Source organism: Triticum aestivum, chromosome 5B, assembly GCF_018294505.1.
Source record: "Triticum aestivum cultivar Chinese Spring chromosome 5B, IWGSC CS RefSeq v2.1, whole genome shotgun sequence".
Taxonomy (NCBI): Eukaryota; Viridiplantae; Streptophyta; class Magnoliopsida; order Poales; family Poaceae; genus Triticum; species Triticum aestivum.
In genome coordinates, this window is record NC_057807.1 from 130,589,804 (window position 1) to 130,733,982 (window position 144,179).

General features: G+C 45.7%; 2 protein-coding genes across 4 annotated transcripts; one reads left to right on the forward strand and one right to left on the reverse strand.

The window, feature by feature from the left end:
• Window positions 1-46,368: 46,368 nt before the first annotated feature.
• On the forward strand, window positions 46,369-51,787 carry LOC123110791 (F-box/LRR-repeat protein 3). Of its 2 annotated transcripts, none has more exons than XM_044531397.1 (7): window positions 46,369-47,362; window positions 49,370-49,495; window positions 49,787-49,891; window positions 50,049-50,448; window positions 50,534-50,663; window positions 50,759-51,047; window positions 51,130-51,787. In XM_044531397.1, the coding sequence occupies exons 1-7, from the start codon at window positions 46,709-46,711 to the stop codon at window positions 51,403-51,405; spliced, it is 1,980 nt and encodes a 659-aa protein (XP_044387332.1). In that variant the 5' UTR covers window positions 46,369-46,708; the 3' UTR covers window positions 51,406-51,787. The 2 variants fall into 2 exon arrangements, with proteins under 2 accessions (XP_044387332.1, XP_044387329.1); XM_044531394.1 differs by having other exon boundaries at window positions 46,372-47,362; window positions 50,753-51,047.
• Window positions 51,788-56,720: 4,933 nt separating this feature from the next.
• LOC123110792 (2-alkenal reductase (NADP(+)-dependent)) lies at window positions 56,721-90,536 on the reverse strand. 2 transcript variants are annotated; one of them, XM_044531398.1, is made up of 5 exons: window positions 90,142-90,536; window positions 64,815-64,992; window positions 58,158-58,324; window positions 57,386-57,468; window positions 56,721-57,265 (listed from the first exon to the last, which is right to left on the reverse strand). In XM_044531398.1, exons 1-5 carry the CDS (start codon window positions 90,376-90,378, stop codon window positions 56,887-56,889), a joined length of 1,044 nt encoding a protein of 347 aa, XP_044387333.1. In that variant the 5' UTR covers window positions 90,379-90,536; the 3' UTR covers window positions 56,721-56,886. The 2 variants fall into 2 exon arrangements, with proteins under 2 accessions (XP_044387333.1, XP_044387334.1); XM_044531399.1 differs by lacking the exon at window positions 90,142-90,536 and adding an exon at window positions 85,544-85,585.
• Window positions 90,537-144,179: the final 53,643 nt, after the last annotated feature.

A 144,179-nucleotide genomic window follows, 5' to 3' on the forward strand; every position in this document is an offset into this window, starting at 1 on the left:
GCTTGCGTTGGTTTTCCTTGAAGAGGAAAGGGTGATGCAACAATAGTAACATAAGTATTTCCCTCAGTTTTTGAGAACCAAGATATCAATCCAGTAGGAGGCTCCTCAAAAGTCCCACGCACCTACACAAACAAACAAAGAACTCGCAACCAACACAATAAAGGGGTTGTCAATCCCTTCACGGCCACTTGCGAAAGTGAGATATGATAGAGATAATATGATAAGATAAATATATTTTTGGTATTTATAATATAGATTGAAAAAGTAAAGATGCAAATAAAAGTAGATTGAAAGCTTATATGATAAAAGATAGACCCGGGGACCATAGGATTCACTAGTGGCTTCTCTCAAGATAGCATAAGTATTACGGTGGGTGAACAAATTACTATCGAGCAATTGATAGAAAAGCGAATAATTATGAGATTATCTAGGCATGATCATGTATATAGGCATCACGTCCGCGACAAGTAAACCGACTCCTGCCTGCATCTACTACTATTACTTCACACATCGACCGCTATCCAGCATGCATCTAGAGTATTAAGTTCATAAGAATAGAGTAACGCATTAAGAAAGATGACATGATGTAGAGGGATAAACTCAAGCAATATGATATAAACCCCATCTTTTTATCCTCGATGGCAACAATACAATACGTGCCTTGCTGCCCCTGCTATCACTGGGAAAGGACACCGCAAGATTGAACCCAAAGGTAAGCACTTCTCCCATTGCAAGAAAGATCAATCTAGTAGGCCAAATCAAACTGATAATTCGAAGAGACTTGCAAATATAACTCAATCATACATAAAAGAGTTCAGAGGAGATTCAAATATTTCTCATAGATAAACTTGATCATAAACCCACAATTCATCGGATCTCGACAAACACACCGCAAAAAGAGTTACATTGAATAGATCTCCGCAAGAGAGGGGGAGAACATGGTATTGAGATGCAAAAAGAGAGAAGAAGCCATCTAGCTAATAACTATGGACCCGAAGGTCTGTGGTAAACTACTCACAACTCATCGGAGGGGCTATGGTGTTGATGTAGAAGCCCTCCGTGGTTGATTCCCCCTCCGGCGGAGCGCCGGCAAAGGCTCCAAGATGGGATCTCGCGGATACAGAAGGTTACGGCGGTGGAACTAGGTTTTCGTGGCTCGTTCTGATGTTCTCGGGGTATGTGGGTATATATAGGAGGAAGAAGTAGGTCGGTGGCTGCCCGAGGGGCCCACGATATAGGGGGCATGCCCTGTAGGGGTGGGCACGCCCTCCACCCTCGTGGCTGCCTCGGCTGCTTCTTGACTTGCACTCCAAGTCCTCTGGATCACGTTCGTTCCAAAAATCACGCTCCCGGAGGTTTCATTGCATTTGGACTCCATTTGATATTCCTTTTCTCCGAAATACTGAAATAGGAAAAAAACAATATGGACTGGGCCTCCGGTTAGTAGGTTAGTCCCAAAAATGATATAAATGTGTAAAGTAAAGCCCGTAAACATCCAAAACAGGTAATATAATAGCATGGAACAATCAAAAATTATAGATACGTTGGAGACGTATCAAGCATCCCCAAGCTTAATTCCTGCTCGTCCTCGAGTAGGTAAATGATAAAAAAACAGAATTTTTGATGTGAAATGCTACCTAGCATAATTCTCAATGTAATTTTCTTTATTGTGGCATGAATGTTCAGATCCAAATGATTTAAAATAAAATTTTATATTGACATAAGAAATATTAATACTTCAAGCATACTAATCAAAGCAATCATGTCTTCTTAAAATAACATGGCTAAAGAAAGTTATCCCTACAAAATCATATAGTCTGGCTGTTGCTCTATCTTCATCACACAGAGTATTTAATCATGCACAACCCCAATGACAAGCCAAGTAATTGTTTCATACTTTAGTAATCTCAAACTTTTTCAACTTTCACGCAATACATGAGCGTGAGCCATGGACATAGCACTATATGTGGAATAGAATGGTGGTTGTGGAGAAGACAAACAAGGAGAAGATAGTCTCACATCAACTAGGCATATCAACGGGCTATGGAGATGCCCATTAATAGATATCAATGTGAGTGAGTAGGGATTGCCATGCAATGGATGCACTAGAGCTATAAATGTATGAAAGCTCAATAAAATAAACTAAGTGGGTGTGCATCCAACTTGCTTGCTCACGAAGACCTAGGGCATTTTGAGGAAACCCATCATAGGAATATACAAGCCAAGTTCTATAATGAAAAATTCCACTAGTATATGAAAGTGACAACATAGAAGACTCTCTATCATGAAGATCATGGTGCTACTTTGAAGCACAAGTGTGGTAAAAAGGATAGTAGCATTGTCCCTTCTCTCTTTTTCTCTCATTTTTTTTCTTTCTTTTTTTTCTTCTTCTTTTTTTTCTTTCTCTTTTTTTGGGGTCTTTCTTTTTTTTGCCTTTCTCTTTTTTTTTCTCTTTTTTTTAGTTTGAAGTCTCATCCCGGCTTGTGGGGGAATCGTAGTCTCCATCATCCTTTTCTCACTGGGACAATGCTCTAAAAGATTATCACACTTTTATTTACTTACAACTCAAGATTGCAACTCAATACTTAGAACAAGATATGACTCTATATGAATGCCTTCGGCGGTGTACCGGGATATGCAATGAATCAAGAGCGACATGTATTAAAAATGATGAAGGTGGCCTTGCCAGAAATACGATGTCAACTACATGAGAGCAATATGACAATGATGATGCGTGTCATATAAACGGAACGATGGAAAGTTGCATGGCAATATATCTTGGAATGGCTATGGAAATGCCATAATAGGTAGGTATGGTGGCTGTTTTGAGGAAGGTATATGGTGGGTGTATGGTACCGGCGAAAGTTGCACGGTACAAGAGAGGATAGCAATGGTGGAAGGGTTAGAGTGCGTATAATCCATGGACTCAACATTAGTCATAAGAACTCATATACTTATTGCAAAGATCTAAAAGTCATCAAAAACAAAGTATTACACGCATGCTCCTAGGGGGATAGATTGGTAGGAAAAGACCATCGCTCGTCTCCGACCGCCACTCATAAGGAAGACAATCAATAAATAAAATTGTGCTCCAACTTCATCACAAAGCGGTTCACCATACGTGCATGCTACGGGAATCACAAACTTCAACACAAGCATTCTTTAAATTCATAATCACCCAACTAGCATGACTTTAATATCACTACCTCCATATCTCAAAACAATTATCAAGTATCAAATTGATCATAGCATCCAATTCACTTTCTATGATAATTTTTATTATACCCAACTTGGATGCCTACCATTCTAGGACCAATTTTATAACCATAGCAAATACCATGCTGTTCTAAGAGACTCTCAAAATAATATAAATGAAGCATGAGAGATCAACAATTTCTTCAAAATTAATCCACCGCCGTGCTCTAACAGATATAAGTGAAGCACTAGAGCAAAAACTATCAAGCTCAAAAGGTATAAGTGAAGCACATAGAGTATTCTAATAAATTCTAATCAAGTGGGCTTATTCCCAAAAGGTGTGTACAGCAAGGATGACTGTGGAGAACTAAAAAGCAAAAACTAATATCATACACGACGCTCCAACCAAAACACATATCATGTGGCGAATAAAAATATAGCTCCAAGTAAAGTTACCGATGAACGAAGACGAAAGAGGGGATGCCTTCCGAGGGCATCCCCAAGCTTAGGCTTTTGGCTATTCTTGAATATCTTAGGGTGCCATGGGCATCCCCAAGCTTAGGCTCTTGCCACTCCTTACTCCATAGTCCATCAAATCTTTACCCAAAACTTCAAAACTTCACAACACAAAACTCAACAGGAAATCTCATAAGCTCTGTTAGTGAAAGAAAGCAAAACCACTACATAAGGTACTGTAATGAACTCATTCTTTGTTTATGTTGGTATTAAACCTACTGTATTCCAAGTTCTCTATGGTTCATACCACTTAATACTAGCCATAGATACATCAAAATAAGCAAACAACACACGAAAAAAAGAATCTGTTAAAAATAGAACAGTCTTTACCAATCTGTAACCCACGTATACTTCTCGTACTCTTAAAATCCTACCAAAATAGGAAGTCCTGGAAAATTTGTCTATTGATCTACAGAAAAAAGAATCAACGTAAAAGCACGTTTCTGTGATTTAACAAAACTAGTTTCGTGCGCGCAAAGTTTCTGATTTTCAGCAGAATCAAATTAACTATCACCATAGGTTATCCCATAGGTTCTACTTGACACAAACACTAATTAAAACATAAAAACACATCTAAACAGAAGGTAGATGCAAAACTTATTACTAAACAAAAACAAAAACAAAAAACACAAATAAAATTGGGTTGCCTCCCAACTAGCGCTATCGTTTAACGCCCCTAGCTAGGAATAAAAGTGAAGATAGATCTCAGTAGTGCCATCTTTAATTTTCAATTTCTTAGTGGAATCACGCTCGAAACCGGGAGGTTCTTTATGTTTCCCTTCATATTCGGAAATTTTAAGATCTAAAGCATCCAACCGCTTATTGCAAAGAGTAATCAACATATTCATGCGGTGGAGATGTCCACTAATACTCTTGAGGGGTTCAAGAGACTTTTGTAAAAAAATTGCTACTTCGCAAATCTTTCCGAAAACTTGTGTCTCTACTTGGGTAGGTTGTGCTCCCCCTTTTTGAGATAGTGTACCCACTATTCCCTTTATTATTCCATGAGCAAAATTGGGGTCAACTTCGATAAAATTACCCTTGGCACTACAATCCAAGAGTTGTCTGTTGGACATATCTAGTCCAACATAAAAATTGCAAAGTAAAATCCTGAAATTTACCTCTAAGGTGCAATTACGATAAGACTCTATCATCCTATACCAAGCATCTTTTAAATTTTCTCCTTGCCTTTGCTTGAAGTGAAGAACTTCAAACTCGGGGGACAAAGGAGCGGACAAAGGACTAGCCATAATGACAAGGTGAACAAGCTAACACACGAGCAAACAGAAAAAGGCAAGCGAAAGAGAGAGGAGAAGATTGGGAAAGAGAGGACGAATAAAACGGCAAGGTTGAAGTGGGGGAGACGAAAATGAGAGGCAAATGGCAAATAATGTAAATGCGAGGGAGATGAGTTTGTGATGGGTACTTGGTATGTCTTGACTTGAGCGAAGACCTCCCCGGCAACGGCGCCAGAAATCCTTCTTGCTATGTCTTGAGCTTGTGTTGGTTTTCCTTGAAGAGGAAAGGGTGATGCAGCAATAGTAACGTAAGTATTTCCCTCGGTTTTTGAGAACCAAGGTATCAATCCAGTATGAGGCTCCTCAAAAGTCCCACGCACCTACACAAACAAACAAAGAACTCGCAACCAACACAATAAAGGGGTTGTCAATCCCTTCACGGCCACTTGCGAAAGTGAGATATGATAGAGATAATATGATAAGATAAATATATTTTTGGTATTTTATAATATAGATTGGAAAATTAAAGATGCAAACAAAAGTAGATTGAAAGCTTATATGATAAAAGATAGACCCGGGGGGCCATAGGATTCACTAGTGGCTTCTCTCAAGATAGCATAAGTATTACGGTGGGTGAACAAATTACTATCGAGCAATTGATAGAAAAGCGAATAATTGTGAGATTATCTAGGCATGATCATGTATATAGGCATCACGTCCGCGGCAAGTAGACCGACTCCTGCCCGCATGTACTACTATTACTTCACACATCGACCGCTATCCAGCATGCATCTAGAGTATTAAGGTCATAAGAACAGAGTAACGCATTAAGAAAGATGACATGATGTAAAGGGATAAACTCAAGCAATATGATATAAACCCCATCTTTTTATCCTCGATGGCAACAATACAATATGTGCCTTGCTGCCCCTGCTGTCACTGGGAAAGGACACCGCAAGATTGAACCCAAAGCTAAGCACTTCTCCCATTGCAAGAAAGATCAATCTAGTAGGCCAAACGAAACTGATAATTCAAAGAGACTTGCAAAGATAACTCAATCATACATAAAAGAATTCAGATGAGATTCAAATATTTCTCATAGATAAACTTGATCATAAACCCACAATTCATCGGATCTCGACAAACACACCGCAAAAAGAGTTACATCGAATAGATCTCCACAAGAGAGGGGGAGAACATGGTATTGAGATCCAAAAAGAGAGAAGAAGCCATCTAGCTAATAACTATGGACCCGAAGGTCTGTGGTAAACTACTCACAACTCATCGGAGGGGCTATGGTGTTGATGTAGAAGCCCTCCATGGTCGATTCCCCCTCCGGCGGAGCACCGGCGAAGGCTCCAAGATGGGATCTCGCGGATACAGAAGGTTACGGCGGTGGAAATAGGTTTTCGTGGCTTGTTCTGATGTTCTCGGGGTATGTGGGTATATATAGGAGGAAGAAGTAGGTCGGTGGCTGCCCGAGGGGCCCACGAGATAGGGGCGCGCCCTGTAGGGGTGGGCGCGCCCTCCACCCTCGTGGCTACCTCGGCTGCTTCTTGACTTGCACTCCAAGTCCTCTGGATCACGTTCGTTCCAAAAATCACGCTCCCGAAGGTTTCATTGCATTTGGACTCAGTTTGATATTCCTTTTCTTCGAAATACTGAAATAGGCAAAAAATAGCAATACGGGCTGGGCCTCCGGTTAGTAGGTTAGTCCCAAAAATGATATAAATGTGTAAAGTAAAGCCCATAAACATCCAAAATAAGTAATATAATAGCATGGAACAATCAAAAATTATAGATACGTTGGAGACGTATCAGTAAGGCGCACCGATGAACGCCTAGTGACCCGCGGGGAGAGCCTGCGGGTAGTGCGGGGCCCCCCGGCGCCCTGGGCCGGCTGCTGCTGGGGAGGCGCGGGTGGCGGCAATGGGTAACACCAGCCCGGAGAAGCCATCGACGGGGCGGGCGGAGCATGGCCGCCGGCCATTGGCGGGGCCGGCTGCATGTGGGTGACGCCGGACATGCCGTAGGCGGCGGTCGCGCTGTAGGGCGCCGGTGGCGGGACAGCAGAGGCGGCGGCGGACGGGCCAGTGGACGCCATCGCGGGTCCGACGGAGGCAGCGGGGCGGCGGTCGGCGCAGCGGGCGAGCGAGCTGTCAGGCGGCTGGAGGTTAGGTGCGGGCGTGCGGCTGTAGAAGTGGTGGCCGGTGGGAAGAGAGAGGAGGAGCGGACGGTGTCGGCGGCATGGAGGAGTCACGCGGCGGCGGTGGCTGCGGGGTGGCAGCGGCTGCGGCGGGGTGAGTATCGCGCGGCGGCGTTGGTGGTGGTGGGGTGGCGGCGGCGGCGCGGGAGGAGCACGCGATGGCGGCGGCGGCAACGGAAGACGAGGATTAAAACCTAAAACCTGATACCGTGTAGAGAGATGTTTTGCAATACAATAATCGTTGTATTGATGGGGTGCTGGTGCACATATATATAAGTACAGGGTAGGCCTCAACCTCAACTATACACAACTAGGAGGTGAGCTACAACACGTAATACATGCAACACAAAGTACAACTCAACAAAAACCAATTAGGATAGGGCAAAAATAACTACCACTTTTATTTTCGGCACTTATACCTGCTACGTTTTCGTAATTTTGTTGAAAAAAAACTGGTCATCTTTAGCTTAAATTGATCCCTTTTTATGACATATCTGGTCCGCCAGTCAGGCCACATGTGGGGGGAGGGGTGGTGTTAACGGCCATCAGCCGCTTGGTCCGATCGGAACCATTATCTCTTCCGGTCGCTCCCAGTCATTTACTCTCTCCTCTCTCGCGCCTCTGTTTGACCTAGGGCCGGTGATGGTGACAGCGACTCAGTACACGGAGGAGGAACCGGCGATGAGTACTCCGAGGTGGACAACTGGCTCGGCAGCGGGAGCTTTAGCACGTAGCCTCCCTAATTGTTATCGTTGTATCGCACCCTAGGGCTATGGTCAAAGCCATTGTGGCGGAGCCGAACGGGGGGAGCAATTAGGTTGTATGTAGACATTGTTTCGGTGCAACTGGAACATGTACCGGAATTGGGGATTTGTTCAATGGCTGTGTGTGTGTGTGTGTGTGATTTAGTATTAAAAGGATTTTTCTATTTGTATGTTTATATTTTTGACATTGTAGCTTGTTACTTCTAGGATTAAGTAAGGTCATATAGTTACTTGTGTAGTTGTTACACATGATATTAAGATGGTGTGTTAGTACTTTAGTGTTACTAATTAGGGGATTGGGGTAGCAGCTGATACAAACTTTTGGTCCATTTTGTTGTCATGTTGGATGATGAAATGTGGGAAATAAGGTTCCATTTACAAGGTAGATACAAACTAGAAAGAACTATTTCCCTATACGACGTAATTTACTTACTTTGTTAGCACTGATTGAGAGTGAGGGCTATGGAATAGATGATAAGATGTACTATGTGAAGGAGGATGGAAGGGGTTGGAAAGGATGGAGATTTTAGATAGTGAGGACAAAGTAGAAGAAATGTTTAACTTGTTGCAAAATTAGAAAGTTCTGAACATCACAGTCATCAAGGGTAGTGAACCCACACCAGGAGATCTAAATAGGGAGAACATCCCAACAAAAGAGCAGGTTCCAGTTAGTCGAACAGGGATCCTCTTGTTTGTAGTATATCCCAAGCTGGTATGCTTCACCTTGCTGCAATTATATCATAGTCTTCAAGTAGTGCACAACTTGGAGTTATTCTGGATGACCCTAATCTGAACACACAACAAAGTTGCACCTTGAACAAGGCAAAAGAGAATGTTGAAGAACATGAAGACTCTACAAATGGCATGGATAAATCCTATTCAGATTTTGAATATGATTGGGGTCAATACAGTGGGGAGAGGAATACAATTGTAAAAAAAGCTTAGCGAAGGAGGTTGAGATAGAGAATTGGATGGAGAATATGAGGAAGGAGAGACAGGATGACTTGATGCAATTTGAAGGGGATACAAATGTATCAAGAGTTCTGTGAGGAGCAAGGGGATCCAGAATCTAGACATGAAGAGCAACCTCTAGTTGTATAGAAACAAGTCTCACAAAACCTAAAGCTAGCTAGGAAACCTGTCCCAACAACTAGAGCACACAATGAGGCTAAGCAGATAAAGTTTAATCATTTTGCACTTGCACCAGATGAATTGTGCTTTCCAGGTGATTTTGGCATTGGTGATGAAGGTGAAGAACCAGCACTACTACCTATTGGAATGAAGAGAACGACTAGGAAGAACAAGGATAGGAAGTGGTATTATGACTCAATGCCTCGTACAGAGGGGCAATTATCCTTCATTGGTGTTTACTAGTTTGGAAAGAGCACCAAGGGATTTTCATGTCAAGACACTGAGGGATTTTGAATACCACATGAATGAAGCAAGTAGCTAGGGTTATTCCTTGGAGCAAGCGGAGAGAGCACAAAGGTCACTACTTATTGAGTGGCTAAAGCATGCGAGGAAACATTGAGACCAAATCCAAGAACTGGTGTCGATACAATAATGAAACATACAAAGAGCATGTATGAGGCACATGTGGCAAAGAGTTTGGTCTTCAGGGCAAGGAGGAAAGTAGTTGATGTGGTGCAAGGTGACCACAAGGGCCAATACAAGAGACTGAGGGACTATCTACAAGTAGTTCTTGATACAAGCCTAGAATTAGGTGTGTGGTGACAACAAATGAGATGCACTCAATCCAACACCTACCCATCGACTACACTACACGTTCTACTATCTGCATGCATGAAAGGAGGAATTTCTTAATGGTTGTAAGCCATTTATAGATAAGTTCCATACATTAGTAGTAGAGTTGATAGTAAGATCCAAACTTTTGTTGCTTGCTAATGTCTTAATCAATGTAGGGCTTGATGGTTGGTTCATCAAACATACCTTTGGACACCAAATGCTGACGACCAAAGGAAGACATGGCAACAGCAACATCTATCCTATAGCTTTTGGGGTAGTTGACAAAGAAGATGCAGATATCGCTCAATGTCTTATCTTTCTAAAATTTAGGGGAAAATGACTTTCAACGAATTTTATCAACTTCCCAGAAACCAAGGGTGAAAACATCCAGCAAGATGTATTTGTAGGCTTTCATTGGAGCTTAGTTTAATATTTTACCAATGATCTCAGATTTGCCATGGAAACGATAACGCATAAAAAATACTTTCTTGTTTGTGCTGCTTGTAGAGGGATGCATCATGCATGTGGTCTCTAATCTCCTGAACATTTCTCTTAACGTCAACCCGCCGAACAATGTATTTGACCGACGAATTGAAAGACTTGAGGCCTAACATATGGTTGGATGGTTACTAGATTGGTTACTTCCCAAGCCCGACTCGAGTTAAACCCTAGAATTTGACGACTTAGTCAGTTTTAAAAGTCAGCAATTCAGGTATTTAATAACATTGTGTGCATATATAATTTACTTTGATGTTCTAAGAAAATAACTACAATATTCGTCTCCGGCTGTTTCTTCCATATAAAACATTTTTTGTGTACACACATAGGCCTGAAGGTGATTATGATGCCAGTTGCAAAGAGAAAACCAACAAAGGAAAATAGTATGTAATTTCCAGGCATCTGATCCACGAGCCTTTCTTCCATAAAAGAAACTAATGATCAACATTATTCGTATCCCCTTATCAACCCAATCTCGTGCCTAATTTCCAGAGCCAACTCAGGCCACAGAATCCACCCACCAAAATTGGTTTGGAATAACATTGTCGTTCCTCCCAAGGTTGTGTGTGTGTGGCTGCCGGCTTCACATGTGCACTCGCTGTTGCTAGATGCGAGATGCTCTCTTCGTGTCGTCCTTCTCGGCTAAATAATTAGCCAGCCAGTCGCAGTTCACGTGAGGCGAGGCCAGCAGAGTGATACTCCCTCTCTTTCATAATGTAGTGCATATAGATTTTTGCAAAAGTTAAATATTACAAATTTTGATAGTATTTATGGAGAAAAATAGGTACATCTAAAATATCAAATGCATATCATTAGATACATCATGAGCTATATTTTCAGAATGTACATGTTTGATATTGTAGATGTAGACAATTTTCTCTATACACTTGGTCAAAGTTGACACAGTTTGACTTTCATAAAAATCTATAGGCACTACATTATGCAATGAAGGGAGTACGTCCTACCGTGCATCACGTGTGTGTCATAGGGCAGCTCCAGCGGGGATCAATAAATGGATCACAGACATATTTGAATTGAATGTGTCCGCGGACAACCGATGATGCGTGGATTATCCAATCATAGACATCAATTGTTCGGTCTATTTCAAACACATTAAACAAAATAAATAAATCTAAATAGATTCTTTTTTACGAGAAAAAACTAAATAGATTCGGTGGCATTTGTTCCTGGGCTACCCTTTAAACATTCAATTTTGCAAGGGTTTACTAGGTGACAAATCGACTAAGTGAATCTATTTAGTTTTTAGGTTGATGTCACCTAATCTAACTTGGATGTCAGATTCATTTTAGTGAAGATTAACCACCCATGGCGTCTTCATTGTGACGCCAATGTATGCGGATTTTATGGACTGTGGACAAGTACAAAAGTGTAAACTAGGCCCTCGCATGACACATTGCCGGCCAAAAAGAAAAAGCCTACTACTCATGGTGCATCCCCAAAGGGGCTTCCTAAGCATTTTGCTCCTGCAAGTCGCCAAAGTTCAATGGAGTTTTTGATGGCCTTTGTGATGTCCCGTGACGGTGGTAGCTTGCCTTTGAAAGTGCATCTATTTCACTCTTGCCAAATCTCCCAGCATATCAGCAGCATCAGTGTCTTGCTTCCTTTCTTCTGAATCGGTGTGGTTTCCTCCATGATATTCCGGACGATTCCAGCGGCTTGTGGTTGTTCCAAATCACCCCACCCCCCACTACTAGGAAAAGGGTTATAAATGATATGGTCACTAATGGCGCACCAGACATCTGGTGCGCCACTACTATATAGCAGTGGCGCACCATGTGTTGGTGTGCCATTAGTGTGAAAGACACTAATGGCCCACCAGACACATGTGATGACCCACAAGTATAGGGGATCTATCGTAGTCCTTTCGATAAGTAAGAGTGTCGAACCCAACGAGGAGCAGAAGGAAATGATAAGCGGTTTTCAGCAAGGTATTCTCTGCAAGTACTGAAATAAGTGATACTCTCTCCTTCCCAAAATCTAGGGCGTATTAGTTGTTAGCACGAAAATTAGCACAGAGTCAGTTACGTGAGCAAATCACAGGAGGGAGCCATCCACGATTGGAGATAAAAAAGGAAGGCATGCATGATTTGGGTGCTAACCCCACAAGAGGATTGGCCGCATCTTTTTATTTCCAAAAAAGTAGCGACCCTTGGCTAGGCTTTAAATGTGTGTCCTACATTATGGGATTGCATGTAAATCCTAATATGCCTAAGATTTTGGGAATGAGGGAGTAACAGATAGTTTTGTGATAAGATAAATTGTAACGAGCAATAAGTAACAAAAGTAAATAAAGTGTAGCAAGGTGGCACAATCCTTTTTGTAGCAAAGGACAAGTCTGGACAAACTCTTATAATAGGAAAAGCGCTCCCAAGGACACATGGGAATATCGTCAAGCTAGTTTTCATCACGCTCATATGATTCGCGTTCGGTACTTTGATAATTTGATATGTGGGTGGACCGGAGCTTGGGTGTTGTTCTTACTTGAACAAGCATCCCACTTATGTTTAACCTCTATTGCAAGCATCCGCAACTACAACAAAAGTATTAAGGTAAACCTAACCATAGCATGAAACATATGGATCCAAATCAGCCCCTTACGAAGCAACGCATAGACTAGGATTTAAGTTTCTGTCACTCTAGCAACCCATCATCTACTTATTACTTCCCAATGCCTTCCACTATGCCCAAATAATGGTGAAGTGTTATGTAGTCGACGTTCACATAACACCACTAGAGGCTAGACAACATACATCTTATCAAAATATCGAACGAATACCAAATTCACATGACTACTAATAGCAAGACTTCTCCCTTGTCCTCAGGAACAAACGTAATTACTCACAAAGCATATTCATGTTCATAATCAGAGGGGTAATAATATGTATAAAGGATCTAAACATATGATCTTCCACCAAATAAACCAACTAGCATCAAGTACAAGGAATAATCAACACTACTAGCAACCTACTAGCACCAATCCCGGACTTGGAGACAAGAATTGGATACAAGAGATGAACTAGGGTTTGAAGATGAGATGGTGTTGATGAAGATGTTGATGAAGATTGCCCTCTCCTGATGAGAGGAGCATTGGTGATGACGATGGTGATGATTTCCCCCTCCCGAAGGGAAGTGTCCCCGGCAGAACAGCTCTGCCGGAGCCCTAGATTGGTTCCGCCAAGGTTCCGCCTCGTGGCGGCGGAGTCTCGTCCCGAAAGGTTGTCTTCTATTTTTTTCTCATCGAAAGACTTCATATAGGAGAAGATGGGCGTCGGAGAGCCACCAGGGTGCCCACGAGGTAGGGGGACGCGCCCCGGGGGGGCGCCCCCCACCCTCATGAGCAGGGTGTGGGCCCCCTGGCCTTCATCTTTGACGCCGATTTTTCTTTATTTATTTTAAGATATTCCGTGGAGTTTCAGGACTTTTGGAGTTGCGTAGAATAGGTCTCCAATATTTGCTCCTTTTCCAGCCCAGAATTCCAGCTGCCGGCATTCTCCCTCTTCATGTAAACCTTGTAAAATAAGAGAGAATAGCCATAAGTATTGTGACATAACGTGAAATAACAGCCCATAATGCAATAAATATTGATATAAAAGCATGATGCAAAATGGACGTATCAACTCCCCCAAGCTTAGACCTCGCTTGTCCTCAAGCGAAAAGCCGATAACAATAAATATGTCCTCATGTTTAGAGGTAGAGGCATCGATAAAAAATAAAATACGGGCATGAAGGCATCATGATTATTTCCATAACAGCAACATATATAGATTTTGTCATATGATTACTTATGTTCAAGTGATGATCTTTTCACAATGCAAAAGTATGAATCAGAAACCTTATTGAGCACCAACAAATTATAACCTCAGTCATTGAAGCAATTGCAATTTATCATAACATCGGAAAGAGTCTATGTCAGAGCTTAAAAGCAAGTCCACATACTCAACTATCACTTAGTCCTTCATAATTGCTAACACTCACGCAATACTTGTGGTTACAGAGTTTTAATCGGACACAGAGAAAGATAGGGGCTTATAGTTTTGCCCCACAACCTTTTACCTCAAGGGTAATGTCAACAATAATAATTCATGCTCCCCTACATCCAATTAGATATATATATCATGTTCTTTCCAACATGCTGAGCTTGCCAAAGGATAAAATGAAAAAGGAAAGGTGAAGATCACCGTGACTCTTGCATAAGGTAGAGGATAATAATAAAAGATAGGCCCTTCGCAGAGGGAAGCAGAGGTTGTCATGCGCGTTTAGGGTTGATGCACAAAATCTTAATGCAAAAGAACGTCACTTTATATTGCCCCTTGTATGTGGACCTTTATTATGCAGTCCGTCACTTTTATTACTTCCACAACAAGTTCGTACAAATCTTATTTCTCTGCACTAATAAGTCATGCATATTTAGAGAGCAATTTTTATTGCTTGCACCGATGACAACTTACTTGAAGGATCTTACTCAATCCATAGGTAGATATGGTGGACTCTCATGGCAAAACTGGTTTAAGGGTATTTGGAAGCACAAGTAGTATTTCTACTTGGTGCTGAGAATTTGGCTAGCATGAGGGGGAAAGGCAAGCTCAACACGTTAGAGGATCCATGACAACATACTTTATCTCAGATGTAAGAAAACATAATTCATTATGTTGTCTTCCTTGTCCAACCTCAACTCTTTAGCACATCATATTTTAATGAGTGCTCCCAATCATAAAAGATGTCAATGATAATATATCTATATGTGAAACCTCTCTTTCCTTATTACTTCCTATTAATTGCAACGATGACAAAAGCTATATTTGCCAACTCCCAACAACTTTTAATCATCATACTCTTTCTATGTGAAGTCATTACTTTCAATAAGATCAATATGAACTCTTTGATTCTTTTTATTCTTGTTCTTCTTTTCTTTTCTTCACCCAAGATCATGGCAAAATAAGCAAGCCCTTGACTCAACACTAATCTTTATTATATAGCTCGCGGACTCGATTACAAAGAAGGATCATAAGGCAAAACTCAAAACTAGATCATGCCATGACTTTATTCTACTAAATCAAGATACTACTAAAAGGATCGAACTAAGAAAAACGGTAAAGATAGGAGTTGTGATGGTGATACGATACCAGGGCACCTCCCCCAAGCTTGGCAGCTGCCAAGGGGAGTGCCCATACCCATGTGATTATGTCTTCGGGGGTGGTGAAGTAGGAGTTGTTGATGATGGAGTTGCTGCATTTTTCTTCTCTAGCTTGCGTCTGAGGCTAAAATTTTCCTCCCTCAGATCCTCATTCTCGAGCTCAAGTTTCATTATCTTTTTGCATAGTGTTGCCTTGCTGTCCTGCAAAAAACGAGGTGAAATAGATTGGACCTTAGGGAGGCTTGACTTCTTGAACTCCACATGCATATCACCAGGTTGAGGTAGAGGATCGTCCTCTTCACCGGAGCTTGTTTCCTCCTTCCTATTTGGATCATAGTCTTCTTCTTCCTCCGTGGTCCAGCCGTAATGTTCCACATCCCCATATACTTTTGGGTTTGTAATATAATCAGCCATGTAGCTCTCTCCCTCCGAATCTTGGGACGACATCTTGTTCCAAATCTGCAACAGGAACAGCTCGAAACGAAAACAAAGGATATTTGCGTGATACGAGAATCAAAACCTTCAGGAGAATATATATAAAAATTTTACCGACAAAAATACGTATCGTGCAAGAAAATGGAGTTCGTAGGGCACACGAGGTGCTCACGAGGTAGGGGGCGCGCCCAGGGGGGTAGGGCGCGCCCACCACGCTCGTGGGGCCCTCGTGTCCTTCCCGGACTGCCACTTATTTTTCTATTTTTCTAAATATTCCAAAACAGAGAAATATTGCCTTAAAAATTGTTTTGGAGTCGGTTTACTTACCGTACCACATACCTATTCCTTTTCGGAGTCTGGAACGGTCTGGAAAGTGTCCCTTATGTATTCCTCCGGGGTTACGGTTTCAATAATATTGGTTTCAACATTTATAGGATTACCTCAGATATAGTGTTTGATCCTTTGACCGTTTACCACCTTCGGATTTGTGCCTTCAAAGTTATTGATTTTTATGGCACCGGAACGATAGACCTCCTCGATAACGTAGAGACCTTCCCATTTAGAGAGAAGTTTTCCTGCAAAAAATCTTAAACGAGAGTTGTATAGCAATACATAATCACCTACATTAAACTCACGCTTTTGTATTCTTTTGTCATGCCATCTTTTAACTTTTTCTTTAAACAACTTGGCATTTTCATAAGCTTGGGTTCTCCGTTCATCAAGTGAGCTAATATCAAATAACCTCTTCTCACCGGCAAGTTTGAAATCATAGTTGAGTTCTTTAATAGCCCAATATGCCTTATGTTCTAGTTCGAGAGGTAAGTGACATGCTTTTCCATAAACCATTTTATACGGAGACATACCCATAGGATTCTTATATGTAGTTCTATAGGCCCATAATGCGTCATCCAGTTTCTTGGACCAATTCTTTCTAGATCTATTAATAGTCTTTTACAAAATTAATTTGAGCTCTCTATTGCTCAATTCTACTTGACCACTAGACTGCGGGTGATAAGGAGATGCAATTCTATGATTAACATCATATTTAGCAAGCATCTTACGGAAAGCACCATGAATAAAGTGTGAACCACCATCAGTCATTAAATATCTAGGGACTCCAAACCTCAGAAAAATAACTTCCTTAAGCATTTTAATAGAGGTGTTATGATCAACACTACTAGTTGGGATAGCTTCTACCCACTTAGTAACGTAATCAACAGCAACTAAAATATGTGTATATCCATTAGAGGCAGGAAAAGGTCCCATATAATCAAAGCCCCAAACATCAAATGGTTCAATAACAAGTGAATAATTCATAGGCATTTCTTGACGTCTACTAATATTACCAATTCTTTGACATTCATCGCAAGACAAAACAAACTTACGGGCATCCTTGAAGAGAGTAGGCCAATAAAAACCAGATTGCAATACCTTATGTGCAGTTCTGTCTCCAGCGTGGTGTCCTCCATAAGCTTCGGAGTGACACTTGCGTAGGATCTGTTCTTGTTCATGCTCAGGTACACAACGTCTAATAACACCATCTACTCCTTCTTTATAAAGATGTGGGTCATCCCAAAAGTAATGTCGCAAATCATAGAAAAACTTTTTCTTTTGTTGGTATGTGAAGCTAGGTGGTATAAATTTAGCAACAATATAATTAGCATAATTAGCATACCATGGAGTGCTACGAGAAGTGCTTATGGCATTTAATTGTTCATCAGGAAAGCTATTATCAATAGGTAGTGGGTCATCAAGAACATTCTCTAGCCTAGATAAGTTGTCTGCAACGGGGTTCTCAGCTCCTTTTCTATCAACAATATGCAAATCAAATTCTTGCAGCAAGAGAACCCATCTAATAAGTCTAGGTTTTGCATCTTTCTTTTCCATAAGATATTTAATAGCAGCATGATCAGTGTGAATAGTTACTTTAGAATCAACAATATAGGGTCTGAATTTATCACAAGCAAATACAACTGCTAAAAGTTCTTTTTCGGTAGTGGCATAATTTCTTTGAGCATTGTCTAGAGTCTTACTAGCATAATGGATAACATTTAATTTCTTATCAACTCTTTGCCCTAGAACAGCACCTACAGCATAATCACTAGCATCACACATAATTTCAAAGGGTAAATTCCAATCAGGTGGCTGAACAACAGGTGCAGAGACTAATGCTTTCTTAAGTATTTCAAATGCTTCTACACAATCATCATCAAAGACAAATGGTACATCTTTTTGTAGTAAATTAGTCAGAGGCCGAGAAATTTTTGAGAAGTCCTTAATGAACCTCCTATAAAATCCGACGTGACCAAGGATACTTCTTATACCTTTGATGTCCTTGGGACATGGCATCTTTTCAATAACATCAACCTTGGCTTTATCAACTTCAATACCTCTTTCAGAAACTTTATGCCCCAAGACAGTACCTTCATTAACCATAAAGTGGCACTTTTCCCAATTCAGGACAAGATTAGTTTCTTCACATCTCTGCAAAACTCGATCAAGATTGCTCAAGCAATCATCAAAAGAGGAACCATAGATGGAAAAGTCGTCCATGAAAACCTCACAAATTTTTTCACAAAAATCAAAGAATATAGCCATCATGCATCTTTGAAAGGTAGCAGGTGCATTACATAAACCGAAAGGCATACGTCTATAAGCAAAAGTACCAAAAGGGCATGTAAAAGTAGTCTTTGATTGATCTCTAGCCGACACAGGTATTTGAGAGAAACCACAATAACCATCTAGAAAGCAATAATATGTATGTTTGCATAATCTTTCTAGCATTTGATCAATAAAAGGTAAGGGGTAATGATCTTTCTTAGTAGCCTTATTTAATTTGAGAAAATCAATTACCATCCTATAACCTGTGATAATTCTTTGCGGGATCAATTCATCTATCATTAGGGACAACAGTAATACCTCCCTTCTTAGGGACACAATGGACAGGACTTATCCACTGACTATCAGCAACGGGATAAATTATACCTGCCTCCAGAAGCTTGAGTATTTCTTTTCTTACCACTTCTTTCATTTTAGGATTCAAACGTCGTTGAGGATCACGAACTGGTTTGGCATCCGCTTCCAAATTTATTTTATGTTGACATAGAGTGGGACTGATGCCCTTAAGATCATCAAGAGTATATCCAATAGAGGCACGGTGCTTCTTCAGAGTTTTCAATAATCTTTCTTCTTCATGCTCTGAAAGGTTAGCACTAATAATGACAGGATATATTTTCTTTTCATCAAGATAAGCATATTTAAGATTATCAGGCAACGGTTTAAGCTCAAACACGGGATCACCCTTGGGTGGAGGAGGATCCCCTAGGATTTCAACAGGCAAATTGTGTTGCAGAATAGGTTCCTGTTTAAAGAATACTTCATCTATTTCCCTTCTTTCATTCATGAACATATCATTTTCATGGTCTAGCAAATAGTGTTCTAAAGGATCACTAGGAGGTACAGCAATAGAAGCAAGACCAATAATTTCATCTTTACTAGGCAATTCTTCATCACGGTGTTGTTTACTAAATTTAGAGAAATTAAACTCATGAACAATATCATCCAAGCCAATAGTAACAACATTCTTTTCGCAGTCTATCTTAGCATTAACAGTATTCAAGAAGGGTCTACCAAATATAATGGGACAAAAGCTATCTTGTGGAGAACCAAGAACAAGAAAATGAGCAGGATATTTGGTTTTTCCACACAAGACTTCGACATCTCTAACAATTCCCATTGCAGATATAGTATCTCTATTGGCAAGTTTAATTGTAACATCAATATCTTCTAACTCAACTGGTGCAATATCATGCATAATTTCTTTGTATAAGTCAATGGGTATTACACTAGCACTAGCACCCATATCACATAAGCCATGATAACAATGATCTCCTATTTTAACAGAAATAACATGCACGCCTACCAGAGGTCTATGTTTATCTCTAGCACAAGGTTTAGCAATTCTAGCAGTTTCACCACAGAATTGAATAACATGCCCATCAATATTATCAGACAAGAGATCTTTAACAATAGCAATATTAGGTTCTACTTTGACTTGCTCAGTAGGTGTATAAGTTCTAATATTGCTTTTACGAACAACAGTTGAAGCTTTAGCATGATCCTTCATTCTAACAGGGAAAGGTGGTTTCTCAACATAAGAAGTGGGAACAATAGGATCATTATAAGTGACAGTCTTTTCTTCAACTTTAATACGTGCAGCTACTTTTACTTCTATGGGAGGATGATATTTAAACCACTTCTCCTTGGGGAGATCAACATAGGTAGCAAAAGATTCACAGAAAGAAGCTACTATCTCAGAGTCAAGTCCATATTTAGTGCTAAACTTACGAAAAATATCGGTATCCATAAAAGATTTAACACAATCAAACTTAGGTGTCATACCTGACTCCTTACCTTCATCGAGGTCCCAATCTTCAGAGTTGCGTTTAATTCTATCCGATAAATTCCATTTAAATTCAATAGTCTTCATCATAAAAGAGCCAGCACACGATATCGAGCATGGTGCGATTGTTATCAGAAAGCCGAGCATAAAAACTTTGAATAATTACTTCTCTTGGGAGCTCATGATTGGGGCATGAATATAACATTGATTTAAGCCTCCCCCAAGCTTGATTGATGCTTTCTCCTTCACGAGGCCAAAAATTATATATATAATTGCGATCACAATGAACAAGATGCATAGGGTAATACTTTTGATGAAATTCCAATTTCAATCTTTTATAGTTCCATGATCTCGTATCATCACATAGCCTATACCATGTCAATGCGTCTCCCTTCAAAGATAAAGGGAAGGCCTTCTTCTTAACAACATTATCGGGTATACCTGCAAGCTTAAATAGTCCATAAACTTCATCTACATAGAGTAGATGTTCATCAGGATGCTTTGTTCCATCTCCTGTAAAAGTGTTAGCTAGAAGTTTTTCCATCATACCCGAAGTAATTTCAAAAGGAGTTTCATTTTCAATAGGTTTAGTAGGTTGAGGAGCAACTCTTTGCTCTATGGGACAGGGTGAAGATACCTCGAACAAGCCCCTCAGAGAATTACTTTCCATAGTAACAAGTGACAGAAAATTTTAGCACACTATATAAATTTTTCCTTACCAAATTCCACCTACCAAAGGCGCTACACTCCCCGGCAATGGCGCCAGAAAAGAGTCTTGATGACCCACAAGCATAGGGGATCTATCGTGGTCCTTTCTATAAGTAAGAGTGACGAACCCAACGAGGAGCAGAAGGAAATGATAAGCGGTTTTCAGCAAGGTATTCTCTGCAAGTACTGAAATAAGTGGTAACAGATAGTTTTGTGATAAGATAAATTGTAATGAGCAACAAGTAACAAAATTAAATAAAGTGCAGCAAGGTGGCCCAATCCTTTTTGTAGCAAAGGACAACCTGGACAAACTCTTATAATAGGAAAAGCGCTCCCAAGGACACATGGGAATATCATCAAGCTAGTTTTCATCACGCTCATATGATTCGCGTTCGGTACTTTGATAATTTGATATGTGGGTTGACCGGTGCTTGGGTGCTGTTCTTACTTGAACAAGCATCCCACTTATGATTAACCTCTATTGCAAGTATCCACAACTACAACAAAAGTATTAAGGTAAACCTAACCATAGCATGAAACATATGGATCCAAATCAGCCCCTTACGAAGCAACGCATAAACTAGGGTTTAAGCTTCTGTCACTCTAGCAACCCATCATCTACTTATTACTTCCCAATGCCTTCCTCTAGGACCAAATAATGGTGAAGTGCTATGTAGTCGACGTTCACATAACACTACTAGAGGCTAGACAACATACATCTTATCAAAATATCGAACGAATACCAAATTCACATGACTACTAATAGCAAGACTTCTCCCTTGTCCTCAGGAACAAACGTAATTACTCACAAAGAATATTCATGTTCATAATCAGAGGGGTAATAATATGCATAAAGGATCTGAACATATGATCTTCCACCAAATAAACCAACTAGCATCAAGTACAAGGAGTAATCAACACTACTAGCAACCTATTAACACCAATCCCGGACTTGGAGACAAGAATTGGATACAAGAGATGAACTAGGGTTTAGAGATGAGATGGTGCTGATGAAGATGTTGATGGAGATTGCCCTCTCCCGATGAGAGGAGCGTTGGTGATGACGATGGTGATGATTTTCCCCTCCCGGAGGGAAGTGTCCCCGGTAGAACAGCTCTGCCAGAGCCCTAGATTGGTTCCGCCAAGGTTCCGCCTCGTGGCGGCGGAGTCTCGTCCTGAAAGGTTGCCTTCTATTTTTTTTCTCATCGAAAGACTTCATATAGGAGAAGATGGTCGTCGGAGAGCCACCAGGGGGCCCACGAGGTAGGGGGCGCGCCCTAGGGGGGGCGCCCCCCACCCTCGTGAGCAGGGTGTGGGCCCCATGGCCTTCATCTTTGGCGACGATTTTTCTTTATTTGTTTCAAGATATTCCGTGGAGTTTCAGGACTTTTGGAGTTGCGCAGAATAGGTCTCCAATATTTGCTCCTTTTCCAGCCCAGAATTCCAGCTGCCGGCATTCTCCCTCTTCATGTAAACCTTGTAAAATAAGAGAGAATAGCCATAAGTATTGTGACATAACATGAAATAGTATCTCATAATGCAATAAATATTGATATAAAAGCATGATGCAAAATGGACGTATCAACATGGTGCGCCACTAGTAACAATTTTTTTTCCAAAAATACTAATGGCGCATCAAGGCACAGTGTGCCATTACTAATTATAACTAGTAATGGTGCACCGGCCACAGAGTGCGCCATTACTATTTTTTTTTGCAAAACTACTAGTTGCGCACCAGGGCACAGTGCGCCATTACTAGTTTAAACTAGTAATGGCGCACTGTGTCTGGTGCGCCATTAGTATATTTTATTTTATTTTATTTTTTGCAAAACTACTAATGGCGCACCACCAGCAGGTGCGCCATTAGTAACCAGGGTTACTAATGGCGCATTTGTAGGTGGTGCACCATTAGTAACCTGGGACCAGTTAGATATTTTGGACAACCACACCTACCCACTCACTTTCCCCACTTTATTCTCTCCACCTCCTCCTCCAAGCTTGTCTCGGCTGCCTCCTCCTCCTCACCTCATTTGCACCATAGATTCATCCAAATTAAGTGGTTAAATTACCTTTTTTGATAGGTAAGTAAGGGGGAAGCTATCTTTATCTTGTAGATCTACTTTTTTTCTCCCTCCAACAACGTGCACATGCACTTTTTATGGCCTAGCTAGGTCTATGTATGTTTGTGGTGTTGCATATGTTTGTGGTGTTGCATATATGTTTGTGTTTGCAGGTACCGGTATTTGAAATGCGATAGTTGCCAATATTTTGCCGGAATGTTGATTCATTTCCGTTTCGGCGAGAATTTTGGCACTATGCATTCTTTTTAGTCCTATTTTTAGGGAAAGTCATGCCAAAAAATTTCTTGGTTCTAAAATATAGTTTTTCTCTACCCCGCAGGTGACCATGGTCCGCACAATGACCGATGGCATCGTGAATAGGCTTTTGAGCTCCGCGAAGGCCGAGATGCTTCAAAAGAACGAGACAGAGATAAGATATCCGTGTCGAAGATGCAAGCTGAAGAGCCTTATTGCGGACCCGGATTCCGGGCAGGTGCAGGACCACCTGCTCTTGTGTGGTTTCATGGATGGCTATCGGTGGCAAGGTGATGAATATGACTATGAAGTCGTTCATGGGGGCCGGGCAAGAAATGAGGAAGGGCAGCAAGACAACCACCACGGCTCGGGCGGGCGAGAAGACGAACAATCTCCAGGACATGATCACGACGGTGATGTTGTACACAGTCATCATGTAGAAGATGCAGGACATGATGATGAGGAAGATGTCGGAGCAGACGAAGGGCATAATCATGAAGATGAAGATGCCGGAGCAGACAACGATGGACCATCGATGGGCTGGGTGCAGGACCCTCATATTCAAGAGCTGCTTCTCAAACAGACGAATAACGCAAGAGCTGCCGCCCGAGAGAAAGCCAAGCTGGATCAACTGGAGATAGACGTGGTTACTCCATTGTATGAAGGATGCAGGCCTGAGGATACCCGCCTGAAAGTAACGCTCATGGCTCTGGAGATGAAGGTAAAACAAAAAATGACCGACGCATGCTTCGACGAGAACATGTCATTCTGGCATGAACGTCTTCCCAAGGGAAACAAGTGCTCGACCAGTTTCGAGGAGGCGAAGAAAATCATGTGTCCTATGGATTTACCGCACGTGAAATACCATGTGTTCATGAACAATTGCATCATTTATCGGGACGAGCACGCGGAGTCTACCATATGTCTGGTGTGCGGTGTCACTCGATACAAGAAGAGGAAGAAAGCTCCTCGAAAAGTGGTGTGGTACTTTCCGATCACTCCTCGTCTGCAGCGGTATTTCGCGGACCCTAAGGTAGCAAAGCTCCTACGTTGGCACGCGGATAGGGAGGAGAAGAAGCGAGAAGATGACGCAAATGATCCGGAGATAAATAAAAAAGACAAGATGCTGAGTCACCCTAAGGATGGGAGCCAGTGGCAAGCGTTGAACTTCGAACACCTAGAATTTGGGAAGGATCCAAGGAACATCGTGCTGGGCGCGAGCACCGATGGAGTCAATCCATTTGGCAGCCAGAGAAGCACACATAGCACCTGGCCTGTGTTTGTGTGGATGTACAACCTTCCCCCCTGGTTGTGCATGAAGAGGAAGTACATTATCATGAGTATGCTAATTGAAGGGCCGAAACTACCAGGGAACGACATCAGTCTGTATCTGGGACTGCTGAAAGAGGAGCTAGACACACTATGGAAAACGCCAGCCAATACGTGGGACGCCGCAGAGAAAGAATATTTCCCTATGAGAGCCGCACTGCTCACGACGGTGCACGACTATCTCGGTTACGGATATCTCGTGGGGCAGGTGGTCCACGGATTTTCTGGATGCGCCAGGTGCATGGATGACACAACATATCGCCAGCTAGATAGAGATCCCAGGTCTTCGAAAACCGTGTTCATGGGACATCGAAGGTGGCTTCGCGACGATGACCCGTGAAGGAAACGCAAGGATCTGTTCGATGGTGAAACCGAACCCCGAAGACGCCCGCGTATGAGGAGCGGCGAGGAAATAGACGAGTTGTTGAAAACTTGGAAATATTACCCACTATCGGGAAAGAAGCAAAAGGCGCCAGAGCCGGGAAATAAGCGAAAGGCACCAGAGCCGCTGCTGAAGGTATGGAAAACGAGGTCTGTTTTCTAGGACTTGTCGTACTGGAAGATCCACCGTGTGCCTCACAGCCTTGATGTCATGCATGTCACGAAGAACGTGTGTGAGAGTCTGCTTGGTACCCTGCTCAACATGCCAGAGAGGACCAAAGATGGGCTGAAAGCAAGGGCAGACTTGAAATCAATGGGCATCAGGAAGGAGCTTCATGCTAATGATGATGATGATGAGGCGAAGCAGGACACGGAAAGTCGTCGCAAAGGCAAAAAGGCCAAGAAGACCGGAAATGACTTCCCTCCCGCGTGCTTCACTCTAAGTCAGGAGGAGATCGATCAGTTTTTCACCTGCCACGTAGGAGTAAAACTTCCTTATGGTTACGCGGGGAAGATAAGCACATACCTAGACTCAGCGAAGCAGAAGTTCAGCGGGATGAAGTCTCACGAATGTCACGTGTTGATGACGTAGATACTTCCAGTTACAATCCGTGGTATCATGGACGCGCACGTCCGTGAAACACTATTTGGCCTATGCAACTTTTTCGATGTCATCTCTCGAAAGTCGGTTGGCGTGAGGCAACTCAGAAGGCTACAGGAAGAGATCATGGTGATACTATGCGAGCTTGAGATGTACTTCCTGCCCGCATTCTTTGACTTTATGGTGCATTTGCTGGTCCATATAGTGGAGGATATCATCCAACTCGGGCCGACGTTCCTGCACAACATGATGCCGTTCGAAAGGATGAATGGTGTCATCAAAGGATACGTTCGCAACATGTCACGTCCAGAGGGAAGCATAGCCAGGGGCTTTCTGACCGAAGAGTGCATCTCCTACTGCACGAATTATCTAGGCATCGAGAACCCCGTTGGTCTGCCCGTCAGCAGGCACCTCGACAGGCTCGCTGGATGGGGACACTGTGAGGGTCGCCGCAAAATGCATGTCGACTAAGAAGGTCGACTCGCCGACTTTGAAAGAGCAAACCTAGTCGCGCTACAACACATAGACGTGGTCGATCCTTGGGTGGTAGAGCACAAAACCTTTATTGAGAAGACGTACAATGACCAAGGCCAATAGAGGACGGACGGAGATATAATCAAAGAGCACAACTCATGTTTGACGTGTTGGTTCAAGCAGAAGCTTCTGTCGTACCCTTTACAAGAGGATACTTCCGCGGAAGAACAACTCATATTCGCCTTGTCACAGGGAGCCGAGCACAACCTGATGACCTATGAGGCGTACGATATCAACGGCTACACATTCTACACTGAGGACAAGGACATGAAGAGCGATGGTTATCAGAACTCCGGGATAACGATGGAATCCTACACCGGTAACAACAAGGACAGATACTACGGAAGGATCGAGGAGATATGGGAGCTGATCTACGCTGGAGAGAAGGTCCCGTTGTTCCGTGTCAGATGGGCTAAGAGCTTCATAAAAGAAGACTGGTATTTCACCACCATGGTTATACCCGAAGCCAAATCCAAGACCGCGGGCGCGAACATCGCCGCGAAAAATGAGCCATGGGTACTGGCTTCCCAAGTGGACCAATGCTTTTTCATTACTGACCCGTCAAAGCCCAGTCGTGTTGTCGTGAGGAGAGGCAAAAGGAAGATCATCGGAATGGATAGAGTCGCCAATGAGCAAGACTTCGACAAGTACGGCAACCCGAAGAAGGAACATGACGGCAACGATGAAGTATCAGCATACACCACAAGAAGAAGCAAGACCACCCTACCTAAAGGACGTCCGTTCAAGAGAAGAACTCCATTTACGAAAAATAAGGGCAAGAAGATTGTGAACAGATAGCTAGTTAAGATCGATTGTATTTAAATTGTAGCATTCATTTCTCGATTGTATTTCATGGGCACTTTTTGAACTCATGAATATTTTTAAATTTCATGGGCACTTTTTGAATTCATGAATATTTTTTCAAATTTGATGATATTTTCCATATTCAATATGAACAAATATTGAATATTCATGAGGACACTCGATCTCGATCCCCCTCCATCTCGATCGCTATCCCCCTCCATCTCGATCTCGACCCCCCCCCCCCCGCACCCTCCCCCGGCCCGCTCCACCGCCGCCGACGACCCCCCGCACCCTCCCCCGCTCCATCGCCGCCGACGACCCCCCGCACCCTCCCCGGCCCGCTCCACCGCCGCCGAGCACCCCTTGCACCCTCCCCCGCTCAACCGCCGTCGCCGACCCCCCGCACCCTCCCAGTAATGTTTTACCAATTCACAAATGAATGCAACTAAAAATCTAAAAAAACAATTTTGATTATATTTTCAAATAACAAATTTGATTATATTTTCAAAAAACAAATTTGATGATATTTCAAATAACAAATTTGATGATATTTTTTCATATTCATAAATATTTTCAAATAACAAATTTGATGATATTTTTAAAAAAATTATTACTGTTTCATATTCATATTCATTTTCTAAAAAATTATTAGATGCAACAAAAAATAATAATAAAATTTACTTATGGCGCACCGCTGGGTGGTGCGTCATTGCTGTGCAAAAAAAATGTTACTTATGGCGCACCTCCGGGTGGTGCGCCATTGCTATATATATAAAAAAGATTTCTAATGGCGCATCGCTCGGGGGTGCGCCATTGCTATCAAAAAAACATACTAATGGCGCACCGCTGCGGGGTGCGCCATTAGTATTCTTCCCCCACTAGCTAATTCGTCCCTCTCCCTCACCAGATCACTTCGTCCCTCTCCCTCGCCAGATCCACCCGCTGCCCCGACCCACGACGCCGCCACCCCGACCCCCGCCGCCCCCGCGCCCCCCACCACTGCATCTCCCCCGCGCCGCCGCCCCCGCGCCCCCACCACTGCATTCGCTGCACCGCCGACGACCGCACAGGGTGCAGGACGACGACGGCTGCCGACCCGCGAAGCACGTGGCCGTCGGCCTCCCCACGACCAACCGAGGCGCCCAGGAGGACCGCCGCCGTCTTCCTCTTCGACTACAAGGACCCGGACGAGCTCGGACGCCCTCGAGCCATCCCTTCGCCGCCGCCGCTGCCGCCGACCCCGACCCCGACCCCTCCGGCGACCGGCCGCGCCCGCCCAGGTACCTCTCCTCCTTCCTCCTTCCTCCCCCGTCCCCGCACCTCGGCGGCCGAGCCAGACCCCTCCTTCCTCCCCCGTCCTAGATAGGTGGTTCCGGTAGTGAGCACATCCTGGTAGTGTTTTGACATGTTAATGTTTTTTCTGTCTGAAACTTTGCTACGTGAGAATGTCTGAAACCTTTTTTTGTTCGAGGAGGAACCATATTTTCTGAATAGGATCCGTGGTGAACGAATACTTCAAACTTTTCAGGCTAAACAAGGTTTTTGATTTCTTAAAAGCTGTGGCATATGGTACAACTCCGGAAATTGACAGTATAGTAGTAGCAGGCCTGAATCTATAGCTTCTTACGAAGATACATAACGTGCGAGTATAGATTTTTTTTGTCAAATCTTTTTTTGTAGATACAGGATTGAAAATTTAACAAAGAGTACTTTTATCAATGAGTATTCTCCAACTAGGAAATTATGTGATGTGACAAGTGAGATGTTATTCACTTAATACTGGTAGAGAAATTCACTATCTGAACCGTGAAATAAATTCTGTTTTCAGTTGTATTATCAGAACAGTCTACTCCAGATACTACTTAGTTTTTCAGTTATTAGCCTATAACAGTTTTTAGGTGTCCACTCCTTCCTTTTTTTTGAAGTACACATTTTGTGGCAAGCTCACGCCTGTTCACGATGCTACTTCTTGGCAGTGGCGTAGCCAGGAATAAAGCTAAGGGTGTGCAAACTCCAAAAAAAAATTAGAGTGGAAATATTGGGTGTGCATGCTGTTCTCGGGCCTTGAATTTTATGCAATATGGCATGATAAAAAACAAAATCTCATAATCCAGGGTGTGCCATGGCACACCCGTGCTACCCATAACTGAAATGCTAGGTTAGCACATACTGCATATAGACAGCAGACAGAGTTGCCTGCCATTTTCTCTGAAATTTAAGAGGCTAGGGGCTAATGCACATACTGCATATAGAACCTATCATCGCTCCACCTATCTAGTTTCAAGTAATGTTTTGTTTCTGTGTTTGAATAGGCAGCAAACTTTCTATTCTTGCTCTGTAGTTGTATGCTCATTTAGGGTTCCAAATCACATTTAAGTTACCTGTCAATTATCATGTAGGTTCTAGTTTTCAGTGTAATTTTTAGTGGATTTTATCTGTACTATGGTAGTGTAATTATTGTGTGTTGTCAGTGCATTTTTAGTGTGTTTTAGTGTAAATATTATATGTAATTGCACTGTTATTTGAGTGCATTTTGACTATAATTCAGTGGTTTAGTCTTGCATTTGTTCCAGTGTACTTTCAATGCAATCTCATTGTAATTACAGTGCACTTCAATTTCATTGTTTAATGTAATCTTTGATGTAATTACAGAGTATTATTGTTGTAGTTACTTCTTTAGCTGTAATCTTTTTGTTGTAATTTCAGATTAATCTCTCTGTAATTATAAAGTGAATATACAGTGTAATTACATATAAGAATTTTAGTGGTGTTAGTAGTGGAATTTGCTCTGTTGTTCTAGGGGGTATGAGTTGGTTGTTTGTCGTGAACTTTGTGTAAATGTGTGTTTGCTCCAGAGTGTAGATTTCCGCTCTTCTTCAGCTAGATTTCCGTATGTTATGGGGGGACAACAGATATTGCTATATGTTCATTCTTGAGGGTACAGACTTGCTAAACTATTGATGATTTTTTGTTGGGTGACCTATTAGATCTGGAATGGAAGCTCACATAAGTTGAGCTGATTTTTGTCCATATGAAAGCAGAGGACCATATGGTATGTGGCCTCTTCATCCATATGAAAGTAGAGCCACATTGTGGTGCTAGTTTGCTGGGTTTTGTCTCCAACCATCGTGTCGTGATGATTTTGCAGGTACCCTGAGAGGCCCTTGAGTTTGCTGAAATGTCGATTAACTTCCGTTCCGGCAAATTCGGGTACTCCATATGTCCTATTTCAGCAAAGGTCATGCTGAAATTTTCCGTGAATTTTAGCATGACTTTGCTAAAAATAGGACATATGGGGTACTTGTGACTAATGCATGGGCCGGGGTCTTAGTACTTAATTAAGTAGGATCAACTGCCCCTTTATTCTTGCTGCATTAAACCATAGGTGGCAATAGAGCCAAGTGATTAGGCCCAACTTAGAATTCTCCTTCCCAGCTTAGCTTTTAGGGTGCCTCGGCGTCGACAAACCCTAAATTATAAAACATTGGCTTTTAGGGTGCCTCGGTGTCGATAAAACCTAAATGATGGGCGCTTAGGCTTTTAGGGTGCCTCGGCGTCGACAAACCCTAAATGATAAAAAGCTTAGCTTTTAGGATGCCTCGGTATCAACAAACCCTAAATGATGAGACCATGATCTTGTTCCTTGACAATAACCAACTTTTTGACCAAACTTTTTTCCTATTTAGAGCGAAACATGGCCCACAACAATGAGGCCGGCGGTTCGGGCGGCAAGCAATTCTGGGAGCTGTCCCAGGAGATGGAGGAAGAACCTCACCGCTATGAGGACGCCGCGGAAGACACCGATCCTGACTACACAGCCCCTAGTGGCGTCGGGGATGACACCACTGATGGTGCCGCCGAGGATACCACCACTGATGATGGCGGCGCACGCACAGATGGCAGCCAACTGAAGAGGCAATGGAAGGACCAGCGCCCGAACGTGCTCGGCACCTTCAAGGAGGAATTTACTGAAGTGAACTCCGATGGGCATCCAACGGCGCCCAAAGAATTAGTCAAGGGGTACTCGGTTCAACTCGGGTGCATTATCTGGAGCACCATCTCGATCAACACCGAGAACCTAAGGCATAAGGACCGAGGGAATTTGCGCAGCCTCCTCTTCACGAAGCTGCACGAACGATACAAGTTCCCCGTTGACTTTGCAAACACATGCCTCTCAGGGAATAAAGTGAACAGTGCCGCCCTCACGAGGATGAGCACGGCCCTGTCTACTTGGAGAAGCACGGTGAAGGCAATGATTGAAAAAGGTGATAGTTATGAGAAGATCAAGGTGAAAAATCCTTCGATCAGCGAAGATGACTACAAGGAGTTCAAGATCAAGTGCGAGAGCAGCGCAACCTCTAAATCAAGTCAGTGGGGGAAAGAAATGTGGCAATTGAACTTAGGGGTCCACCAACTCGGTCCTGGCGGTTACAGAGTAGCGGAGCCTATATGGGACAAGGAGGACGTGGAGCATGCCGAGCAAGGCCTACCGCCCCGCTTCGAGAAATACCATGACAAGCAGACCAGGAACTTTGTCAGGGCCCGGTACAAGGAGGACCCGGTAACAAAGGATCTTACCACTGATCCGAAGACCAGGGCGCTTGAGCTTGTTCTAGTAAGGAATACACCCCCGCATAATTAGCTCCATATGGTTGCATTCTAATTAATCCCCAATATTTCTAAATGGTTCATGTTCCTTCCGCAGGACACTGAAAGCAGTAGCGTGGGGTCGTCTCAGAGCTCCCCTTTCGACACCCCTTTAAATAGGGCATTGAACGTAATGAAAAACAAGGATAAGCTCAGTAAGCCGTCGTCAGCTGGTCGTGTGGCCGGCAAAGGCTTGTCCACAAAATGGTCGTCGTACTATACCGCTGGTGGGCGAAAGGAGAAAAAGACCAGCTCGGAAAGCCAGTCGCGCGAGGTTCAAGCACTCAAGGCACAAGTGGCGCGGATTCCGGAGATTGTCCAAGAGCAAGTGCAGCAACAACTGGGAACGACGCTCACCGCCATGGTGCCTACCTTGATTTAGGAGCTGACGACGTGGATTGCGGGCGGCCAACAGGGGCCGCCCCCGGTTCCCAGCTTCACGGCCAGCAACTCGCACAACGCGCAGGCGGCGCCATTGGTGTCTCCGGCGAAGGCGGTATTCGTGTCTCCGGCGCCGGCACGAGCATTGGATCTTAATGCACCCGGGTGTACGCCGGCCAGCACCTCGCCAGCAAGCGGCCCCTCCGCCAGTTGCACGCCCGCCGTTGGCGGTGCCTCGACATTAGTCGAGCTCGACGACATCACGGTAACTAAGCCGCTCGGTCATGACTTCATCTCCTTGCCTTTGACTAGGCATCCCTGATGCCCTACATGTTTTTGCAGGCGCCGCCGACGTTCCGTGCACTCTCCTGCACTTCGTGGGCGGCGAATTGGTCGATGTCGCCAAGGGCAGAATCGTTCAACCGGGCAACCCCGTGTTCCACGGTAATCCGATGCCACCCACCGTGTATAGGGTTGAACTGGTTCGGGTGCTGCCAGGCTACGACGAGTTGTTACCTCCGATTCGACCCGCTGGGGCCGACGAAGATGATGTGATGACCCTCAGCGCCTGCGTAAGCTGGCCCCTGCTTTGGCCGAAGAGCCAGATTCGTTTGAGGGTGGGGGACACCACCCCACAGACAAGACCACCAGTCGTGCCGGCGCCAAGCCATGGCAAGACCGCCACAATGCTACCGGACATGCCGGACATCCCTATGGCACAGGATCCGGACATGCATATGGCACAGGATCCGGACGACGACGACAATGACGATGGTACATTTACCAACGTTGATAAGTACTTTGCCGAACATGGGTACGGTGACGAATTCTGCGGGCCTCCTTCTCAAGAACCCAATCCTGAAAAAGACGACTGTGATCTAGCTGGTACCGCAGAGAAACCCAATTGCAACACGCGTTGTCTGGTGTTCAGTTCTCAGGAGACGCCTCCAGCCGCCGCCTCCACCGAGCCTCAGATAGCCGAGGTGCGAAATATTATCAGCCCCAACACGCTCAAGAAGGCGGTCTGTGAGCAGAACTCGATCCCATTACAGCAGATCAAGAAGAAGGGGCGGAAATGAAAGACTAATAAGAGCGCCGGTGTGAGCCAGCCGGCACCGAGTACGATCCGTGCTCAGGACAGGCCACCTTCACCTAAGGATATCTCGAGGAGGGTGCATGTGGCGGGTAGGGCGATGCTACCGACAAATATGCTCAATGCTGCAACCGGTGCTATGCGGAGTCAGCATGACAGTGTTCTTTCTTTGGAGAAGCGGCGTCTCTCCCAGAATGATGTGGCATACCTGGTTTACGTGGCCAAGGTGCCAGAGGGCAAGGGCTTTGTGGATAGCGCCATCGGGGGTACGATCGTCCTGCGGTTTGATGACATCTTTGCTATGTTTAACCTTCATCCACTGCACTACACCTTGGTTCGGCTGTTTTCACTGAGTATGGAGATGCGGATCATTAGAGACAAGACCCCAGACATCGGGATAGTCGACCCCTTCTACATGCATGCCAAGATCTTGGGCAGCGCTGGGGACCGATAAGTCGCGAGTTCACACCTCGAAGGCGTCATTCTGGCAAACCCAGATACGGATAACTTCCTCGTGCCTTACTTTCCCGAGTAAGTCATCCCCTCACCGCCCCATAACATATGATTTCTTAGATTCCGATCGTTCTTTTTTTTCTAACACGGAATGCTTTGTGCAGTGACACACATTGCACACTCATCCTCTTAAGCCCGAAATATTCCATGGCCACGTATTTCGACCCGGACTGTGACTCCAAGATAGACTACACAAATATCAAGAAAGTTCTTGATGATGCTCTCCCCGGCTACGCCACATCTGGAGGCACCTTTAAGAGGCCAGTTCGTAGGTACGGCAAGCACGTGTTCACCCACAATACGACGTTCCCCTGCGTCAAGCAGCCGCCTGGCAGTCAGAAGGATGCCTACTACGCCCTCCATCACATGCGGGCGATCGTACGGGATCATAATGATCTTCTGCTACCAAATAATCTCAAAGATTGGGCTGCAAGCTTGGCGGCAATCCAGGACGCGGACATCAGACTAGAATTCTTTCGCATCCAGTTGGAGTTTGCAGAAATCATCCATCAAGATGTCCTTCGTACCTCGGGGCAGTTCTACCTCAGATATCAACCGTCCAACAGTGAGATAGACACAACGCTACAAATGCAGGCTGACAACGCCCGCGACTTCATGACCATCACGAAAGACGGCTGCTTCATCCACGCTCCAGTCCCATGAGTCGAGTCGAAAGTAGTGATGCTATGTGTAGTTCTGAAACATCGATTAGCTCATGTTGTAATTAAACTTTAATGAACTTGTATGTCTCTTTGGTTTGGACAATCGTTCAACTTAGATGTAATCGATGCTATTTATTAGTAGGACCATGAATTGTGCTATTAATGTCTTGCTTTCTCTTCCGATCCTTTTGTTGCATACTTATATATTGCTTATGTATTGTCTGTGAATTGCTACTAACGTTTTGTTTGGCTAGTGCATAGAGATGCGTCGTATGTCGTGTACAAGGGTAAGGTTCCCGGAGTCTACGACGACTAGGAGGAGTGTCGAAGACAGGTTCATCGTTTCAGCGGTAACAGTTACAAAGGGTACACCACTAGGGCGGAGGCGGAATCTAGATACGCGCGCTATCTAGCGGGAGAGAGGAGGGAGCATTGGAGGAACCGGATGAAGACCAGTTTCATCGCGATGATGCTCATCGTGATGACCGCAGCTCTCTTCTATGTGACGGTAGTTTAGATGATTGATATCGACTTGTATTGTGAAGACAAACTCGCTACTCGCGGTCTCGAGACTTGTAATGTTCTATCTTTGTTCGGTCTTTTGAATTCGGAGACTAATATGATGAATTGTATTCGGAGACTAATCTTCTATTGTATTCGATGAATCTGTTGTTGCTGTGTGGTGCTGTCTATATTCTGTCCAATAATATATTCTGTAACCTGTGCAAATATCACAAAAAAAATAATCCCTAATATTCATACTAATGGTGCACCACTCAGCACTCTAATGGCGCACTGCAGAAAGGATACTAATGACGCATCACCCCCAAGTGCGCCATTAGTATGCCAAAGCACATGGATAAATATGGCCCCCTGGGAGGCATACTAATGGCGCACGTTGGGCTATACTAATGGCGCACTACGTGGTGTGCCATTAGTATACCAGATACTAATGATGCACCAGTGGTGCGCCATTAGTATTTAATACTAATGGCGTGGTGCTAGTAGTGCGCCATTAGTAGGCAAAACTGGTGCGCTACTAGCGGGCCTTTTCCTAATAGTGCCCCCCCTGTCCCGGGCAGCCCCAAACTTCCTTTGCGATCGGGCGGTTCCAGGGCAGGTGTTGGGCCATCTCGAGGTTGTCGACACATAACTGACAGAAGTAGGTGTTAGGCCAACCTCGTCGCTGGAGACGGTCATTGGTCCAGATACGGTTTTTTAACAGTAGCCAGGAGAACGTTTTGATCTTCCCCGGTGCCCATGATTTCCAGATGATGTCGTTGAAGTCAGACCGAAGCCTGCCTTGGAATTGCATTGCATATGCAGAGCTCGTCGTGTATTCTCCTTTGGCCTCCTGGTTCCAGCGTATCGCGTCCCGCATGCCAACTTTGAACGCCGTTGCCACTGCACTGGTATGTCGGTTCAGACTGATGAACTCGTGCATAAGTGGTTGGACGTTGTCGTGCATCAAATCTTGTATCCAAGTGGCATCCCGCATCGCCTCATGTAATGTCATGTTCTTGCGCATGGAGTGTTTGAAGAGGGCAGGGTAGGTATGTGCGAGTGTACTTCATCCAAGCCATGATGAGTGCTAGAAAACATATTTGAAAAACTAAGGTTACTTCCATGATTTAAGTTTTCATGAAATTTTTGTAGAGGTATATTTTACAAAAAATCCTTACTAAGCATAACTAGCATGGTAGCAAACAAATATTGTTTCTCTAATCAGAAGGAGACAATACATCATTTATTTATGGCATGTGCATTTACTACCTTGATATCGCATGCGATTAATGTTCACTACTTTGGAAACTGGTTGGTGATATTCATCATAAGCTGAAGAGCCAGATCCGTGTGGGAGTTTGTCATTCTCGCAACATGGAATTTCCAGAATGAATGTGTTTTTAATAGATCATCTATTCTAAATTTCTTACGAGTTATTTAGAGGGCTACGTCTTCAATGTGTATGTCATTATCACTGCATCATGTGGACATGCGGGCGCTTATGATCTCTCGATGCAGCCAGCTAGAATCGGTTGCGCATAGTTTACTCAAGCAGCTTGGGTGGCAAACCTCACGTACATTATGTGGATGAACTGTGTAATCTCAGATTCAATCTATTGCGGTCGTGATTTCTTTTTATTTGTTTTGCTGTCTGGAACTTGGTGACTTGAATTGATTCATATTTAATAAATTGGTTGTGTGTATCTTGTAATGCAAAGGCCGAGATAATCCACTTTTCAGAAGAAGATGAAACTTAACAAAGCTCAAACTAAATTTAACCTAAATCGAACTAAAATTAGGCGAGTACCGAATGGTGACCACACATGGCCTCTGAGGCCAATGGCACCTCTGTCGTCGTCGCACGAGCCGTCGTCCGCTCCTCCGTACTCATCGTCATCCGAGCCACCATCGTTGTCAACGCGCCAATGGCGGAAGGCCCGCCAGGTGCTGCGGCATCCCTGCCTGTCGGGCGCCCTCGCAGCACAGACACTCCGCCGGATCGTCCATCGCCTCTCATTGCTTCTCTTTGGTGGCGTGGGCGGCTGGCTGAAGGCGGTGTTCTCGGACTCCGCCAATCCCACTTTTAGGAGCTGGTTGCTGAGCCAATGGCAGGCGTCCTACTCGACAGTTGTCTTGAACTGCCAGACTACCCAAACCTCCAAGAGCGCGGGGTCCATGCACACCGGCACTGGGACAACATGGACCTTCGTGAATGCCACCATGTTTGCCACATCATGTTGCTCTGGGCATGACTCCTCTGCCTCGGCTTTGTTCTTGGATAACGAGGCACCGACGCCTTTGAGGTAGTAGTATAAGCGCGGCTAGCGACGGGGCAGAGACTGGGGCTCCTCCTCCTTCATGATGGGATGACCATACGCCACTGGTTGCCCGGCTAGGGATGCAGCAGGGGCAGGGCTCCTTCTTCATGCAATGTCAATTTGGATGTTGTGGTTGTGCGGAGGGGACAATAGCTTGGCCTTCATTCAGCATTTGTTTTGGATGTTGTCTCGCTACGAGGAGAGGAGGGCACACATCGGACCCTACTACGTCTTGATCTTGCGTTGGTTTTCCTTGAAGAGCAAAGGGTGATGCAGCAATAGTAGCGTAAGTATTTCTCTTAGTTTTTGAGAACCAAGATATCAATCCAGTAGGAGGCTCCTCAAAAGTCCCACGCACCTACACAAACAAACAAAGAACTCACAACCAACGCAATAAAGGGGTTGTCAATCCCTTCATGGCCACTTGCGAAAGTGATATCTGATAGAGATAGTATGATAAGATAAATATATTTTTGGTATTTTATAATATAGATGCAAAAAAGTAAAGATGCAAATAAAAGTAGATTGAAAGCTTAAAAGATAGACCCGGGGGTCATAGGTTTCACTAGTGGCTTCTCTCAAGATAGCATAAGTATTACTGTGGGTGAACAAATTACAGTCGAGCAATTGATAGAAAAGCGAATAATTATGAGATTATCTAGGCATGATCATGTATATAGGCATCACGCCCGTGACAAGTAGACCGACTCCTGCCTGCATCTACTACTATTACTCCACACATCGACCGCAATCCAGCATGCATCTAGAGTATTAAGTTCATAAGAACAGAGTAACGCATTAAGAAAGATGACATGATGTAGAGGGATAAGCTCAAGCAATATGATATAAACCCCATCTTTTTATCCTCGATGGCAACAATACAATACGTGCCTTGCAACCCTTTCTGTCACTGGGTAAGGACACCGCAAGATCGAACCCAAAGCTAAGCACTTCTCCCATGGCAAGAAAGATCAATCTAGTAGGCCAAACCAAACTGATAATTCGAAGAGACTTGCAAAGATAACTCAATCATACATAAAAGAATTCAGAGGAGATTCAAATATTTCTCATAGATAAACTTGATCATAAACCCACAATTCATCGAATCTCGACAAACACACCGCAAAAAGAGTTTACATCAAATAGATCTCCACAAGAGAGGGGGAGAACATGGTATTGAGATCCAAAAAGAGAGAAGAAGCCATCTAGCTAATAACTATGGACCCGAAGGTCTGTGGTAAACTACTCACAACTCATCGGAGGGGCTATGGTGTTGATGTAGAAGCCCTCCTTGGTCGATTCCCCTCCTCCAAGATGGGATCTCGCGGATACAGAAGGTTACGGCGGTGGAAATGGTTATTCATTGGCTCCCTGGATGTTTTCGGGGTACGTGGGTATATATAGGAGAAAGAAGTACGTCGGTGGCCGCTCGAGGGGCCCAGGAGTGAGCGCGCCCTCCTATCTCCTGGCCGCCTCGATTGCTTCTTGACTTGCACTCCAAGTCCTCTGGATCACGTTCGTTCCAAAATCACGCTCCAGAAGGTTTCATTCTTTTTGGACTCGGTTTGATATTCCTTTTCTTCGAAATACTGAAATAGGCAAAAAAATAGCAATACAGGTTGGGCCTTCGGTTAGTAGGTTAGTCCCAAAAATGATATAAATGTGTAAAATAAAGCCCATAAACATCCAAAAGAGGTAATATAATAGCATGGAACAATCAAAAATTATAGATACGTTGGAGACGTATCAGACCCTGGTCAATCAACGACCAGTGGAGTGCCTCCTCCACCCGCGTCGTGAACTTGTCCTCCATCTGGGCAGTCGCGGTAGCGTGGGCGGTTTCACCTCCTCATCCGAGGAGATCTCCACCTTGATGAAGGCATTTGAAGCCATGGACGACAAGGTGCCACCCGACGATTGTGGGCGACGATGTGACCTGGACTATAAGCTCCCATCAGATTAGTCTCCTGGCACGGCAGCGGCCAGCCGGAGCGGTAGCCGCCCAGCAACCACCACACCCGGGTCTTCTCGCCCTTCGTCTTCTTGCCCATCACAGCCAGAGGTGTGGTTGTGTGCGGCGGCCAGTAGATGTGTGGAACAGGAGGAGAAATGTGCATGTAGGGTTTGCGGACGAGGAGGCCGGGCGGCTTTGAAGTTGGAGTAGGCTCCTCGGTCGCTGCACCCGCGTGAATGCGGGTAGCTAAAGTAGGCTTCTGGATTGCCATGTCGGTCAAGTCGTTTGTGAATGTAGTGCATGTAGGCGGTCGGCCAAGCCCGGGGGATTATAGAACGAACACGGTGGGAGAGGGGTTTTGAGTGGGTTTGAGAGGGTTTTTTTCGTGAATACGCAAAGCTTGCATATCATTTCATTGATAGAATAAATTAGAAAGAGTACATGAAGGGTACAACGCAATACACGAACGCAAGAAGGCGTGGACATGGTGCACTGAGCAAAGAGAAAGGGGATGCTCGGTCCGAACAGAGGGTACAACACGGCTAAACCCAACATGCCCCGAAGTAGAGGGGCAGCCCGAAACCACCACAACAGCCAATATCACCAGAGCCAACCACGGGGACACCGCGAGCAATCAAAGATGGCGCCTTCAAGAAGGAGAACGACAGTGTCACGCGGTCCGAAGAACCGGACCAAGGGTTTCCCCTGAGCTCGAAGAGGGGCGTAGATGAAGGCCATGGCAGCGCCTCCAAGAAGGAAAACGACACCTGCGGGTGTCGCCGTTGCCAGCATCGGCAAGCCGAGCAGGGCTTTCGCCCTGGCCTGAATCCAAGCAATCCCATAGCCGCCGAGTCGGAAGTCTGAAGATGACCAAGTCGTGCCGCCGACCAGAACCGCCGCCTCAGGAAGGGGGCGTGGGGCTGCACTTGTCACCGAAGGACGTCATCGGACGCCGCCGAACACGAGCAATGAATCAGGCACAAGGCAAGGCGTGGAGTGGAGGTGGACATGGTCGGGAAGGCAGCAGGGCAGAGAGAACCGACGCAGGGGACGTGACACCAGTGGGCAATGCCAGCGAGCAAGGAACTGGAAGGCGCAGATCCGAGCCGCTGGGGCCACTGTCGTCAGGACATCGGCGAGCCGAGGTAGCCGGAAGGAACGCAGCTATCGGGTCGCCGGGCCGAAACCGCACCGGTAGAGGACGCCGGTAGAACGGTGGGCACTGGAAGACGCAGGTCCAAAAACACCGGGTTGGAGCAGCGGCGGCAAAAGGCCCTGCGTGGTCACACGCGCCCACCACACCACCAGGTCGGCACACAGTTGCCGCCGGGATCGACCACATGACCTCAACACCACCAAAACCGGAGCCAACAGCCAACACCATAACTCAAAGGCAGACGCCGCCGGGGACGAATCGACCCACCTACACGAGGCAGACACGCAGAGCCCCGACCAGCAAGGCGCCGACCCGCCCGAAAAGACTGTGCCTGCACCCCGGCCAGCAGCAGCAACGCAGCAGAGGAGCTGGGCTGCGCCGCCAGGGGATAGCAGGAGAGCAGCAGCAGGCCGTAGCCGGGCACGCCGGCCCGCCCGAAACGGCTGCGCCTGCACCCCGGCCGGCAGCAGCACTCGCAGCAGAGGAGCTGGGCCGCGCCGTCGGGGAATTGCAGGGGAGCAGCAACAGGGCCGAAGCCGGACATCAGGGGAAGACCACCATGGTGCAGCGACACCAGACGGCGAGGGGAAAAGCAGCAGCCGGAGGGGACGCCCGAGACGCGCGGCCGGATCTCGGGGAGAGGGGGGCGCAGCACCAGCGCCGCGGGAGGACGGATCCGCCCCGCCGCCACCATCCCCGGGCTCAGCACGGCTTAGCCGGCGAGCCCTCCGCAGCGGCGACGCGAGGGGAGGGTCGCGGAGGGGCCGCTGGTGGCGGCGGCTAGGGTTTCCCCCATGTCGCCGCGGGAGGGGCGACCAAATCTATTTTGAATAGTGTAGTTTTTCACACTATTCATGTTTTTGTCTTTATTGACACTATTCATGCTGATTTGTTTTTTTTTTCTCAATGTACAATTTAATTCTGATCTGATTTTTTTAGAGTTTGTAGACACATGTGGTGCGGACATCCACGATTCTTTTTCGGAATTTTTTGAATCATTTAAATTTGTTTTTTAATTGGTATAACGGCGCATATAAGTGATGGTATAACCTGATATTCTCTCGGTGTTGGGTGGCTAAATCGCTCTTATCATATGCCACGTGACCTTTCAGGTTTTTATTTCTTTATTAGAACTCGGTTTTATTTCCTTAGGGCAAGACCTTTCAGGATTTGGATAGCCAGCAAAATGAAAATTCGGACAGAAGTTTCTCCGTATTGTCTTCGATTGGCATCTGCAACTGTCCAGAGGAATTTGGTGCCCTCCGCTTGACCTCCGCCTGGTCACTCCTTACGTGGAGATTCCTCATGCTTCGCTTATAAAAATAGATGGATGGTAATCACGTATCACACCCGCGTCATTGGCTAATTTTTTAATGGCGGAACGATTGGCTTCTTGAATAATGTTGTCCCGGCAAATCCAGCTTTAGAATCCACGCCCTCGGCTCTTCTCGCGGCGGAGACCACACGACGTTCGTATCAGACAGAAATTTCCAAGAGGACTGGGCGGTGTGCCTACCGACACAAGCTACGGCCTTCACCGGTTCGACATGCCGTCTGCGTGCCGCGGCCGGTTTTCTCCGTCGCCTCTCCCAGTTGCGGCCGCGCCGGCCAGAAAAGCGGACAACCACAGCTCGGATGTGACCATCGGAGCTGTACAACTCCTGTACAGCCCTATGTCATTCGATACGCCATTGTCCTTTGCCCAAGAAACAGATCCTAGATAATATATGCCCCTTTGACTACGGATCTACCTCGACCGCCGGAATTCACGCCAGATGTATTTTTCTTTGGGCGCCCGGCCGGCCCCAGCCTTTCGATACGTTCTGTTCCAGCCGTCGGATCTTAGTCAATCTTCTTCTTCTTCCTCACGTATACCTCCAGTACCAGAAAATGTCAGGAAGAAGTCCCATGGCTACGCGCCCTGCCCTCGGGCCAGGGGCGGCGCTAGGGGTATTCTTGGATCTTCATATGAATCCCCATATTTTTTTACAAAACAGTGTTGATTTTGGTAAAAGAGGGACAATTTTCAAAAAATAACAATGATATTGACAAAATGAATACACATGAATACCCGGTTGCAAATTCCTGGAGTCGCCATTGCTCGGGCACATGTGCTTGCCGGCCACCTCGTGCCACCCTGTGTTCGCCCTCGGCCACGCGCGCTCGCCCGTCTTCCATCGTCACCGAGGAAGATGCCTTGCTGGTCACAAAAGCTTGGCCGTTATCGCCGCAACAATTTTTTTTGTCGCATGTAGCAAACGCGGACGACGATTACAATAGAAATTGCCGTTGCCTCGGTTGTAAGTCGCCAATGTGCGCCGCGAGGGATGCCGCCGCCTCCCACGCCCGGCACGTCGCGTCATACTTGTGTCGGACAATGCTCATGCATTTCACCTCCACCTTGGCGCGCCAACAAAGCGGTTAAGCATTCGTCACCGTGTTCGGACGCTAGACGGACCTTACCGCCTTCGATGAGGCAGCGGCGGCACGCCTCACGCCGGGTCCATGCGCCATTTGGGTGGACGCAATGGATTCTCAATAGAAGGATCCTTGTCCATCGACCTCCTCCCGGGAGTGGCGTAGTGCAAGGCGGACGACCACCTCCTCCTCGAGGCCGTGTGGGACGAGCTCCTGGTCAAGAGGGACTCGGGCCCGCCATGCTGGAAAAGGTAGAGATCGTCAGATGGGAGCTTGTGGGCGCAGGGGAGTGGATACAAGTGGAATGCGGCTAGAGTTTCGTCTGGAGCACGGACAAGGTTCAATTCGTGTGGGGTTGGGTGGGCAGAGTGGACCGGATTTCACGTGGCGCCTGCATCCACGTGTGTCCGGGCGTTCCCATATTCGCCCCAGATATGGCAAGATATGGGGGTTGCCGATCAATCTGGGTGTTTGGACCAGATATGGGGCGTCCGGTTGAGTGGCATATTTTAGTCTGAACATTGGCCAGGCAGCCCGCCTGGGCGTTTGGGTTGTGTATGGGAGGTCTGATTGTAGATGCTCTTAGGTTAGTTGCACGGCGACCATGGTGGCCACTAATGGTTAGTCTTTTCTCCAACTAGAACAACTTAGAGCATCTACAACCGGACTCCTCAACCCCGCATCAAACGTCTAGGCGGACGGCTCGGTCAGTGACCGATAAAAAATAATACCTAGGCGAACGCCTTAAATAGGCCTGAAATGTAGGGGCTAACTAGCGCCCTTCATATCCAGCCCAGATGTAGGGTGGATACTAGATCGTTGATGACGCGTGTTGCTGCGCCTGTCTATTTTGTCTTTTAGTTATTAAGTATATAGAGTAATTTGTAATTTTTTTTGCAATGCTTTGAAGTATCATGCTTTCTTGTAGCTTGTGCTTGTCTTCTTCATTTAAAAAGAATAGTGGTATGTAACTGAATAAGAATCTTTTAGGCTATCGAGAAAGTAGTGCTATGAGATTTTTTTCTTTCTTTTTTATTAGGTCGGATATACTTGTTTTGAGCTTGGGTTTTTAATTGTGTGCTTTGAATTAGGACGACTGATACATGTTTTGTGAAAGTTCATGGCATCTTTTGGCTTACAGTGTCTCTAAGTGTAGTGTTTTGAATTAGCATGGTTCAAGGATATATGTCTTTGATAGATCATGGACTCTTTTGGCTCAAGATGGCATGGTTAGCACGCCCCTCTATTCTTTTGATAGTGGTATAAAGTATTCAACGTACATATGGTATGAAACATGAAAATTAAAATACGGATAAAGTTGCTTGGGGTCCAGTAACAACATTAAATTTAACTTCCTATATCAATAAAAAAATAGCACACTTTTTTGAAGGATAATATGACTTGTTCCGTGCACGGAAATGCGTGACAGAACATACAGTATGATAAATTTGTCTAAATAACTGATAATTGTAAGTATAAGATGAAATGTATGCAGCCTACATAAGAGGCTAATAAAATAGGTCTCTATTAGTCAAGGTCAAGAGGTTGCATTACAATCGTGCGATGTAACTCCCAACACGTAGGTAGGAGATATTGGAAACACCGCACTCGACACCTCTCTAGTCTCTACTAAACCAGAATGTGTGCATCTTCATTACTTTTTATGTTAACCTGCACACCCTTAGCTTGGTAATAGCCTTAGTTGTCTTGTTTTCTTGTTTTCATAATCACCCTCGCAATTGAAGATCTGTTGGTCGATACGTTTTCAGATCCTCGACGACATCTCAATCTCTACCGGCAATCACTGGTAGGCTTGAAACAGACGACGCCATAGTCCTTCCATGCAAGCTATAGCTTCCAGAGACTGCTTCTTTGCATTATCAACGTGTACACTAGTTTGGTAGTTTGATGTGTAAGGATGAAATGAATCATCATTTCATATGCGAAAAAAGATGTATAGTTCCATCTCATTGTTACGACAATTCCAACTAATGCGACGATATTGGACACAACTCTCAAGTGAGTGATACACATTCACTTCTAAATAACTTTCGGACATTACCCCCCCCCCCCCTCTTCTAGTACTCGTGAAGAAATCACTTCATGGTATACTTGACGAGAGAAGGAACAACTGGCAAGAAGGTGTTGCATATCCTTAGGAACCTGGTCGCATAACACACACCACTCTTCACGAGGAAGGTCACTACTAGCAAGACGGTCCGCGTTTCAACATCGATCTTGTAGGGCTAGTTAGGTGAACAATTTGATGCAGAGAGGCGCCAGGTCTCTAATTGGTGCCCCAATGGGTGTCCGGGTGAAGCCTTGAAAGAGGCCAAGGTAGCACAATTTGGTAGAATAGATACCAGAATCTGTCCAATGCAATCACAGCGTGTTCGAACCGTCGGTGAGTCGAATGTGGCAGAGTTGGCACCAAAGCCCCACAAATTACACCAAGGCGCCGGGCTCAAGTGCACCATGAATATCTTGCACCTAGGCGCGATCGGCCAGCCCCTGGTGTACAATGCAGTCTCGGTGCCTCCGCTTAGGAATATGGGCGTAGACCAGCGGCGCCAACTCCGCGATAGACTTCCCATTAACCCACGGGCCAGTCCACGAGCTAACTTCGTGATAGACTTCCCATTAGCCCCCAGCGACCAAGAAGTCGATGCCCTGGAGAAATGGAGGGCCTCTGCATCAGCGGGAGGGGGGGGGGGGAGGTGACTCCATGAACAGGAGGGGTCAGTGCGTTTGCAGCCGGAGCCAGTGCATCAGCAAGGCCATCCTTGGGTGATGCAACCGAGGAAGTTTGGTCGCCAAGGAATTTAATGCTAAAATGTGCGGTAACTACTTGTAAGTCGTAATCAGCCCACATAAGCTTTGATATTGGGATGTTGTTTAACAGGTGACGTTGTTTCTGTTTTTAAAATAGAAAAGGGAACATATTTGGCACTAAAGTTTTTTGTGCTTAGGATATTAATAATTCCAAGTGAGTTGCAGAATCTTTTTCTTCCTCTTGAAATTAGGCAATCATTTACCTTTATCATTTTATAAATCCACTGGATAAATACTATAACTCCCCCACTCTTCCCTTATTTCAAATAAATCCTTATTACTCACTTTGTTTTTATTTACTGCACATATTAGCTTTGATTGAAGCCAAACTTAATAAAACTTGATCAAGTTTGCAGAAAACAATATGACCATTTAGAGTGATAAATTTATATGACGTGAAAATATATGCAATGATGAATCCAATGGTATTGATTTGGTGTTGTATATGTTACTAATATATTTTTCTACATACTTGTTGAAAGTATATAAATTTTGGCTTTAGACAGATCTAATATGGGGAGTAAATAAAAAGAGTACATTAGATAAAAAAATGAAGAAAAAGAATATTCTTCCTGAGCAGGGAATATCCCTCTGAATCAAGTGGAGCGTGACCGCGCGAGACATATGTCTTTTCCATAAACACCCCTACGTTTTCTTGGTTGTACAGGTTAGTAGCATCTTCCAGAACCCAAATTGCGCTCCAGCGGAAAGAAAGCGATGCCAAAAACATGACCACACCGCACTCAAGAGAGTGAGCCATAATTTGTCCATAGATTAATGTAGAGCAGTACGGATGCAGTACTATCCGAACTCAAGGCACAACAGCAGCAGCAGCAACTCTCTTCTCTTCATTTCTTTTCTGCCGTCGAAAAGAAAACCAAAACCATGGGCGGGCGGGCGGCCGTCCCGTGGACATTTTGGTCATCTTCCTTCATTGGTCTCAGGTGTTACCTCCACCTCGGCCGAGGGCAGGCGCTACTCCGACAGGTGCTACCTATCCACATCTCCATCTTTCTCCATCCCCCCTCCCCCCCCCCCGCTCCACACCCACCTTCCTCCGTACCTTCCCCCACCCCCAGCCACCACCGGTCGTCGCCTCTCCTCTCCCCCCCCGCCGCCCGGATCAGGAACGATCGCACCGTGCGGCCGCCTCCCGCCCCGCGCGCGGATCATCCTACCATGCTGAGGCGCTGCGCCCCATACCGACCCCACAGGGCCGCCGCCGCACCGCGCCTCCCGATCCCCGGCGGCCACCCCTACCTCGCCGTCCTCTCCTTCCTCTTCATCCCGACCTAAGCTCCAAGCCTCGCCGACAGGCCGGCCCTCGCCTGGTGTCTCTCTCGGCGCCGAGCTGCCTGCCTGCCTGCCTGGTGGAATCGTCAGCCGCTCCAATCGACCCCGCGATGAGCGAGGAGGAGGCGCAGAGGTACGGCGGCGGGACCGGCGGCGGGGGCGTCGGGGCGCTGTCCGTGGATCTGCTGGGCCAGGTGCTCGACCGCGTGCTGGAGCGGCGGGACCGCAAGGCTTGCCGCCTCGTCAGCCGCGCCTTCGCGCGCGCCGAGGCCGCGCACCGCCGGGTTCTGCGGGTGCTCCGCCGGGAGCCGCTCCCTCGCCTACTCCGCGCCTTCCCTGCGCTCGAGCGGCTCGATCTCTCAGCCTGCGCCTCGCTCGACGACGCGTCTCTTGCAGCCGCTTTGGCCGGCGCGGACCTCGGCACCGTCCGACAGGTCTGCCTGGCGCGGGCCAGCGGAGTGGGCTGGCGCGGGCTGGAAGCCCTGGTGGCCGCCTGCCCCAGGCTCGAGGCAGTCGATCTGTCGCACTGCGTCGGTGCTGGGGATAGGGAGGCTGCCGCGCTGGCCACGGCTTCCGGGCTGAGGGAGCTGAATCTGGAAAAGTGCCTGGGCGTCACTGACATGGGACTCGCCAAGGTAGCCGTGGGGTGCCCCAGACTGGAGAATCTGAGCTTCAAGTGGTGCCGTGAAATCTCTGACATCGGTGTCGATCTGCTTGTGAAGAAGTGCCGTGAGCTCCGCAGCCTTAACATCTCATACCTAAAGGTTATACTCCCATATGAGCTGTTGAACTCTTCGCTTTATGCAGTGGAAAGGTCTATGTTCGGCCGTTCGGGATAGGACTAGAACCCTTGATAAACAGGAGAAATGATGTGGCGACGAATACAGAGTAAAGTGGAACTTTGATGTTTATTGATTGCTTTTAGACCCAGAAGATGTCAAAGACATTTAGGGTATTGGACCATTGGACTTATTGGGTGGTTCATCCAGTTTAGAGATTGATGCATTTGTTAGGTGTCTTTTAGGGTACTATGGGTCAACTTATGCTAACACCTTTGGAAGAATGCCGCTGGAATAGGAAACATTCTTACATATCTGTTCTGTTAGCTAGCATATAGGCTTTTAGGAAAACTCGTAACCTCTTGGATCGCACTTTAGTTTCATCTTCCTTCCCAAGAAAAGTTCAAATTTGGTGCCAGATGGCAAAAGTACATTTGAAAAAATTGTACCGTGTCATAGGTACTGGTATGTATTGTAGGAGTTAGGTGGAAAAGATGGATTTTGACCTGGACTAGTTCTCGGTCCTTTTGACTAGGAAATTATGATGCGTTGGTTGAAGTTTACCTCCATATATGTTGAATCTGAATCTGTTAGACTTGACTCATTTTATGGAGTGCACTCATTATATCTTGGTGCACGTATTTTGGTCAACAACAACAAAGCCTTTTGTCCCAAGCAATTTGGGGTAGGCTAGAGATGAAACCCAACAGAAAACCGTGAGAACCCAAAAGAGAAGAGAGAAAGTAAAAGTAAACAAAATAAATCAAGGTTCTGGTACATGGATTACTGATTTCCATCATGCCATGAAGTCCTGTCAAGAACCAAATCCCTGGGTATATCCCAATCCTTCAAGCCTCTTTTTATCGCCTCCCCCCATATCAACTTTGGTTGCCCCTACCCCTCCTAGTATTTTCAATACTCTAAGAATAGTATTTTGGTCACTTAAGAGAAATTGTACTTTGGGTACTTCCCTACCCCTCCTGGTATTTTCAATACTCTAAGAATAGTATTTTGGTCACTTAAGAGAAATTGTATTTTGGGTACTTCTTCTGTCATGGAACTGAAAGGAACTGCATGTGTCGTGTCATTGTGCCATGCTGTTCAGTATTACTCCCTCCTTATCAAAATATAAGACTTTTTTTGACACTATCAAAAACTTTAGTATAATACCCTTTCCAGCCGACCCTTTTGGCATGCTGCTGCTGGAAAGGGGTCAGTTTGGGTAAAAAAAATCTTGGTAATTGAGTGGGGGAGACTAGGCAGAACCACAGGATAGACTACCCAAATGTACCTTTGGTCTTCATCTCTTGCAGTTTGTAAGAAATTGCACCATTAAATGGTTTGTCATATTATTGGTGACTTTGATGCATCTTAGGGAATGCTATTGGAATGAGTAGACATGGCTGCATCCATTTGGCATATGGTGTATGTTTTGGAATCCATGTTAACAAGTTTAATGCACGTCCAACGAAAATCTTAAATCGCCGAGGAAAGTTTTTTCCAACATAATTTTACTTCGACACATGGCACCATTGTAACGTGAGGACTGAGGAGGTATCCCTTTTAGGGGAAATTGTGAAGTCCTCATGCGTACAGAAAATATACTAATTTCTTGCGCTGTGATAATCTATATAATAATAATATGCTACTGAAAGGAAGTAGCATTTGTTAATCAATTAATGGTGCAATTTCTTACAAACCATTTAATAATATGCATCAAAGTATTAATGTGAGGAGTATAATCTAGTATTTTGTCAACATTTGGTTAGTTCTGAATTTCATCTACTACTGAAAGGAAGTAGCAGCAATTTAAACCTGAAAGTGTATATTTGTTTACTGCTGTTGGAAATTATCTCGATAATGGTTTGAACATACTCACGAGCAAATTGCTTCCTACTCAAGGTATTAGTTTGGTTCCATCTAAAATTTTGGAAATCACTTCTTTTTGTGAATTGTACATATGATTTAATTAATTTTCCTTTTCTGTTGCAGGTGAGCAATGAGTCCCTTAGATCAATATCGACACTTGAGAAGCTTGAGGAGTTGGCCATGGTTGCTTGCTCATGTATAGACGATGAAGGCCTGGAATTGCTTAGCAGAGGAAGTAACTCATTGCAGGTATATGGATTATTATTGTAGTCTCATGTAGGGATACTCTTGCATATTATCATGTCTTCCGTCACCTGAAATCATATGGCTTACTCTCTCGTCAAACATAGTATGTAGATAATGATTTTGTCTCATGCGCATTATCATGTCTTTGATCATCCGAAATTATTGCTTACTCTCTCGTCACACTTTAAACTGGATAGGTCTAGTGTGCATGTTTACCTGCAATTTTTACTGTTTGATTATTCTTTTACATCTTACCAAGCATCGATCCATTCTAAATATCGTCTTCCATTGCAGAGTGTTGATGTGTCAAGATGTGATCATGTGACTTCCCAGGGGTTAGCTTCACTGATAGATGGTCACAGTTTTCTCCAGAAGCTATATGCCGCAGATAGTTTGCATGTGAGTTGGTATTCCTAATTTTACTTGCTTTCCTGCACACATTGGCTGTACTTTTCGATAAAATGATGGCATGTTTTTGGGGGAGACTTGGCCCCCATGATGAACGAATGAATATATAATTGCTGATGATTATTGACCTTCTACTTAAATTTTGTAGGAGATTGGACAGCATTTTCTATCCAAGTTAGTAACACTGAAGGCAACCTTGACCGTGTTGAGACTTGACGGCTTTGAAGTGTCATGCTCTCTTCTTTCAGCGATTGGTGAAGGTTGTACCAACTTGGTTGAGATTGGACTAAGCAAATGCAACGGCGTTACAGATGAAGGCATCTCTTCGCTTGTAGCTTGCTGCAGCTACCTAAGGACAATTGATCTCACATGCTGCAATCTAGTCACAAACAATTCCCTTGATTCAATAGCTGACAACTGTAAGCTGCTTGAATGCCTCCGGTTGGAGTCCTGCTCTTCAATAAACGAGAAAGGACTAGAGAGAATTGCGAGCTGTTGCCCCAATCTAAAGGAGATAGATCTCACTGATTGTGGAGTGAATGACGAAGGTTTGTGATACTGCATACTGCATCTTTTTTCATCCAAGCATGTCCATGATTTGAGCATTGTCATATGAAGTTAACTCTCTTGCAGCGTTGCATCATTTGGCAAAGTGCTCTGAACTACTGATATTGAAATTAGGCCTGAGCTCAAGTATTTCGGACAAAGGCCTTGGTTTTATTAGTTCAAAGTGTGGAAAGCTCATTGAACTTGACCTCTATCGGTAATTTGATCTCCTTATTTGTTCTTTATAGGCTTCCAGGCATCTTCCATGCACAATAATAACTTGCATATTATGTTTCTATCCTAAAGCTGCAGTTCTATCACCGACGATGGGCTGGCAGCCTTAGCCAACGGCTGCAAGAAAATTAAGCTGCTGAACCTTTGTTACTGCAACAAGATAACTGATAGTGGTTTGAGCCACCTGGGCGCTCTGGAGGAGCTCACAAACCTTGAACTGAGATGCCTGGTCCGCATTACAGGCATCGGAATTTCTTCTGTTGTCATTGGCTGTAAGAGCCTGGTAGAACTTGACTTGAAGCGCTGCTATTCTGTCGATGATTCTGGCCTATGGGCTCTTGCCCGATATGCGCTAAACCTTAGACAGGTAAATGGTATGCAGAATTTAGCTTCTTCCTGTACAAGTTCTGACGAGGCAGGAATCTTATTAGTTTGTCCATATTCTGCAGCTTACCATATCATACTGCCAAGTTACTGGCCTAGGCTTGTGCCACCTGCTTAGCTCCCTGAGGTGCCTCCAGGACGTGAAGATGGTGCACCTCTCATGGGTTTCCATAGAAGGGTTCGAGATGGCTCTGAGAGCCGCTTGCGGGAGGCTGAAGAAGCTGAAGATACTCAGTGGTTTGAAGACCGTGTTATCCCCTGATCTGCTCCAGCTGCTGCAAGCCTGCGGCTGCCGCATCAGATGGGTCAACAAGCCTCTTGTCTACAAGGATGCCATCTGATCTGAGCTGTACATATTGTTCATCCGTTCCCCAAGTTTGTCATGGCTGCGTAGCTATGTTAGAAAATCCACAATAACTGCATGCCTTGTCAATGCCATCCCCGAGGTGTGGTCAAAGATTATGTTTGTGTTTGAACACCTTCTCGGCGTTCAGTGATGGTGAGTAAACATGGCATCTGCTGTCGAATACTCCCTCCGTATAAAATTATAAGACATTTTTCTAGGCTAGTTTAGCCTACAAAAGCATCTTACATTTTGGTACAGAGGTATTATATCGTATGTATAGTGAAGCTCTTTTGCATAATGGAGTTGTGCAAGTGGTGTACAGAGACGTAAAGAATGTAAAAGAGGGAGCCGAAAGTAGTTTGATCTTTTATGTTGTATATATACTGCCTCTCTTGGTTCTATCAGTCACTTGTTGACATATCCCATGAGGAAAAGAATATAATGCCAAATGTGAAGCATAATCGGTGAATGCTGATGTATCTTTTTAAATTTGATTTGACTGATCTCATCAATCGTCTGCTCTTGTGGTTTTAGAAAAGATATGATCCTACATTAATGTTCAGCTAAACAAGTCACAAACAGGATCGACAAAGAGAGCTGACAAAATTTAGCCATCTTGGAAGTTTAGACTAGCTCCTGAAGGTTATGAATGGTCATTTCAGCAAGATGCTCAAATAAGCGACAACCTACGACATACTGTAGACTATTTTCTCTGGGCCGGTTTATTAGCCTCCTTATATGGTTTAGTTAATTTTTGACCACAGATTTAGCTAACAAAACCAGTGAATAGATACATCTGATGTAGACAAATCTAAAACAAGAATTTTGGGACGGAGGGAGTATAAATTATATGGCACAAAAAGAATCATCAAAAACCCATTTCAAGTACAAATCTAACAATATAATTTTTGTGGCATGTACCTTATATTTTACTAGTCAAATCTATTGCCAAAGCTTGTCTTAAAATATGAGAGGACTAATAAATCAGGATGGAAGTAGTTGTCAAGTTGAGATATCACTAGAAAAATTGCCCGTGCATTGCAACGGGGAACACGCTAGTAAAACATTGTCATGGTGTGAAAACATGCATGAAAAAAAATGAAAGGATTATACTCCCTCCGTTCCAAAAAAGTGTCTCAACTTTATACTAAATTTAATACAAAGTTGTACTCCCTCTTTCTCAATTTACAGGGCGTGCGTGTATCCCTAGGTCGTCCATTTGACCAACCTAATACAAGTTATATATTACAAAAAATATACCAATATAAACTTCAAATGTTCTACTTTCAAAAGGTATAATTTTTGTGTTATATAGCTTATATTAGGGTGTTAAAATTGGCAACCTAGGTATACGCGTAGGACTTGTAAACTGTGACGGAGGGAGTACTAAGGTTGAGACACTTATTTTGGGACGGATGGAGTATGTGTTTTTACGTCCTCATTGTATGTGGATTGACGCCTTTTTTTACTATTGTGTACAATGACATGAAAGTGTACATACCATTGCCTAATATCATATCCGCCTTAGGAGTATTGTACATTATATTTTTCATCTATATATCTTCTGTAAGAAGTAAGATCATGGTTCGAATAAAGTTGTTCACGCTACCATTGCTCGTCATATAATCTCAAAATAATATATGCATAATCGGACTCGCCAAGATAAAGACGAGATGTTGTATTTTATGATGTTATGTTTTCTGCACATGCAATGGTAGTTTCCTAGGAAAATAATCTCAGTAAAACAACTGAAATAAAAATGAAGGATATTTTACCGGGATCTGATACGAACGTCAATAAAAATAGACCAGACCACCATCAATTAACACACACACACACATATGGAATTGTGCTCGATTTTTCTCAACGTGGCAAAACAAAAATTCTGCAAATGAATGATAATTGACGAACTATTATTAGGGTTGAAATGCGATTGCTATGTGATTTGAGTATTTCCTCCTAATTTTACTTTTCTGTCGATCATCTGGAAGAAAGACTGCTATATGTTTTAGTGATTTGGTCAAAACTTGAATTCCCTGTTATATATGCAGCACTATATGATTCCCTTAACACCCCTTTTTAAGAGTACATGTGCTAATTTGATAATCTAGATAAAAAATATGCTAATGTTGAAACCAAAATATGCAAAAGAACGTGAATTACAATATATACATTGAAGATAAGTACTAAAAACACAATTTCATAACGGTGCTAGCTGACTTGTATTATTCTTGTAGCATAATACTGCTACTGCTTGCTTGTTCGATTAACTACAGGGTCAGTATTTTGATTTCACTTGAGTAAGTAAGTGAATCTTCTTCTGATGCATGATACCACCTTTTGTGTTCATCATGCACTATGTTTTTTTCCAGTTGTGTATAAACTAAACTGAAGCTATCAGTTAAATGTGAGATCGATCAAAATGGCTAACTAAATGATGCCAATTTATGCATTTGCAAACATCTAGCGTGTTGCAACTAATTTTCTCGGCTCTCTTTTTCTGAGCTGCAGGTTGACTCCCAAACAAAGCAAAGTATAAAAAAATAAAAACAAAAAAGACAAGTATTACAATATATACATTGAAGATAAGTACTAAAAACACAATTCCATAACGGTGGTAGCTGACTTGTATTATTCTTGTAGCATAATACTGCTACTGCTTGCTTGTTTGATTAACTACAGGGTCAGTATTTTGATTTCACTTGAGTAAGTAAGTGAATCTTCTTCTGATGCATGATACCACCTTTTGTGTTCATCATGCACTGTGTTTTTTTCCAGTTGTGTATAAACTAAACTGAAGCTATCAGTTAAATGTGAGATCGATCAAAATGGCTAACTAAATGATGCCAATTTATGCATTTGCAAACATCTAGCGTGTTGCAACTAATTTTCTCGGCTCTCTTTTTCTGAGCTGCAGGTTGACTCCCAAACAAAGCAAAGTATAAAATATACTGCTACTGCTTGCTTGTTTGATTAACTATAGGGTCAGTATTTTGATTTCACTTGAGTAAGTAAGTGAATCTTCTTCTGATGCATGATATAAAAAAATAACTGCAGGTTGACTCCCAAACAAAACAAAGTATAAAAAAAATAAAAACAAAAAAGATAAGTATTACAATATATACATTGAAGATAAGTACTAAAAACACAATTCCATAACGGTGCTAGCTGACTTGTATTATTCTTGTAGCATAATACTGCTACTGCTTGCTTGTTTGATTAATTACAGGGTCAGTATTTTGATTTCACTTGAGTAAGTAAGTGAATCTTTTTCTGATGCATGATACCACCTTTTGTGTTCATCATGCACTGCGTTTTTTTCCAGTTGTGTATAAACTAAACCGAAGCTATCAGTTAAATGTGAGATCGATCAAAATGGCTAACTAAATGATGCCAATTTATGCATTTGCAAACATCTAGCGTGTTGCAACTAATTTTCTCGGCTCTCTTTTTCTGAGCTGCAGGTTGACTCCCAAACAAAGCAAAGTATAAAATATACTGCTACTGCTTGCTTGTTTGATTAACTACAGGGTCAGTATTTTGATTTCACTTGAGTAAGTAAGTGAATCTTCTTCTGATGCATGATATCACCTTTTGTGTTCATCATGCACTGTGTTTTTTTCCAGTTGTGTATAAACTAAACTGAAGCTATCAGTTAAATGTGAGATCGATCAAAATGGCTAACTAAATGATGCCAATTTATGCATTTTTCAAACATCTAGCGTGTTGCAACTAATTTTCTCGGCTCTCTTTTTCTGAGCTGCAGGTTGACTCCCAAAGAAAGCAAAGTATAAAATATACTGCTACTGCTTGCTTGTTTGATTAACTACAGGGTTAGTATTTTGATTTCACTTGAGTAAGTAAGTGAATCTTCTTCTGATGCATGATATCACCTTTTGTGTTCATCATGCACTGTGTTTTTTTCCAGTTGTGTATAAACTAAACTGAAGCTATCATTTAAATGTGAGATCGATCAAAATGGCTAACTAAATGATGCCAATTTATGCATTTTTCAAACATCTAGCGTGTTGCAACTAATTTTCTCGGCTCTCTTTTTCTCGGCTGCAGGTTGACTCCCAAACAAAGCAAAGTATAAAATATACTGCTACTGCTTGCTTGTTTGATTAACTACAGGGTCAGTATTTTGATTTCACTTGAGTAAGTAAGTGAATCTTCTTCTGATGCATGATATCACCTTTTGTGTTCATCATGCACTGTGTTTTTTTCCAGTTGTGTATAAACTAAACTGAAGCTATCAGTTAAATGTGAGATCGATCAAAATGGCTAACTAAATGATGCCAATTTATGCATTTTTCAAACATCTAGCATGTTGCAACTAATTTTCTCGGCTCTCTTTTTCTGAGCTGCAGGTTGACTCCCAAACAAAACAAAGTATAAAATATACTGCTACTGCTTGCTTGTTTGATTAACTACAGGGTCAGTATTTTGATTTCACTTGAGTAAGTAAGTGAATCTTCTTCTGATGCATGATATCACCTTTTGTGTTCATCATGCACTGTGTTTTTTTCCAGTTGTGTGTAAACTAAACTGAAGCTATCAGTTAAATGTGAGATCGATCAAAATGGCTAACTAAATGATGCCAATTTATGCATTTTTCAAACATCTAGCGTGTTGCAACTAATTTTCTCGGCTCTCTTTTTCTGAGCTGCAGGTTGACTCCCAAACAAAGCAAAGTATAAAAAAAATAAAAACAAAAAAGATAGACATAAGAACCAGGGATTGAACCCGGAACTCCCGCTTGCAGCCATGAGGCAAATGCCACTGTGCTACACAGACGCTTTTGGCAGACAAAAGACTTTCACTCGTAATAAATTAAAGCCAGCGGCGACTTGAGAAGGGAAAAAACGAATTTTTTTTTTCACTTACCGGTGGCAAGGGGGTAATTATTAGCAACTACGGGGGTAATTCTTATGACGGACGACAGAAACCCAATTCTCTTTATTATTAGGTAAAGATTGGGTCACCCCCAATTGGAATGTACTTTGGATCACCCTCGATTGGAATGTAGTCATGCGACCTTTATTCCATACGGTGCTATCTTCGGTGTATGTTTTGGTAACTCATACCTTCTGTACGTTAATCTGAGGTTTACATTATGGTGTCGGAATGGTTCCTGAAAACTTTTACACCTTCACCTTCCCTCCCGTTTCCTTCTGGAGTTGTGGTTAATTTTTTGGAGTCCTCGACACCCCCCCCCCCAACCACCACCATTCCTCATTGTGGCACATGGGCCATAGTTGACTCACACAAATGGTCCAAGGCATTCAACAAAACCAATATTCAAAGTGCTAAACTATAAAAATAATATTTATTTTATATATAAAGAGGTAGAAACAGAGATAAAATAACAAATATTTTTGACATCTCATCGATATTACATATGTCAATCATGAAACGAACACACGTCCAATACAAAGATACTGCGTCCACGAGCCCTTTTTGTTAGCCGGTCACGTCACTCTCGTGCGATGGTGACTAGCTGCTTCCCTATGTTGCGCCCTGAGAAGAGCCCGATGAGCGCCGCCGACACGTTTTCGATCCCCTCGGCAACATCCTCAACAACGGTGATCTTCCCTTCCTTGAGGTAACCTGCTATCTCCTCCTCAAACTTGTTGTAGGTGCCGAAGTAGTCTAGGACCATGAATCCCTCCATGCGGATGCGCTTGGCAACAAGGCAGAAGAGGTTAGGGGCACCATTAGGCTGCTCCAGGTTGTACTGCGAAATCATCCCGCATACAGCGATCCGACCATTCATCCTCATGTTGGGCAGCACTGCGGCTAGCATCGCACCACCCACATTTTCAAAGTAGATGTCAATGCCCCGCGGGAAGCATCTGAGAGGAAATATCACGGGGAGGGAACCATGTTTAGCTTTTGTTTCTTTTTTGTGGAAAAGGTTAGTAGCCATTTGTGATCGGAACTTAGAATTTCATAAGGGAAATGGCTTTTAGAACCTCTTTAGTGCGGCGTTGAGGTCCTCTTCCTTCTTGTAGTTGAAAGCGTCGTCAAAGCCAAACTTGGTTTTTAGGAGGTTGACCTGCGGTTACCATAAAGACAAAGAATTTTCTCATACTTTCACCTTTCAAATTTGAATTGTGGGGCTCCTCCATAATACTTTCGCATTCCTCTACATAATATTAAAATCATAGAAGATAAATTGAGAATAACTTGGTTACTTGCAGGCTAGATTTCTGACTTTAGGAGGTAGGATGGCTCTACTTGGAACTTGCATGAGTAATGTTCCCAACTACATGCTTTCCATCATTTCAATCCATGATGGAGTGATTACAATGATTAACTTCTTTAGGGCTAGGGTTCTTTGGCAAGAGGACAAGAAAGGTAAATATAACACCTTGCCAATTGGCCAAAGGTTACTATAAAATGGTTATGATTGAAAATGTGCATACATGTTGACTTTCTTCTTAGTGGAATGCTTGAATATAATTCACTAGTAGAAATAACTAGTATTACGATCCCAATGTTAAACCATGAAACCATTATAAAAGCCGTCACATTAATTTCATACCATTACGGAGTACTCCCTCCGTAAAGAAATAACTAGTATAGTGATCTAAACAAGCTTATATTTCTTTAGAGAGGGAGCATATTTTAGGTTAGTTAAAAGTTATTCAACCAATTCATCATTCAATTGCGGGAGTGAACTATTAGACAATTTCAGTGATACAAAGCAGGTGAAAAAAATGAGTATGCGGAAAAAAGGAAAACCTTCTCATCGGAACCAGCACTGCCAACCACATAGCAGCCAGTGATCTTGGCAAGCTGTCCAACAAGCTGCCCGACGGCGCCCGATGCTGATGAGACGAAAACGTAGTCGCCTTTCTTAGGTTTTGATACGTCGAAAAACCCAGCATATGCAGTAAGTCCAGGCATTCCTGCATTAGCAAAGTTCTTGAAATTTTAGTAAAGAAATAAATAGGTATTTACCAGTTTTAAAACTTCGCTAAAGGAAGTAAATCGCATGAATATACGAAGACATCAAGCTTAGATCATACCAATTCCCTTTTTTTGAGGGGTGAAGAGCCTAAATCATAGCGCTGATGAGCTTGATGTCTTATTCTTTTTCTACATATAATTTAGCCATCCATTTTGATTTGTGGCTATGAAATCCATGGTATGATTCCTTGAAGGAAGGTGCATGCATGAATCTCTGGACATTATCTTAGAGTTCTGACTAGTATATTCCCTTTCTGTTCTATTTCTTTATTCTGATTTTTGTCCTCATTAACTAACTAGCGTAACTTATACATGCTTCCAAAACTTGGGAAAGTTCATTCGTAGTTTCTATATATAAGTTGTTTCATGTAAAACAAATAGTCAAGAACACCAATTAAACATCACCACAAAGACAAAAATGAACAAATAACAAACAAGGGTGCCATATGTGGGAGTCAGGAGAAATGAACTCTTTCAATTCTGGTTTGCGAATCGAAATGCCTTGGCAGATCTTTACAAGTGCGCAGGTAGTACAAAAGTTATGCTGTACAAGAAGTACATGAAGCAAAAAGGGACCGGCTAGAAACCAGTTGACTGAAGATGTAATTTCGGCCAGTTGACTGGTTTAGCCATCCGATGGAGAATGGACGTCTAGATGAGGCATCTTGAACCTCCAGTCATTGTCTTCTTTCTTTGAACCACTGAGCCACCGCCGGCCTAACCGCCTACTTCTGCCGCCCGTGGCCAGCGGCCCTCCCGCGACTACCTCGCCGCCCCACACTCCCCTCAATCTCCCACATTGCCAAGCCTTGCCGCCGCCCAAGGCATTACCTCTAACCCGGCATACCTCCAATTCCGACACTGGCGAACCTACACCCTCGGCCCCGCCACTCCTAAGATAGACAAGGAGGATGCTGCTTCCCCTGCACCCGCTGCACCCCTAAGATAGACGAGAAGGTACTTCGCCACGGCTGCTGCTGCCTCCGTGCTCCTTCGCGGCTGATGCTTCCTCTCCACCGAATCAACTGACCCAAATTCAAATTTCAGGCGACTGACCTGTAGGAAAAAAGGTCTTGGGAAGATCGCAGCTATGTACCCTAGCCTTTTATTTCTTCCAAAACTGCTTGTGCCGTGGGGTGAGATGCGTATCGCTTTCCTCGAATATGCACGAGTGTGCATATCATACTTTATAGAGGGGGGGGGGGGGTAGAGAACCCCAAAGGTCTACAATTGGTATTACAACACCTTGAGCCTTAGCTCCAACTCCCACTCACACATTCCTTGTACAGACTAATCACGTCTCGCCCACCTTTGAAGCTCCACCGCTATGCCGCTCCAATCTCCTTTGAGCAATCCCGCTTGATGCCAAGCATTTCCTTCTGCCAAGATTTTCCGTATTACTCCGTCTAATGAGGGTGAGGCTCTGTCGAAAACAATAGCATTTCTATGTTTTCATAGCTCCCAAAGTACCAGGATCATCATGGCCCGTACGCTCTTCGGTTTTGTCTCACACCAAGTGTTCAGTGAGCCATTCAGTTACAGTGTCCATTGTGGCTTGCTAATTACCGTGCAAATCGTCCTCCATACCGTCCGCGTGAAAACACACATGAGCTCAATATGATTTAGCGTCTCCTCCTCTTGATCGCAGAATGGGCATGCATCATTGTGCGGCAAGCCTCGACGTGCTAGTCGATCCACTGTCCAGCACCAATTTTTCAAGGCCAACCACATGAAGAACCGGCAGCGCAAAGGGGCCTTTGACTAACACGTGAATTGTGCCATCGTCTCCACTTCCTTAGCCGCAAATAGAGCGGCGTAAGCAGATCTGACCCAAAACTGTCATTTGCCTCCCATGCCCAAGATAGGACATCTTCAGTGTCCTCCTGAAGTGTGATTTCCTGAAGTCTATGCCACAAATCAAGGTACTGCATGAGAGCTTTGAAGCTCAAGTTTGGCTTTACGTCCAAGGCCCACGTGCCTGCGTGAAGCGCATCCTTAAGTAACTTGCCGTCCCTCACACGCGGGCTGACAACCTCATAGATTAGAGGTGCAACCTCCACAATCCGGGCCCCATCCAGCCAATGGTCCTCCCAAAAGAGGATGCGGCTTCCATTTCCAATTTCGGCCTTAGTAGCAGCAGAGAATATGGCCATCGATGCTTTAGAGCCGGGATGTTGAATTCATGCCAAGGCCTCGGCCGATCCACTCTCTGTAACCATGCCCATCTGGCCTGCAAGGCCACGTTCAATCTAGCAAGGTTTGGGATGCCCAAGCCATCCGCCCACTTGGGCATGCAGACTCTATCCCAAGCGACGGAGCAGTTCCCTCCATTGGCCTGGGCCTTGCCGCACCACATAAAACCTCGGACGATCTTATTCATGGCATGTATAGTCTTCATGGGTAGTGCCAGGGCTAGCATGGCATGGATAGGTAACGAACAGAGAACCGAAAGGACCAAAATGAGTCTTCCACTCTTCGGGAGGGTAGCCGCCTTCCATGTTGGTAGGCATTGTGCTAGTCACTCCACCAAGTATTGTAGCTGAGCCGCAGAGGGTTTTTTGAGACAGAGAGGGAGGCCCAGGTATCTACAAGGGAAGGCCCCAATTTGGCAACCCATATTGGTCGCCGTTAGCTGTTTCTGCTCCTCTGAGCAGCAGATCAGAATGGCTGCCGTTTTGTTGAGGTTCACGTGGAGACCAGACACAGAGCAAAATAGTTCCAGAATGCGTACACAAGCGCTCAGATCCGATGTGTCTGGCTTCAGGAAGACAATCACATCATCTGCAAAAACGGGCATCCTTTGTTTGATTCCCTCCCGCGCGAGGGGGCTAGGACCTTCATATCCACGGCCAGCTTGAATAGCTTCTGTAATGGCTCCATGATGATGATAAAAAGCATGGGAGAGAGGGGGCTGCCCTGTCAAAGACCCTTGCAGCTGTGGATTAGGACGCTCGGTGTTCCATTTACCATGATGCGGGTTGAGGAAGTGGCCAGGAGCCCCGCCATCTAGTTCGTCCATGTTCTACCGAAGCCCATCCCCTGAAGCACCTCAAGTAGGAACGGCCATTGGACAGTGTCGAAGGACTTTGAAATATCCAACTTTAGCATGATGGTAGGGTGTTTGAGTGCATGGAGACGCCTTGCCATGCTCTGGACAAGCATGGAATTATCATGTAGTGCTCTCCCCTTGACAAAAGTGCTCTGGTGGGGGACGATCAAGCTTACGGGTCTGAAGTCCCGCAATTGCTCTGCGGCATCTTCTTTTAGCAAAAGAGTAACCAATGCCTTATTGATGGAGGCCAAACCCCTCACATCTCCGCGGTGGAACATCAAGAAAGCCGTCAATAGATCATCCTTAATGATGGGCCAGCATGATACAAAGAACCTTGTTGTGAATCCATCCGGACCCGGGAGCTTCGTCGAGTGGCATGGACTTAATTGTATGCAGAATTTCCTCCTCTGAGAATGGCCCTTCCAGTCCACTTAGATCCCGTACAGGAAGACCAAGAGCATCCAGGTTAAGACGGAATTGGCGTGGAGATGTCGCACCCAAAAGCATGTTATAGTAGTTGTCCAATGGACGCAATGTTCTCTTGGCCAGTAATGTGCTCACTATTGTGCGTCAAGGACATCAACACATTCTTCCTCTGCCGATGCCGTGCATGTTGGTGGAAGAATCTGGTATTAGCATCTCCATCCTTAAGGTGAAGAAGTCAGGATTTTTGTCTTGCAATCGTTTGTTCGAGCGACGAGAGCCCAAGAAGCTTCCTCTTCAACGTGCGCCTGAGCTCGATCTCTGCCGCACTGAGGGGCCTAGAATCCATTGCCACATCCAGCCGGAGTATGATTTCATGGGCAATTGCGATTTGGAGGCGAAGGTTCCCAATCCACTTTGAGCTCCATGCTTGTAGGTGACAGGCCGTGGCCCTGAGTTTGTCGTTGAGAGTTAAGTAAGGATTGTCAGTCGATGGTGTAGAGCTCCACGCCTCTTGCACAATCTCTTCCCGAAGTGAAGGTCCGCATGCAAGTCCAGAAGAAACGAGCAACATGATCCGAGATAGCAGATCCAAGGGCGGCGAGAAGAGAGGAGGTGTATGCATCTTCCCATGAGTTCATAGAAAAGACGTGATCAATCTTCTCCAGGGTCGCCAGTTCTCTCTCGTTCGACCAGGTATATCTTCTCCCGTTCAGGTATATTTCCTTCAGTTCCATCCTGTTTAACTTGGACCGGAACCTAGATAGCATCCTCCTGTTGATGGCATCATTGCTCTTATCTTCGGGGTTTACCAAGAGGTTGAAGTCCCCGGCCACCAACCACGGTCCTGCTAGTAGCTCTGGAACCTCCAGTGACTCCTGCATGAATTCTATCTTGGCCACCTCTAGGTTAGGTCCGTAAACACCAGTAAACCACCATGGATCGCCACCAGTGGGTGTAACCAGTATCGCTAAAAATCCTCATGTTTTGCTGCGTCCATATTCTCCGATGCGCGAAGATCACCATAGTATGATATCTCCCATAGTATCGAAGTCTTTGTCCATATTCTCTAGTGAGCGGCATTCCTTATCCCCTTACACGATACACGGAACCCCAACCGCTCGAATCTCCTCCGATCTGGCAATGGCCCCGACGGCTGCAGAGTGGTTCATCCTGTACGACATCCCGAGGGTGGTGGCCAAGGAGGAAAACAATCATAGCATATTCGAGAAATCCACCAACATGTCCTTCACCTTCGAGAAAGCTCCGCTCCGCTCCCCTCCCATGTAACCGTCGTGAGTAACATTGACATGTCCGCCAACAGCACGCTACACTACCCCTCCATCGTAGCGGTCGGTAGCTGCGGTGTCATTCTCCTCTGCGGTTGCACCACGATCGGGATCTCCTACTACCTATGCAACCCATGGATCCGCAAGATGCTGGGCATCCTCCCTCGCAACGACGGCATCATGTGCCCCCACTCCGTCGGCCTCATCCGCCATCGCGGTGACAACCATCTCATCATTGCAGAGCTCAACCCCGTGGCGCCTCGAAGATCGTGGCCGTGTCACACTCCTCTGCATGGAGGACATGTACGACTGGGACGAAAAGAGGTGCTAGTGCTCCAATATCGTGGATGCGATAGTGTGGTGCGGCGACGACGTCCTCTCCCACGAAGGGCTCCTCTGGTGGATTGAGTACTGTATCCCCGCCTGCGACCCCTTCGCCGACAAGCCCAAGATTTACCAAATCATGGGGCTGTTTGGTTTGTGACTAAGTTTTTCAAAGGTTGCCACACCTAAGGTTATGCAAGTTTAACCAACTTAGGTTAGTGCTTGGTTCAAGCCACAACTTATGTAAGCCACACTAGGGCCCCACATGACATACACACAAAAATGTGGCAAGATTCTCTTAGGCTTGGCAACTTGTGGCTCTCATTTTGTTAAACTAACCTTAGATAATCTTAACAAAAATGTGTGATAAAGTGTGGCAATGCAAGGCCTAGAACCAAACAGTCCCGTGCTTCCGCATGTCCTCGACGAGCTGCCATTCGCTTGGACCCCGTCAATGGTGACGTACACCGTTGCTTGAGGGTGAGCGGCGGCCGACTGCGATCCGTTCAGATCCATGGCACATGTGACAAGCCGGAGGTCAGCATGTGGACGATGTCCTCCAACGACCCGTCTGACGCGACATGGACAAGCAGGCCCAAGCTCCCCTTGGACAAGGTTTGGGACGACCAGACCTACAGGGATGCAGGGCTGCGTGAGAGGGTCATCCCCGCTGTGGTGCTGGTCCACCCCATGCATGAACACCAACAAGGTCTACTTCTTCTTGGACGGGCACATCTTCGCCATCGACCTGACAAAGAGCAAGGTTGTGGACTGCAAGGAGTTCAACATTTCATGGCCGCCGCACAAAACCTGCTCCTCTCGCCTGGTCCATGCTTGGTAGTTGCCGGTGAAGCTCACCAAAATAGTTCTGAGTCTGGGCCTAATTGGTATCATGTTAAGGAGATTGAATTCGTGAGTCGATGGAACTCGGTGGAAGATTTCCACAACAAAGCTGCCATGATCAGGTGAGCCTATTTTTTCATATGTATGTGGTTCGATCCTTGTTGCATGATATGTTTGCTTTACAAAAGACTGCCCCTTTTCATCATATGTTTCAGTTCTTAATGGATGCAATCTTGTTTCAGTTGATCCAGGTCACTTTTCGAACAACATGTCAGTGGTATGTAGAACATGTAAGCTCTCGCTATTGTTTCATTCAGTGTTTTGGGTGTGGCATGTTAATTAATTAATTGGACATGTTAGCTTGTGCCAAAATTCTGGTTTGTCAACCAGATATAGTCAACGAAAAAAGCAAAAGCAAGTACGTGCTTCATTTGATGAAAAACGGAAATATAAGATTAAATATGGCACTTTGCTTCTGGCAAAAAAGAATGTACTCACCAAGAACACCCGTGTAGTACGACAGAGGTAGTTCAGGATGGTTGATCTTGAAAAGAGACTCTGGATCCGTGATCAAAGTGTATTCTTCACATCCGCTCATGCCCCAAACAAGATCACCTGACTTGAAATTCGGGTGCCCGGATGCTACCACCCTGCCTACTGAAAAAGTAGCCAAAACCTGGAATAATCATACTCGGTGAGGCATTGGAATTTCAGAGAATCTGATTGCAGTGATGAACAGAACACAATAGTCTTCATGGCTTCGTTTTCTAGTAAAAGAAAAGCACTAGTTCATACTTGACATGACAATAGAGTAAACTACAAGTTACATCCGTAAATAACATGGTGTTGAGTGTCAACTGTGAGTAGGATGAACAATAAAATTTAATTGATTACTATCATTTGCCTTTGTCTATATATTAGACAAAAGGAACATTTGCACAACTTGTGCATACACCACTAAAGGCCACAAAAGTTTGAGATCATATGTCTATTATAACTCTATCTGACTGAAAAATAGATGGCCAAGAATATTTCTTCTATGATTAAGACAGGTATTTTTATGAAATTAAAAAATAGTAGATAGATACTCCTTCCAATTCACAATAAGTCATGTTCTAAGTATCTTCGGTAAAAAGAAACTCCTTGAAGTATTTTTTTTGAGGAAATATAACATACAATGTTTCATTGAATTAAGAGAGTTGGAATGTACAAGGGTTTAACTGGGCATAGCCCATGGAGAAGTAAGAAACAAACCTAGACTAGGATGAATTATTAAGAGAGTTGGAACGTACAAGGGTTTAGCTGGGCATAGCCAACAGAGAAGAAAGAACAACTCCAGACTATGGTGGTTGCTAGTCTATCAAAGCAAGTACAGGTCCAGGGATCTGTTTGGGAGGCTTAGTTGGAGTAGCAGAAGGTGATGCATGAGGCAGATCACAGCCCCCCTCGAGGCGAGCACCTCATCGTAAGCTAGCTTGAACGTCGTAGCTGGTGGTTTGGCAATGTTATTGAAGATCTTTGCATTCTTTTCAGTCTAGAGGAACCACTAGAGCAAGATGCAACTAGTGTTCCAGTGCTTGTGAAGCTTTTACTTTTTAAAGAGCATGTGGAGACACATAGATACAATGGCTACTTTCGCAAGGCAGCCTCAAGCAGTGCAAAACATGTTGCGGCCAGTGATCAAGTGCCTAGAAGTATTATCCTTGGGCTAACAGGTGAATCGTAATCTCAAGATGAAAGTGGCAGATGGAGCACACTGGGTTGTGTAGCCATCCCCTCGGTGCTAGCCTGTTGGCGGTCAGACATTTGCCCTAGATCACAATCAAGGCGTGGTGCTTCAGCTTTGGTGGCACATGGGCAGAGAAGTGTGCATCAATCGATGCAGAGGCTAGGGTTTATCCTTCTTTTTGAAGAAAGATGAGGCCATTAAGCTCAGAGCATATGGACCCTCAAATTGGATCAAATAGACAAATTTCGTCGAATAAAAGCCACCTTTAGTCTATTTCTAGGTGATTCGATCTTTGGAATCGTTTAGGTGCACACTGTTCAGACATTTTAGAGTCACATGTAGTTTTTTTTGCGGGACGAGTCGCATGTAGTTGGAGAGGACAACAACATGAAGGAAAGGCTTGATTGCGGCAATCTGCTTTCTGTTGGTTAGAGCTTGAGAGACGAGCATTGCCAACAATAGCTATCTAAAAACAGATACTTGAAATCATCCGTTGACACACAACCATTAAGCCAATGATCGTACCAAAAGGAAGTGGAGCGACCATTACCGTTACAGGTGGAAGATCGGAGGATGCTCTTCGTGAGAGGATCGGTCGACAGATGTAGGCTGAATGATGGTTTTTCACGGTTCTCCCAATTGAGTAACAGCCAGCGGACGCAAATCACTCTATTGTGAATCTCAAAATTGGGGATGCCGAGGCCTCTGAGTGGCTTGGGCGAGAAAACTTACCTCCAACTAACCAGACAATTGCCACCATTATCTTTGTTCGAGCAGGTTCAATGAAAATCATAGCATTGGTCATCTACTTGGGGTGGTATAGAACTAGCATCTGTAATGTGGGGACGACTGAGAGTACATGCTTGACCAGCGTGGCTCTTGTATCAGATAATATGAATTGGGCAATCCATCCAACAATATTCTTTGCTAGCTTGTCCAAAAATGGTTGGAAATCAATATTCTTAGCCTAGTAAAGGCTTGAGGCATACCTAAATATGTGAAGGGGAAGGTGCCAATCAGGCATGACAATGGCTGCCCAATGGTCTCATTGTTGATATTCTCACATCAGATAGGTAGAGGTTGCTCTTGGTGACATTGGTAACAAGGCTATCAACATTGCCAAAGAAAGTGAGCATGGTGTTGGCAGCAACAACATCGTCATCTATCTTTTGTTGAATGAAGATCGTTGCACTGTCGGCATATGAAGAAGCCATGTATCTAAACAGTTGAGGGCTGAGGGGCGAAAGAACACCTTGAGCATGCGCCAAGTTGAATAGGAAGCTATATATTCCATGACAAGCTCAAATAGTAGAGGGGAGAGGGGTTACTCTGTCGAAGACTTTTTTTATGGAAGATGTAGCCAAAAAGGGTTTTGTTCACCGAAATGCACATGCCGATAGAAGAAAGCAGAGATGCAATCCAACACCTCTGGCCAAAACCTCTAAATACGAGTAACTGCATTAGGAGCTCCCAGGATAGTGAGTCAAAGGCTTTAGAAATGTCCAGCTTCAGCATTATGCTTGGGATATGCTTCTCATGTAAAGTTTTGTTCGATCCTTGCACATAGTGAAAAAATTAGATGAATGGTTTGACCTTTAATGAATGATGAATGTGCGCCTTGGCTCTGTTGAACTAGTGTTGGCATCAGGGATAGAGCTAGAAATCAATGGAAGGGGGGGGGGCAAACACAAATTGCCAAACATTGGGGGGGGGGGGGCAACACAAATAGTTGGGTGGTTGAAATGAAAATTTTGGAGGGTCATACACGATTTTATCAATCTTGGAGGGGGCAATGGCTCGTCCTTACCCAACTAGCTCTGTTAGTGATTATCATGAATGGTTATGCTTGGGCGCCAGAGCTTCAACAACAAGCTTCCCCGAACAAGTGTACCGGGCTGATTGGTCACAAATCGCTTGACATCGAGCCAATTTCAGACTTTGCCAGAAGCATCATTACCACTACATTAAGATAGCTCATCCCTGGGAGTTCATGGATTGAAATTTGCGAATCATTTACATAACATCCTTCTTGATGGTTGTCACGTGCTAGGATTAGTACCGACCACAAGATCGATAAATGTGACACACTTGGGGTACAAATCTGAGGAAGAACGAAGGTTGGCAGGGCTTGTGAGCCTTAGGGTTTGTGAGGGAGGGTTTCAAGGGCAGGCTCATCCTTTGTTCCCGCTACTATAAACTCTAATGCAATTGCTAGCATATGGAGGAGCGGTGCATGAAACAAAGGGACTAGCAATGACTCGGGAAGAGGAGCCGTTGCTACTAGGAACAAATGGTGTTGTTGGTTGTGAGTCCACCACACCAACCGGAGAGGAATCCATCACCACCACAGTTGCTAGCAGAGCTACTCTTGCGATTTGTCGCATGGCTACCTCTTGAGGGCACCCCATGGCTACTGGAGTTTTCACTGACGTGGTTGTAGGTTGTACTCCTGCCACTTCTCATAGGCGCAGGTTTTCCCTCTTCTCGTATACCTGGGTGTGGTCCTCGAGATAAGAGGAAGGACTTCAATGGAGGTTGTGCTTTCCCTACAGGTGCTCCTCCTTAGTGAAGGCCTTAACGGGGACGCCCTTCTCTAGATGTGCAATGGCTACCAGGTCGGTTGATGCTTCCTCCTTGAGTTCTTCAATGTTTATCACAAATTTCTTGAGTATGGTGCACTGCAGTTCGTGCACAAGTTCCTTCTTTTGCCCAAAAATCTTTTCATCCATGAGCTTGGCAATTTCCGCAAGGATCGGTAAGTGTGATACGAATTTGTCACACACTAGGATATTATTGGTAACAGTCGTAAGACCGATGAACGTGACACAATCGGGGGTACAACTCCGAGGAGCGGAGATTGGCCGACCATGGTGCCATGGATGAGAGGAGAGAAGGTTGGGGACATGTGTTAGATTTTTGCTACTCTATTCGATAATCCATAGAGAAGATACGACTTGATGTCTTAGAAGGACATAACCTGAACTTTCTGAACAAATCAAATCCCTATCTTCCTAACTAAACTAGTCTCTTTCTAATCAAATAGATGTCCTTATTAATTACTCTAATGGACTAAAAGATGAGATCCACGCGTCTTGGCAACGGTAGACCAATAGGCTTGAAGAATTTGGTTGGAAACCACCTCTACATCACTTCCTAAAGTTTGAGTAGAGATTTAGCAAACTGAGCGTAGCTTGTTTTGTTCCTTGTGATGGAACCAAAACGCTCGGGTTCATGTCCTAGACTTCCCGACTGTGTACTACAACAAGGTTTGCTCGGCTCTGATGAGGGAGTGGTGATGATAGCTGCGCGTCATTGGCTTGCTTAAGTGCTTGTAGTCATCGCTAGGTGGTCTAGGTACCTGGATGTAATTTTTTACTTCTGGTGTTCTTTGTACTACCTTGATAGTTGATGGATAGATCGAAAGTTTTTCAGAAAAAATAATAAAAGAAGTACATGCATATATTAACACTCAAGAGTTAGTTGTCTAGTGTTATCCCTTGAGTTGATTGGTTGCAGCTGCATATAGAAAATATATTATTTATGACAATTTCTATAATGCAATGCACAATTTGTAGAATAAAGCCAAACGCCTACAGCAAAGTTAGTAAGTTTAGAGGCCAAACTCAACCAGATCAAGTGCTTGGTGATTCCAAAAATTCTTACTCATGTACTACCATCCAAACCTTTCCCAAGAACAAATGAAATATATCAACTCACTCGAAAGCAAAGTGCTACGATCTCAACTCAGTGTAAAGAATGAATGAAATATATCCTTTAACTTATAATTCGCCAAGACACATTTCCAAGACTAAAACAGAGGCTGCATCTGCCTTTTATTTATTTACTAGGAAAATGAACGCGATCAAAATTCATCACACCCGAACACCTCTAATCCAATCACTATGTTTCTTTCAAAGAATAAGTATTCTCAAATATCCCTAACATGAAGTTCTTTCGAGTAGACCATCTTTAAAACGTACGCAATGTTATTTTTCCAGAGAAATATTGTTCGACTTGCGAGCTGTGCTACAATGCCAGAATGAGGGATAAACCAGCTACAATCCAAATTCTCAATGTGCACAGCCCGTAGTAATCCCAGGTCCTTCCTTATTTGGACTGCTTTCCCTCCTTATTTTTCTTCCCCATCACAAGGACTAAATTTCTTCCTTCCTAATTTTTTTAGAAATCCTTTTTAATTAGAAGCTTTTGCTTTCCCTCTGTATTTTTCTGCCGCAAGGTCTAAATTTCTTTCCTTACTCTTGGCTATCACCTTGAGGTTTATATAGAAGCCGTGGACAAAGAAGCGCTCCACGCCTTCTAGCTTCCTTACATTCCTGTCACAATGACTTAATTTTTCCCTAACTCATTTCTCTATACACGTCGATTGAAATCCCCTTTCTTATTTCCTTCTTTCTTTTTCCAACAGAGACTCAATATCCTAGGATCCTGATAAGTGCCACACGTGTGACACGAAGTAACTGTGCTCACACGTGTGGGCTGAAGGAGATCGGACCGAACGCCCTTCTAGCCACCCATTATGACACGTCAGCTTTTTTTTATTTCTTTCACACATGCATGCAAATAGGGACAAAAACGTATGATGCCAACGGAAATCTTTTGGGTTTTCCAAACTTTAAAATGTTTTATCTCTTAAATAAAAATTTTGATTGAAAATCTGTTTTCACTATTAAATCCGTCATGACGAGGACTTCGGAACTAGATCTCATATCGATATGTTTCGACGATATTTTTGGCGGTCAAAAGTTTCCATGTCTATTGCACATAAATTTCCATAATATTTATATTGAAGTTGCCATGATATGTTTCAACTACTTTTTCTTCTATGTTTAAAGTAAATTTTGACATGTTATAAAAAGGAGAATTAAGAAACCAAACTCGCCATGGAGAATTACTAAATTTTTCGATGATCCATGAAATAATTTTGACATGGTTCATCATTAAAAAGAAATCCGTTGTGAATTACTTTAAAAATGCATAGTCAATGACTCAAATTTGCCATGAACCAAAAGCTAAAATTGCCATGGTGAATTAATTAAATTTGTCATGATACATGCACTAAAATTTTCCATGGTTCATAGAAAAAATATTTTCCATGGTCAAAATACTAGAATTGCCATGGTCAAAATACTAAAATTGCCTTGATCTATAAATTAAATTTGCCACGATGACTTACTAAATATTGCCATGATCCATGAATTAGATTTGCCGTGGTTATTTACTAAAAGTAGCCATGGCCAGTTAATTAAATTTTTCGTGAAAAGTAGTTGAAATACAATGGTATCTTTAAATCTAAAAAAATAGATGAAACAAATCATGGCAACTTTAGTGTAAACACTATGACAGCTTCAGAGTAACATCGTGTCGATTTTTTGCCCCAAAAAAGTCATCGAAACATATCAATATGGGATCTAGTTTTGAAGATCTCTTTGAGGCGAATTTAATGATGAAAACGGATTTTTAGTTGGATTTTCTATTTCAAAGATAAACTATTTTTAAGTCCAAAAAACCAAAAAGTTTTTGCTGATGCCATCTGTTTCATGTGGCAAAATGGGTGATAATGGGGTGTTTGGACCATGTTGCTTCGTGCCACATGTGTGGCACTTATCTTTTTGGATATCCTATCGTTCCTTATTCCTTTGCATGTCGACCCACAAGTAGCCAGCCTGCACCACCCCACCGTCCCACAAGTCAACCAACAATTCCGTCCGATTAGAGCCGTTTCACTATGACTTCTTTTTCTCTTTTATTGAGGGAGTTAGTTCCTTTATTCCGAAATCCGCACACCACCCTCTATTAAAGCTACCTGTTGGTGCCCTAGACAACTCTTGAAGGTATATAACTGGATTTTTTTGTAAAAAGGTGAGGTGGGACTTCTAAATAGTTAGCATTGTTAGTGCGCTTTGTTAGACCCTCCTTCATCCGAAGGGAGGTGCCGAGTTCGACCCCCACATTAAGAAGTTATATTTTTTCCTTAACGACCCTACACGCACACCAAGAAATTATGTTTTTTATTCACAACAGCCCAACGTGGCCCAGACGACGCACGAGCTGGGGAAAAACGCGAGCGATCGCTGGTGGAGGTGTACTCCCTCCGTCCAGGTGCATACGTCATCTTATGTTGTGCATCATGACCAATGCGAAGGGACAAACGAGATGGCTTAATGTTTATTTGCTAATTAATAGCATTACATGCAATGAACTGACTACTGCATGTCGTGTTTGGTAGTCTCAAGTCATTAAAAGCATGTACGCCCCACATCTCTTATTGGTTGATTCCTTTATTTATGTCAAGAAACAAGAAAATGATATGAGAGTTAATGCACCGCGCCTAACTGTTTTGAGATTATTTTGATTTCATAAGATGACTTATACATGTAGAGGGGGGGGGTACCTACAATATGTATATTTATGGAGTGCAGGTTGAATACCAAAAAAGGGACTTTTATGCAAAATTACTGACGACGAACAAGGAGAAGCACAAATGACTTTATTAGTAAGTATAGATTAAGATCATCATTTTGGTGACATGAGCCATCCAAAACACTAGAGATGGCTACGTTTTCCAAGGTCTAGAGCCAAACCTATACAGACACGAGAAGATATTTAAGGAGGAAATGAAATTGCTCATTTTGAGAGCTAGAAGGAAAACACACAAGGCTGCAACCTTGGGTTGATACTTTCATCTGACATATTGTAGAGGGCTTGTGGCCATGTATTAGTTTTCTTTTTGTTCTCATTATGTTTTCCTGTACAACTTTTTACCATAATACTTCCCATATCAAAATATATTTCGCTTTGAGGCATTTTGGGCTAAGCTAGAGGGCTTTGATTAGGCGGTGTGGGACGCTTGGGTGTGCGACCCGGCGATTGTGGACCCTTTTAAGAGACTTGACGCCCTGTTCAGAAACGCGGGCGCTGCATTATATGCTTGGGGTCAGATAAAAGTGGGTAACATCAAACTTCAGATGGCAGTGGTGACGCTCGTTATTTTCAGGCTAGACCAAGCAATGGATTCGCGAGATTTATCTGATCTGGAGACTTGGTTGAGACGCACCCTGAAGCTCGCCCCTCTGGGCCTCGCTTCGCTGGAAAGGACGATTGACGCAACAGAGATCAAGATTCATGTGGTTACGTGAGGGTGATGCTAACACTAAATTCTTCCAAGCGGTGGCTAATGGAAGAAGAGCTAAGAACTTCATCCCTCAAGTGAGGGTGGGTGATGAGATAGCTACAGAGCAGGGTCGTAAAGAGGAGATCTTCACTACCGCCTTCCAAGATCTGCTAGGCACGGCGAATGCTAGAGCGCACACTTTGGACATGAGGTTTCTGGGGGATGGAGGAGCATGATCTATCGGAGCTAGAGGTAATCTTCACGGAGGAGGAAGTTTGGCAAGTAGTTAAAGACATGCACCCAAATCGCACACCTAGACCGGATGGATTCAGTGGTATGTTTTATCAAAGAGCTTGGCCAATCATCAAAAATGACATAATGGCAGCGCTTGCCAAGCTTGCATCGGGAGAGAGCAAAGGATTCAATAGACTTAATCGAGCTCTCATGGTGCTCATACCCAAAAAGGCGGATGCGTTGGATGTGGGAGATTTCCGGCCGGTCAGTTTGCCACATAGTTTTTCCAAGCTTTTAGCGAAACTGCTCGCCAACAGAGTCCGAAAGCAAATGCTTGAACTGGTGGGAGTGAACCAGTCAGCGTTCATAAAAGGGAGGAGCTTGCATGACAATTACCTCCTTGTGAGACAAGTAGCCACGAAAATCCATGCCAGGAAGAATCATGGTGTCTTTCTTAAACTGGATATCACACGTGCGTTCGACTCCCTGTCGTGGCCATTCCTGTTTGAGGTTCTCTAAGCCAAAGGATTCGGTATAGTATACCTAAATTGGATTGCCACGCTGCTTCAGGCTGCTAATATGCGTGTGCTAGTCAATGGAGCCCTCGGAAGGAGAATTTGGCATGCCAAGGGACTTCGATAAGGGGATCCGGTCTCCCCGTTGCTCTTCGTCATTGCTATGGAGGCCCTCTCGGCCATTATTACTAGAGCCTTGCAGGAGGGAGTGCTAAGCAGTTACACGGGCATCTCGATGATGCAGAGACTGTCCATATACGCAGATGATGTCGCCCTCTTTGTGAGGCCATCCATGACGGACCTCAAGTTTGTCAGGAATGCGTTGGAGATATTTGGTGGAGCTTCTGGCCTTAGGGTCAATTATAGAAAATCATTGGCAATCCTTATAACGGAAGATCAGGAGGACTGGGCAAGAGTCGAGAGCCTCTTGCAATGCGCCATTGGGGAATTCCCCTGTAGATATCTAGGGTTGCAGTTAGCAATCAAGAAGCTTACCGAGGTGCAGTGGAAACCGCTCCTAGACCAAGTAAGACACTTTATTCCTGCATGGCAGAGAGGTCTCATGCAGCGCTCGGGTCGGCTCGTGTTGGTGAAGTCTGTCATCGCGGTAAGACCAGTTCATCACTTGCTTGTCATGAAGGCACCGGCTTGGGTCCTCGAGGACATGAATAGTTGGATGAGAGCTTTCTTCTGGGCCGGAAAGAACCAAGTAAATGGAGGCCAATGCTTAGTGGCTTGGAGCTCAATCTGTAGGCCGCTTGGCTATGGTGGACTTGGAGTGAAGAACTTGAGTCTGCAAGCCCTAGCCCTCAGAGTGAGATGGGAATGGCTTAGATGTACCGAGTTGCACAGGCCATGGCAAGGTCTTCATATGCTGATTGACGATGAGGCTCGACAAGTGTTTGATAGCCTAGTGATGATAACCATTGGCAGAGGGGACAAAGTGTTATTCTGGAGGGATAGATGGATTCACGATTTTGCGGTTTAGGACATAGCGCCATTGTTGGCCCCAGGAGTGGACACACAGACTAGAAATACTAGGACAATGGCTCAGCCTTTGAGTGGAGATAGATGGTTTCAACTGCAACCCCAACTCTCTTTTGGAGCGCTGATACAGGTCATGGACCTTAGGCACGCGATCGCTACAGTGCCGAGAGATGAGCAGGTCGAGGATACCTTTGCATGGCCACACGATAAATCTGTCGTGTACTCGGCAAAGTCCACCTACACCCAGCAGTGCATGGGTGGGATCCAATCCCCGACGACCATTGGGATTTGGAGAAGCTGGGCCCCGCTTAAGTGGAAAATTTTCGCATGGCTGGCGGTGCAATACAGATTGTGGACATCATACATGAGAGCACGGCATGGCTTGCAGGAGGTGCCTTCCACGTGCTATACTTGCATGCATGAAGAGGATAATGTCGAGCACATTCTGGTGCAATGTGTCTACACGCGTGAGGTTTGGCACACATGTTTTGACACATTGCATCTTAATGTCTCGATCGACACCTTTGTCGAGTGGTGGCTCAGTTCGAGGAGAGGCTTCCAAGGCAAGGACAGGAGGGGTTTCGACACTTTTGTCATAGCAGCTGCTTGGTTACTCTGGAAGCAATGGAATGCGAGAGTCTTCAATAGACAGAAGCAGCAAAAAACACGAGGAGAAACAACTAGAGGGATCATCGACGAGATTCGAGATTGGAAGAGAGCGGGTGTAGGTATAGGAGGCCTAGATAGATTTGTGAGAAGTTGATGTAAGGACATCTGTATGGTGTGGGTGTTCCGACAATTGATGTTCGCATCAACCGTTGGTCTCTTGTAATCTTTACTCCCTTATATAAAGATATGGTACGTCTTTGGGTACTCTAAAAAAAATACGTTTTTGCAGTTTGAACTGTAAAAACATCTTATATTTTCGTACAGAAGGAGTAATATATTAATATATATAAGTAGGGGAATCTACTGTACTACCATCTCATAGATAGATTAAAAATGTGCTACGATCTCATAGATATACTAAAAATGTTCTACGATCTCATAGATATATTAAAAAACTTGATCTGAACACTCAACAGAGGCCAGCTTGCCAGATTCGACCAAATCAAGTGCCGTGTGATCCCAAACCTTGTTTTTAAAATTCACCGTAAAAGGAAAGTTGCCAAGAGAAGGCGGCGACAGAAATAGAATTCTGCTCAAAACCGAAAAGAAACATTCGGCAGTGCGGGCTGGGTTCGCGCACGCGCGCCAGTTTCATTACTAGATGGACACATAAAACAGTTCATTTCCTGCAGAAATTAGGAGACAACCCAAACAGTAAGAGCAACTTCAACGGGGCGACCCATTTCGTACGCCGCCGTCCGTTTAGATCGGCACGGACACAAAAGGCGGCCTAACGCGCCGATCCAAACGGACGGACGTCCGCTTTTCGTCCATGGACGACCCATTTTTGAGCTGGATTTGCGTCGGCGCGGATACGCGCACGCTCGCCCTCTCCTCTCCGGGCCCGCTGGTCGGTGGCACATTGGCCTCCCCCCATCCAACAACAACCCTTGCCCTCCTCCTTCGTCGTCGACGCCGCCGCCCATTTTTGCCGGCGACTCTGCCAGCTGCCAGCGCCTCCACATCCGCCCAGCTACGCCGCCCACTCCCGCGTCACCCGCCACCGCCCTCTTGCCGCTGGGGAGCCGACTGCTTCCCACACCCCCGCCCCCCACCACATAGCCGCCCCCGACCAAGAAGCCGCCTCGCCGCCCGGCCAGATCCTCACCGGCACGCTCGTCGGACGCCGATAGGACAACTAGCTGGTCCGTACGCGCCGCGACTCCCTTTGCCGGCCGTCTCCTTCGCCGACGCCCGCAAACTGTTCGACAGTTTGCCAAGGTACAAAATGGACTCTGCCAACGAGTTCTTTTTTTACAATTTTCTTTGCGACTCCGACAATTCGTCCTCCAATGACGAGGAGGAGATATTGGCTGCCGTGTTGGTCCATCACCACCTCAACAGCCAACGGCCATTGTTCCGTGGCTCCATTCCGGGCCACCTTCCATCGTTGAATCGCAACCGAGAGAGCGGACATTTCCTTCTTTGGAAGGACTACTTTGATATAACAAACCCGTTGTTCAAACATCAGAAATTCTGACGCTGTTTTCGTATGAGTAGGCATCAACCGTATTAGAGAGGGGATGGTCGGCTATGATGACTATTTCGAGTGCTAAGAGGATGCCGTTGGCAAGATTGGTTTTCCCTCTTATCAGAAATGCACTGCCGCCATCCGAATGCTTGCATACGGGGTGCCCGGTGATATCATTGACGAGTACGTCCGTATGAGCGGGTCTATTTGCCTAGAGTCCCTGTATAAGTTCTGCAAGGCTGTTATTGCTGTGTTTGGCCCTGAGTACTTCAGAGAGCCGACTGCTGAAGATACAACCCGTTTGTTGGTGATGAATGCCAGCAGGGGCTTTCCAGGGATGCTTGGTAGCATAGACTGCATGCATTGGGAGTGGAAGAACTGCCCTTCTGCTTGGCAGGGGTAGTATAAGGGCCATGTCAGGGCTTGCACTGTCATACTAGAGGCCGTGTCGTCTTAAGATCTCTGGATCTGGCACTCTTTCTTTGGTATGGCCGGATCACACAATGATATCAACATGTTTCAGCGCTCGCCAGTGTTTGCTAGGCTTGCCGAAGGCAACAGCCCACCGGTGAACTTTACTGTCAACGGCCACAACTACGACAAAGGATACTATCTGGGTGACGGTATCTATCCTCAGTGGACCACTATTGTCAAGACAATACCCAACCCTGTCGGAGAGAAGAGAAAAAGATTTTCCCAAGAGCAAAAGAGTGCTAGAAAGGATGTCGAGCGTGCCTTTGGTGTTTTGCAATCTCGATGGGGCATCATTCGTGTAACGCCCGGGTGGTTATGCTACAGTAATCGTCCCGGTTCGGTTAAATAACCTCTCGTTAATTCGGACCCGTCCTAAAACAAAATTTAAAACTAAAACAAATGATAACGAGTTCCGAAAATAAGTTCTAAAATGTTCTGGGGTTTTCTAAAATAACTAACCTAATATTGGTGGGGTGCAATAATTTTTACAAAATGCCAGAGCATTTTAAATAAACCAATAACAGAAAAGGAAAATAATAAATGAAAAGCAAAATAAAAGAGAGGGGGATAACCCCCCCTGGCCCAGCCAGCCGGCCCCCTCCCCACTCCCCCTTTTGGCCCATTCCCCTCCCCCCCCATGGGCCGGCCCACCGGCCCAGCCGCCGGCCGCATAACCCCCCCACCCCTGCGGATAACCCTAGCCACCGACCGCACTCCCCCCCCCTTCGCCCCTCTCCTCTCCCCGATCGGATCGGGGGCGGAGACCACCCCCCCGACCGGACCACCCCGCCGCGCGCCACTCCCACCTCGCCGCCGACCCCCGCCGCCCACCGCGGCCCCGGGCCTCCCCTCCTCCTCCGACGCCGCCCGGAGGCTCCCCTCCCTCCCCTCCGTCGCCCCCCCGAGCCCGCGCGGCCTCCGCCGCCGCGGCTCGGCCTCGCCGCCCCGTCGCCGGCGCGCTCCCCCGACCCCCTCCCCAACGGTCTTCCCCGCCCCCCATCGAGCCCACCGGCCGAGCCCCTGCCTCCCCCTGTGAGGCTCCCCTCTCGCCCCCTCTTCCCCCTCCCCCGTCGGCGACGGTTCCGGCCTCCGCGCCGCACCGACGCCCCCCTCCGGCTCCCTCCCGCTCGTCGCCGTGGCCCCCGACCGGCCCCGTCGCCGGCTCGGCCCCCCCCCGCGGCTGCGCACCGACGCGCCACACCCCCCCCCCCGCGCACGACGCTCGGCCCCGGCCCGAGCCCCCACCCCGTTCGCCCTCCCCGACTCGCCGGCGTCGCTCGCCGCCGGCGGCCGCGTCGTGGCCTCGGCCGCGCCGGCCCCGTGCCTCGGGCGCCCCCGATCCGCCCCTGGGTCGCGCCCCGACCGGCCCTGGTTCGTGCCCGATTCGGGCAACGCCCGCGTCGCCCGCACCCACCGCCCGTTTGGCCTCAGGCCACTGACGTGGGGGCCCCCACCCCCACCCCCAAATAAAAAAAAACAAAAACAAAGAACGTTTTAAATAAAAACAGAAGCTAAAATGGAAATAGAAATGAATTAAATTAATTAGCTAATTAATTAATTAATTAATTAATTAAGCAATTAATTAATCTAGTTAATTCCGGATTAATTAACCCTAATCATTAGTTAAATTAATTGGGTAATTAATTAAACTAATTAATTTTGAATTAATTAACACTAATCATTAATTAACTTAATTAACTAAGGTTAGTTAAACTTTGATTAGGTTAATAAGTTAATAGTGAATGACATGCGGGACCCACCTGTCCGGGTTGACTTAGTCAACCCTGTTGACTGATGATGTCAGCATGACATCATGCTGATGTCATAAATGCAATTTCGAAATTAATTAAATAATTAATTAAATTCCTGAAATTAATAAAATCTTTTAAAAATCATATCTTTTAATCCGTTATCCGGATTAAAATATTTTCAACATGAAAGTTGCTCAGAACGACGAGACGATTCCGGATACGCAGTCCGTTCGTCCACCACACCCCCCTAACCTATGGAACCCGCAACTTTCCCCCTTCGGCTCCTCTGCCCGAAAACACGAAACACCGGGAATACTTTCCCGGATGATTCCCCCTTGACCAGTACCACCTTATACCACGTTAGGGCACGCTTAGCATCGCTTCTTGACATGTCATGCATCGATATGCATCTGTTTACTTGGTATTCATTGTTTCTTCCCCCTCTTCTCTCCGGTAGACTACGAGACCGACGCTGCTGCTGCCCAGTTCGACTACGGAGTTGACGACCCCTCTCTCTTGCCAGAGCAACCAGGCAAGCCCCCCCCCTTGATCACCAGATATCGCCTATTCTCCTCTATACTGCTTGCATTAGAGTAGTGTAGCATGTTACTGCTTTCGTTAATCCTATTCTGATGCATAGCCTGACATTGTCGCTACATCTGTTGATACCTTACCTGCAATCCTAATTGCTTAGTATAGGATGCTAGTGTATCATCATTGGCCCTACATTCTTGTCAGTCTGCCTTGCTATACTATCGGGCCGTGATCACTTGGGAGGTGATCACGGGTATATACTATACTACATACATACTATACAGATGGTGACTAAAGTCGGGTCAGCTCATTGAGTACCCGCAAGTGATTCTGACGAGGGGGCTGAAAGGACAGGTGGCTCCATCCCGGTAGAGGTGGGCCTGGGTTCCCGACGGCCCCCGATTGTTACTTTGTGGCGGAGCGACAGGGCAGGTTGAGACCACCTAGGAGACAGGTGGGCCTGGCCCTGTTCGGCGTTCGCGGATACTTAACACGCTTAACGAGATCTTGGTATTTGATCTGAGTCTGGCTACGAGCCTATACGCACTAACCATCTACGTGGGAGTAGTTATGGGTATCCCGACGTCGTGGTATCAGCCGAAGCACTTCAGACGTCAGCGACGGAGCGGCGCGCGCCGGATTGGACTGGAACGCCTACTAGGCTAGGTCTGCTTCCGGCCGCCCTCGCAACGTGCAGGTGTGCTCAGGGCGATGGGCCCAGACCCCTGCGCGCTTAGGTTTAGACCGGCGTGCTGGCCTCTCTGTTTTGCCTAGGTGGGGCTGCGACGTGTTGATCTTCCGAGGCCGGGCATGACCCAGGAAAGTGTGTCCGGCCAAATGGGATCGAGCGTGTTGGGCTATGTGGTGCACCCCTGCAGGGAAGTTAATCTATTCGAATAGCCGTGATCTTCGGTAACAGGACGACTTGGAGTTGTACCTTGACCTTATGACAACTAGAACCGGATACTTAATAAAACACACCCTTCCAAGTTCCACAGACAACCCGGTGATCGCTTTTCCGCAGGGCAACGAGGAGAGGATCGCCGGGTAGGATTATGCTATGCTGCTTGGAGATACTACTTGGAGATGCTACTTGGAGGACTACAATCTACTCTCTCCTATATGCTGCAAGACGGAGGCTACCAGAAGCGTAGTCTTCGACAGGATTAGCTATCCCCCTCTTATTCTGGCATTCTGCAGTTCAGTCCACCGATATGGCCTCCTTACACATATACCCATGCATATGTAGTGTAGCTCCTTGCTTGCGAGTACTTTGGATGAGTACTCACGGTTGCTTCTCTCCCTCTTTTCCCTTTTCCCTTCTACCTGGTTGTCGCAACCAGATGCTGGAGTCCAGGAGCCAGACGCCACCGTCGACGACGACCCCTACTACACCGGAGGTGCCTACTACTACGTGCAGCCCGCTGACGACGACCTGGAGTAGTTAGGAGGATCCCAGGCAGGAGGCCTGCTCCTCTTTCGATCTGTATCCCAGTTTGTGCTAGCCTTCTTAAGGCAAACTTGTTTAACTTATGTCTGTACTCAGATATTGTTGCTTCCGCTGACTCGTCTATGATCGAGCACTTGTATTCGAGCCCTCGAGGCCCCTGGCTTGTATTATGATGCTTGTATGACTTATTTTATTTGTAGAGTTGGGTTGTGATATCTTCCCGTGAGTCCCTGACCTTGATCGTACACATTTGCGTGCATGATTAGTGTACGATTAAATCGGGGGCGTCACAAGTTGGTATCAGAGCCAACTGCCTGTAGGAATCCCCCTTCCACACTCCTTGGCCGAAGTCGAGTCTAGACTTTACAAAACTTTTACTAACATGGCTGTGCGGCCCATGGGCCCACGTCGCCATTGGGTGGTATTAGGATCTTTTACTCCTCGACCTTTACTCTGGGACTCTGACATCTTTTCTATTCGGGTTAAATGAACCTTACTAAATCTAACACTAGGATCTCGTTATCATTTTCACCCGGAGAGCCCCTTATTATTGATGATCGTCTGCTGCACGTGAAGACCCTGAAGATACTTTCCGCTGTTAGGCCGAGAACTTGTGTTCATCGCGTTTGCAATTCCCCTTCCACCGTCAACCCTTATGGGTAACTACTTACAGTTGTTATTCTTATATCATCCCCAGTTGGTCTTGTTATTACAAGATACCCTGAAAAACTTGTCGTGGTTTCGATAATCCCTTGAGCTTACTGCCTAGTAGTTCCTTGCCACTTGAATACCCCTTCAAATAAATCCTCGCACTTGTCGAGTATCCGCTCAACCCCAGTTGTTCATATGTGTCACAAAAGTCTTCAAAATACAATTCGATCTTCCGAAAATCCTCTGGAGCCTTTGGCTCTTGAAATTCTTGCTTGCTTGCATTATGGTTAATCCCATAAGTCTCGTAGTCATATTGACATTCCTTGTCATTATCATTTTGAGTCTGTTGACTCAATATGTTTGCGAATACCCGCAATCATCATTGATCCTTATAAATTACCTTTCTGGCTGAGATGCCATTCTTTTAACGGGAATTGGTTCTCGACCAATCCAATTGTTGTTGATTGTACTCTAAGGCTATTCAACTTATCCACCCCTAATCAGAGCATTGCTTCTGATCCTTTGTTTTGGAAATCATAATTCCTTTGCATTTAAGCTGTGAATTATTCAGATGCTTCCATAACCTGTTGCATCTGCATTCCTTCCTCTTCTGGTTGAGTATCGATACTCATATCGGATCCTTTGTGGACCATCAGGTCCTTTGTTGGATTGTTATCCGACAATGACCTTCACACTTGATCACTTTGTGAGTTCTTCCCCTGATACATAATACCTTTGTTAAGTTGTATCCTCTGCTTGGCCAACCATGCTCTGCTTTCGAGCTGGTGGCATTTACTACTGAAGCTTGTGGTATATGTTTCCATGATACCCTGACGGGTTGAACCTATGCCTTCCTTTATATGTGTGAACTCGGGAGTTTTCACTAGTCATACTCATCTGGTATTTCACCAGGTAAAACTTTCAACACTAATGCCTTTATCAAAGCGAGAAGTGAATGGAAGGTTATACATTGAAGAAGTGGGAGTCGACCTTGAACTTTGTGTTCATGCCCATGGACACGATGTATATCTTATCATTAAAGCTTCTCTTAAATGAATTATTCCTTCGGTATAAGTTCATCTTATATCTAGGATCTGGCCTTTTGCAATCGTGGTTCCGACCATGTTCTCTTTTAAATACCATTTCTCGTGCAAGTTTTAGCACTTGTCTTCTGTAGAGCAATAACCCCCGTCCAACCTCTACTTTGATATGTCATCGAGTATTACCCCTGGTATCTCGAGATTATCATGGAACTGCATAACTTCTTATGAGCTCTTCATCAAGTGCTACCTTCCCACTGATTCCAATTTTTCGCGGGCTCTGAGTTATTGAACACCCAAAGACACCGATAACTGAACCGAGTCCGCTCTACGGTTCAACAACTCTTCAGTAAGCTTCTATAAGTACGAGTTTGTACCCGATCACATCATTCCTAGCCTGTTTGGCTATATCATTGTCGTGGTGATTTTAACTGTGCTACCCGGTCCTTCTTCTCGAAGCACAATTTATGACGATGAACCAACCTTACGTCAATCCTCATCGTCATATCATTTCGCCTTGAACAAAAAGCTTGGTTTCGAGTTTGTATCGTACCCTTGGTTCCAATAATCTTTCACTTCATCATTGCTTTGACTTGATGTCGTCGCCGATCGATTACATCTTCATGAACTCTCGCGACAAAGGTGTCGTGACCATCAACATCCTGAGCTCATCCAGGATATCAATTGAATTCCTGATGAGAAATACCATCCTTGCCCCTCGATGATTCCTGTTCTCATCGACCACTTTATTGCCTTCCATTCAACACAACTTGTTCGTGTTTTGTGTAAACCTTGAGATCCCTGCTACCCAGCAGTTGATCTTCCTTACCTCGGAAGTATTACCATCTCTTTTTGTCAAGAATGTGGTGAGAATTTCACCACCTCTTAAGAATTCTTGATATCATAATACTTCTTGCCATCTTCGTTCATTCCTTGGCCCCCGTATTGTTTTCAACCGGAATACCGACAATTGAGCTATGACGTGTGAATTCAAAACTTCTAGCAAGCCTCTTGCTTTGAAGTGAAATTCTTAGACTATTGATTATTGAATCACCATTCCGACGTTGGTCGTGCAACCCAGCCCATATTTCGGGTGCACCTTTCAACCAATGTTTAGTTGTGTATGTTTTCCTCGAGCATACATCATTATATCATTTGAGCTGACAAATGTCATCTTCTTGTTCACATTATCGTGGAAATCCATCCGTTTGGAATTCTCGATGAATTGTCGCTGAGCCCATCAGCCACCTTCTCATCCCCTCCTTGGTTTAATGGTGAACTATTGCTTCAGAAACCCGCTCCCTTAGTTCATTTCCCGAGAAGCTTGCAATGCCATATCAATGATTTGTGTTGCGCCTTTTCTTCTCGGACATCCTGAATCTCAGGTATCCTGACACCAATCGGATCTGAATCTCGGTCAGATATGATGGTTGGGACAACTTTCCAAGAGTTATGACGTTGATCCTTTGATGACCCGGTAACCTGATGTCATGCCTAGCACCCCCCCCGGCTGGAGGACCTATCATTATAGATTCCTTTTCAGCAAGGTTATCCATTCATCCATGAGGAAATTGTAAGACTTATTCTACAAGTTATTCTTGATGGATCCTTCGTGTTTCCAAAGTCTGATCTTCACCTGAAGACCATGTCACTGCTATCTCGAAGCATGTCAATGGTACTCCGATTTTCAACAGGCACGTTTGAAGCACGATGCTAAATTCTATTTATCACTTAACCTAACACCGTTGTATGGGTAATATCATGAGATTCCTTCCCCCTTACCTAAATGGTTTTCTACTTTATATCCTGTCATGATATCATGCTCTGCTTGTCATTAGGAAGGATATACCCCTGAAATATGTGTTTAAACACATTTTCCTTTCCATTGTTCTGTTTAATCTGATGATCATATTTTCCTTCCATTGGTTCGTTTAGACCTTTGCTATGAACTATATGATATAAGCAGTAATAATCCACTGCTTGTGCAAACACCCCGATGTACAACTCTGTCAGTAAGACCCTGTTATTATTGTTGATGACATTCCGGTAACCACCGATGGATGAGAACTTTGCCTATTGGTCCGCCTCGTTGAACGAGCAGGAAAGTAGTTCTCTTCGTCCCTCGCCCTTGGTATCGACGTTGCCGCCGACATAATTGACAGGCTACCCCCCCCCTGACATGCCTAGCTTGCATGATCACGCAAGACGTCTCCGCCCTTCCTACTTCTAACCCACATGGTGGGCCCATAACCCACAGGTCCACTGGATCGAAACCTGACTCTCCTATACACCCTATTGTCGAAGTTATTCCTCGTGCTTGGCTTCGTATTTTATTCACGGGCCACCTTCCTAATGCTCTATTCTGGTATCAGACGCAAATACTTACTCTCGCTGCTCTGAAACCCTTACTCACTCTGGTTCAGACTTCGAGCAACTATCTATCCACTTGGAACCTCTTATTGTACCTTCGTACCTTACTCTTGATGTATTCGATATGTTCGACTCAAGAGATAATCTTATACTAATTCATGGGTTAACCCCCAGGTGGTATCCCTCACAAGCATTCTGTCGTAGTCAAGCTGCCCCTTACCTAGTCGTAAGTACGTTGGAGATCCTGAAGCAAAGGAAGCAAAGGACGACATCACCATGATGACCTGAATCAGAGAAATGAAGATGTCAATGTAATGGATCGACCTCTTCAAGAAGAGCAACCAAGACCGAGAACACTCGCTAGAATTTCGTAACCAGAACCTTCCCCCTTACCCCTCTCTTAAATCTCGGGACGAGATTTCTTGTAGTGGAGGAGATTTGTAACGCCCGGGTGGTTATGCTACAGTAATCGTCCCGGTTCGGTTAAATAACCTCTCGTTAATTCGGACCCGTCCTAAAACAAAATTTAAAACTAAAACAAATGATAACGAGTTCCGAAAATAAGTTCTAAAATGTTCTGGGGTTTTCTAAAATAACTAACCTAATATTGGTGGGGTGCAATAATTTTTACAAAATGCCAGAGCATTTTAAATAAACCAATAACAGAAAAGGAAAATAATAAATGAAAAGCAAAATAAAAGAGAGGGGGATAACCCCCCCCTGGCCCAGCCAGCCGGCCCCCTCCCCACTCCCCCTTTTGGCCCATTCCCCTCCCCCCCCCATGGGCCGGCCCACCGGCCCAGCCGCCGGCCGCATAACCCCCCCACCCCTGCAGATAACCCTAGCCACCGACCGCACTCCCCCCCCTTCGCCCCTCTCCTCTCCCCGATCGGATCGGGGGCGGAGACCACCCCCCCGACCGGACCACCCCGCCGCGCCACTCCCACCTCGCCGCCGACCCCCGCCGCCCACCGCGGCCCCGGGCCTCCCCTCCTCCTCCGACGCCGCCCGGAGGCTCCCCTCCCTCCCCTCCGTCGCCCCCCCGAGCCCGCGCGGCCTCCGCCGCCGCGGCTCGGCCTCGCCGCCCCGTCGCCGGCGCGCTCCCCCGACCCCCTCCCCAACGGTCTTCCCCGCCCCCCATCGAGCCCACCGGCCGAGCCCCTGCCTCCCCCTGTGAGGCTCCCCTCTCGCCCCCTCTCTTCCCCCTCCCCCGTCGGCGACGGTTCCGGCCTCCGCGCCGCACCGACGCCCCCCTCCGGCTCCCTCCCGCTCGTCGCCGTGGCCCCCGACCGGCCCCGTCGCCGGCTCGGCCCCCCCCGCGGCTGCGCACCGACGCGCCACACCCCCCCCCCCGCGCACGACGCTCGGCCCCGGCCCGAGCCCCCACCCCGTTCGCCCTCCCCGACTCGCCGGCGTCGCTCGCCGCCGGCGGCCGCGTCGTGGCCTCGGCCGCGCCGGCCCCGTGCCTCGGGCGCCCCCGATCCGCCCCTGGGTCGCGCCCCGACCGGCCCTGGTTCGTGCCCGATTCGGGCAACGCCCGCGTCGCCCGCACCCACCGCCCGTTTGGCCTCAGGCCACTGACGTGGGGGCCCCCACCCCCACCCCCAAATAAAAAAAAAAAACAAAAACAAAGAACGTTTTAAATAAAAACAGAAGCTAAAATGGAAATAGAAATGAATTAAATTAATTAGCTAATTAATTAATTAATTAATTAATTAAGCAATTAATTAATCTAGTTAATTCCGGATTAATTAACCCTAATCATTAGTTAAATTAATTGGGTAATTAATTAAACTAATTAATTTTGAATTAATTAACACTAATCATTAATTAACTTAATTAACTAAGGTTAGTTAAACTTTGATTAGGTTAATAAGTTAATAGTGAATGACATGCGGGACCCACCTGTCCGGGTTGACTTAGTCAACCCTGTTGACTGATGATGTCAGCATGACATCATGCTGATGTCATAAATGCAATTTCGAAATTAATTAAATAATTAATTAAATTCCTGAAATTAATAAAATCTTTTAAAAATCATATCTTTTAATCCGTAATCCGGATTAAAATATTTTCAACATGAAAGTTGCTCAGAACGACGAGACGATTCCGGATACGCAGTCCGTTCGTCCACCACACCCCCCTAACCTATCGAACCCGCAACTTTCCCCCTTCGGCTCCTCTGCCCGAAAACACGAAACACCGGGAATACTTTCCCGGATGATTCCCCCTTGACCAGTACCACCTTATACCACGTTAGGGCACGCTTAGCATCGCTTCTTGACATGTCATGCATCGATATGCATCTGTTTACTTGGTATTCATTGTTTCTTCCCCCTCTTCTCTCCGGTAGACTACGAGACCGACGCTGCTGCTGCCCAGTTCGACTACGGAGTTGATGACCCCTCTCTCTTGCCAGAGCAACCAGGCAAGCCCCCCCCCCTTGATCACCAGATATCGCCTATTCTCCTCTATACTGCTTGCATTAGAGTAGTGTAGCATGTTACTGCTTTCGTTAATCCTATTCTGATGCATAGCCTGACATTGTCGCTACATCTGTTGATACCTTACCTGCAATCCTAATTGCTTAGTATAGGATGCTAGTGTATCATCATTGGCCCTACATTCTTGTCAGTCTGCCTTGCTATACTATCGGGCCGTGATCACTTGGGAGGTGATCACGGGTATATACTATACTACATACATACTATACAGATGGTGACTAAAGTCGGGTCAGCTCATTGAGTACCCGCAAGTGATTCTGACGAGGGGGCTGAAAGGACAGGTGGCTCCATCCCGGTAGAGGTGGGCCTGGGTTCCCGACGGCCCCCGATTGTTACTTGTGGCGGAGCGACAGGGCAGGTTGAGACCACCTAGGAGACAGGTGGGCCTGGCCCTGTTCGGCGTTCGCGGATACTTAACACGCTTAACAAGATCTTGGTATTTGATCTGAGTCTGGCTACGAGCCTATACGCACTAACCATCTACGTGGGAGTAGTTATGGGTATCCCGACGTCGTGGTATCAGCCGAAGCACTTCAGACGTCAGCGACGGAGCGGCGCGCGCCGGATTGGACTGGAACGCCTACTAGGCTAGGTCTGCTTCCGGCCGCCCTCGCAACGTGCAGGTGTGCTCAGGGCGATGGGCCCAGACCCCTGCGCGCTTAGGTTTAGACCGGCGTGCTGGCCTCTCTGTTTTGCCTAGGTGGGGCTGCGACGTGTTGATCTTCCGAGGCCGGGCATGACCCAGGAAAGTGTGTCCGGCCAAATGGGATCGAGCGTGTTGGGCTATGTGGTGCACCCCTGCAGGGAAGTTTAATCTATTCGAATAGCCGTGATCTTCGGTAACAGGACGACTTGGAGTTGTACCTTGACCTTATGACAACTAGAACCGGATACTTAATAAAACACACCCTTCCAAGTTCCACAGACAACCCGGTGATCGCTTTTCCGCAGGGCAACGAGGAGAGGATCGCCGGGTAGGATTATGCTATGCTGCTTGGAGATACTACTTGGAGATGCTACTTGGAGGACTACAATCTACTCTCTCCTATATGCTGCAAGACGGAGGCTACCAGAAGCGTAGTCTTCGACAGGATTAGCTATCCCCCTCTTATTCTGGCATTCTGCAGTTCAGTCCACCGATATGGCCTCCTTACACATATACCCATGCATATGTAGTGTAGCTTCCTTGCTTGCGAGTACTTTGGATGAGTACTCACGGTTGCTTCTCTCCCTCTTTTCCCCTTTCCCTTCTACCTGGTTGTCGCAACCAGATGCTGGAGTCCAGGAGCCAGACGCCACCGTCGACGACGACCCCTACTACACCGGAGGTGCCTACTACTACGTGCAGCCCGCTGACGACGACCTGGAGTAGTTAGGAGGATCCCAGGCAGGAGGCCTGCTCCTCTTTCGATCTGTATCCCAGTTTGTGCTAGCCTTCTTAAGGCAAACTTGTTTAACTTATGTCTGTACTCAGATATTGTTGCTTCCGCTGACTCGTCTATGATCGAGCACTTGTATTCGAGCCCTCGAGGCCCCTGGCTTGTATTATGATGCTTGTATGACTTATTTTATTTGTAGAGTTGTGTTGTGATATCTTCCCGTGAGTCCCTGATCTTGATCGTACACATTTGCGTGCATGATTAGTGTACGATTAAATCGGGGGCGTCACAATTCGGTATCCTGCTAATACCTGGAGCACGCAGAAACTATGGAAGGTGATGACTGCTTGTGTGATCATGCATAATATGATTGTAGAAGACGAGCACCCAGAACGTCTGTATAATCAAGGGTTTCAGTTTCAGGGTGAGAATGTTGTGCCTGAGCATGGAGTAGCGGCAACGTTTGAATAATTCACCAATTTCATCAAGACATGCGTGATTGGAAAACTCACGTGCAACTGCAAAATGATTTGGTTGAGCATATGTGGGCTCATGTTGGCAACCAATAGATGTATATTCTTTTATTCGTTTGTAAAACTATGTGAGAGCTATGTGAGACATTTTTATTTTCATTCGGCTTGTAATAAACTATGCTATTTTATTCGGTCCAACACTAGGTTATTCGATTCAAACTATGCAATCATGCAAAAATTAAGAGGGTCAGGCGGCCACGCTGGCACGTATGGGTCGGCGTGTTGGACGCTCTACTGACCCATATCTAAAACAGGGCGGACGCGGACGGGCAGACGATCCAAACGAATAAAAAGCGAACGAAATGACCGTCCGTTTGGATCGCCCTATTAAAGTTGCTGTAAATAACTAAGTCGGGATCCTGGTTTCAAAAAAAAATAAGTCGGGATTAATAACAACGGTACCTCCCCTGGCACGAACTGCTCGATGTAGCTTGCCTCGTTGTGCTCGCTCATCCGGTTGCGCATGTAGGGGTCGCAGGAGACGTAGAGGTTCTTGACCATCACGGACGCCGACCCAGGCGGCACGGCCAGCCGAACGACGGCGGTGACAAGCTCCAGGTCGTCCTCGGTGGGCACCCCCGTCACGAACTGCTTCAGGATCACCCCCTTGTTGCTCACCTCTGCCTCCGCCGCCGCCATTGCTCCTCCTTGATGCTTCGATGGCGTGTACGGCCGCCGATGAGGCCTCGAGTGGTTTGAACGACGCGTGAGACGGCGCGGACGGGGAAGTTGACACTGGCTTTTCTAACCGTCGTGCGCTGCGAGGTGCGTACGTAGGTTTTGTATATGCGGGGGATGGAGCGGGTGGTGCGACCATGTGCGTTTAGAGATGGTGACCAGTCAGCTGTCAGCCGGATCTCGATTGATCTGGAACCAGTTGGCAGCAGCATCGGACAGGGAGGCACGGCCATGGCCTTGCATCCCGCGATGCTGGTACTGGCCTAGTGGGGAACGCCCGCGATCCCCGTCGGTTGGGTTGACCTCGTGTGAACGATGAGAGTCGTGTTAGGCGAGATCAGAGTATCGTTTCAGTTTGTGATGGCGATTGTGAAAGCGAGAGCAGATGTACAGCGCACTTTGCATTTTTTTTTTTACGTGCCATCGTGTCCACCCTTACGGAACCACATCCACGGTATCAAGCTTGCACACGGTTAAGTTGGTGTTCACAGGGAAAAGAGAAGATTATCCATAATCACTTCTCAGAGGTCATGCGAAAGGGGACAAGAGCAACTTTGACTTTAATTGGAATGCGCTCAACTTGCAGCCTGCTGACTTGCATACCATTGATGCTACTATCACGCAGAGGAGGTTTGGGAGGCCATTAAGGAGATACCGAGTGGGGGCCGATTTCCGTGTTTTGACCCTTTGCCCAAAGTTTAACCGGATCTGACCCCTCTTCGAAATTATTTCGGGATCTGACCCTTTTACTTACTGCCGTAGTTTTTGACGGTAAGGTTACACAACGTACTGTCACAGGCCTCGACGGTAGGATTTAACCGTGCCGTCACATTCATTTAACGTTGAAAAAATCCTACTGCCGAGGACTTTGGCGGTAAGCTGTGTAACCTACCGCCATAATCCTCGGCGGTAGGTGCATGCAGGCCGGCGCGGCTGGGCTAGAGGGCTCGTAATTATACAGCTACAAGCGTGCTGACCGCTGCTGCATGCATGCTTGCCTAGCTAGCTGGGCAGCAGCAGAGGGCACGCTAGCCGGGTAGCAGCAGATGCGATGGGTTAATCCGAGTTCCTTCACATCGGTCTGTCCATGTGCCAGGAAAGAAAAGCAATGGAGTCACATGCACTGGTGTTGCATTTCTCTCTTTCCTCTTACATTCTCTCTCTCCACCAGAACATGTGTTAAATGTCATAGTTCCTCTTACATTCTCTCTCTCCACTAGAGCATGTGTTAGATGTCATAGCTAGAGGACGTGGGCATAGCCCAGTGGTTGGGGGCGCATGATTGTAAACCTAACGACCAGAGTTCGATCCACGTCGGGGACGAATTTCTGAAATTCTCATGAGGGATGCTTCTTCTATATCAATAAAACCGTGGGTGCTAGTGCCCATGGAGTTTCATTTTTTTTAGATGTCATAGCTAGCGCTTCCTAGCATGCTCTGTAGCCCATACAATCACCTATTCAACAAGAAATTACACAAGAAACAAATGTGCCATCATAAATTTTAAATAAATTGTGCAAATTTAAATCCGTTCAAGTATTTGAGTTTCTCGCGGCCTGCTCTACGAAACAAGTCCAATATCTATATATTTCAAATTTACACAGCTAGTCCAATATGTATATTTCTGACAAAGTGCAGACCTAATATTTAGAAAGCTCTCCAACTCCTGTTTCTTTTTATTTAACATTTTACAATAAAAATGAAAAGGTCTTCACTGTTTACAGCAAAGCCCACCCAATTTTAAAATAATTATAAAATGTTCTTTAGAATTTTAAGTTAAAGTTCTACTAAGTTCAGACACCTACTTTCTTAAGTTATTTGTATTTTTATGCTAAAGTTTCACAGATAAAGAGTAGTGGTGGGTATTCACCGAATAGAGAAAAAGAGAAGCATGCAATGCCAGATCTAAATAGCGGGAGGAGAGAACATGATTTCTTTTTTGCAGGGGAGCGAAGAGGACCTTCACAGTATCACTCGTGGGTGGAGGGACCATGTAGGGCCGTACGGTACTGTACAGGAGGAGAGAAAAATATTTTGCAAGCTAGTGGTAGGTAGAGTCAGGCTTTCACCATCACCTCACAGAACAATGTTCTCGCATGCATGTCAAAGAGCGAATAGCCTACCGCCGACGACCACGGCGGTAGGGTTACATAGCCTACCATCAAAGGCCCTGACGGTAGGGTATTTTCAACGTTAAACGGCTATCATTGTGCAGTTTAGTCTTACCGCCATTTATCTTGCCGGTAGGCTGTGTAACCCTACCGCCAAGAACTGCGACAGTAGGTAAAAGGGTCAGATCCCAGAATAATTTCGAACAAGGGTCAGATCCGGCTAAACTATGCACAAAGGGTCAAAACACGAAAATTGGCCCCGAGTGGGCAAGGCTCCCGGCCTGGATGACTTTACAGGCATCTTTTTCAAGAAGTGTTGGGAGGTCGTTGTCGATGTCAAAACCGGCGGATCTCGGGTAGGGGGTCCCGAACTGTGTGTCTAAGGCTAATGGTAACAGAAGGCGAGCTATTTTTGGGCTGCGAAGCTCATTTCGAGCTATGGAAGAGGCTATTCTGCCTTGTCCCTCGCAATCAGGAGGGATCAATATACCAAGTTGGCGGAGCGAAGTATGGCGCATCGCCGGAACCGGATACCTATCCGGCACTCCGAAGAAGACATCCGAAGACTGGCCTTCGGAGTGGTTTTATATAGAGGATGCCCCCCTTCCGGACCCTATCCGGGTAGGCCTTCCTGAGTTTGCCAATGCCCCACTAAAGAAACGCCGCAGCTGGCGTCCCTGGAGCCCTCAGGAGGAAGATAACAGAGAGGTCCTATACCTGATGGGCAGGATAAAAACGCTGGCCAAATCAGGATTGACAATAATCGAGGTTATCTCAATATGCATAATGCGGGGGGGGGGGGGTGCAGCCACTCCAGTACCGGGGGAAACCCATGTGGCACTTCAATGGAGAAGATGATGCCACCCGCTGCGGTCGTAAAGGTCCGGACTCCGCCACCGCTCTGGCGAAAATACTGTCCGATTTTTATAAAGGAGAAGAAGAGGAGTTCACCCGCATTAAGTCACGGGACGGATTTTCCATGTACAAGCCCCCTAGCTGGGTGAGCTGCTATCCTTTACTCAACTCTGTTCATTCTTGCATTCTACCATCACAAATATTTACCTTGCTAATTCATAGCAGGAACTGCAAAAAGCTGTGAGGGAGGTCCACAACCCGTCTCCACAGCCAGAGGACCCCAACTGGGCCCTCGACCCCGAACTTGAAGAAGACCCGGACATATTTGTGGAGCTCGTAGACATGATGTTTTATCAGTTAAGCTGTGACGGTGCCTTGGTGGCCATCATAGCTGATTATCCTGGCCTACTCCCTGCATCGCATGTAAGTAAAACCGGAGTCCTAACTTCCAAGAAGGATCCCTTCTTTGCGCCTTACCCACCGCACATGCATTGCGTTTCACAGGGAAGGCCATCAGGGCGCCGCGCCGAACCCGTGGTGACTCGCCAACAAGGGGCACCGAAGCCGGGTAGGCTTAAAACGAAGGCGGTCAGGACCGAGGCGCCGTCGCAGAGGTATGATTAAAAACCTGCTCCGTGATTATCGTCTTTAAAATATAACAATGTCCATGGTCCCCTGGCAGAAAAAGCGCTCGCCGGACTGTGTCTGGAGAGCCTGCCGGCCACGCCTCCACCAGCCGGACTCTAGAGCCGGACTCAAGGGCGGAGGCTAACGCAGGGACAACGCCGGACGGTCCTCCTACAGAGGATGCAGATAGAATATCCACTACAAATTCCGAAGTGGAGAGCGCCATGAATCACAGGCGTCGACGAGCCGCACTCCACGACCCTAATTTCTCTGAGGAGGCGTTCAATGCCTTCAACTTAGGAGACGCGTACATCCGAGCTGCTCAAGGTGGTATTGCTAGAGCCACGGACCAGTATTTAAAGGATATGCGGGTAAGAAAATCTAATAATTATGTATATCAGTAGCCCCTGAGACTTGAAACAGTTGGCACAACTGATTTGAGGATCATTGTATGCATAGGTTCTTACAGAGAAGAACACCCACTTGTCCCAAGAGCTGGAGGAGTGCAAAGCCCGGCTAAGGGCCGCAGTTGCCGGAATGGAGGGATCTAAGAAGGCCTCATCTAGTAATACTTGTCTCAAAAAGAATGTAATCACGTGTACCAGTTAGTATTCGGCATGCTTGTGAATCTAACAATAGATTATGCAGATAATCCCGGAGGGAATCCAGGGATTTTACAAGAGGATGAGCAACAAGCTAAACGGCAGCTAGAGGTTGGCGAGCATGTGCTTACCCGGGTTAGGCTGGAGAAAAACGATCTCCAAGATGCCAATACCCGACTGGGCGTTGAATTAAAAGATATTTGGGCCCAGCTTGCTGACTCCGTGAAGGAGAATAAGAGGCTTTAACGTGGCATTTTTAGTAAGTGCTCGAACGAACCTTTATACAGTTCGGTGAAGAAGCAGGCTAACAGAGTTATGTCTGTAGGTATGCTGACAGGTCGTCCCGAAGAGGAGATGCCCAGATCCACAGGCGATCTTCTGCAAGAGCTTTCACAACTGCACGAACAAGTTTGACAGGTGATGCAGGGTATTGCCCAGGCCTTGTGGCCCTCCGCCTCCCTACCCGGAGGCATGTGGGAGCTTGTAGAGATGCTCAAGGGAGCGCGGCGGCGCTTCCGATTATGGAAGATATCAGCCTGCCGACAAGGTGCAAGAGAAGTCTGGGCCATGGTGAAGACGCGGTACACCAAGGTTGACCCGAATCACATGGCCGAGGTCGGACCTATAGGATCAGATGGGAAAGAGATCCCCGTTAGTCTGTTATATGACCAGGTAGGATTAGCCACAAAGTATTCCCAACAGGATTGTAGACTAGACAGCCTGTTGGATGGTATAGAAGAAGAATTTAGTCAGTCTAAGTGACTGTGTACTTCAAATGACATATTTTGTCCCTAGCCGGATTGTAAATCATTTGTCATGGCGGACCTTTTCGCTTCAGCCTCCGGACCCGACAATCCGGAGTGTATCCGAATACCCGCTCAGTTATGTAAACCGGGGTACGCGTGGAAACCAGGCGTAGGGGTCATAAGTCTTGAACAAGCAAGTACCCAACTAGCTATGTTATATTACATGGATAGTAAGAAACATCTTCCAGGGAGAATAGTTCTGTTAAGCGTTCCTTTCCCTAGGTACGCATGCATTAATGTGCATGTCCGAGCTGCGAACAGAGATGCAGAATATGAAACATCTAGGGGTTTATATTGTAAATAGGTAAAAAACATCTTTTGTTCACCGACCAAATATTCCCTTAAGAACGCTAGCTTTCGGCTTCACCCAGTCTGAGGTACACGTCCGGCTGACCCGGCAGTAACAATTGCAGAGGTGCTCCCCTTATGCCCTAGCCGAACTAACGGGAACGCAGGGCATAAACACAGGAGCCAGGCAACCCAGCTTGGCCAAAACTTAAGTCATATCGATGCATATAATGGCGAAAGAAGGTACATATGGAAAAGTGACACATATGTGGTGGGCATAAAGCCCGGAAGATAATTATATTAAGCTTCTGTATAAGAAGCCCCCATGTATAATGAGCGCGCATAGCGCGTCAAGGTTGTGTATCCAAGACACACTCGAAGCTTTTAAGGCCATAAAAAGGGAAGAAAGAAATAAAAATAGGATATAACATAAAAAAGGCGGAGGTAAGGAGACGAACACAGAGTTTGGCACTAGGCGTAGAATCTTTGGAGTCTGGCCGCGTTCCATGGGTTTGGCTCGAGTCGATTATCAGATGCATCACGCAGACGGTACGCTCCCCCGGTGAGAACTTTATCAATGATGAAGGGACCCTCCCACTTGGGCTTGAGCTTGTCCTTTTTCTTCTCCGGTAGGCGTAGAATGAGTTTGCCAATGTTATAAGTTTTGGCCCGTACTTCTCTGCTTTGATACCTTCGAGCCTGTTGCTGATAGAATGCGGAACAGGCTTCTGCGACATCACGCTCCTCCTCCAGGGCATCTAAACTGCCCTGCCGATCAAGCTCAGCTTCTCTCTCTTCGTACATGCGCACTCGAGGTGAGTCATGATTGATATCGCAGGGCAATACCGCCTCTGCGCCGTACACCATAAAAAATGGTGTGTATCCGGTAGTGCGATTCGGCGTGGTCCGCAGCCCCCATAATACGGAGTCGAGCTCCTCGACCCAGTGCGTGTCTGATTCCTTCAAGGATCGCACTAGTTTGGGTTTGATGCCGCTCATAATAAGACCATTTGCTCGTTCGACTTGACCGTTTGTTTGGGGGTGATAGACGGAGGTATAATCGAGCTTAATGCCCATGTTGCCGCACCAAGTTTTCACCTCGTCAGCTATGAAGTTGGAGCCATTATCGGTGATGATGCTGTGGAGGACACCGTAACGGTGTACGACCCCCGATATGAAATCTATCACTGTTCCGGATTCGTCCGTTTTAACTGGTTTGGCTTCTATCCCTTTGGTGAATTTATCCACCATGACCAACAAGTATTTTTTCTTATGGCTTCCTCCTTTAAGGGGTCCAACCATATCGAGCCCCCAGACCGCAATGGGCCAAGTTATGGGGATTGTTTGGAGAGCGGTAGGTGGCATATGGCTTTGATTTGTAAAAAGCTGGCAACCGACGCAATGTTGGACTAGGTCCTGTGCGTCTGCTCAGGCTGTCGGCCAGTAGAAACCTATACAGAAGGCCTTGCTTACAAGGGCCCGAGCTGCGGCATGGTGGCCACTGAGTCCAGCATGAATTTCGGCCAAGAGCTGCCGCCCTTCCTCTTCGGAAATGCACCTTTGGAGCACTCCGGTCGCGCTTTTCTTATAAAGCTCTCTGTCGGTGTCAAAACCGGCGGATCTCGGGTAGGGGGTCCCGAACTGTGCGTCTAGGCGGATGGTAATAGGAGACAAGGGACATGATGTTTTACCCAGGTTCGGGCCCTCTTGATGGAGGTAAAACCCTACGTCCTGCTTGATTAATATTGATGATGTGTATTACAAGAGTGGATCTACCACGAGATCAAGGAGGCTAAACCCTAGAAGCTAGCCTATGGTATGATTGTGGTAATGGATGTTGTGTCCTACGGACTAAAGCCCTCCGGTTTATATAGACACCGGAGAGGGCTAGGGTTACACAGAGTCGGTTACAATGGTAGGAGATCTACATATCCGCATCGCCAAGCTTGCCTTCCACGCCAAGGAAAGTCCCATCCGGACACGGGGCGAAGTCTTCAATCTTGTATCTTCATAGTCTTGGAGTCCGGCGGACGATGATAGTCCGGCTGTTCGGACACCCCCTAGTCCAGGACTCCCTCAGTAGCCCCTGAACCTGGCTTCAATGATGATGAGTCCGGCGCGCATAATGTTCGGCATTGCAAGGCGGGTTCCTCCTCCGAATAATCCATAGAAGATTGTGAACACCTGGATAGTGTCTGGCTCTGCAAAATAAATTCCACATTCCACCATAGAGAGAATAATATATACACAAGTTCAATCTGCTGACGTATTTTGCGGCATGACGTCACACCACTACCAAGCCTTTACTTGAATCGTTTTTTAGTATACCACCTCAGCGCGTTTAGCGAAGCGGTTTCCTTGGCACGTCTTGTCGAAGCAGAGATCGTGTTCCCCTTATTCCGGGATTCTCATCAATATAGACATGGGTAACCCAACCGTGCCATTGATGGTGGCGCTTGGGAGATAAGCGAGTTTTACCAGGCCAGTGGGGACGCATAGTCTTCGTCCGCCTATATATAAGGGATAAGGATTCACCTTTTCACCTACGCCTTCTTCCTCCTTTGCTTATCCATCTCCGCGCACTCGAGCTCCAGCGCCCAAGTTCGCACATCTCGTCTCGACCTTCTCCGACCATGTTCGGAGCGGGAGGTAAATGGTTGGCCTCCACCGTTAAGGAGGAGCACATCGCCAAACTGCGCAGCGCCGGATACCTCTCCGGCGACATCGCGCACCGGCTGTCCGACCAGGGGCAGCTCATCCCCACCCCCAGGCCCCATGAGAGGGTCGTATTTCTCCCTCACTTCCTCCGCGGACTGGGATTTCCACTTCACCCTTTTGTCCGGGGGCTCATGTTCTACTACGGCCTGGATTTCCACGATCTGGCGCCGAACTTCATCCTCAACATCTTGGCGTTTATCGTCGTGTGCGAGGCCTTCCTCTGCATCCAGCCCCAGTTCGGCTTGTGGCTCAAGACCTTCAATGTCAAGCCGAAGGTAGTGAAGGGCACGCAGGCGGAGCGCGGAGGCGCCATGTTGGGCAAGATGCCCAACGTCCTCTGGTTCGAAGGGGCCTTCGTGGAGTCCGTCAAGGGGTGGCAGTCGGGGTGGTTCTACATCACCGAGCCGCGCGACCCTACGTGGGCGGCGACCCCCGAGTTCAGATCTGGTATCCCTGTGCAGCTCACCTCCTGGAAAGAGAAGGGCTTGCTATGGGGTAGTTCGAAGGAGCTGACGGGACTCCAAGCCTGTATCCAGAAGCTGGTGAACAAGAAGCTCAGGCTTGTTAACGTGGTCCAAGTCATGCTCGTCCGCCGGATTCTCCCATGCCAAGAACGGGCATTCAATCTATGGGAGTTCGATCCGGAACAACACCAGGCGTTGAGCGGGCTCTTCGACACGACGTACGAAGGCGCCTGGAGGGTGCTGTTTAAGGGCGCCGAAGCCCCCGCATCCGCGACGGAAGATTGCGGATTTCACTCGTAGCATCCAGCTGACGAGGTAAGTGATTCTACCCCTTTACGGGACACTTGTTGTTAATAGTTTGATTCTAAGCAGGTTTCAATCTCCCTTTTCCTTTGACAGGACTGGATGAAGAAGGCGGAGCAGCTCGTCTGCCCGGCTCCCATGCTAGAAAACCCAGTTGACACCCGTCTAGCGGGGCTGCTGGTTCCGGCACCGCATGTGGTGCCGGAGAAGAAGGCCAAGAAGGTGGCCACGGGTACTAGAAAGAGTTCCCGTTTTCAGGTCTCCGACGACTCCGAGGCGGACTCCTCCCCCGAAAATGAGGAGGAGGAAGAAGACTCTCTCCCAGAGGAGGGAGAGAGGAAGAGGAAGGCTTCCCCAACAGGGGAGGCCGAAGGGTCCAAGAGGGGAAGAACTATTCCCCCGGAAGCTCTGCCAACACCAACGTTGGAGACGAAGAGTGGCCTTCAAGGGCCAGGCCTCCGGCGAGATCGTAAGTATCCGGATTCCTGAATGATTTATAATTTCTCTTTTGTGTCACATAGTGTCCTTCTAATGCCGCATACTGCTTGCAGTCCGGCCGATGATGATCTCCCCGCTTCATCGAGTGGGTCGTTGGCTCCGTCGGATGTGGATTCCATCCCGACTGCCTCCACCCCTCGCGCTGTTGAGGACGCCGAGGTGGGATCCCAGGGAGGGACCCATCTGGAGGAGGCTCCGGAGGCGCCGCAAGGCAGCCTCCCGGACTTTGCGCCGGACTCCACACCGGAACCCGCAGTGGTTCCGAAGTCCGGCAGGCGGCCCCTTCGCAAGAAGGGCAAGACCGTGACACCGGCGGCCTCCGTCCAACCGGAGGTGCCGGACAACTTGTTGGAGGCGCTCAAAGGCGCTTCCATCGAGGAAGAACACCACACTGTTATGAGTGCGGTGATTCAGAAGGTTGAGCTCACCAAGAGCGGGCTGACCAAAGCCTGCAGTAGCCTTCTAACAGGCTTTGAGGTAAGAAGTTAAAAATATGTAATGTAATACCGCATAGACAGTAGCCCCTGATGCTCGGTTTGGTGTTTGGAAAGAAAAGCCGGACTGAGGATCTAAAAAAGATATATGCAGGGTTGCTAAAAAGTATGTCAATATGGGTTTGCAGGCTGCGCTGCTGACCTCTGCCACACTGACTGCGGAGGTCGGTGCATTGAAGCAGGATCTCGAGCGGTCCGAGCAAGAGCTCGGCCGTGCCAAGAAGCAGCTCGAGGACAAAGAAGGTGAGTAACACCACTTTGAATAGTTACCTTACAGAAAAGGATTTAGGTTGCAATAAAAGAATAAGAAGGATAACATGGGTACTGCAGGGGCCACGAATGAGGTGGCAACCCTGAAGGAGGCTGTGTCCGCGGCCGAACTCAATGCGGCCGCGGAACGGGCAGAGCGAGAGAAGCAGGAGGCGCGGGTGGCGGAGGTGCGGCAAGAGCTCCAGGCTCTCATGGAAAAGCATGAGAGTTTGGAGCGCGACTCAAAGACTCGAGAGTCCGAGCTCGCCTCGGCTCTCGAAAGTGCCAAGTCCGCCAAGGCTGAGGCCCGCAAGGCCCTTCAGGAGGTTGAAGATGTGAAGAAAATAGCGGCGGGTAAGGCATTTTTCATGCAAAGCAAGCATGTTAATGTAAACTACCTGACACTTACCCGAATTCGGAGCTCTCCAGGGGCGTTTGCAGATCTGTCTCGCAGTGTATCCGATGCCGCCGCATTCTACCATGGCGAGGAGGGGAGCTCAACGGAGAAGGTCTTCTGGTCTCAGTACGCTGAGTCCGGCCATCCGGTGCCCCCTAGCGACCAGCTGAAGCAGCTGGTCGAACTCCACAAGGTAGCTGAGGAGGCCATGAAGGGCCTCATAGTCCGGCTGTGGCCTGGAGAGGCCATGCCTGGGAGCTACTTCGGCCTCGTGCGGCGGCTGGTGGATGCGTGCCCCTGGGTGGAGGTCATCAAGCGCTCCGCCTATATTGAATGTGCTCGTCGGGCCCTTGCCCGCGCAAAGGTGCACTGGGGCAGGCTGGATGCGGAGAGGCTTCTTACTGACCCGCCGCCAGTGGGCAAGGAGTATCGTACGCCCGAAATGTACTATAAGACTGTCCTGAAGGGTGCCCGCAATATTGCGGATGAGTGCCCCAGAGATGTAATTATTGAGTAAACTCGCTATGTATTATCCTGTGCGCTGAAAACTTTGTTCATATGCGCTAAGCAACGCTTGTTTAATTTAAAATATTATCTTCTGTGCGGCCGTTTATAAAATTTGAGAGATGGCAAGTCGTCGGATTCAGCCCCCATGCCACTAGTGCTGGGGTGTTCGGGATAAACTTGAGCACTCTTGTTCCCATTTTTGGGTCCATCTAGGGAGGCGCTCAACACAACGAACAAGGCAACCGGACATATAATGCTTGAACACTCTCACTTAGCCATAGAATTCTATAATTTTAAATTTCGGCGAAGCCCCTAGTATTCGAAAGACCGAATTCGGGGCGCTATCCACGCCTTCGTCGGACATTATCCGGTTCTTCGCTCGAAGCGGCGTAATTCTTTAGGGGCTCAAAAAGACCTCTCGAACAGCGACCAGTCTCTCGCCTTATCATGCCAGTCAGTTTTAGCTTTCTCCACTGAGGCGCTCGCCCAGCTCAACCGGGGCGCAATCGCAGTGGTTCTCCCAGTGCTACCTTAGCCGACGGAACAGAATGTAAGGTACCAAAACATGGGAGCCGGGCAAACCCAACTATTGACCCAAGACATGATTCGGAGCCGATTCATATAATGCTATAAGTTCGGGGTGCCGCACTTGTGAAAGTGTTCGGACTTATCACACTATAATGCGGGGAACACAAGCCCCTGGTGTATTCGACCGTACCAAAATATACGGGTGCAAGATGTCATTAATGAACATATATGTAAAGTAATGCAATTATAAGCAAAAAATGCTGCATTATTTTTTAAGGAATTCTGCTATGAGTGAATGATACAAATAGTGCGGTAAGCAAGGGATTGGACTAATTAAACATGTCCCCCTACAGGGGTGGGCTGCAGACTGGTGTATATAATCAAATTTAATGCTCGTAATGGAGACCACCTGAGTGTTCGTCGCAGCCTTTTTTCCTCCCTGGCTATTCTATCATGAGTTCGGCGGGTTCACCGCCGGACAGGGCCTCTGGAAAACGGAGTCCTGTATATAAAAGAAGGAAAATAAAAATAAGAAGAGTGACACACTTGGGAGCCCCTGGTGTGGTCGAGCCGCACTCTGGGTCTGTTGTGGTCATGCCCCTCCCCCTATGCCCATGGTATCTCCAGAGCGTAATGATGTACACGGAGGGTTGGTCTTGCAATCATGCGAGGGCTGGGGTTGGGGCCGCATTGCTACGCGTGCTCAGAACGTGCCAGTTGGTCTTGATTGATGTTGCTCTAGGCGCGTTTGGCTGTGTCCGATCGTTTAACGGCCGGACTCGAAGATTGCCTTAGAAGGCTGCTCTGTACTTCTGCCGCGAGAGCCGCTGTATGTTCCTCCGTTCGGAGGGAGCGTTCCGTATTTCCGTTGACCGTAATGACTCCACGAGGGCCTGGCATCTTGAGCTTGAGGTATGCATAATGCAGCACCGCGTTGAACTTTGTAAACGCGGTTCGTCCGAGCAGAGCGTGATAGCCGCTGCGGAACGGGACTATGTCGAAGATTAACTCCTCGCTCCGGAAATTATCCGGGGATCCGAAGATCACTTCCAGCGTGACTGAGCCTGTATAATTAGCTTCCACACCTGGTATGACGCCTTTGAAGGTCGTCTTTGTAGGTTTAATCCTTGAGGGGTCTATGCCCATCTTGCGCACTGTATCCTGATAAAGCAGGTTCAGGCTACTGCCGCCGTCCATCAGGACTCTCGTGAGGTGAAATCCATCGACGATTGGGTCTAAAACCAATGCGGCGAATCCGCCATGGCGGATGCTGGTTGGATGGTCTCTTCGATCAAAAGTGATCGGATAAGAGGACCATGGATTGAACTTCGGGGCGACTGGCTCCATCGCGTATACGTCCCTTAGTGCACGCTTCCTCTCCCTCTTGGGTATATGGGTTGCGTATATCATGTTTACCGTCCGCACTTGTGGGGGGAAACCCTTCTGTCCTCTACTGTTCGGTGGCCGGGTCTCTTCCTCGTCGTCGCTATGCAGCCCCTTGTCATTGTTTTCGGCAATTAACTTGCCTGCCTGCTTGAATACCCAACAATCTCTGTTGGTGTGGTTAGCTGGCTTTTCGGGGGTGCCATGTATCTGGCACGAGCGGTCGAGTATTCGGTCCAAATTGGACGGACCTGGAGTGGTTCTTTTAAATGGCTTCTTGCCCTGACCGGGTTTAGAGCCTCGAAATCCGGCGTTGACTGCCGTATCCTCCTTGTCGTCACCGTTAATGCGGCGTTTATTTTTGCTTCGACGCGACCTGCCATTGTGGTCCTTGGTATCCGGACTGCCAGAATTTTTACTGAGGTTGTTGCTGCGAGCTAGCCAGCTGTCCTCTCCCGCACAGAAGCAGGTCATTAAGGATGTGAGGGCTGCCATGGATTTCGGCTTTTCCTGTCCTAGGTGCCGGGCTATCCACTCATCGCGAATGTTATGTTTGAAAGCTGCAAGGGCCTCTGCATCCGGACAGTCGACAATTTGATTTTTCTTTGTTAAGAACCGTGTCCAGAACTGTCTGGCCGATTCGTCTGGCTGCTGAATTATGTGGCTTAGGTCATTGGCGTCTGGTGGTCGCAGATATGTGCCCTGGAAGTTGTCGAGGAATGCGGCTTCGAGGTCTTCCCAACACCCAATTGACTCTGCGGGCAAGCTGTTAAGCCAATGCCGAGCTGGTCCTTTAAGCTTGAGTGGGAGATACTTGATGGCGTGGAGATCGTCGCTGCGGGCCATATGGATGTGAAGTAGATAATCTTCGATCCAAACCGCGGGGTCTGTTGTGCCATCATAGGATTCAATGTTTATGGGTTTAAACCCTTCGGGGATTTGATGATCCATTACTTCGTCAGTGAAGCATAGTGGGTGTGCGGCGCCTCTGTATTGAGCGATATCACGACGTAGCTCGAGGGAGCGTTGTCTGCTGTGTTCGGCCCGGCTGGAGTTGTTGTATCCGGCGCAACGGTATTCATCGTGGGTCGTGGGGCGCCCACATGATCCATAGATGGATCTGGATTGCCTTGCTTTGTCCTCCAATATATCTCACAAGTCCGGCGCGTTCCCTCTTGGCTTCGCGCTTTTGGAGCGATGCCGGGGTACGGTCTTGGTGGAGGGCCTGGATGCCTCTCTGTCGCGACCACGGGGTGGTCGGTCGGCCGTATTATGCGCTGGTGATGAAGGTATGTATGCTTCCTCCTCTAATCGGGGGAGCAACTTGCGTTTTGGGTAGCTCTTGGAGGGGCGTTCGAGTTCATACTCTTCGGCCGCGAGGACCTCGGTCCATCTGTCGGCCAGCAGGTCTTGATCAGCTTGAAGCTGCTGCTGCTTTTTCTTTAGGCTATTTGCCATGGCGATAAGCCTGCGTTTAAAACGCTCTTGTTCGACGGGATCCTCCGGCACGACGAATTCGTTATCGTTGAGGCTTGCCTCGTCTCCAGAGGGAGGTATGTAATTATCATCCTCGACCTCTTCGTCTGCCGCTCTCTCGTGAGGGCTTGCTTCTGCATCCTCCTGCGCTGAATCTTGCTGGAGGGGATTGTCTTCGGCACTTTCTGGGGTGTTATTATCTCCTGTGCCAGAATCTTCATTCTTACTGTGGCGGGATTTAGAGCGGCGCCGCTGACGTTGGCGCTTGGGCTGTTTCTTTGAGGAATCTGCCTCCGCCGCTTCCTCGCCGTCCCCATCTTTTGGGGTGTCCACCATGTATATGTCGTATGACGAGGTGGACTTCCAGTGCCTTGTAGGCGCTGGTTCTTGATCGCCTCTAGCATCGTTGTCCATACCGTCGATGTCTTCGGAGTCGTAGTCTAGCATGTCGGTTAGATCGTCGACAGTGGCTACAAAGTGGGTGGTGGGTGGGCTTTGAATTTCTTCGTCGTCCGCATCCGAACCATCCTGGCCATAATCCGGCTAGGGCTCTCCGGATAGCGAGAGATGTTTTAGCGAATCTAGGATGTCGCCAAAGGGTGAGTGTTGGAAGATGTCCGCGGCGGTGAACTCCATGATCGGCGCCCAATCAGATTCGATTGGCAGGGGCGCAGGAGGTTCAGATTCCGGCAGGGAGTCCGGCGCCTCAGAGTCACGAGTTTTGTAAGGGACAAGGTTAGTGTTCGGCTCCATCGCCGTGGAAGTTGCAGCCCCCGAGGCAGTGTCCAGCCACCGGTCCTCGATCTGCGCAATCGGCTCCGGACTAAGGGCCGGAGCGGATTCGTGTGCGGCCACCAAGGCACTGTCCGGCGGCAGAGCTAAATCATGCCCATCGTGACAGCGCGACACGCTCGGCTGTGGCTCGAGTCCGTCGAAGATCAAGTCCCCGCGGATGTCGGCCGTGAAGTTTAGGCTTCCGAACCTGACCTGATGGCCAGGGGCGTAGCTTTCGATCTGCTCCAGATGGCCAAGCGAATTGGCCCGCAGTGCGAAGCCGCCGAATACGAAGATTTGTCCGGGGAGAAAAGTCTCGCCCTGGACAGCGTCGTTGTTGATTGAAGAAGCCATCAAGCCTATCGGTGATGACACAGAGGAACTCTCAATGAAAGCACCAATGTCGGTGTCAAAACCGGCGGATCTCGGGTAGGGGGTCCCGAACTGTGCGTCTAGGCGGATGGTAACAGGAGACAAGGGACACGATGTTTTACCCAGGTTCGGGCCCTCTTGATGGAGGTAAAACCCTACGTCCTTCATGATTAATATTGATGATGTGTATTACAAGAGTGGATCTACCACGAGATCAAGGAGGCTAAACCCTAGAAGCTAGCCTATGGTATGATTGTTGTAATGGATGTTGTGTCCTACGGACTAAAGCCCTCCGGTTTATATAGACACCGGAGAGGGCTAGGGTTACACAGAGTCGGTTACAATGGTAGGAGATCTACATATCCGCATCGCCAAGCTTGCCTTCCACGCCAAGGAAAGTCCCATCCGGACATGGGGCGAAGTCTTCAATCTTGTATCTTCATAGTCTTGGAGTCCGGCGGACGATGATAGTCCGGCTGTCCGGACACCCCCTAGTCCAGGACTCCCTCACTCTCCCTCATGGACCTTGTAGGCTTTAGAGCGCCGCACAATGCAATGTGCCTCATTTTGGTCCTCAGGGAGTTCTTGCCTATTTAGGTAGGCTAAGAAGGGTTCTGTCCACGGGGCGATAACAGCCATGATCACGTGGGCCGAAGGTGTTATTTCGGTGGTAGAGCCTCTGATTATGTTAGTGTGTTCGGGATCTGGGGTTGTGGTCGGATCTGGACTAGTATTGCCGGTTTCCCCTTCCCACACCACGGACGGCTTGAACAGCCTTTCCAAGAAGATATTAGGTGGGACGGGGTCGCGCTTAGCGCCGATGCGGGCGAGGATATCCGCCGCTTGATTGTTTTCTCGGACCACATGATGGAATTCGAGCCCCTCGAACCGAGCTGACATCTTGAGGACGGTATTGCAGTAGGCCGTCATTTTCGGGTCCTTGCCGTCAAAGTCTCCATTTATTGAGATATTGCAAGGTTCGAATCCCCACACACTTCTAGGCGTTGAATGCCCATGGAGACTGCCATCCGAAGACCATGCAACAGAGCCTCGTATTCGGCTGCATTGTTGGAGTATGCGTATAATATTTGGAGTACGTACTGGACTGTATCTCCGGTGGGGGATGTCAGGACAACGCCTGCTCCCAGACCAGCCAGCATCTTAGAGCCGTCAAAGTGCATGATCCAATTGGAGTATGCGCCGTACTCTTTAGGGAGTTCGACTTCTGTCCATTCGGCGAGGAAGTCAGCCAGTACTTGAGACTTAATGGCTCGCCGTGGTTTGTATATGATGTCGAACGGGAGGAGCTTGATAGCCCACTTAGCAATCCGGCCCGTGGCATCGCGGTTATTTATTATATCGTTGAGTGGTACTTCGGAGGCCACCGTGATTGAACACTCTTGAAAGTAGTGTCGTAGTTTCCAGGATGCCATGAAGACCGCGTATGCTATCTTTTAATAATGTGGGTACCGTGACTTGCATGGAGTGAGGACAGTGATACGTAGTATACCGGCTTTTGAAGCGGGAACTTATGTCCGCCCGTCTCTCGTTCGACGACGAGCACTGCGCTTACAACCTGGTGTGTTGCAGCTATATATAACATCATGGGTTCGCCGATATTTGGCGCAGCCAGGATTGGATTGCTGGCCAAGAGGGCCTTTATTTCTTCTAGTCCGGCCGTAGCCGCATCCGTCCAATTGAAGTGTTCGGTGCGTCGAAGAAGGCGATAGAGAGGTAGTGCCTTTTCTCCCAATCGAGAGATAAAGCGGCTTAAGGCAGCCATGCATCCAGTTAACTTCTGGATTTGCTTGAGGTCTGTTGGGGTAGCCAACTGTGACGGAGCTCGGATTTTAGCCGGATTTGCTTTGATTCCTATATTGAAAATGATGAAGCCCAGCAGCTTTCCGGCAGGGACGCCGAAAATGCATTTTTCCGGGTTGAGCTTGATGTCATATGTTTGGAGATTGTCGAACATAAGCCTCAGGTCGCCTATTAAAGACTCAAAGTGTCTGGTTTTGATGATTATGTCGTCTACGTATGCCTCAAATGTTTTGCCGATTTATGTTTCCAGACATGTCTGAATCATGCGTTGATAGGTTGCACCGGCGTTTTTGAGCCCGAAAGGCATGGTGTTAAAATAGAAGGGGCCGTATAGAATGATGAATGCCGTTGCGGCTTGATCGGACTCCGCCATCTTGATTTGATGGTATCCGGAGTATGCGTCGAGGAAGCACAATGAGTCATGTCCTGCGGTAGCGTCGATGATATTATCGATGCGGGGGAGGGGGAAGGGATCCTTGGGGCAAGCCTTATTGAGGTCCTTGAAATTGACACATAGGCGCCAGGATTTGTCCTTCTTTGGTACCATCACCAGGTTTGCTAGCCAGTACGAATGTTTTACTTCTCTGATGAATCCGGCCTCGAGTAACTTGGCTAGCTCCTCTCCCATGGCTTGTCGCTTAGGTTCTGAAAAACGCCGAAGAGTCTGCTTGACTGGCTTGTATCCCTTTAGTATGTTTAGGCTATGCTCGGCCAGCCTGCATGGGATACTTGGCATGTCTGAAGGATGCCAGGCGAAGATGTCCCAGTTCTCGCGCAAGAGCTCTTGTAGTGCGGCGTCTATTGTGGGGTTCAGCTGTGCCCCGATGGATGCTGTTTTTGTAGAGTCCGTCGGGTGGACCTGGAATTTGGCTATTTCGTCCGCTGGTTTGAAAGAGGTGGACTTGGGTCGTTTGTCGAGTATCACGTTGTCCCTGTCCACTGTGGAGCGCAACACAGTTAGTTCTTCGGTTGCGAGGGCTTCGGATAATGCCTCAAGGGCCAGTGCGGCGGTTTTATTTTCGGCACGGAGTGCTACGTCCGGATCACTAGCTAGAGAGATGATTCCATTGGGCCCGGGCATCTTGAGCTTCATGTATCCATAATGGGGTATAACTTGCAAGCTCGTGAATGCATCCCGCCCTAAAAGGGCGTGGTATCCGCTACTGAATGGGGCCACTTGGAATGTGATTTCTTCGGACCTATAATTCTCTGGCGTGCCGAATACCACATGTAGTGTGATTTTTCCCGCACATCATGCCTCCCGACTAGGGATGATTCCTCTGAAGGTCGTGCTGCTTTGCTTGATGCGGCTCTTGTCTATTTCCATTTTGTTAAGAGTTTCCCCGTAGATGAGGTTTAATCCGCTGCCACCGTCCATGAGCACTTTAGTAAGCCGGAAGCTGTCCACAATTGGACTAAGGACCAAAGTGGCTGGTGCTCGGACTGTTCAGAATTAAGGTTCGTCACTAGCATTGAAGGTTATGGCCGTGTCGTTCCATGGATTTATTGCTGCAACGTGGCAGACTTCGGCAAGGTTGCGGAGTGCTCGCTTGCGTCTGTTATTTGAGGCGAAAGTCTCGAAGACTGTCAATACTGTATTGTTATTTTCTGCGGGATGATGCTCTGCAGTATTGTTGATGAGGAGATCCTTGTTGCTCTTGGCCACCTGCCGGAGTATCCAACATGCTCTAAGGCTGTGTGTTGGTATGGTATCCGGTGTGCTGTGAATTTTGCATGGCCCATTGAGCCATCCCTCCAATACAGTTCCACGCCCTGTAGTGGGCTTTGGTTTCTTTGTAATTGGATCGGGTGACTTGCGAGAGTGCACCCTTTTAGTTTGGACGAGGGGTTTAGTGAGAGCCGGAGGATCCCAGAATTTTATTTGGGGTTTCCAGGCGCTTTCCATCGCACAATACTTCTGTACTATGGCTGCCAAGTCAGCGAAGTGCGTTATGTCACGGCGACTTATGGCGTTAAGGATTCCCTTGTCCGTGCAATTTTTGCAAAAGAATGAGATTGTGTCTTCCTCGCGACAGTCCTTAACCTTGCTCATTACAAGGAGGAATCTGGCCCAAAAGTGATGTACTGTCTCTTGGGATTGTTGTCTAATGTGGGAAAGATCGCTTGTATCTGGGTGGGTGTGTGGATTTAAGTCTGAACACTGACCCGATCTGAGACCCAGGGGCAAAGGAGCTTCCAAACTTGGCGGTTTGGGTTCTGGGATGTTGCCCAATTTTTCTGCTGCACTGTCCGATTCTAGGTTCGGAGCTTGGGCCATGTCCTCCCATAGACGTGTATCCGGCTCGGAGAGCTCGGGAATCCCGACATAGTTCGTCCTCAAAATAGAGGAAGAATTGTTGTATTGCTCCTCCACTACCGCTATCTGATGGGTGACCGACGGAGAGTTAATCTCCTTTTGATCGGGTTTAAGCCCAATCCGATCATAGTCCATAGCGACTCCCAAGGCGGCGATGCGATCCAAGAGCTCATTCAAGGACTAGAGCTCCAATGGATCCATCTGCTCGGTGTATTCCGAGCTGATGTGGAGGCTGTTTTTGATGACCTGAGAAGTCATTGTCGGCGCGGCGGCCGAGCGGGCGGTCATGACGAAGCCACCTAGTCGGAGAGTTTGGCCTACAGCCAGGGCTCCCCCAGAGGTGATGTTGTCCTTGATAACAAGGCAAGCCATCAAGCCTTACCATGACGGCATAGTGGAACTCTCAATGAAAGCACCAATGTCGGTGTCAAAACCGGCGGATCTCGGGTAGGGGGTCCCGAACTGTACGTCTAAGGCTAATGGTAACAGGAGGCGGGGGACACAATGTTTACCCAGGTTCGGGCCCTCTCGATGGAGGTAATACCCTACTTCCCGCTTGATCGATCTTGATGATATGAGTATTACAAGAGTTGATCTACCACGAGATCGTAGAGGCTAAACCATAGAAGCTAGCCTATGATTATGATTGTTGTTGTCCTACGGACTAAACCCTCCGGTTTATATAGACACCAGAGGGGGCTAGGGTTACACAGAGTCGGTTATAGAGAAGGAGATCTACATATCCGAATTGCCAAGCTTGCCTTCCACGCAAAGGAGAGTCCCACCCGGACACGAGACGAAGTCTTCAATCTTGTATCTTCATAGTCCAACAGTTCGGCCAAAGTATATAGTCCGGCTGTCCGAGGACCCCCTAATCCAGGACTCCCTCAGTCGCCAAACACGATATCATGAGAGTCATTCATCGGTCTGAGTCCCTTCACATGTACAATCTTCAATGCCTAAACTCCGTCAATGTTGTGCTCTTGCCCAACAAGTACGACGCACAGGGCATCTCCGGTTATAGGCCCATTAGCCTAATCCATACCATCGCCAAAATCATTGCTAAAGTCATCTTCTTGCGGCTTTCTCCCCATATGGACGTTCTTGTCTCCAACGCCCAAAGTTTTTTTCTTTTTCGAAAAGAAGGATTACACCCGCAAAAAAGAAGGATTACACCCCCTCTGCATAAGAATGATGCATGCAACCATATTATTAACCAAACTATCCATCAAGTACGGAGTTTGATACAAGTTCGCAAATCAAGGTGAAAAAAAATACAAATTGCCTCAACCGGAAAAAATTAAGACAAGATAACAATAAGCCTATCCTATTGTTGGACCACCATCCAAACCGATTGTACGTATCCCGTGCTACCGTCCTCCAACAGTTGCACCCATAAACCATATGCTCCTTGACTTACGTACGATTGAGTAATGACCACGTACGAATCCAACCAGTTGCCCTATAGAAGACCTGCAAGTTTTTTGATGTTTTATTTGTTAAAAATCACGTCATTCCGACAGTTTCGTATAGCCGAAAGTAATGCACACACCCGACTCGAATATGCACCACTGTTTTAGAGTCTACTCCATTTAATCATGTCCCAAACAAAGTGCCAATGCTATTTGGAGGACTGACATTGAAGGCCACATGAATTGTATGCCACAATAACTTGGCTAGTGGATATTTGAGAAGAAGATGTTTGATGGATTCATCTTGATCACAAAAACAACACCGTTTACTACCCTCCCAACTACACTTTGTAAAGTTGTCCTTACTCAAGATCACTTCCTTGTCATGAAGACTTTTATTTTTAAAGATACCTTAAATTTCCAAATGTGAAGCGGTTTTAGGATTATACCAATGTTTATCAAATCCATATACATAGATTTCAATGAGAATACTCCTGCCATTGAAAGTTTCCAGTGAAGACTTCCTTGAATTTTACCTTGGGGTGCCTTGAGTATCCCCAAGCTTAGCGTCTTGTCCCTCCTTGTTCTTTCATCCATCGTCATCTCACCCAAAACTTAAAAATTTCAATCAGACAAAACTCAACAAAACCTCATGAGATGCATTAGTATAATAAAATAAATCATTAACTTAGGTACTATCATAACTAGATTCATAATTGTTATTGCATAATACCTATTGTATTATATTGCCTTCATGACTTATACCCCCGATATAATCATAGAAACTTCAAAATAAGCACACTATGCAATAAAAAGAGAACGTGTCTAAAACAGAATAATACGTAATGATGGAATTTTTAGTCACACTTCTGTAACTCTAAAAATTCTGAAAAATTAGTACAACATAAAAAAATTGTAGCCCAATACCGTGTAAATATTCCAGGAATCGATCATGTTCTAGTACATAATGAAAACTCAACTATTGGATACAAAAGTTTCTAATTCTGCACAAGGTCAAATCAACAATCATCCAAATCATCCTAAAGACTTTACTTGGCACAAAAGTCAAAAGCAAAGATACAAACATAACTAATACAATAAAAATAATAATGCTGACACACACAATAAAAAGGATAACTATTGGGTTGTTTCCCAACAAGCTCTTTCTTTATAGCCATTAAGATGGTCTTGAGATATCAATGATGCTCACATAAATGGTAAGAATTGAAGGACAAAGAGATCATCATATATCATGTAATTATCACATTTAAATCTATCCCATTTCCTATGCATAGGCATTTCATAATTAAACAATTTATCAAAACAAGCAATATTTAGCATATGTGAAAGTGCTAGTTATCGACTAGAGGGGGGGGAGGGTGAATAGGCGATTTTTATTAAAGGTTTCAAAAACAGGCAATGTCTTTGAAGGTAGCGAAAGCAATACATGATCTAACCACAATGATGGTTAAGATGAGCAGACATAGCAGGTGTAGACCTCATACATGAATGCATGCATTGGTGATAAACACAAGAAGCATGAAGACAAATGGGCAAATAGATGAATGGCTTCATGGTATATCTTCAAACACAGACAATCATGCAAATGATTCACAATATGATGCTATAAGTAAGAGAGAGAGATAGATAGATAGATAGATAGATAGAGAGAGAGAGAGAGAGAGAGAGGATGAAACCAGTAGCTCGGGGAAGACAATGATTTGTTTGACTAGTTCCAACAGCTGTGACAGTTGTACATCTGGTTAGGGAGGCTGCGATTGAACTCAGAAGACCTTGTATTTACCTTATTCCCCTTGATCTAAGGTCACCTAGACCTCGCCCAATCACTCAGGTAAGTCTTCAAGGTAGACTTCCAAACCTTCACAGACTTCATTCACCAACAATCCACAATGACTCTTGGATGCTCAGAACGTGACGCCTAATTGGCTGGAAGATCACAATCTTCAAGTGTAATAAGTCTTCAGTTCACTCAGAACAAAATGTCTTCAGTGATGCTCAATCACTTTGGGATCTGGTTGTTTTGGGTTTGTCCTTCCAAGGATTCTCTCTCAAAGGCTTCGGAGGTGGGTTGCTCTCATACGACAAAAGCCGTGCACAAACTCGGAGTAGGCACCAACTTACACTACAAAAAATACACTTCCGTGATGATATGTGTTTGTCACAGTAGGTCATGTTTTCTGTCATGCATGTACATCCATGACGATTTTGTGACAAAATCAAGATAGTCATACCTGTGCTGTCGTAGAAGTGTTCCATGACATTACCAAAATTATCATCACGGAAGTGTCCACTTCCATGACGATAAATCACGCGTCGTAGAAGTGCTTTCATCAAGGGTGACTGAGACATGGCATCCACCATAACGGGTCGCCGTTAAGCTATGGGGTTCCGGTTTGGATCCGATAACCCGTTAACAGCCCCGACCAATGGGGATTTTCCACGTGTAAAATTATCATTGGCTATAGCAACCACATGTCAGCACCCGAAAATGACAGATGTCAACCACCCAATGGACAGGAGGAACCTATGATATGTCGACACGTGGCAAGGCCCAATAGCAGCCCATTTAGGTTAAAAAGACTGGCCCAGTCAAAATTAGCGGGCTGGCCCATTAACAGCCTGCTTGCAGATGACCCATTCGCAGTTAAGGCCCGTACAACTATTGTCTAATCGGCCGTCAACGGCCCGTTCTAAACTTGTCATCATCGCGGCCCATGGTCACTTCTGGTCCGTTAACAGTCTGCTAAGTATTTGGGCCGAATTACGACCCGGTGTGTTTCCGACCTATTAAAGGTCCTGCTTCATTTGGGTCCATTTTTTGGCCCTTGAAACTTTCGGCCCATAAACGACAGTGAAGGATTTGGGTAATATTTGGCCATGTCTAACATTCAGCCTGTTAGAGGCCCACTGTAGATTTGGGCCACTTCCAGCCTGTTGTGATTTTCGGCCTGTTAACGCCGGACAAAATCCATGGGCCATATGTGGCCCAACGTCACATCGAGCCTATTAACGGCCCATATAAAACTGATACTAATCAAGGCTGAACGAACTTTCGGCCTGTTGAAGGCACGTGTAGTAGGTCGGCGCATTTATGGCCTGTCTGAATTTCGGCCTATGAACGATCCACATTGTAAAGGGGCCACCACGAGCTGAGATACATTTCGGCCTGCTAATGACCGGTGGGTTATTTGGCACAAGCAGGGCCCAATCTCACTTTCGGCCTATTAAAGGCCCATGTTATTTATGGGCTCGAGATATTTACACATGTTAACGGCCTATTGTTAATGAGGGCCCAAGTTAAGTTTAGGCATGTTATAGGCCCACTAGGTGCATAGGCCTACCAAAAATATGAAAGTTTATTCTGATTTAGGCCTAGATATTTTTAGCGGGCTACATGCAAATTTTGGCCCATAATCGTTTTTAGCCCAATTGGAATGGGCCTAACAAATGTTGGCACGTTGGGCTCCTATGAAGCATTCGGCCGAATACATTACAAAGATGAACCTACACTATACAAAAATAGTGTCGTAATTTCTCCAGCCTTTTGCATCACGATAAATGCTGTATCACAACAAATAAATTCCAGCTATACAACAAAAGGCCTGTTGGCATAAAGTTTACAGTCCTTGCAGATAAAAGCACCATCAAATGTATAGAAGATAGATCATTTAACCTGAGTGCTAATGTTTCAGGCTGTAGAATCTGATGGAGCAGCATGATCATACCCTTTTTTCCGCCATTGCTCTTGAACAACGAAACAAATGTCTGATAGTCTGGTTTCAAAACCATTCATACCTTGACGAAATTTGTCAACCACTATTCTTGTTTCCGAAATGACGTCCATTAGAGATTGGAGTTGTGTCCGGAGCACAGATATATCACTTTGTCTAGCCGGAAGATTCTGTTTAGTAGGCGATTTGGTTGAGGTTACCTTGACAACCAACCCAGAATTACGCAGGAAGGTGCTTTTTGCACTGTTAGTGGAGAGATACTGACGCACTGTAGCAAGAGGTGACATTGTGCCTGTGTTAGCCTCGTCACATTCAGGTGGTTGTGGTTGTTCAATCATTTGTTCCATAGCTTGCTGAAAGTTTGAACTTGTAGATTAGTGTACCAGATAAGTTACTAATGATATAAAAACAAACAAAGTAGGTTTCACATTTATACATAACTTATTTTGGTGAACTACTATAATATATTAGCATGTATTGTAGTGCCAACTACATAATAAAATCACTTTCAGAACATATGTCCATGTAGCATGCCTACTGCATTGTCTATTTCCTCACATTCATTGACATGTAAGGATAAAGAGACATGGTTTAAAGTAGGATAAACATAGTATGACATCATTCATATCATGGGCAAAGAAATATCAAACAAACATGCTATTGTATTGTTGTATGGGAACGTGAACATCACAACTAGATTATAGATCAAGACCAAACGAATACCCTTCCTCTCTTTTAAACCGTGTAAGGTGAAATGATACGTTAAGACAACTATCTATAAAAGTGAACAGAGGAACTGACATTGGCTGCAAACCAAGCAGTTAAATGAACACGTCAAAATAACAAGCAGTTCAAAGGCAGAAGGAGTAAGGACTTAATAGCGGTTTGAACTGGTGTGCTCATGCCCTTCATCTTGCTGGTGTGGCAATCCTTGAAGATTTGCACTGCATTCGGTTCAGATTCTTTTTGGTCCGCACGGGCTTTCCTTTGTATTTGGAACAAGTTAATATAGATACGATAATATGGCACAGAAAAAAGAAGGAAGTAGAAGCTATTTACAAGAGCCTCGTAGTGTGCAACATAGCTACGATATCCGGTCGTCTGTTGGAATTTCACTTTAGAACGGTTGGTCTTGTTCTTCAAACAGTTAGCTTAGAAGAAGATACACTTGTAAGGCACATACGTAAATACAAGTTCAATATGTGATCTAATCAAATACATATACCCTACCTGATACTTTGGATCAGACCAGTGTATAACAAGGGCTGTCCAGTCTTCATCTGTAATATATTCCACTGGAGATGTTTGGGCAATTTCATTGTTAGCCTTGCCTTCAAAATGAGTTTTTCTAAGGTGATACCGATACTGTCATAGAGCAGACTGAAAAACATGAGTGCATGCTTGTTTGGTTGCATCGTCTTTTGGATCCAACTTGAACCTCATCTGTTGAAAAAAGAATGTGAGTCTTATTTGGAGTAGGACATAGCAAGACAATATTACAAATTGCGATGAATAACATTACTCTCGGATAAATGGTTAAGGAAGGTGTTCAACTCAGCATCGTCTTTCTCATTCCTGTACTGGATACATGTTGGGAGGATACATGCATTACACCTAAAGGCAACGACTGCCTCTGATACTAACTTGACTGCCTCTGGATACATGTATCCTGTACTGGATACATGTTGGGAGGATACATGCATTACACCTAAAGGCAACGACTGCCTCTGATACTAACTTGGCTGACTCTATAGCATCACGTGGCCTTTTTAAACTTGCCTCAAAATAGATCTCCATTCTTTCTCCTTTAGATTTTGTTAATCTGTCGAGCATTATCCCTGATGTCTGTTTCCGCTTGCGCCGTGGTGCTAGTTCAACAACGAACTTGGAAATTGTTAGTGCACATCAAACTGTGAGAGTACATATAAAGGAGCCTGCAACTTCAACTTGACTCAGTCAGGTACCATCTTGGTGGTGATGCTCATGAGGTTCATCTGATCTTGCCAAGTCCTATTGTGTTAGTAGTGCTTCGAAAGTAGTGTTAGGTGTGAAGGCGACTTGGGAACTGGCCAGTTGTGGAGCAAACGAACGAGTAACTCGTTGAGATGCCGGTACAGTTGAAGCGGATGCTATAGCTGGTGGAGCAGGTGATACTGTGTTTGTAGATTTAGCCGGTGGACTTGGACCTTCTACTGCACTATAAGTACTAGCAGAATCTCGAGGGCAGATCCTTTTTTGTTGCGCCCGATGAGTAACACCATTCCCTACTATATTCTTTTCTTTGCTCTTTTTTGACTTTGCCATGTCAAGCCGTACCCACAACACAAAAGAATAAAATCGCTCTTCAAAACCCATTGGTGCATGACACAGATAAGCAATACTTCGATGTAAGACAACCATATTGTAAGTACATATAGTCCCCATGTGTGACTTTGGTAATTAAGTGACAATCCTAATGGACTAATGTTTGCATCGAGATATACATTTGAAGGAATGTTCCATTTGCAATGCATGAAGAATATTGGATGAATTGATGGATGAAATCCATCAACATAAATATATGCATTGAGACTTGATAATGAATGACAATTCCTATGAAGAAACAATGACATCAAGTTATATAGGAAGGTTTGTTCCATGGGTGATGCAAGAAGGAGATTGAATGGATTCAGAATGAATGCCATATACATATAGTTGTGCATCAAGATTAATCATGGAGCAAAGATAAATGTTGACCAAGATGAAGATCAAAGATTGAATTCAAAGATGGTCAACACACAAGCGCAAATCATGTGCCACATGAGATCTTGTGGTGATTCTCATGGACTTACATCAAGACAAAGATTTCAAGTGCCCATGAGAGGATGACATCAAGTGATGATGATCATGGTTTACAAGGGCAAGTTCAAGATAGGCAGTCTGGAGAATTACATGCTTGAAGCATGCAGATGATCATGTGATGGACACGTGAAGATGAATACAAAGAAAAGCTTCCCACATTGTGTATGGGGGAGCTACTTGAAGACTTGTCTTGCCTTCAACTTGAGCCAAAAAGAAACATCAACATCAAGCTCAAGTGGAAGGCTCGAGTCAAAGGTATTAGTTCCTTTGACGTTAGTGTTGTGGAATGATCACCACCAAAGAAACACATACACTCAAGAATGGATTCTCGATAGCTATGTAGTATAGCTCTTTTATGATTCTTGAGTTATAGGGATCCTGCACTATTAAGAGGGGATCAAAGGGGTTCGTGATGGATTTGCTCAAGTCAACATCTTCTATACACAATTCCACTCCTACCATACATTCCAAAGTAAAATCCCAAGCCAAAAAGGGTTCCACAAATTGTATGCTCAAACCTTTGCATTGACTCCATCATCCATTTTGTTTGATATCGGTTAGTTCTCTATGTTAGGACCTGGAGCATTTCAATAGCTACAAAACAAACCCAAGATCATCAAAATTGGAGTCCGTATGAAAAAGTTATGCATGTTTTACTTTTGGTATGTTGGCTGTTTTCTGTGAGGACGGATGTTCCAGGCAGCCCAGAAGTTCTGGGGTCCGGAAGTTCCGGGCAGGTTCCGGGAAGAGTTCCGGGCTAAACCAAAAGTTTCCGTACATCTGGCCGAAGGGAGCCCGGCAGTTTCGGGCCTTCCGGAGGTTCCGGGGGCCAGAAGTTCCGGGCGATCCCAGAAGTTCCGGGCTGCCTTTTTCTGAGAATAACAGGCAGATTTGGTGGGGCACTATATAAGGTACCCTTCTTCCCCAACGAGGAAGAGCTTTTGGATCTAAAATTTCCCCATTCTTTTGAGCTCTATCCTCCTCCCCCAAGCCTCAAAACTCCAATCCATTTGGGGGAAAGCTAACCCATGGATCTAGGGTTCATTTGTTGACCTCCTCCATTGTTCCTCTCCTCTCCCATCCCTTCATAGCATTAGTTGCTTTTGTTGGGATTTGAGAGAGAGGGATTTGAGCATTCTTATGTAAAATCCCGGAGAGATTTGTCAGAGTTCTTGAGAGAGATTCCATCCAAGCATACATCCACTCCTCCTCTCTATTTTGACCAAAGCAATTTTTGATTTGAGAAAGTCTTGAGAATTTCCCCCTTGGTCTTGTTACTCTTGGAGGTTGGAGACTCCTAGGCGGTAGGAGTCCTCCGGTGAGGAATCAACTTGTGATTTGTCCCCCGGAAAGTTTGTGAAGGTTTAGAGGTCGCCTCAAGGTCTACCACTAGTGGTTGGGAATCACCTTTGTGGTGATATCTCAAGTAGAATAGGGTGAGTCTTCGTGGCGTTGGTGTGCCTTCGTGGTAACATCCACCTCTCTAACAGTGACCAGCTTCCCTCCAAGGAAGTGAACACTGGGATACATCCTCGTCTCCGTGACTTTGGTTATCCCTAACCCTAACTCCTTACTTGTGGTTCACTTTGGTCATATGACCGCGCATTCACTATATCTTGTGGTCCTCATTATATTGTGGCGGTTCATTATATTGTGTTGACCATTTCCTTGTAGAGATTATTTAGGCCTACACTTCATATTCCGCAATTCATACTTGCTACTATTGATATACTTTGTGATTAGTGTGAATTGCAAACTTGTGTCATACACTTCCATATATTGTGATATTGCTCAAGTAAGTTTGTGTAACTTACTTGAGTTTACTTGTATCATTCAATTCCATATATTGTGATACAGTTTGTGTAAGCTTGTGTTGCTTACTTGTCGTTGTATGTATTATTCATTTCCTTATCTCGTGATATAGATTGAGTAAGTTTGTGTGACTTGCTTGTGCTTACTCATATCCTCGTTGTTCTCATCTTGTTTATGCTAAGTTGTTGGTGCACTTACTGAGCCTAGTATATTTAGGATTTGTGCTTGAAAAGTATCCGCTTAGTTTATTTCCGCATTAGGATATATCCAAATCCATAAAAGATTTTAAAATGCCTATTCAACCCCCTCTAGGCGACATCGTGGTCCTTTCACGCATGAGGATGGAATATGTAAGAAAAACAGGATGGTGTGACATATTCACAGCTACGATGTGTAAACTAAGCAGAAGGATTTTCAAGAAAATAGAAGTAATGCAAGCTAGACACCATATGAAAGATGCAACCAATATCACTCTGCCAAGTTAAAAGTGTCTTGTCATAAGTGGCATTTCGAAAAATTAGAAGCAGTACAACCTAGAAATCAATGCAAGATGCAACCACTATCAAACTGCCATGTTAAAAGTGTCCAATCACGAGTGACTGATGCGGGATACACAACATCAGTATTTTGATGTAAGAACATGGTATGATAGATAGATGCAGTGTATTCTTGACACAGAAAGGCATGTCATATGCACATGTATAACGTATATACTCAACAAGTGCAATTTAATCAAAATAGAAGAAATACAGGCTAGACAACATATGCAACATGAAACCAATTATCACTGTCAACTTAGAGCAAGCACCTGCGATGGTAGAGTATGAGACATGAACTCATGTAGACTTGGGACTTCAACTGCATTAGCAGTAGCAGTGGCAAATCTAGAGAGTTTCTGTTTGCGTCGGTCCGGAGGACTACCTACATCCCCTAACTTACTATTTTCCTTCCTCTTTTCTGATATTGCCTTATGAAGTCAAAACCATAAGAAGATGAATAAAATTAGCTCTGCATAACTAGTTGATGCATGATACAGACGAACACTACTTTGATGTAAGGAAATCGCAGGATAGGAGGATGGAACATATACAAAAAAGACAGCATTGTATATTCACAGGTACGATAGTAGGACGGAATATGTATGAAAAATAGTAAGCAGAAGGCGTTTCAACAAAATTAGAAGAAATGGAAGCTAGGGACCATATGAACATGCAACAATATCACTCTATCAGGTAAAAAGTGTCTCGTCGTAAGTGCCATTTCAAGAAATTAGAAGCAGTACAAGCTAGAAGACAATGCAAGATGCAACCTACATCACACTCCCAAGTTAAATGTGTGTTATGGGTAAGTGATTGTTGCAGGTATAAGTTGTAAACTACGCAGATGCAATTCAACAAAATCATAAGCAATACAAACTAGACATCATACGAAACACGCAACCACATATAACAATTCCAAGTTATAGCAAGCACCTATGATGGTGGAGTACGGGAGATGTGCTCATCATCTACACAGCTACGTTGACTGTCCAGCCTTGTGTTGTCTTGCGAATCTTGTTGGGAGGATGGCAGAGTAGAATCTGTAGAGACCCTTTGTTTGAGTTGCTCCGAAGGACCACCATCATCCACTGCCATACTAATTTTCTTTAGTTGTATTGATTTTGCATTGTGAAGTCAAACCAATAAGAAAAAAGAATAAAATTTGTTCTTCAGAAGTCATTCATGCATGATACTAACAAACACTACTCGGATGAAAGGCAAACACATGATACAAGGATGGAATATGTATGAAAAACAGTACAACGTGACATATTCACACCTATGATGTGGTAACTAAGTAGAAGGCATTTCAACAAATTAGAAGCACTGCAAGCTAGACACCATATGAAAGATGCAACCAATATCACTCTACCAAGTTGAAACTGTCTGACGTTTCAACAAATTAGAAGAAGTACATGCTTGAAATCATATGCAAGACGCAACCAATATCACATTGGCGACTTAAAGGTGCCTTATCATAAGTGACTGATGCGGGATATGCTAGAACAGTAGTCTGATGTAAGAACATGGCGTGATTAGATATAGTATGTTCTAGAAACAGGAACACATGTCATATTCACATGCATTATGTGTAAAGTAAGCAGATGCAATTCAACAAAGTTAGAAGCAATACAAGCTAGACATCATTCGCAACATGCAACCACATATAATAGTGCCAAGTTAGAGCAAACACATGTGATGGTGGAGTAGGGGAGATGTGCTCATCATCTACACAACTACGTTGACTGTCTAGCCTTGTGTTGTCTTGCGAATCTTGTTGGGAGGATGGCGGAGTAGAATCTGTAGAGACCCTTCATTTCAGTTTCTCGGAAGGACCACCATCATTCAATGCCTTACCAATTTCCTTCCGCTTTATTGATTTTGCATTGTGAGGTCAAACCGACAAGAAAAAGGAATAAAATTCGCTCTTTAGAACTCATTCATGCATGATACTGACGAACACTACTCTAATGAAAGGCAAAGTCATGATACGAGGATGGAATATGTACAAAAAAGTGGACGGCTTGACATATTCACACCTATGATGTGGAAACTAAGCAGAAGGCACTTCAACAAATTAGAAGCACTGCAAGCTAGACACCATATGGAAGGTGCAATCAATATCACTCGGCCAAGTTAAAATTGTCTTGTTATAGGTGGCGTTCATCAAACTAGAAGCACAACATGCTAGAAATCATATTCAAGACACAAACCAATATCACACTACCAACTTAAAGGTGTCCCATCATAAGTGACTAATGCAGGATACACAAGAAGAGTAGTTTCATGTAAGAACATGGTGTGATAAACAGATATAGTATGTACCAAAAATAGGAAGGCGTGTCATATTCACACGTATCATGTGTAAGCTAAGCAGATGCCGTTTACACTAATTAGAAGCAATACAAGCTAGACACCATATGCAACATGCAACCAGATATCACACTGGCAAGTTAGAGCAAGCACCTTGGATGGTGGAGTAGGGGAGCGGTGACTTGGAACTTGCAATGCACTAGCAGTATGAGGAGAATCCATACAGATGCTCCGTTTACCTTGCTGCAGAGGACCACCATCATCACCTTCCTTACTCTTTTCCTTCCTCTTTTTTGATTTTTCCCTGTCAAGTCAAACCCTTAAGAAAAAGGAATAAAATTTGCTCTTTAGAACTCATTGATGCATGATACTGATGAACACTACTTTCATGTAAGGTAGCCGCATGATAGGAGGATGGAATATGTATGAAAAACAGGACGTTATGACATATTGACATGTATGATGTATAAAGTGTAAACTAAGCACAAGGTGTTTGAACTAGTTAGTAGCAATGCAAGCTAGAAACCATATGAAAGATGAAACCATATCACTCTACCAAATTAAAAGGGTGGCCTCATAAATGTATTTGACCAAATTAGAAGCAATACATGGCAACAGGCTAGAAATAATATGCAATATGCAAGGAATGAAGGTGTCTCATCGTAAGTGATTGATGCAGGATACAGAAGAGAGGTAGTTTCATGTAAGAACATGGTTAACAGATAGATGTAGTATGTACCAAAAATAGGAAGGCATGTCATATTCACAAGTATAATGTGTAAACTTAGCAGATGCAATTTACCCTAATTAGAAGCATTACAAGCTAGACACCATATGCAACATGCACCCACATATCACACTGCGAAGTTAGAGCAAGCACCTGCGATGGTGGTGTAGGGGAAATGTGGTCTTCAAGTACAGAGCTACATTTAATATCTTCATTTGGCTTGCTATTTCTTGAGAATCATGTGGGGAGGATGAAACTGCACTCTTTATAAGAGTAGCGCGTCTCATACTAACCCACGGGCGTGACTGTCTCATCATAAGTGATAGATGTAGGATACACAAGAACAGTAGTTTGATGTAAGAACATGGTGTAATAGGCAGATGTAGTATGTACCAAAAACAAGAAGGCGTGTCATATTCACATGTATAATGTGTAAGCTAAGGAGATGCAATTTAACAAATTAGGAGCAATACAAGCTAGACACCATATGCAACATGCAACCAGATATCACACTGCCATGTTAGAGCAAGCACCTGGGGCTGTGGAGTAGGGGAGATGAGATTTGGAACTTGCACTGCAGTAGGAGTAGCAGGAGAATCTGCAGAGATCACCTGTTTCGGTTGCTCCAGAGGACCACCATCATTCTGTGCCTTCGTTCTTTTAGCTTTTGCCTTGTCAAGTAAACACACAAGAAAAAGGAATGAAATTCGCACTTCCAAATTCGTTGATGCATGATATTAACGAACACAACTTTTATGTAAGGCAACCACATTGTAGGAGGATGGAATATGTACGAAAAACACTAAGCAGAAGGCATTTCAACAAATTGGAAGCAATGCAATCTAGACACCATATGAAAGATCCAACCAAAATAACTCTACCAAGTTAGATGTGTCTCATTATAAGTGGCACTTCAACAAATTAGAGGCAATACCTATTTGAAATGATATGCAAGATGCAAACAATATTACACTGTTAGCTTGAAGGTGTCTCGTCAGAAGTGATTGATGAGGGATACACAAGAAAAGTAGTATGATGTAAGAACATGGTTAATAGAAAGATGTAGTATGTACCAAAAACAGGAAGGCATGTCATATTCACGGGTATAATGTGTTAACTAAGCTAATGCAATTTACCCTAATTAGAAGCATTACAAGGTAGACACCATATGCTACATGCAACCACATATCACATTGGCAAGTAAGAGCAAGCCCCTCCGATGGTGGTGTAGGGGAACTGCGGTCATCAACTTGAGAGCTACGCTAACTATTTTCATTTAGCCTTGCTGTTTCTTGAGAATCATGTGGGGAGGATGATCCTACACTCTTTAAATGAGTAGTGCATCTCACAGTAATCCACTGGGGTGACTGTCTCATCATAAGTGATTGATGAGGGATACAAAAGAGTATTAGTTTGATGTACGAACATGGTTAATAGACATATGTAGTATGTATAAAAATAGGAAGGCATGTGTAGGATCGAAAGTATGTCTACAGGGGGGTGATTAGACTACTTGACCAAATAAAAATCTAGCCTTGTCCCAATTTTAAGTCTTGGCAGATTTTAGCAACTTAGAACTAGTCAAGCAATCAACCTACACATGCAAATCTAAGAGTATAGCGGCGGAATGTAAATCATTGCATATGAAGGTAAAGGGGAGGAGTTTGGAGGGAGCAAACGCAATGTAGACACGGAGATTTTTGGCGTGGTTCCGATAGGTGGTGCTATCGTACATCCACATTGATGGAGACTTCAACCCACGAAGGGTAACGACTACACGAGTCCACCGAGGGCTCCACCCATGAAGGGTCCACAAAGAAGCAACCTTGTCTATCCCACCATGGCCATCGCCCACAAAGGACTTGCCTCACTTGGGTAGATTGTCATGAAGTAGGCGATCTCCTTTCCCTTACAAACTCCTTGGTTCAACTCCACAATGTTGATGGAGGCTCCCAAGTGACACCTAACCAATCTAGGAGACACCACTGTCGAAAAGGTAAAGATGGTGTGTTGATGATGAACTCCTTGCTCTTGTGCTTCAAATGATAGTCTCCCCAACACTCAACTCCCTCTCATAGATTTGGCTATGGTGGAAAGATGATTTGAGTGGATAGCAACTTGGGGAAGGCTACAGGTCAAGGTTCTTGTGGTTGGAATGGAATGTCTTGGTCTCAACACATGAGTAGGTGGTTATCTTTCAGAAAATGAATGCTAGAAGTGTAGGCATGTTCTGATGGCTCTCTCCATGAATGGAGAATGTGTGGAGGGGTATATATAGCTGTCGGTGTCAAAACCGGCGGATCTCGGGTAGGGGGTCCCGATTTGTGCGTCTAAGGCTGATGGTAACAGGAGGCAAGGGACACGATGTTTTACCCAGGTTCGGGCCCTCTCGATGGAGGTAAAACCCTACTTCCTGCTTGATTGATATTGATGATATGGGTATTACAAGAGTTGATCTACCACAAGATCGTAGAGGCTAAACCCTAGAAGCTAGCCTATGATGATTATGATTGTGATCGTCCCTCTAAGGACTAAACTCTCCGGTTTATATAGGCACCGGAGAGGGCTAGGGTTTACATGGAGTCGGTTACAAAGAAGGAAACATAATATCCGGATCGCCAAGATTGTCTTCCACGCAAAGGAGAGTCCCATCCGGACACGGGACAAAGTCTTGAATCTTGTATCTTCACGGTCCAATAGTCTGGCCAAGGTATATAGTCCGGCTGTCCGGATACCCTCTAATCCAGGACTCCCAGTAGCCCCTGAACGAGGCTTCAATGACGATGAGTCCGGCGCGCAGTTCATCTTCGGCATTGCAAGGCGGGTTCCATCTCCGAATACTCCGAAGTAATTATCGAACACTTAAACCGTGTCCGGATCTGCAAGATGATCTTCACAGCATAGAACTTCATAAATCTGATCTGCTGGCAATTTTTGCACGGCGCACTCCTGCCCCGTGGCCCGGCCCAACATGAACCGGTTTTACTTGGCCTCCCCTGATACGCGTTGCGAGGCGGTTTTACTGGCATGCCATGCCAGAGCAGAGATCATGCTCCCCTTAGCGCGGGATCTTCCATTAATATAGGTGCACACATCCCCACGACATCTGTTGGTATGACTCTGTGTTTTTACGTATGTCCCGAGCGGTTACGCTGAGGACGCTTGATATTCACCCCCTTTATAAAGGGCCGAGGCCTATCCCTCTTTTCCACCACCCTTGTGCCTTTTCGCACCTCGAGTTCCAACACCCGAAACCCAAGTCCAAGCACCTCGGATCCTCAATCATGTTCGGATCCAACCCTCAAGGCTGGTGGGTGGCCTCCTCGATCATAGAGGAGGACATTACGAAGCTTAGGGAGGTCGGATATCTGACCGCCAACATCAAGCACAGGCTTCCTGCTCCAGGGCAGGTTATCCCTACTCCCGAGCCCAACGAGAACGTCGTATTTGTTTCCTACTTCCTCCGTGGCTTGGGCTTCACCCTTGATCCTTTTGTGAGAGGGCTCATGTTCTATTACGGGTTAGATTTTCATGGTCTAGCCCCGGACGCTATCCTCCATATTTTGTCGTTCATCGTTGTGTGCGAAGCTTTTCTCCACGTCACTCCACACTTCGGCTTATGGCTCAATATCTTCAATGTGAAGCCGAAGATGATTGAGGGGCGACAGGCGGAGCGCAGAGGTGCTGTAATAAGCAGGAATGCCGACGCCCCATGGCCAGAGGGCTCCTTCCCAGAGGTGTCCGATCTATGGCAGCGGAGGTGGTTTTACGTCACGACTCCCAGGGGCACAAAGTGGGTGGCTGCCCCCGACTTCCATCCGGGCCCTCCTTCTCAACTGGCGTCATGGACCAATGTAGGACGGGATTGGGGATCTGCTAGTGATGTACCAATACTGCAGAGCCGTATTCGGGAGCTTCTTGAGAGGGACATTAGCCTTGTCAGCATAATTCAGGTAATGCTAATGCGACGGATGTTGCCGTGCAAACGCCGGCCTCTCCGGATGTGGGAGTTCAATCCGGAAGGTCCACAGACTATTCTGCACTTCTTCGACCTGATGCTCGAAGGGATGTGTAAATTATTCTTCGGACCACAAATAAAGTGTCCGGATACCATCGAAGATGCGGGCCTAAGCTGCAATCGCCCAGATACCCCGGTAAGTAACCCACAAACCAAACACTTCGTCTATTTTGTCATAGTCATTATTCTGAAAATCTTCCGTGGCCAGGAATGGCTCAGCAAGGCGGAGAGAATCAGGTGTCCGGCGCCACTTCTCGAAGGCTCACCAAGTCCCACCATAGACAAGATTCTTGGTCGTGTGCTAAGCAAAATGCCCTTAGGGAAAGACAAAGGGAAGAACAGGGAAGCAGAACTTCACACGTTGCGCATCCAAATCGGGGGAATTGCTACCTCCCCAAAGAAGGATAGCCGAGAAGGGGAATCTAAGGCCTCCTCCCCTGCGGGAAGAAGAGGGCCGCCTCCGAAGACTTGGAGACGGAGGTGCCCAAACAGGGGAAGAAAGCTTCACCAGGGGGCCCTGCCCCGAAGGGCGTTCTCACCGCGTCATGCCCACCAACGGGCCAGCCCTCAACCGAGCTGTAAGTTAATCGTAAATATGAAGGTACTGCTTTTCTCCGAGAACAATAACCAGGATCCATTTTTTGCAGTCTGGCTAGTAGCTCTTCCCGACAGAGTTCGTCTTCAGGGGATCTCCTTCCGGAGATGATGGAGAGTGAGACCCCACCAACCTCTTTGCCTCATGAGGCGGGCGACCCCGAGTTGTCGTCACGGGGGAATCCGGATCTTTCGAAGCCAAAGGCTAATCCTTCGGCCGCCCTAAGCCCGGAGCGTTCGACTCCCATGGGGGGCGATGAGAAGGGTCCGGCACAGTTCGGTGTCCAGCCGGACACGCTGACGGGCTTTCTGGAGCGAGCTGCTCTCTCGGAGGAGCACCGTTCATTAATGAGCATGGTGCTCGAGAAGATTTCCTCCGCCACAAGCGGGTTGAATGAAGCCTTTACGAGCCTGCTCAGAGGCTTGAGTAATGTAATGCATAATTTTTGACTGTGACGCACGCGCACTAGGTGTGCTCCATATGGATAATAGCCCCTAGAACTCTGGTTGCCAGCCCTAGGCGGCAAACAGAGGATCACATTTTTAAGTAATGATCGTGCTGTACTTATGCGCAGGTGTCGAAGGATCCGGCAGCTGACCAGTCCATTGAAGTTTCCGAACTGAGGAGGCAGATTGGAGTTATCGATGCCGACATCACGCTTGTGAATGAACGGCTTAACGAGTCACAAGGTATGTGCTTTGCTTTCCTTATTATTTATATGAAAAATTGAAAGGAGTATAATATTGATGTGATATGCTTGGACTGCATATGGTGCTGCTGCCGTGGAAGCCCTGAGGGCGGAACTTGCCCTCGCCAAGGAACAAGCTCGGGCTAGTAATGCGGCTGCCCTAAAGGCGGCCGAAGAGTTGAGAGCCGAACAGGCTGCTCATCGCCGAAGCAAAGACAAAATAGCCGAGATGGCTGTGGAGCTGAAAAATGCCACCAACCGGTATGATCTCCTTGATAAGGAGAATTAGGTGAATTTGGCTGACCTGAAGAAGGCACTTGATACGGCCAAGGAGACGCGGTCTAAAAGCAGGGATGCACGGGAGGAGCTTCGCCAGGCCAGAGAAATCGCGGCTGGAAACCCCTACTTATTGTGGATGAAGTTTTTAGATCCGAAGTATGCTCCCCTGGATCGGCGCTGGAGCCCTGCAGACGCGTACGCGGACTTGGCGAAGAGTACGGCTGATGCAGCCAAGTTTTTCGAGGATCAAGATGATAAAGAAGTGGAGAAGCTGTTCTGGTCGCAATTCAATGCTCCCGCACGCCCATTGCCTATGAGTGAGAAGATGGCTGCTGTGGCTGAGCTTCATAGGCTGTCCGGTCTCGCAATGCGGTCTATAATAGATCATCTTTGGCCGAAGGAGCCTAAGCCAGGGAGTTATTTTGGTTTAGTGCAATAATTCCTTGGTGCCATATCACAGATCAATGCCATGAGGAGGTCGGCGTGTATAGAGGGTGCACGGATGGCGCTTGCCCACGTTAAAGTATATTGGACAGATATGGAGGCCACCATCATTGCGACCAAGAATCCGGCGGGAGGCCAGGATCCGACCGAGAACTACTTGGAGAAGGTAACAGAAGATGCTCGCTTAATAGAGGCTCAGTGCTCGAAGAATGTCATGTTCGAGTGACAAATCATTTCATTGTAAAAACAATGCTATATTTAATTATGAAGGATATTTTTATATTTTTTGCCCGAAAGTATTATGGTGCCTCATGTGCGGCCGTTTTATGTATAAATTTAATCTGAAAGTTAGCAGTCGTTGGCTTCAGCCCCCACGCATACAATGCGGGGGTGTTCGCGAGAATATGCATAATCACACTTGATCCAACGTCTTGGTCCATTAAGGAGGTGATCGCACGTCAAACTAGGCAACCGGACTATATAGCTTAACACTTTCACTTAGCCATAGGAGTTTGACGGTGGGGCTACTATGTAGCCCCTGGTACCTTCACGTGCATCCGAATACGGGCGCGTTTGTACATGACCGGGAAACGGTCCTTCATTAATGTGGAGGAATCCTAAAGATTCCGATAAGTCTTCGAGTGGTTGAACAGTCTCTCGCTGTATCATGATAGTCAGTTTTCGGCTTTCTCTACTGAGGTGCTCATCCAGAATAACCAGGGCACAATCGCAGTAGTTCTCATTTGGCCGCCTTAGCCGATAAGAACGGAACGTAAGGCGGCAAACCCAGGAGCCGGTCAAACCCAACATTTGACCAAAGACATGATTCGGAGCTGATGCATATAAGGCCAAACTCGTGATGCCGAACACTCCCGAAGGTATTCGGACTTTGCAACATAAAATGGGCTGAAGAATGCCCTTTCATTATGAACCCTGTATTTCCAGGTACGTGTATTAGTCTGTCATGGCGAAATGCCAATAACGGCAGTACCCTCTGTGGGTATAGTACCCATGGGATGTGTAAACAAGAAGAGACAATAAAAAAGGTTTACACAGGGGCTTAATCTAAAGAGAAACCTTTGAGCGGGGCCCTGCTGCACGTCTGCGCCTTTGTCTCCGTTGTGCCGTGTCCTGGAAGGGTATCACACGAATTGTGTCTGTAAAAAATAAAAACTCGTAAGCGTGCGATGGATAGTAAAAGTGTAAGACATTGGCCTGTCAATAAGGTCAAGCCAACAGTGGGGCTTTATTAAATATCCATAGCCCCTGGTGTCCTCTATGGGATTACATACATGGTGCCCTAGGTCAGGTTTATCCGGGGCTGCCGGACTAGTCTAACCGTGTCCGTGGTCTTAACGACCAGTCATGCTTTCTGGTATTTGAGGCCGCTTAGAGCCCGGCCGCTGGAGCTGTCGCGTATTCCTTCGTGCGTGAGGAGCGCTTTGTGTTTTCGTTAATGGTGATGACACCACATGGACCGGACATCTTGAGTGTAAAGTAGGCGTAATGCGGTACTGCGTTGAAGGGGGCGAATGCCGTTCTCCCAAGCAATGCGTGATAGCCGCTTTGAAGGGGGGCGATGGTGAAGAGTAGTTCTTCGCTTCTGGAGTTGCCGGGGGAACCGAATGTTACCTCCAGTATGATGGAGCCCCTGCCGTAGGCTTCAACGCCTGGTATCACCCCTTCAAAGGTGGTGTTAGTTTGGCTGATTCTGGATGGGTCTATCCCCATCCTGCGGACAGTGTCCTAGTATATTAGATTAAGACTACTGCCGCCGTCCATGAGGACGTGAGTAAGATGGTGTCCGTCGATTATTGGGTCGAGCACCAAGGCATCTGATCCTCCGTGCCGAATACTAGTCGGGCAGTCCGTGTGACCGAAGGTGATCGGACAAGCCGACCAGTGGTTAAGTTTGGGTACGACGGGCTCTATAGCGTATGCGTCTCTGAGCATGTATTCATGCCCTCTCGTGGATGTGTGAGTCACGTGAATCATGTTTACTGTTTTTACCTCTGGTGGGAATTTTTTCTGTCCCCCAGTGTTCGGCTAGCGAGGCTCATCCTCGTCTTCACTTGGTGTTTCCCTTCCCTTGTGTTCGGCATTTAATTTGCCGGCCTGCTTGAAGACCCAGCATTCTCTGTGAGTGTGGTTCGCAGGTTTGTCGGGGGTGCCATAATTTGGCACAGTCTGTCCAGGACTTTGTTCAGGCCGGACGGTCCCTCTTTGCTGCCTTTAAATGGCTTCTTTTGTTGATCGGGTCGAGAGCCCCTGAATCCGGCATTGACCGTTGTGTTGTCCGGACTCTCTTCCTTGTTTTGACGTTTGTTTTTATTGCGCCGTGGCTTCCCGCTGCCATCCCTAATTTCGGATGTACTTGGGTCGCTGGTGCCTTTACGGGCCAACCAGCTATCTTCACATGCGCAAAAGCGGGTCATAAGGCTTGTTAAGGCTGCCATTGTCCTCGGCTTTTCTTGGCCGAGGTGTCTGGGAGCCACTAGTCCCGGATGCTGTGTTTGAAGGCCGCTAAGGCTTCGGCATCCAGACAATCAATAATTTGATTCTTCTTAGTGAGGAATCTGTTCCAAAGCTTGCGGGCGGACTCCCCGGGCTGTTGAATTATGTGACTTAAATCGTCCGCATCCGGAGGCCGGACATAGGTCCCTTGAAAATTGGCCCTGAAAGCATCCTCGAGTTCCTCCCAACTTCCAATTGAATTTTCGGGGAGGCTTTTCAACCAGTGTCGAGCTGGTCCCTTCAACTTGAGGGGAAGGTATTTTATGGCGTGGAGGTCGTCCCCACGAGCCATGTGGATATGCAGGATAAAATCCTTGATCCAGACCCCTCGGTCTGTCGTTCTGTCGTATGCCTCTATGTTCACAGTTTTAAAACCCTGTGGAAATTCATGGTCCAGAACCTCTTCGGTGAAGCACAGGGGGTGAGCAGCCCCTCTGTATCTGGACGTGTTGTGGCATGCCGTCGGCTATTATTGTGTCCGGTGCTGATTCCGAACTGGTATCCGATTGGTATGATCGTTTTGGTGACCATAGTCCTGCGCCGGGGTATGTCCTTTAGATCCATAGATGGACCTAGCCGCGCCGGATTTTTTATCCAGGAGCTCGCATAAATCGTGTGCGGCGTCGGTAGCTGCTCTATTGCGGTTACGAAGTGGTTTGTCCGGCCTCCTGGCCATGTTGTTCTTTGGCAGAACGGCCTCATCATCGAATTCTGGTTGCAGCTTGCGTTCTGGATAGCTCTTTGTGTGGCGATCATCGCCGTACTTTTCTTAAGTGTCTAGCACTTTATTCCATCTGCGTTTGAGTGTTTCCTGTGCGGCCTTAAGCCTTTGCTTCTGCTTCTTTAGACTTCTCGCAGTGGCCATAAGCCTTCTGTGGAGGTTATCTCGTTCCAAGCGTGTTTCCGGGATGACGAATGCATCGTCATCCGAACTGTGTTCTTGTCCCAGGGCGGTTTGATGGATTCGTCCCTTGGGATCATTGTGATCGGGCGTCTGCTCCGAGCTGTGTTCGGCGTGACCTGGCTCATCCTGCTCCATTGCTGGGTCCATATGGTCGTTGTTGCCTTCGGAGTTGACTGGGGTGTCGATCTTTCTAGCGCTGTAATCGCTATTTTTACTGTTGCTGGACTTGGAGCGGCATCTGCGCCGTCGTTTTGGCTTTTGTCCAGGGGTTTTATCCTCCGGTTTGTCGCCGTCGTCTTCTTTAGGCGTATCCACCATGTAAATGTCATATGACGAGGTGGCAGTCCAGCACCCCGTTGGTTCTGAATCGTCTCCTGCGCCGACATCCATACTGTTTGTATCATCGGAGTCGAAGTCGAGCATGTCTGATACATCGTCGACAGTGGCTATGAAGTGGGTGGTGGGTGGGCAACGGATTTCTTCGTCACCTTCTTCCCCCTTGAGCCGGGCATAGTTCGGCCAAGAGTGTCTTGACAAAGAGAGAGAGAGAGACTTTAAAGAGTTCAGCATGTCGCCAAAGGGCGAGTGCTGGAAGATATCCGCAGTGGTGAACTCCATTACCGGAGCCCAACCAGATTCGGCGGGCTTTGAGGCGCGCGGACTAGAACCTACGACCGGACACGAGTCCGGGGGTCCGGTGTCACAGGCCTCCTTGGGGGTGAAGCCTGTGTTCGGCTCTACAGCCGGTGAGTGTGTGGCCTCCGGGGCGGGGTCCATCCACCCGTCCTCGGGCAACGCAATCTGCTCCAGATTTTGGTCCGGGGCTCCTCCAGGGGCGATATCCCGAGCATTGTCCGACAACATGTCTAAGCCGTGCTCATCGTGACTGTCCGGCGCTCCTGGCACAGGACCGAACCCGTTGAAGATCGAGTCTCCACGGATATCGGCCGCGTAGTTCAGGTCTCCGGACCTGATCTGGTGGCCAGGGGCATAGTTATCGATCTACTCCAGATGGCCAAGCGAATTGGCCCGCAGTGCAAAGCCGCTGAACATGAAAATCTGTCCGGGGAGAAAAGTCTCGCCCTGGACCGTGTTGTTGTTGACGATTGAAGGAGCCATCAAGCCTTGCAGCGACGACACAGAGGAACTCTCAATGAAAGCACCAATGTCAGTGTCAAAACCGGTGGATCTCGGGTAGGGGGTCCCGATCTATGCGTCTAAGGCTGATGGTAACAGGAGGCAAGGGACGCGATGTTTTACCCAGGTTCGGGCCCTCTCGATGGAGGTAAAACCCTACTTCCTGCTTGATTGATATTGATGATATGGGTATTACAAGAGTTGATCTACCACGAGATCGTAGAGGCTAAACCCTAGAAGCTAGCCTATGATGATTATGATTATGATCGTCCCTCTAAGGACTAAACTCTCCGGTTTATATATGCACCGAAGAGGGCTAGGGTTGACATGGAGTCGGTTACAAAGAAGGAAACATAATATCCGGATCGCCAGGCTTGTCTTCCACGCAAAGGAGAGTCCCATCCGGACACGGGACAAAGTCTTGAATCTTGTATCTTCACGGTCCAACAGTCCGACCAAAGTATATAGTCCGGCTGTCCGGATACCCCCTAATCCAGGACTCCCTCAATAGCCTCCACACAAAATCTAACCATTACACACAAATTTCCAAACTCGGTGAGACCGAATAGTGAAACTCGGTCAGACCGATCTGGTTCAAAATGTGAATGTTAGGCTTTTCGGTGGGACCGACTTGATCAACTCAGTGGGACCGATGTGCTAGGGTTAGGGAACTGATCTGGTTCAAAATGTGAATGTTAGGCTTTTCGGTGGGACCGACATGATCAACTCAGTGGGACTGATGTGCTAGGGTTAGGGCATAACTTGATGTCGGTGAGACCGATCACATGAACTCGGTGGGACCGATTTCAGTAATAGGCAAACAGAGAGTTGGTCAGGCAAACTCGATGGGACCGACCTCTCATTTCGGTGAGACCAAAGCGTTACGAAAAGGAAATTGAGAGTTTGCATTGCAAACTCGGTGGGACCGATCACTCATTTCGGTTAGACCAAAACGTTACGAAGGGAAACAGAGAGTTTGTAATCCCATCTCGGTGAGATCGAGATCCCTATCGGTGAGACCGAAGTAATTAGGGTTTGTGGCAGTGGCTATGTCAAATGAACTCGGTGGCAGCAGATAGATCAAATTGGTGGGGCCGAGTTTGACTTTAGGTTTAGGACATATGTGGGTATGAGAAAGTGGTTGAGGGTTTTTGGAGCATACCACTAAGCATTTTAAGCAAGTAAGCCATTAAGCAACACCTCATCCCCTTTTAATAGTATTGACTTTCCTATGGACTCAATGTGATCTTGGATCACTTAAATGAAAGTGTAGAGTCGTGAGCTTTTTGCCATGCCAATCATTGAACTTTATGAAGTGATCGCCTTGAAAGAGTATTAGTTCAATGAGTTATATGTTGTTAGGAATTACCAAAACCACCCAGAGATTAGTTGCACTTTCAATCTCGCCCTTTTTGAAGCTTCGACAAATGATAATAAGAATGAAATACATCGTCACTTTGAGAAGTATGTGATAAGCAAGAGCTCCACCTAAATTTGTGCATTATTTAAAATTTTCTTTTGAATGCAAATGCACAATCAATTAGGATCATGGGTTACTCTTCCATGTCACATACATCTTGGTGGAGCGCTCAAAATGATAGAATATGGAATATGCACTCATCACCAAGCAAAATGTGAATGATCATACATAAGAGATAGAGAATATCATCATCCAAGCACAAACATTAAGTATGATATGATCAAACATATGACCATACAAGTATCTCACACACATAACCATAAAGATCATCCAAGCAAGCAAGCAAATAAGTAGCAAAAGAGCCAAAAAGAAGCAAAACTCTCTCTCTCTCTCTCTCTCGAAGCCTATGATCTATACACTTTCTCCCCCTTTGGCAACAAGATACCTGATGTTTACTACACAACCTTCTTCTTGTAGACGTTGTTGGGCCTCCAAGTGCAGAGGTTTGTAGGACAATAGCAAATTTTCCTCAAGTGGATGACCTAAGGTTTATCAATCCGTGGGAGGCGTAGGAAGAAGATGGTCTCTATCAAACAACCCTGCAACCAGATAACAAAGAGTCTCTTGTCTACCCAACACACCCAATACAATGGTAAATTGTATAAGTGCACTAGTTCGGTGAAGAGATGGTGATACAAGTGCAATATGGATGGTAGATATAGGTTTTTGTAATCTGAAAATATAAAAACAGCAAGGTAACTAATGATAAAAGTGAGCGTAAACGGTATTGCAATGGTAGGAAACAAGGCCTAAGGTTCATACTTTCACTAGTGCAAGTTCTCTCAACAATAACATAATTGGATCATATAACTATCCCGCAACATGCAACAAAGAGTCACTCCAAAGCCACTAATAGCGGAGAACAAACAAAGAGATTATGATAGGGTACGAAACCACCTCAAAGCTATCCTTTCTGTTCTATCTATTCAAGAGTCCATAGTAAAATAACACGAAGCTATTCTTTCCGTTCAATCTATCATAGAGTTCATACTAGAATAACACCTTAAGACACAAATCAACCAACACCCTAATGTCACCTAGATACTCCATTGTCACCTCAAGTATCTGTGGGCATGATTATACGATATGCATCATACAATCTTAGATTCATCTATCCAACCAACACAAAGTACTTCAAAGAGTGCCCCAAAGTTCCTATCGGAGAGTCAAGACGAAAATGTGTGCCAACCCTTATGCATAGGTTCATGGGCGGAACCCGCAAGTTGATCACCAAAACATACATCAAGTGGATCACGTGATATCCCATTGTCACCATAGATAAACACGGCAAGACGTACATCAAGTGTTCTCAAATCCTTAAAGACTCAATCCGATAAGATAACTTCAAGAGGAAAACTCAATTCATCACAAGAGAGTAAAGGGGGAGAAACATCATAAGATCCAACTATAATAGCAAAGCTCGCAATACATCAAGATCGTGCCATAGAGAGAACACAAGAGAGAGAGAGAGAGATCAAAACACATAGCTACTGGTACATACCCTCAGCCCTGAGGGTGAACTACTCCCTCCTCGTCATGGAGATCGCGGGGATGATGAAGATGGCCACCGGTGAGGGATCCCCCCTCCGCCAGGGTGCCGGAACGGGCTCCCGAGAGGTTTTTGGTGGCTACAGAGTCTTGTGGCGGCGAAACCCCCGATCTATCTTCGTCTTTGATGGTTTTAGGGTATATGGGAATATATAGGCAAAAGAAGTCGGTCGGGGGAGCCTCGAGGGGCCCACGAGGGTGGAGGTCGCGCCCAGGGGGGTGGGCGCGACCCCTATCTCCTGGCTTCCTAGACGCTTCCCTGGCTTTCACTCCAAGTTCTCGGGATTGCTTCTGTTCCAAAAATAACTTTTCCGAAGGTTTCGTTCCGTTTGGACTCGGTTTGATATTCCTTTTCTTCGAAACACTGAAATAGGCAAGAACAGCAATATGGGCTGGGCCTCCGGTTAGTAGGTTAGTCCCAAAAATGATATAAATGTGTAAAGTAAAGCCCATAAACATCCAAAACGGGTAATATAATAGCATGGAACAATCAAAAATTATAGATATGTTGGAGATGTATCAAGCATCCCCAAGCTTAATTCCTGCTCGTCCTCGAGTAGGTAAATGATAAAAACAGAATTTTTGATGTGGAATGCTACCTAGCATAATTCTCAATGTAATTTTCTTTATTGTGGCATGAATGTTCAGATCCAAATGATTCAAAATAAAAGTTCATATTGACATTAGAAATAGTAATACTTCAAGCATACTAATCAAAGCAATCATGTCTTCTCAAAATAACATGGTTAAAGAAAGTTATCCCTACAAAATCATATAGTCTGGCTGTTGCTCTATCTTCATCACACAAAGTATTTAATCATGCACAACCCCGATGACAAGCCAAGCAATTGTTTCATACTTTAGTAATCTCAAACTTTTTCAACTTTCACGCAATACATGAGTGTGAGCCATGGATATAGCACTATATGTGGGATAGAATGGTGGTTGTGGAGAAGACAAAAAGGAGAAGATAGTCTCACATCAACTAGGTGTATCAACGAGCTATGGAGATGCCCATTAATAGATATCAATGTGAGTGAGTAGGGATTGCCATGCAACGGATGCACTAGAGCTATAAATGTATGAAAGCTCAACAAAAGAAACTAAGTGGGTGTGCATCCAACTCGCTTGCTCATGAAGACCTAGGGCACTTTAAGGAAGCCCATCATTGGAATATACAAGCCAAGTTCTATAATGAAAAATTCCCACTAGTATATGAAAGTGACAACATAGGAGACTCTTTATCATGAAGATCATGGTGCTACTTTGAAGCACAAGTGTGGTAAAAAGGATAGTAGCATTGTCCCTTCTCTCTTTTTCTCTCATTTTTATTTTTTCTCTTTTTCTCTTTTTTTCTTTCTTTCTTTTTCTCTCTCTTTTTTTGGGCCTCCCCCCCTTTTTTTTCTTTTGGCCTTTCTCTTTTTCTCTCTTTTTTTTCTTATAAAGTCCGAAGTCTCATCCTGACTTGTGGGGGAATCATAGTCTCCATCATCCTTTCCTCACTGGGACAATGCTCTAATAATGAAGATCATCCCACTTTTATTTACTTACAACTCAACAAGATATGACTCTATATGAATGCCTCCGGCGGTGTACCGGGATATGCAATGAATCAAGAGTGACATGTATGAAAATTATGAAGGTGGCCTTGCCACAAATACGATGTCAACTACATGATCATGCAAAGAGCAATATGACAATGATGATGCGTGTCATATAAACGGAACGGTGGAAAGTTGCATGGCAATATATCTCGGAATGGCTATGGAAATGCCATAATAGGTAGGTATGGTGGCTGTTTTGAGGAAGGTATATGGTGGGTGTATGGTATCGGCGAAAGTTGCATGGCACAAGAGAGGCTAGCAATGGTGGAAGGTGAGAGTGCGTATAATCCATGGACTCAACATTAGTCATAAAGAACTCATATACTTATTGCAGAAATCTACAAGTCATCAAAAACAAAGTACTACGCACATGCTCCTAGGGGGATAGATTGGTAGGAAAAGACCATCGCTCGTCCCCAACCGCCACTCATAAGGAAGACAATCAATAAATAAAATTGTGCTCCAACTTCATCACAAAGCGGTTCACCATACGTGCATGCTACAGGAATCACAAAATTCAACACAAGTATTCTTTAAATTCATAATCACCCAACTAGCATGACTCTAATATCACTACCTCCATATCTCAAAACAATTATCAAGTATCAAATTGATCATAGCATCCAATTCACTTTCTATGATAGTTTTTATTATACCCAACTTGGATGCCTACCATTCTAGGACCAATTTTATAACCATAGCAAATACAATGCTGTTCTAAGAGACTCTCAAAATAATATAAGTGAAGCACGAGAGACTAGCAATTTCTACAAAATTAATCCACCGCCGTGCTCTAAAAGATATAAGTGAAGCACTAGAGCAAAAACTATCAAGCTCAATAAAATATAAGTGAAACACATAGCATATTCTAATAAATTCTAATCAAGTGGGCTTCTTCCCAAAAGGTGTGTACAGAAAGGATGATTGTGGTAAACTAAAAAGCAAAAACTAATATCATACAAGACGCTCCAACCAAAACACATATCATGTGGCGAATAAAAATATAGCTCCAAGTAAAGTTACCGATGGACGAAGACGAAAGAGGGGGTGCCATCCGGGGCATCCCCAAGCTTAGGCTCTTGGTTGTCCTTGAATATTACCTTGGGGTGCCTTTGGCATCCCCAAGCTTATGCTCTTTCCACTCCTTATTCCATAGTCCATCGAGTCTTTACCCAAAACTTGAAAACTTCACAGCACAAAACTCAACAGAAAACTCGTAAGCTCCGTTAGTATAAGAAAATAAAACCACCACTTAGGTACTGTAATGAACTCATTCTAAATTAATATTGGTGTAATATATACTATACTCCAACTTATCTATGGTTCATACCCTCCGATACTACTCATAGATTCATCAAAATAAGCAAACAACACATAGAAAATAGAATCTGTGAAAAACAGAACAGTCTGTAGTAATCTGTATCAAACGTATACTTCTGTACCAAATTATGAAGTCCTAAGAAATGTGTGTACCAATCCAGAGCAAAAAGAATCAGATCAGAAGCACGTTTCTTTGAATTAACAAAACTAATTTGCTGGGTGCAAAAGTTTCTGATTTTCAGTGGGATCAACACCACTATCACCGTAAGCTATCCTAAAGGTCTTACTTGGTACTTTATTGAAATAAAAGCTATAAAACATGATTAATACAGTAGCATAATTATGTGGACACATAAAAACAGTAAGGATAAATATTGGGTTGTCTCCCAACAAGCGCTTTTCTTTAATGCCTTTTAGCTAGGCATGATGATGACAATGATGCTCACATAAAAGATAAGAATTAAAACATAAAGAGAGCATCATGAAGCATATGACTAGCACATTTAAGCCTGACCCACTTCCTATGCATAGGGATTTTGTGAGCAAACAACTTATGGGAACAATAATCAACTAGCATAGGAAGGCAAAACAAGCATAGCTTCAAGATTTTCAACACATAGAGAGGAAACTTGACGTTATTGCAATTCCCACAAGCATAAGTTCCTCCCTCATAATAATTTTTAGTAGCATCATGAATGAATTCAACAATATAACCAGCACATAAAGCATTCTTTTCATGATCTACAAGCATAGAATTTTTACTACTCTCCACATAAGCAAAATTCTTCTCATTCGGAATAGTGGGAGTATCATAAGAGACTTGAATACTATAAATTGTTTCCACATTAAAAGAGTAATGTTCAGAAAAAGGGTAATCATAATCATGACAACTTTTATAAATATAATCATCACTACTTTTTATAGCATAAGTTTCATCACAATAATCATCATAAGTAGCAACTTTGTTCTCATCATAATCGATTGAAACCTCTTCCAAGATAGTGGAATCATCACTAAATAAAGTTGACACTCTTCCAAATCCACTTTCATATTCATCACAATAAGATTCAACATCCTACAAAATAGTGGGATCACTACTTCCTAAAGTTGACACTCTTCCAAACCCATTTCATCAGTATAATCATCATAGGTAAGAGGCATGCTATCATCATAACAACTTTGCATATCAAAACTTGGGATGCTAAAAATATCATTTTCATTAAACATAGAATCCCCAAGCTTGGGACAAACATTAATTTCAGCAAATATATTCTCAAATATGTCATTCTCATCAAACATAGCTTCCCCAAGCTTGGGCCTTTTCATATCATAAGCATAATCACTCTCATCATTAATAGTATGGATAGCACCAATAGTATAGCAATAATCATCATCACAATGAGTAGTAGGAGCAACATCATTTGGGAGGGATACCTTTTTACCTTTGTTGCTCCTTCTTTTCTTGTTCTTCTTCACATTATGTGTGGGTTCAACCTTCTTCTTTGAGCTCCTTATTGATGAGATTGGTTGAATAGAAAGCCCCTCCTCGTTACTTGATTCATCATAAGAAATAATAGGAGGAGATTGAGAAGTCTCTTCCCTTTCATTAGTATACGCATCATCTTCTATTTGCTTTCTTTTCTTTATGTAATTGGCAATATAAGGATTTTTAATGCAATTCACCGCACAATACATATAAATTTCATCTGAATCAATATCAAGGAAATGCTCAAGATTAAATTTTGGAATAAGCTTAGTTGCACGTTTCAATTCTTCATAACCCAAAATCAAACTAAGTTCATTATGTTGTGCAAGGGAAATCAAGTCATCACAATTTTTGGACACGATTCGATCATGAAACAATTTGCATCGGAGATTTAAATGACCACGTTCATTGCAAAGTTCACAACGGTAAAGATATCTTAAATTTTCAACACTAACATTAAGCCTTTCTTGCAACCCTTTAGTTTCTAAATACTTATGCCTCTTCCAATATCTATTTTCCCTATTTGGTGTGTACTTTCAAACCCAATCTACTCCACAAAAATCGACATGCTTATAAGAGATATTTTCATCATAACTAGTGCAATCATCATTAGTACTATGGATATTTAAAGAGTTCATACTAACAACATTGCAATCATGCTCATCATTCAAATATTTAGTACCAAGCATTTTAATGCATTCTTATTCTACCAATTGAGCACAATTTTCCTTTCCATCATACTCACGAAAGATATTAAAAAGATGAAGCGTATGAGATAAACTCAAATCCATTTTTTTGTAGTTTTTCTTTTATAAACTAAACTAGTGATAAAACAAGAAACAAAAAGATTCGATTGCAAGATCTAAAGATATACCATCAAGCACTCACCTCCCCGGCAACGGTGCCATAAAAGAGCTTGATGTCTACTACACAACCTTCTTCTTGTAGACGTTGTTTGGCCTCCAAGTGTAGAGGTTTGTATGACAGTAGCAAATTTCCCTCAAGTGGACGACCTAAGGTTTATCAATCCGTGGGAGGCGTAGGATGAAGATGGTCTCTCTCAAACAACCCTACAACAAAATAACAAAGAGTCTCTTGTGTCCCCAACACACCCAATACAATGGTAAATTGTATAGGTGCACTAGTTCGGCGAAGAGATGGTGATACAAGTGCAATATGGATGGTAGATATAGGTTTTTGTAATCTGACATATAAAAACAACAAGGTAACTAATGATAAAAGTGAGCGTAAACGGTATTGCAATGGTAGGAAACAAGGCCTAAGGTTCATACTTTCACTAGTGCAAATTCTCTCAACAATAATAACATAATTGGATCATATAACTATCCCTCAACATGCAACAAAGAGTTACTCCAAAGCCACTAATAGCGGAGAATAAACAAAGAGATTATGGTAGGGTACGAAACCACCTCAAAGCTATCCTTTCTGTTCTATCTATTCAAGAGTCCGTAGTAAAATAACATGAAGCTATTCTTTCCGTTCAATCTATCATAGAGTTCATACTAGAATAACACCTTAAGACACAAATCAACCAAAACCCTAATGTCACCTAGATACTCCATTGCCACCTCAAGTATCCGTGGGCATGATTATACGATATACATCACACAATCTCAGATTCATCTATCCAACCAACACAAAGTACTTCAAAGAGTGCCCGAAAGTTTCTACCGGAAAGTCAAGACGAAAACGTGTGCCAACCCTTATGCATAGGTTCATGGGCGGAACCAGCAAGTTGATCACCAAAACATACATCAAGTGGATCACGTGATATCCCATTGTCACCATAGATAAACACGGCAAGACATACATTAAGTGTTCTCAAATCCTTAAAGACTCAATCCGATAAGATAACTTCAAGAGGAAAACTCAATTCATCACAAGAGAGTAGAGGGGGAGAAACATCATAAGATCCAACTATAATAGCAAAGCACGCGATACATCAAGATCGTGCCATAGAGAGAACACGAGAGAGAGAGAGAGAGAGAGATCAAAACACATAGCTACTGGTACATACCCTCAGCCCCGAGGGTGAACTACTCCCTCCTCGTCATGGAGATCACCGGGATGATGAAGATGGCCACCGGTGAGGGATCCCCCCTTCGGCAGGGTGCCGGAACGGGCTCCCGAGAGATTTTTGGTAGCTACAGAGGCTTGCGGCGGCAGAACTCCCGATCTATCTTCGTCTTCGATGGTTTTAGGGTATATGGGAATATATAGGCGAAATAAGTCGGTCGGGGGAGCCTCGAGGGGCCACGAGGGTGGAGGGCGCGCCCAGGGGGGGTGGGCGTGCCCCCCTATCTCGTGGCTTCCTCGACGCTTCCATGGCTTGCACTCCAAATTCCTGGGATTGCTTCTGTTCCAAAAATAACCTTTTCGAAGGTTTCATTCCGTTTGGACTCCGTTTGATATTCCTTTTCTTCGAAACACTGAAATAGGCAAGAACAACAATATGGGCTGGGCCTCCGGTTAGTAGGTTAGTCCCAAAAATGATATAAATGTGTAAAGTAAAACCCATAAACATGCAAAACGGGTAATATAATAGCATGGAACAATCAAAAATTATAGATACCTTGGAGATGTATCATTACCAAAAAGCTTGAAAATGCATAGTGCTATGCGGCTCTCTAAGCTTGATCTTCAGGAGGTGGAGTGGAGAGGAGTCCTGCAACAAATGCTTCTAAAGAGGTTGTAGGCACTGGAGGAGTTGCAACCGGAGGGGCAACTGAAGTTGTTGC

Bases quoted from the DNA above. Each gene is read 5' to 3' on its own strand.
- LOC123110791 (XM_044531394.1), top strand. From the start codon at position 46,709: ATGAGCGAGGAGGAGGCGCAGAGGTACGGCGGCGGGACCGGCGGCGGG. The intron at 49,496-49,786 runs GTATATGGATTA...CTTCCATTGCAG, and splicing joins GAGGAAGTAACTCATTGCAG to AGTGTTGATGTGTCAAGATG. The intron at 50,449-50,533 runs GTTTGTGATACT...ACTCTCTTGCAG, and splicing joins TTGTGGAGTGAATGACGAAG to CGTTGCATCATTTGGCAAAG.
- LOC123110792 (XM_044531398.1), bottom strand. From the start codon at position 90,378: ATGGCGGCGGCGGAGGCAGAGGTGAGCAACAAGGGGGTGATCCTGAAG. The intron at 64,993-90,141 runs GTACCGTTGTTA...TGATTATTCCAG, and splicing joins AGCAGTTCGTGCCAGGGGAG to GTTTTGGCTACTTTTTCAGT. The intron at 58,325-64,814 runs GTGAGTACATTC...TTGCTAATGCAG, and splicing joins GTACTACACGGGTGTTCTTG to GAATGCCTGGACTTACTGCA.